This window comes from Acinonyx jubatus, chromosome B2 (genome assembly GCF_027475565.1).
Source record: "Acinonyx jubatus isolate Ajub_Pintada_27869175 chromosome B2, VMU_Ajub_asm_v1.0, whole genome shotgun sequence".
Lineage (NCBI taxonomy): Eukaryota > Metazoa > Chordata > Mammalia > Carnivora > Felidae > Acinonyx > Acinonyx jubatus.
The window spans coordinates 118,736,321-118,865,936 of NC_069385.1; the positions used below are offsets into that span (position 1 = coordinate 118,736,321).

Genomic DNA, 129,616 nt, shown 5'->3' on the forward strand with positions numbered 1-129,616 from the left:
ATAGGTGAACTAGAAGATAAAGTTATGGAAAAAGAGGAAGCTGAGAGAAAGAGAGATAAAAAAATCCAGGAGTATGAGGGGAAAATTAGAGAACTAAGTGATACACTAAAAAGAAATAATATACGCATAATTGGTATCCCAGAGAAGGAAGAGAGAGGGAAAGGTGCTGAAGGGGTACTTGAAGAAATAATAGCTGAGAACTTCCCTGAACTGGGGAAGGAAAAAGGCATTGAAATCCAAGAGGCACAGAGAACTCCCTTCAGACGTAACTTGAATTGATCTTCTGCACGCCATATCATAGTGAAATTGGCAAAATACAAGGATAAAGAGAAAATTCTGAAAGCAGCAAGGGGTAAACGTGCCCTCACATATAAAGGGAGACCTATAAGACTCGTGACTGATCTCTCTAATGAAACTTGGCAGGCCAGAAAGGATTGGCACGAGATTTTCAGTGTGCTAGACAAAAAATATGCAGCCGAGAATCCTTTATCCAGCAAGTCTGTCATTTAGAATAGAAGGAGAGATAAAGGTCTTCCCAAACAAACAAAAACTGAAGGAATTCCTCACCACTAAACCAGCCCTACAAGAGATCCTAAGGGGGACCCTGTGAGACAAAGTACCAGAGACATCACTACAAGCATAAAACATACAGACATCACAAAGACTCTAAACCCGTATCTTTCTATAATAACACTGAATGTAAATGGATTAAATGCGCCAACCAAAAGACATAGGGTATCAGAATGGATAAAAAAACAAGACCCATCTATTTGCTGTCTACAAGAGACTCATTTTAGACCTGAGGACACCTTTAGATTGAGAGTGAGGGGATGGAGAACTATTTGTCATGCTACTGGAAGCCAAAAGAAAGCTGGAGTAGCCATACTTCTATCAGACAAACTAGACTTTAAATTAAAGGCTGTAACAAGAGATGAAGAAGGACATTATATAATAGTTACAGGGTCTATCCATCAGGAAGAGCTAACAATTATAAATGTCTATGCGCCGAATACCGGAGCCCCCAAATATATAAAACAATTACTCATAAACAGAAGCAACCTTATTGATAACAATGTGGTAATTGCAGGGGACTTTAACACCCCACTTACAGAAATGGATAGATCATCTAGACACACGGTCAATAAAGAAACAAGGGCCCTGAATGAGACATTGGATCAGATGGACTTGACAGATATATTTAGAACTCTGCATCCCAAAGCAACAGAATAGACTTTCTTCTTGAGTGCACATGGAACATTCTCCAAGATAGATCATATACTGGGTCACAAAACAGCCCTTCATAAGTTTACAAGAATTGAAATTATACCATGCATACTTTCAGACCACAATGCTATGAAGCTTGAAATCAACCACAGAAAAAAGTCTGGAAAGCCTCCAAAAGCATGGAGGTTAAAGAACACCCTACTAACGAATGAGTGGGTCAACCAGGCAATTAGAGAAGAAATTAAAAAATATATGGAAACAAACGAAAATGAAAATACAACAATCCAAACGCTTTGGGACACAGCGAAGGCAGTCCTGAGAGGAAAATACATTGCAATCCAGGCCTATCTCAAGAAAGAAGAAAAATCCCAAATACAAAATCTAACAGCACACCTAAAGGAAATAGAAGCAGAACAGCAAAGGCAGCCTAAACCCAGCAGAAGAAGAGAAATAATAAAGATCAGAGCAGAAATAAACAATATAGAATCTAAAAAAACTGTAGAGCAGATCAACGAAAGCAAGAGTTGGTTTTTTGAAAAAATAAACAAAATTGACAAACCTCTAGCCAGGCTTCTCAAAAAGAAAAGGGAGATCACCCAAATAGATAAAATCATGAATGAAAATGGAATGATTACAACCAATCCCTCAGAGATACAAACAATTATCAGGGAATACTATGAAAAATTATATGCCAACAAATTGGACAACCTGGAAGAAATGGACAAATTCCTGAACACCTACACTCTTCCAAAACTCAATCAGGAGGAAATAGAAAGCTTGAACAGACCCATAACCAACGAAGAAATTGAATCGGTTATCAAAAATCTCCCAACAAATAAGAGTCCAGGAGCAGATGGCTTCCCAGGGGAGTTCTACCAGACGTTTAAAGCAGAGATAATACCTATCCTTCTCAAGCTATTCCAAGAAATAGAAAGGGAAGGAAAACTTCCAGACTCATTCTATGAAGCCAGTATTACTTTGATTCCTAAACCAGACAGAGACCCAGTAAAAAAAGAGAACTACAGGCCAATATCCCTGATGAATATGGATGCAAGAATTCTCAATAAGATACGAGCAAATCGAAATCAACGGCATATAAAAAGAATTATTCACCATGATCAAGTGGGATTCATTCCTGGGATGCAGGGCTGGTTCAACAATCGCAAATCAATCAACATGATACATCACATTAACAAAAAAAAAGAGAAGAACCATATGATCCTGTCAATCGATGCAGAAAAGGCCTTTGACAAAATCCAGCACCGTTTCTTAATAAAAACCCTTGAGAAAGTCGGGATAGAAGGAACATACTTAAACATCATAAAAGCCATTTATGAAAAGCCCACAGCTAACATCATCCTCAATGGGGAAAAACTGAGAGCTTTTTCCCTGAGATCAGGAACACGACAGGGATGCCCACTCTCACCGCTGTTGTTTAACATAGTTTTGGAAGTTGTAGCATCAGCAATCAGACAACAAAACGAAATCAAAGGCATCAAAATTGGCAAAGATTAAGTCAAGCTTTCGCTTTTTGCAGATGACATGATATTATACATGGAAAACCCGATAGACTCCACCAAAAGTCTGCTAGAACTGATACATGAATTCAGCAAAGTCGCAGGATACAAAATCAATGTACAGAAATCAGCTGCATTCTTATACACTAACAATGAAGCAACAGAAAGACAAATAAAGAAACTGACCCCATTCACAATTGCACTAAGAAGCATAAAATACCTAGGAATAAATCTAACCAAAGATGTAAAGGATCTGTATGCTGAAAACTATAGAAAGCTTCTGAAGGTAATTGAAGAAGATTTAAAGAAATGGAAAGACATTCCCTGCTCATGGATTGGAAGGATAAATATTGTCAAAATGTCAATACTACCCAAAGCTATCTACACATTCAATGCAATCCCAATCAAAATTGCACCAGCATTCTTCTCGAAACTAGAACAAGCCATCCTAAAATTCATATGGAACCACAAAAGGCCCCGAATAGCCAAAGTAATTTTGAAGAAGAAGACTAAAGCAGGAGGCATCACAATCCCAGACTTTAGCCTCTACTACAAAGCTGTCATCATCAAGACAGCATGGTATTGGCACAAAAACAGACACATAGACCAATGGAATAGAATAGAAACCCCAGAACTAGACCCACAAACGTATGGCCAACTCATCTTTGACAAAGCAGGAAAGAACATCCAATGGAAAAAAGACAGTCTCTTTAACAAATGGTGCTGGGAGAACTGGACAGCAACATGCAGAAGGTTGAAACTAGACCACTTTCTCACACCATTCACAAAAATAAACTCAAAATGGATAAAGGACCTGAATGTGAGACAGGAAACCATCAAAACCTTAGAGGAGAAAGCAGGAAAAGACCTCTCTGACCTCAGCCGTAGCAATCTCTTACTCGACACATGCCCAAAGGCATAGGAATTAAAAGCAAAAGTGAATTACTGGGACCTTATGAAGATAAAAAGCTTCTGCACAGCAAAGGAAACAACCAACAAAACTAAAAGGCAACCAACGGAATGGGAAAAGATATTTGCAAATGACATATCGGACAAAGGGCTAGTATCCAAAATCTATAAAGAGCTCACCAAACTCCACACCCGAAAAGCAAATAACCCAGTGAAGAAACGGGCAGAAAACATGAATAGACACTTCTCTAAAGAAGATATCCGGATGGCCAACAGGCACATGAAAAGATGTTCAGCACATAGTGCTGGAAATACAGCTCCTTATCAGGGAAATACAAATCAAAACCACACTCAGGTATCACCTCACGCCAGTCAGAGTGGCCAAAATGAACAAATCAGGAGACTATAGATGCTGGAGAGGATGTGGAGAAACGGGAACCCTCTTGCACTGTTGGTGGGAATGCAAATTGGTGCAGCCGCTCTGGAAAGCAGTGTGGAGGTTCCTCAGAAAATTAAAAATAGACCTACCCTATGACCCAGCAATAGCACTGCTAGGAATTTACCCAAGGGATACAGGAGTACTGATGCATAGGGGCACTTGTACCCCAATGTTCATAGCAGCACTCTCAACAATAGCCAAATTATGGAAAGAGCCTAAATGTCCATCAACTGATGAATGGATAAAGAAGTTGTGGTTTATATACACAATGGAATACTACGTGGCAATGAGAAAGAACGAAATATGGCCCTTTGTAGCAACGTGGATGGAACTGGAGAGTGTGATGCTAAGTGAAATAAGCCATACAGAGAAAGACAGATACCATATGGTTTCACTCTTATGTGGATCCTGAGAAACTTAACAGGAACCCATGGGGGAGGGGAAGGAAAAAGAAAAAAAAAGAGGTTAGAGTGGGAGAGAGCCAAAGCATAAGAGATTGTTAAAAACTGAGAACAAACTGAGGGTTGATGGGGGGTGGGAGGGAGGAGAGGGTGGTTGATGGGTATTGAGGAGGGCACCTTTTGGGATGAGCACTGGGTGTTGTATGGAAACCAATTTGACAATAAATTTCATATATAAATAAAAAAAAAAAAGAAAATGTAAATGATGACCCCACCCAGTCACTCCTTAGATGTTATCTATTGCCCTGGAAGACTCCAAGGAAATCATTAACTCCTTGACCTCTATAAGGAAGACATATATTATCTGAACCATAAGGCCTAAGGTGGAGGTGCAGATAAAAACAGTTTATTTTTCATGGAGCCCCTTCAGTTTCCCTATCCCAGAAGGATAAGCAAAGCCCCCAGTGAGAGGCCATAAGAAAGAAGAGGAAACAGCACGGTTCAAAGAGTAATGTTTTGACTAAAAAAATAAAGTTTATATATATACCATGGCCAATGTGAAAGTAGAGCGAGAGTTTTCTAACATTCCATAGTTGGTATTTTCTACTCTATATCTTAAAATAAATATGTGTTATATTTTCACACCAAGCATCCTCTCCCAATTTTTCTCCTGAGAACGCCAAAATTCTTTTGAGAAATCTTGTTTTCATATTTTTGACACATGAATTTTGAGTGAGGCTCAAAACCCCAGACTTTGGGTTAAATAAGTGATTAAGGCACAGAGCGCCTGGGTGGCTCAGTCAGTTAAGCATCCAACTTCAGCTCAGGTCATGACCTCACCATTTGTGAGCCTGATCAGGCTCTGTGCTGACAGCTCAGAGTTTGGAGCCTGCTTCGGATTCTGTCTCACTCTCTCTCTCTGCCCCTTGCCCCTGTCAAAAATAAATAAACATTAAAAATTTTTTTCAATAAAAAATAAGTGATTAAGGCTGAACCAGTTCATATATCAAATCTCCTCAGCCACAGTAACTGTTTTGGGAAGAAGCATTCTATCCAAGTTGATCTCTTCAGAGGGAATTCTGGACTTATGAGAGCTTTAAGATGTAAAGCTCTGTATCTTTTATTGGACTTAAATCTGTTAAGATGTGAGGCTAGCAATACTGTGGACTACCCTAAAGATGGACCCTAACTTGATCTGAAGTCCACTTGAAGGACAGCAGAACCAAGAGATGGAGGCATGGTCCTGCCATCATGCCACATCTGGAAGGCATTTGTTTTCTGTCACAGAAGACACCAAATTGATTTTTTGCGTAAATTAGATGTTTCATTATTTTAAAAAATATAAATCTCTAGCATATATATCAATATTATTTATTATTGCTGCTGAATAATTAATACGTGGGGAATTATTTTGGTAACTACAAGGATTTTCTTTTCCTTCTGCTTTTTTCAAGCAGTCTATGCCACTGCTTAATGGCAAATGCTGCCAGTGATATCATATAAATCTAGACTCCCTGAAGTCAGTTCTGTGTTCCATATCCCCCACACGAGGGCATTCCACAGTCCCATTTATTTACTTATTTATTTATTTATTTAAAATTTTAATTCCAATATAGTTAACATACAGTGTTATATAGTTTCAGGTGTACAATATTCCACTATCCTCTTGATTTTGTAAACCAAAGCTACAATCTCTGCATCAAGATTTTATTTGTGAAAATCACACTTTTTCCTGAAATATAGTTTGTGTTGTTGGATATCTAAACTCATGTACTATATACTATTTGAACAGGAGTTCTGCCAGTTTAAGAGAAAAAAAATGGTTAACCGTGCAATAAATTTTTTTGGTGAAAATGTCTTGACTGATTTATGAAGTTAACCATTTATTCATTTACTCTAAGAGAGCTATGCAGGTGAACCAAGGATGCACAGTTATAAAATTGAAAACTTTTGTATTAATAATGAAGTCAGGAAGGAATCAAAGACAAGAACAATATAATTCACCCATAAATTAATGCCAGGCCTTTTTTGGTTGGCTATGGTTCTGATTACATATAAAGTAATAAAAATGGCATTTATATACATTCTCAGATCACTGCTTGCAAAAACGTATAGGTAGTTTGTGATAACTAAACATCAATGGAAGAAATATGCTGAAGAGGCTATTAGCAAAAGAAAAAAAATTTTTTCAAACATGGTCGTGTTCCCTGAAAGGTCAGGGCAAGGGGTCTTACTACATGGATTACCTCATTTTCCTTTGGGAGACCAAGGGCCCTTGTGACAAATCACCTCATTGATGCTGACTGGAAAATTCCAGATAGATTGGCTTAAAATCCTACTCTTGGCAAGTTGAAATTGCAATTAAGTCATGGTTTGCTGTCCTGGGGGCAAATGACTCCATTTTGGGCCTGTGGATTTCTTGTTAATACCAGTATCCTTTTGACAATTAATAACCAAAGCCAAAACTAATATTCAGTGTTTTCACAGTGCCCAATTAACATTTTTCTATCTTTTTTTTTTTTTTTGAGAGAGAGAGAGGGCATAAGTGAGTGAGGGCCAGAGAGAGAATCCCATGAGGGACAGAGCGGGGGAGGGGAGAGAGAGACAGAGGGAGAGAGGGAGAGAGAGAGAGAAAGAGAGAGAAAGAGAGAGAGAGAGAGAGAAGCAAGGGTCACCCGAAGCGTGGTGCCTATTGTTTTTTTACCTGAAGTGGGGCTTGTGTTCACCTGAAGTGGGGCTCAAGTTCACCTGAAGAGAGACTCGAGGTCACCCAAAGCGAGGCTGATGCTCACCTGAAGCAGAGCTCGACCTCACCTGAAGTGGGTCTCGTGCTCACGCAATATGGGACTTGAACTCAGGAACCATGAGATCAAGACCTAAGCTGAAGTCAGATGCTTAATGACTGAGCTACCCAGGCGCCCAATACTATGTAATTTCATGTATAGCATTTCATTGGATCTTTACAATACCTTGTGAATTTGGTATTATTTCCATTTTATAGGTGAAGAAAGCAAGACTTAAAATGTATAAACTGGAAAATGGTAAATCAAACTCTAACTAGTTCAGCTCCAGCATTCACTATCCACTACAGAGAGGATGTTTAAAACACAGAGAATGCAGCTGTCCTGAGACCAGTAATTCCAAATGTCAGGATGCAGTGCAGACCAATATTTCTTGACCACCGCCATGCAAACCCCCTTATACTGCAGTCCTTTTTATTAAGGGTACTTACCTTATGATCATCTATTGCACCGCCCCGTCCTATACTCAAGCATCCATTGTGGACTATTAAAAACAAAACAAAAACCACCAGAAGTGACCCATTATTAAGTAATGATTGAAGCTACATTTATAATTTTGGAAAATCCACGAAGGAAAAAAATCAAGCCATTTGTTTTGGAAATTTAAAAATGGTATCTAAGACATTAGTAGCCTGGCTGGAGTTAGAATTTTTTCCTCTTTTAATAGAAATTCCTCTCTAAGCTTACAGACAGACAAAAAAAAGGATGTCTGAAATGTTCAGCAGTCTATATTTCAGACCACAACTTTTTAAATCCTCCAATTTTGATGTAGAGATGGAATTTCAATGGTTATCAGTAGATCTGAGATCACGAGAAGATTTTTCTAAAGGTTACAAGTTGAGATGAAAAACTGTAGACACTCCAATATACTACACTTTACAGAATATTTCCTTCTTTCTTCCTTTTTTTTTCTTTTACAGAATATTTCAAGTTAGAAACAATGAAGGTCCTCATCAGAAGATTAGCCACAGTTTATAAACTTACATGCTAGAATGACAGATAGAGCTCCCAATCTTCTAATTTATCTATAAATAACTCAGAAAAAAATATTATGTTTTATTTATTCATTTGCTTATTTTATTTTTTAATTTTATTTTAATCCAAGTTAGTTAACATATAGTGCAATAAGATTTCAGGAGTAGAATTAAGTGATTCATCATTTACATATAACACCCAGTGTTCATCCCAACAAGTGCCCTTCTTAACGCCCATCACCCATTTAGCCCATCCCCCCACCAAAACCCCTCCAGTAACCCTCAGTTTGTTCTCTATATTAAAGAGTCCCTTATGGTTTGCCTCCCTCTCTCTTTATTTTTGAGGGTGAGAGCATGAGCAGGGGAGGTGCAGAGGGAGAGGAGGAACAGGGGATCCAAAGTGAACTCTGTGCTGACAGCAGCAAGCCCAATGCGGGGTTCGAACTCATGAACCCTGAGATCATGAACTGAGCTGAAGTCGGATGTTCAAATGACTGAGCTACCCAGGTGCCCCTCAGGAAAAAAAAATTAAGTAGACTAATTAATATAATAGATATAAGTCATGTGAAATGTTGGGTTCAGTAGCAAATTGTCAAGAAAGAATTCTTCAGAAGTCTTTAGTGCAAAAAGGGTGGCTTTATTAAAGCATGGGTACAAGACGTGTGGGCAGAAAGCTGCACTGGGGTTGTGAGGAGTGACTGTTTATATACTTTCAAGTTGGGAGACGGTTAGGGATAGTGTAAGTCTCTATGGAATTTGGAAGCAAAGTTTTCAGGACCTTGAGGGGTCATCTACTGTGTATGTACAACCTTAGTCATGAGACACTTCAAATGTATGTCAGTGGGCCATATGTTTAGAGGATGATTGCTATCATATATCTTGGGTGGTAGAGATGAAGGAAGTTTCCACAGGGATTTTTACAGGATCTTGGAGATCAGTCTAATGTCAAGCTGAGGTTGCCTTTTGCCTCTAGCAAAGTATTAACATTGACCCAGTTGTGTTCCTGGAAGAGGGTCACCCTGCCTCATCACAAGTACTTGTCAATGGGCTGTAAGTTATAAGGAAGCTTAATTTTTTTTTCTAGATTTCTTTTGCCTTTGTTCTCATATGGAAGTCTGGACTGGCTTCTCTACATTTATAAGATGGCTATAAATTTTATTTGGTGTAATTACAGAGTAATGACCTTCAGTTTCTTCATAAGCAAGTTCTTATTTGTGCAATCTTATTTCAAAGGTCACTCTTGACTAATGTATTCTTTGAAGTCAAAGTATTTAGAAGATAAAGAAAAGGAAATGACACATTCAAGATGGAACCAAAGGACTCTACCATAACTTTACTCCAAGGCCAGTTATACTTTAATTACCCTGAGGCACCACAGTATCTTTACACTCATGAAGATAGTGATATTGATAAAGAACACTCAGTTAATTGTGGGTGAAGCTCTTAATGAGAAGAACAGAGTTCCAATATTGATAAGAGGGTCCTTGAACTATGCATTCCCTTCCACCTCACTCTGCCTTGAAGGCTCAGCCTGAGCCACTAGATAAAGAATAGGAGGCATGGACATGTCAGCCTAGGTCTGTGGGTGCACAGTAAAATCACTTGAGAATATTTTGTAAATTACCAATTCATAGCCCTAATTTCTGTTTTTCTCCCACAGTCCCAAGAGATTTCTATTTGATTAGTCTGAGGTGGGACCTTGGCAATGGTACTTTTTGTAAAGCTCTTCAGATAAACCTAGCAGGAAGTTGGAGTTGAGTACTGCAGATCAAGAAATAGGATTAATATTTCAAACCAGCTGAGTAGCCAAATGGACTTTGATGCCAGGCTTTATTGTGCTGTACCACTTAGAATATATATTTCTAAGCTAGGACAATGAAAATTGGTACATGGCTTGTTGGCTGACCAAACATTTAAAAAGTTTTGTATTCTTACTATGCAGAATTTGGGATTAATTTATAATTTTTGAAGGTTGTGATATAGAAGAAGTCTGCAGTTCTTTTCCTAACTCCATTTCCTCTGCCTGCTTTCTCATTCCACCCAAGGCAGATAAGAGATGTTATGAATTATCCTAATTCAAGAATAATAGGATACATTAGAGGATACTTCCTCTATTAAGATTATTCCTGGTCTTTCTAAAAGGTTAGGAAAGAAAGAAGAAAATAAAGCTTCTGTACATAAAGCCGGACAGGTGAAAATGTTTGAAGAAGGTAAAGCTCCAATTGTCACTGCCTAAGAAAGATTGAGGCAAGTAGTATAGACGAATTCTGCTTTAGGTTTTGGGTGAACATTCTTGGAAAATAACACTGGTGAGTACATTCCTTCCAGGCAAGCATTTCCTTACCATCAATAGGTTAAATAGAGACTTTAAGGGAAAAGAGGAAATATAACCTTTCTCTTTCAGGTGCTGTCAAGAGACCTAAAACTTTTCCATACTTTTGATTGACAACTTACATTTCAAATTAATGGGATAAACCACTTAATTGTGCTGTCCCAAATTATCCTGTGCCTAGGCCCAAGTCATCTATAACTAGGATAGAATGAGGTATAAGGCAAAAATACACAATAGTCCTATAAGAACTCAGTGTCCTTTCTTTCTCTCATTTTCTTCCCATTATTGACTTAGGCTCTTGGATAGGCATGTAGAACAAGGGAAATTGGCATTTGTGGAGGCAAAATCTCACATAGAAATTACTAGTTATCTATAGTGGAGTGAATGTCTATGATTTACCAACTAAACATCAAGCTAGGATAATGCCACGATAAGCAGTATTTTGGAAATAACAGTGAGATTCTTGTATCAGAGGAGATGGGGATTATTTTTTGCAGGTCAAGGCAGGGTATTCTGTGTCTTCAAATATGTAATGTAACTAAGCTGAAAGAAAGTTATATATCAAGTGCAAAGCTGCTACATTTAAAGAAAAAATACTGGATGAATTCTGGACATAGGCATGCATTTCTGGGACCATGATGATAAGTGAGTAACCGTAATCCACAGAAATTATGATGGGATACCAATTAGTTACCTACTACTGTGTAATAAAATACTCCAAAATCTAGTGGCTTAAAAACAACAAATGCATATTATTTCTACTAGTTTCTGACATGAGTAATCTCAAGGGCAGGTTAGCTGGGAAGTTTGGCTTGTAGTCTTTCATAAGGTTGCCATCAAGCTTTTGGCTAGACCTGCAGTCATCTGAAGGCTTGACTGCAGATGGAGGATCTGTTTGTAGGAAAGTTCATTCACGTGGCTATTGACTGAAGACCTCAGTTCCTCAACATGCCTGCCTTTCCACTGAGTTACCTAGAATCTTCAAGACATGCAGTTGAGCAAGTGATGAAAGAAAAAAAGAGATCAGAGGTGTAATGTCTTTTATAGCTTGTTCTTGGAAGTGATATACCATCACTTCTGTTCTTTCAGTTAATCATACAGATGTCCAGACCAGTTTTGGTAAAATGTGGGAGAAGACTTTGTAAGAGTGTAGTTACTGGGAATTGAGGGACATTGGGACCATGGTGGAGGCTGGTTACCATACCCGAAAAGCAAAACATTTTCATTAGTTGCTGCCTCAGTGGTGACAGTAGCTTTGCATTTTTAAAAATAAACCTTATTCTCCCTGTCTGTATATTCTGTTTCTCACATAAAATAGAGGGATTGCCATATTTTACAAGAAAATCACATCTTACTGCTACAGGACTGTAGTAGTAAAATAAGATTTCTTTCTTTTGAAAAGATGGTATTCCCAGAGGAGAATTTCAGGGCTTTGTTCCATATTTGTGAAGCAGAATTTTTAAAAATATGAGACTGACGAAATTGCAGATATGAGAAGGCCTGGTAACAATGAAAGGGTGAAAAATAATTTTCTTTTTTCTCTCTTCCAAGCCAGATGTTAATCTCATAAAGAGAACTAGGATGTGTCTTTCTTATAATTCAATAGTCTTAAAGGTCCAGTAGGATTGTTGGGGGTTCTGCCCTCAAACTGAAAATTGTTCAAGTACCTCTTTTTTTTTTTTATGACTGAGGTACAATTTATAGACAAATACCTTTATAAGCCCAGAGCCTAAGTATAAACTGACAAATTTTGACAAATGTTCATACCCAGATAAACCATACTTCAATGAAGATATAGGATATCAATTTTCCCCAGGCTACCGTGGTCTACTTTCTATCCTCAAGGTTTACTTTTGCCTTTTCATGAACTTCTTATAACTGTAATAATACACTATTGTATCTAATTTCTCTCACTCAGCATAATTTTGTTGAGACCATGTATATGGTATAAACTATTTATATGTCGATAGTTTATTCCTTTTATATTTTTGAGTTGAAGTCCATGATAAGAATATGCCACAATTTTTCCACCCATTTTCCTGCTAACGGACATTTGGAATGTTTCTGGGTTTGGGCTACTGTGAATAAAGCTGCTATAAATATTCACTTTAAAGTCTATTGTGGACCTATTTAATTTCTCTTATAATTTTATTTTCATTCCTTGTCATTTATTGTCAAAAAATTTTTGTACCACCTAAGATCACATAGTTTTTGTCGTTACTTGTGCATTATATATTTGTTTTTAATTTTCTTTTTCTTTTTGCTTTATTCTGTTAATATAGTGAATCACATTCATTCTTTTTTTAATGCTATACAAAACTTCCATTTCTAGGATTAAACTGTATTTGTTCATTATGTATTATGGTTTTGATTTATTACTGGTTTTGACTTACTACTACTTTCATTAGCTTTTTTTCATCTGTGCAACCCATTCTGTGGGTTGGCTTTTCACTCTCTTGATAGTGTCTTTTGATGTACAGAAGGTAAAGTAATCTAATTTATGTAATTTCTCCTTTGTTGCCTGTACTGTTGATGTCATATGGAGGAAATCATTGCAAAAATTCAAAGTCATGAAGATTTTATCTACTTTTATTTTAATAGTTTTATAGTTTTAACTCTTAAATTTAAGGTTTTTTGAGGCACCTGGGTAGCTCAGTCAGTTAAGTGTTTGACTTCAGCTCAGGTCATGATCTCATGGTTCATGAGCTCAAGCCCCACATAGGGCTCTGTGCTGAGAGCTGAGTCTGGAGCCTGCTTCAGATTCTGTGTCTCCCTCTCTCTCTCTGTCCCTCCCTACTTGCACTCTGTCTCTATCTCAAAAATAAATAAACATTAAAAAAACATTTTAAATTTAAGGTTTTTTTGTCCATTTTAAATTAATTTTTGTATGTATATGGTGTAAGGGTGGGAGTCCAACTTTATTCTTTTGCATATGGATATCGGATTTTCATAGCACCATTTGTTGAAAAGACTATTCTTTTCCCATTGAACGATCTTGGCAACCTCATCGAAAATTATTTTACCATATATGTGAGAGGTTACTTCTGGGCTTTCTGTTCTATTTCATTGCTCTATGTGTCTATCCTTATGCCAGTACCATTCTGCTTTGATTACCATGGTTTTGTGGTAAGATTTTAAATCATAAAGTGTGAGTCCACCGTCTTTGAGGGTATATATATGTATATATATGTACATATATATACATATATATGTATGTATATATATATATGTATGTACATATATGTGTGTATATATATATGTACATATATGTGTGTATATATATATATATATATTTACTTAGAAGCATTCAGAATGTCAACAAAGCAGCTATAACTTCTTTTTTTCAATCACAGAGCTGTTATTCAGCTAACAGAACAATTATTTCATATAAGTAGCTTTGGAAGATAAGAAAACTACCATCCCCAATGTAACTAATTTGTCCTATGCACTAACAAGAATGTGCTTTAAATGTCCGTGTCAATTTAAAACCCCTATACTGTACCAGGCAAGGTTAGTGGCTACTGAAAATACCACCAGGACAGGGCTTTCTAAAGACACATTCAGTAGTGTGTTAATTTATACCAAAAAAGACACTGTGCAGTTTAAAAATATATCTTATACAGTCTTACATTTCATTTTTTTTCTTTAAAAGGACTGAGTGTTGTACAGGGGGTTAAATGCTTTATAGACAAAAAAAATGTCTAGAACCAACTTATTCATCACCATCATATTCTTCATCTTCATCTTCTTCATCTTCCTCATCCTCCTCTTCCTTCTTTTTCTTGCTTTTTTCAGCCGCGATGACTCCCTTCTTTGCTGCATCAGGCTTTCCTTTAGTTCACTAGGCAGTAATATCCTTTTTATATTTTTGCTTCAGCTTAGCAGCCTTATTATCATAAGACTGCTTTTCATCTGCAACAGTTTTTTCACATCTCTCCCAGTTTCTTTGCAATGTCACCAATGGATAAGCCAGCATCTTCTCCTTTGGTTTTTGGTTGATACTCTGAACAAAACAAGAGGAAGGCCAAAGGAGGCCTGTTGGGTGCATTGGGATCCTTGAACTTCTTTTTTGTTTTCCCTTTAGGGGGGATATAAATTTTCATTTCTCTTTCATAATGGGCCTTGTCTGCCTTTGCCATGTCTTCAACTTTTCCTTTCTCTTTAGTAGACATGATCTTCCAGTTCTCTCAGCACTTCTTAGAAAACTCTGAGAAGTTGACTGAAACATCTATGTGCTTCTTTTTTGTGTCTCTCTTGACAAGTTTGCACAGAGAATGCATATGATGACATTTCCTCTCTGCTTCTTAGGATTTCCTCTGCAAATGTTTATTTTCCTCAGTGAGGCACAGAATTGCCCAGTGCCTCGCTGACTCTCAGTTGCCCCCAAACTATCTCTATTGAGCTCATTGTACTGCAATAGCTATGAGAGTGAGAGCCAGACACAGCATCTTTGTTGTTTTTCAATATTGTTTTAGTTACTTGGCATTTCTTGAAATTCACATAAACCTTAGGATGGCAATGATATTTATTTCTTTTCATGCTTTAAAAATATTATTCCTCTCTCATTTGTCTTACACTATATTAAGTGAGAAATATGCTGTTATCCTTATATTTTTTCCACTTTATACAATGTTGCTTTTTTCTCTGGATGCTTTTGAGATTTTTTTTAATCCCTGGTTTTGAGAAATTTGATTATAACATGCTTTGGTTTAGTTTTCTTTGTTTTAAGTATTTGTAGAGATGATCTATGGACTTAGTTTGCATCGAATTTGAGATAAATTTGGGTCACTATTTTTCAAAACAGATATTTTGGCACATTTGAATTGTCTCACAGCTCACTGATACAATGTTTATTTTTCCCCCAAGTTCTTATTTTCTCAGTATCTCATTTTGTATGGACTCTGTCTTCGAACTCACTAATTTTTTCTTCTGCAATGTCTAATCTGCAGCTAATCACAGCTAATGTAGTTTCCATGTCTAACATTTTAGCTTTCCTACCTAGAATTTTGATTTGAGCTTTTTTAAAGTATCTTCTAGATTTTGACTTAACATGGTCAATCTTTTCTAATCTTCTTGAACATATAAAATATAGTTATACTAACTTTTAATGCCTTTACTAATTCTATTATCGATGTCACTTCTGGTTACTTGCCAATTGGTTGATTTTTCTCCTATTTTCTCCTATTTCTCCTATTTCTCCTATTCTCATATTTTCTTGCTTCTTTGAATGGTTGATAACTTTCAACTGGATGTCAAACATTGTTAATTTTCCTTATTAGATGATAGATATTTTTGCATTCCATAGTTTTGAGATTTGTTCTAAAACAATTTCTTGGCATGATGTGATCCTTTGGGGCATTATTTTTAGGATTATTAGGCAGAATCAAAAACTGTGTTTAGTGTAGGGCTAAATTCTCCCAACTACTAAGGTAAAACTGTTCTGAGTGCTCTACCTGACGTCTCATGAGTTGTGAGGTTTTCCACTTCAACTAATAGACAATAAACAAGAACTATTCTGGACCCTGTGTGGACTCCATTGATTGTTTCCTCTAATCTTCTCAGGTGGTTCTTCTCCAACCTTGGGTAGTTTCCTTATATATATTCACTGTTCAATGTTCAGTTGAAGACTGAAGGGAAATCTTCTGCAGATTTCTGGGATATTTTCTCCCTGTGTGTGTGCAGTTATTTCTTCTCTGGCACTTTGCAAACTCTAGCAACTTTTGGTTTCCTAGATTGATTCATCAAATCAGAGAGAGAAAGTTAGGTTCTTCCAGGATTCCTGGAAACTTTCTCTAGGCAGTCAGCTGGAATAATTGTAGGACTTCCTTCATTTGTTTTCTACCTCTCAGATATCATTGTCCTTCAATGTCTGACGATGAATGTCTCAAGACTTACTGTTTCATGTATTTTATTTAGGGTTTTGTTGTTGTTGTTGTTGTTGTTGTCATTGTCGTTGTTATTTCAAGCCTTTGTTACCCCATCTTGATCGAAAGCAGAAGTCTTATGCTTAGATTTTGATTGAGATTTCATTGAATCCATATACCAATTTTGTGAGAATTTAAATCTCTTTTAATAGTAAATATTTTATTTTATTTTTTAAAATTAATTTATTATTTTTAAATTTACATCCAAGTTAGTTAGCATATAGTGCAACAATGATTTCAGGAGTAGATTTGTTAATGCCCCTTATCCATTTATCCCTTCCTCCCTCCCAAAACCACTCCAGAAACATGCTGTTTATTCTCTATACTTAAGAGTCTCTTACATTTTGTCACTCTCTCCATGTTTATATTATTTTTGCTTCCCTTCCCTTATGTTCATCTGTTTTGTATCTTAAATTCCTCATATGAGTGAAGTCATACGATATTTGTTTTCCTCTGACCAACTAATTTCACTTAGCATGATATCTTCCAGTTCCATCCACATAGTTGCAAATGGCAAGATTTCATTCTTTTTGATTGCCAAGTAATACTCCATTGTATGTGTGTATATATACATATATATACATATAAGGTATACATATATACCACATCTTCTTTATCCATTCTTCCATTAGGGACATTTGGGCTCTTCATACTTTGGCTATTGTTGATAGTGCTGCTATAAACATTGGGGTGCATGTGCCCCTTCAAAACAGCACACCTGTATCCCTTGGATAAATACCTAGTAGTGCAATTACTGGGTTGCAGGGTAGTTCTCTTTTTAATTTTTTGAGGAATCTCCATAATGTTTCCCAGAGTGGCTGCACCAGTTTGCATTCCCACCACCAGTGCAAAAGAGTTCCTCTTTATCTACATCCTCACCAACATCTATTGTTAACTGAGTTGTTAATGTTAGACATTCTGACAGGTGTGAGGTGGTATCTCATTGTGGTTTTGATTTGTATTTCCCTAATGATGAGTGATGTTGAGCATTTTTTCACATGTCTGTTAGCTATCTGGATGTCTTATTTGGAAAAGTATCTATTCATGTCTTGTGACCATTTCTTCACTGGATTATTTGTTTTTTGAGTGTTGAGTTTGATAAGTTCTTTATAGATTATGGATACTAACCCTTTGTCTGATATGTCATTTGCAAATATCTTCTCCCAAATATCGGTTGCCTTTTAGTTTTGCTGATTGTTTCCTTCGCTGTGCAGAAGCTTTTTATTTTGATGAGGTCTCAATAGTTCATTTTTGCTTTTGTTTCCCTTGCCTCTGGAGATGTGTTGAGTAAGAGGTTGCTGTGGCCGAGGTCAAAGAGGTTGTTGCCTGTTTTCTCCTCTAGGATTTTGATGGCTTTTTGTATTACATTTAGGTCTTTCATCCATTTTGAGTTTATTTTTCTGTATAGTGTAAGAAACTGGTCCAGTTTCATTCTTCTGCATGTTGGTGACCAGATTTCCCAGCACTGTTTGCAGAAGAGACTGTCTTTATTCTACTGGATATTCTTTCCTGCTTTTGTCAAAGATTAGTTAGCCATACATTTGTGGGTCCATTTCTGGGTTTTCTATTCTGTTCCATTGATCTGAGTGTCTGTTTTTGTGCCAGTACCATACTGTCTTGATGATTGCAGCTTTATAATACATCTTGAAGTCTGGGATTGTGATGCCTCCAGCTTTGGATTTTTTTTCAAGATTGTTTTGGCTATTTGTGGTCTTTTCTGGTTCCATACAAATTTTAGGATTGTTTGTTCTAGCTCTGTGAAGAATGCTGGTGTTGTTTTGATATGAACTGCATTGAACATGTAGATTGCTTTGGATAGTATTGACATTTTAACAATGTTCTTCTAATCCAGGAGGATGGAGTATTTTTCCTTTTGTGTGTGTGTCTTCTTCAATTTCTTTCATAAGCTTTGTAGAGTTTTCAGTGTATTGATTTTTCACCTCTTTGGTTAGGTTTATTTATAGGTATTTTATGGTTTTCGGTTTTATTCCATTGTAAATGGGATCAATTCCTTGAATTCTCTTTCTGTTGCTTCATTACCGGTGTATAAGAATGCAACTGATTTTTGTGCATTGATTTTATATCCTGTGACTTTATTGAATTCATGGATCAGTTCTAATAGTTTTTGGGTGGAATCTTTTGGGTTTTCCATACAGAGTATCATGTCATCTGTGAAGAGTGAAAGTTTTACTTCCTCCTAGCTGATTTTGCTGTTTTTATTCCTTTGTGTTACCTGATTGATGACGTTAAGACTTCCAATACTGTGTTGAGTGACAGTGGCAAGAGTGCATATCCCTGTCATGTGGGTATCCTGACCTTTGGGGGAAAGCTCTCAGTTCTTCCCCATTGAGAATGATTAGTGGTGGGTCTTTCATATATGGCTTTTATGATCTTCAGGTATGATCCTTCTATCCCTACTTTTCTGAGGGTTTTTCTCAAGAAAGGATGCTAGATTTTGTCAAATGCTTTCTCTGAATCTTTTAAGAGGATCATGTAGTTTTGTCCTTTCTTTTATTGATTGATGTATCACATTGTTTTGTGAATAATGAACCAGCTCTGCATCCCAGGTATAAATCCTAGGTGGTCGTGGTGAATAATTCTTTTAATGTATTGTTGGATCTGGTTGGCTGGTATCTTGTTGAGGATTTTTGCATCCATGTTCATCAGGGAAATTGGTCTGTAATTCTCCTTTTTAGTGGGGTCTCTGTCTGGTTTTGGAATGAAGGTAATGCTGGCTTCATAGAAAGAGTTTGTTTCCAGTTTTCCTTCCATTTCTATTTTTTGGAACAGCTTCAAAAGAATAGATATTAGCTCTTCTTTAAATGTTTGGTAGACTGGGGCGCCTGGGTGGCTCAGTTGGTTAAGCGTCCGACTTCAGCTCAGGTCATGATCTCACGGTCCGTGAGTTCGAGCCCCGCGTCAGGTTCTGGGCTGATGGCTCAGAGCCTGGAGCCTGCTTCCGATTCTGTGTCTCCCTCTCTCTGCCCCTCCCCAGTTCATGCTCTGTCTCTCTCTGTCCCCCCCCCAAAAAAAATAAACGTTAAAAAAAAAAATTAAAAAATAAATAAATAAATAAATAAATGTTTGGTAGAATTCCCCTGGAAAGCCATCTGGCCTTGGACTCTTGTTTTTTGGGAGATTTTTAATTAGTAATTCAATTTCTTTGCTGGTTATGTATATATTCAAATTTTCTATTTCTTCCAGTTTCAGTTTTGGTAGTTTATATGTTTCTAGGAATTTGTCCCTTTCTTCCAGGTTGCCATTTTATTGGCGTATAATTGCTCATAATATTCTCTTTTTATTTTTTTGTACTCCTGCAGTGTTGGTTGTAATCTCTCCTCTTTCATTCTTGATTTTATTTATTTGGGTCCTTTTTCTTTTTGATCAAATTGGAGAGTGGTTTATTAATTTTGTTAATTCTTTCAAAGAACCAGCTCCTGGTTTCATTGATCTGTTCTACTGTTTTGTTTTGTTTGTTTGTTTGTTTGTTTTGGTAGCATTGATGCTCTAATCTTTATTATTTCCTGTCTTCTGCCGGTTTTGGGTCTTATTTGCTGCTCTTTTTCCAGCTCATTAAGGTGTAGGGTTAGGTTGTGTATTGGAGAGCTTTCTTCCTTCTTTAGGAAGGCCTGACTGGCTATATACTTCCCTCTTATGACCACCTTTGCTGCATCCCAGAGGTTTTGGGTTGTGGTGCTATCATTTTCATTGGCTTCCATGTACTTTTTAATTTCCTCTTTAACTTCTTGGTTAACCCATTCATTCTTTAGTAGGATGTTCTTTAGTCTCCAAGTGTTTCTTATCTTTCCAAAATTTTTCTTGTGGTTGATTTCGAGTTTCATAGCGTTGTGGTCTGAAAATATGCGCGGTATGATCTCGATCTTTTTGTACTTGTTAAGGGCTGATTTGTGTCCCAGTATGTGACCTATTCTGGAGAATGTTCCACGTGCACTGGAGAAGAATGTGTATTCTGCTGCTTTAAGATAAAATGTTCTGAATATATCTGTTAAATTTATCTGGTCCAGTGCATCATTCAAAGCTATTGTTTCCTTGTTGATTTTTCTGCTTAGATGATCTTTCCATTGTTGTAAGTGGAATGTTGAAGTCCCCTACTATTATGGTATTATTATCTATGAGTTTCTGTATGTTTGTGATTGATTTACATATTCGGGTGCTTCCACACTTGGAGCATAAATATTTACAATTGTTAGGTCTTCTTGGTGGATAGACCCCTTAATTATGAAATAATGCCCTTCTTCATCTCTTGTTACCATCTTTATTTTAAAATTTAGGTTGTCCCATATAAGTATGGCTCCTCTGCTGTCTTTTGGTGACCATTAGCATGACTGATAATTCTCCATCCCCGTACTTTCAACTTGAAGGTGTTTTTAGGTCTAAAATGGGTCTTTTGTAAACAGCATATAGATAGCTTCAACAGTCTCTACCAAATGTCCTTCCAGCAGTGGAACCGCTTTTCCCCGTGTGGCCCGAGAACCTCCCAGACCCCACTCTGCTCCTGGGGATTCACTCTTCCCACCAGAACACCACCAGTTATTGAGCTGCGGAGTTTCAGACTCTGCACTCCCCCTGTTTATAAAGTCTTAATTGAATTTAAACCCTCTCCTTTTGCTTTTTTCCCTTTTTTATTCAGTCTCTTGCAGCTGTTTCTACTCTTCCACTTTCTCCCCAGCTTCTTTTGGGGGAGAGGGTGCTTTTTCCATACTCTACCCCCATCTCCATCCTCTCTGTGCATGAAAAATCAGCTCCCTGCCCTCCGCAGCTTCTCTCTCCCCCAGTTCACCTCTCCACGCTGTGTACCTGCTGAGTTCCATTGTTCAGGTTGTGCAGATCGTTGTGTTAATCCTCAAATCAGTTTTCTAGGTGTGCAAGGTGGTTTAGTGTTGATCTGGATGCATTTCAGGGATGAGAGACAAAAAGAACTTCTATGCTGTTCCACCATCTTTGTCCCTCCTGTGATCAAATATTCTAAACATAAACTTAGAATATTGAAGTTTTGAGCCTTTTTCTTAGTATTTATTCAAGTGCAAGTGAAATAATGTATATTTAGCAACTGCAAAAAATTCCACAGTTAAATTATTAGCATTAATGAGTTTATCAAGGTTATTAGATATAAGAATATAAGAATAAGATACAAGGTTATATAGATATAAGAATAGATATTAGATATAAGAATATAAATACTATTTCCAAGTATTTTGTAATTTTGATAATAATGTGAATTGTATCCCTTTTTCAAATTGTATGTTCTGTATATTTTGGTTCTATAGAAGTGCCTTAGTTCTTAAATATTATTCTCATATCTAATAACTTTGGTAAACCCATGAATTCCAATAATTTAACTGTGGAATTTTTTTGCAGTTAATAAATATATAATTATTTCAATTGCACATAAGTTTTATTCCCTCTGTTCCAACAATGATTAAAACTCCCAAACTCTATAGTATATCCTTTTATCAGAATTTATGATTGAAATACTAAGATATGCTACATTCCTGTTTTCCAAAAGTTGGGAGATAGAATCAGAACTAAGTCTTGCTAATTGGTTAGACCCAGATACCTGTCATGTGACTGACTTTTCTTATTAGATCATGGCTAAGCCATGTGGGTTTGGGACCAATATTCTGGAAGCTGAAGGGAGGGAAAAGTTGTGGGAAATCAAATCAATAGGGAAAGCAAATATTAAAGCAAAGGGGTTAATATTAGGATCTACCACACAAGGCCAAGTTACACTCTCATCTAATAAATTCTTATATAAATAATTGCCTTTTAGAAGCCTTCTGATTAGTCAATAAACAACTATGCAATTAGAGGTTTCTTTTCTGGCAACGTCTTACATTTTCTTTCTATTCACCTTTCTTCCTCTCTCCGGTTTTCAGACATTGTCTCAGGTGCGTTCTTAGTCCTTTTAATTCTGGTCGGCATGATATTTCATCCCCATATTTATGTTCTCCTTAATGTCTAGTCATTAAGGGGAAAATCTAAGGGAAAAATTGCTCCAGATTCAACCACAATTCACCACTTTAGCAACCATAAACTAGACAGAGATACCATATATTATTGCCTAGATCACTTTAACAATAGTCTCCTTGTTCTTTTCCTCCCAGTACTGACTAATCTTAATACAACAGCAATAATAACTGTTCAATGTCTTACTAAAGACATAAGTTGGAACATGTCATTTTTCTATTCAATGACCCAAAACATTCCCTATTTCACTCAAGTTAAAAATCAAAGTTGTTATTAGATTACTAGATGTTATATGATCTGTTACTTTTCTGACCTCTTCTCCAATTACTGTACTCCTGTCTCCTTCACACCAGTCACATGACTCTTTCCATTCCTTAAAAACACCAGGCATGTTCCTGTCTTATGAACTTTGTTGTGGTTGCTTCCTCTGACTGGAAAATTCTTCATCCAGAAATCCACTTAGATAACTCTTTTTCATCCTCCAGTTTTTACTCAAGTGTTATCTTCTCACTCAGCCTGTCCAGGCTGATCGATTCAAATTGAACCCCACCTTCTCTTGCAGCTCCCAGTAGTCCCCATTTATTGCTAATATTTTCTTTTCCCTTAGCAGTTAGCACTTTCTAATGTGCTTCATTCCTGAGTGGTATGCTAACTTCAATAATGGTTCAAATTCTTCATCTTTCTCCATATACACGCTCAGAAAAACTCTCAAAATGATAAAATTATACATATGGAGAACAGTTTAGCTATTGCCAGGGGTTAGGAACAGAAGGAAGAGATTGGCGCTGGCTATTTAGCATGGCTATAAGCGGATAACATGAGTGAAATACTTATGGTGAGGCAACAGCTCTGTGTCATGATTGAGCTGGTGGTTATATGAATTCATACATGTGATAAAATTGCATGGAACTAGACACACACACAAATATAAGTGCATGTAACACTGGTCATATCTGAATAAAATGGGTTGTATTCATTGTAATTCTTTGGTTTTTACATTGTACTACAATGAATTCAAACAATGATGTTGGGAATGTAAAATGGTACAACCAGTTGGAATTCAGTTTGTCAGAGTCTTACAAATTTCAACTTATTTCTCTGCTATGAGGTAACAATTTCACTCATGATATTTACCCAAGCAAAATGTAAACAAACATACACAAAAAAGTTGTACAACAAGGTTAAGCAGAATTATTCATAAATGCCAAATACTAGAAATAACATAAATGTCTATCAATAGGTAAGTGGATAAGTAATTTTCATATATTCACATGATGAAATAATACCAATAAAGGAAACAAATTTCTGGTAGATTCAACAACATCAACAGTTATGATGAATGAAATCAGAACAATATTTGCTTCAGGGTAGAGGAGTGGATGGAAATGGGCATAAGAAAGCTTTCTGGGATGATCAAAATCCCATCACTTTTTTGGGTTGGTAGAAACAGAGGTGTATATATTTGTCAAAACTCAAAAATCTTGAATGTTATTTTAGACGTAAACTAAATCAATACAATTACAATATTAACTTGTTACATGTTTTAATGAAATCTTCCTACATCTTTAACTAAATAATGTCTGTTCAGTTCATAAGTACAGAGTAAATTTTAATAAAACCCATCACAATGATACTGGTTTTATACATTTTACACTCTTTCAACTGTAATTGTATATGCTGAAATTCTATTATTTGATGCATACAAGCTTAAAAGTGTGTTCATTTCTAGTGAATTGAATTATTTTTTTTAAGTTTATTTATTTATTTTGAAGAGAGAGAGAGACAGAGACAGAGAGAGCATGGGTGCATGAGTGAGGGAGGGGGGCAGAAGGAGGGAGAAAGAGAATCCAAATCTCTCTGCACTGACAGCATAGAGCATGCCATGGGGCTTCATCTCACAAACCATGAGATCATGACCTGAGCCAAGTCAAGAGTTGTGTGCTTAACCAACTGAGCTGTCCAGGGCCCCTCTAATAAATGGAATTCTTAATATGTCTTGGTTTTTTTTTTTTATTTTTCAAAATGCCTTTGCCTCAAAGATTAATTTGTTCCATTTACTTAATAAATTTACAACCGCTTTACTTTGGTATATGGTATAACTCTTCATGTAACCCTTTTCTTTAAATGATATAACCATGTGTATTCTTTTATTTTGTAACTTTTGCCTCTTCAGTCTTATGATGGTAATTAATAATATTATGCAGTGTATATTCCAGGAGCTCATTTTTAAAATGTAATATAGATATGTTTGTATTTTATCTGGAGATTTCAATTAAATTACACTTAGTTTTTGTTATCATTTCTTTGTTTAAGCATTTCATACTTGCTTTCTATTTGCCTACTGAATTTTTATTCATTATGTCCTTTGTAATGTTCTAGTACACCCTTTCTCACCTGATCTTCCACAAAAGAATTAGGCCCTACAGAAAATTATTTGAGTGACTATTCTGTCAATTCTCAAAGGAATGTAGATATAAGGAGGAAGTTAATCCATTACATATAATGTTTTAAGTTACTAGAGCTTAATTTTCTCTTAAAATTTTGATGGAGAAAGGATGGTGAAATAAATAAAACTGACAAAAATATGCAGTATCATAGATAACTAGGATGGTTTAGATTTCAGAGATTATATGGATTCTCATATCAAATACTGTAAGTCAAAGTAGTTATGTATAGAAACATGTCCAAAGCCTTCACTGAAATCTTAGTAATAGATTAGTGTGGAAAAATATAAACTTATTATGGATCAGGGTTTCTTATTATCATGACTATTGACATACTGGTCAACTCCCATGGTCCCTACCCACCAGATGCCTATAGCAATGTCCAAGACATAACAAACAAAACTATCAATAGAAATTGACCAATGTCCCCTGGGTGAGCAAAATCATTTCCATTGAGAACAACCACTATAGACAACTACTTCAAGGAGTTTGAATAAAAATGTAAGGATTAGATGGTTCAATTGAGTGTCCAGCTCATATCAGTTCAATTCATGATCTCATGGTTATGGGATTAAGCCCTGCATCAGGTTCTGTGCTGAGTGTGGAGTCTGCTTAAGATTTTCCCTTTCTCTGTCCTTCTGCCCCTTTTGCTCTCTCTCTGTCCCTTTTGCAGGGGAGAGGCAGAGAGAAGGAGGGAGAGAATCCCAAGTAGGTTCCACACTGTCAGTACAGAACCTGACATAGGGCTTGAACTTATGAACAGTGAGATCATGACCTGAGCCAAAACAGAGTTGGATGCTTAACTGACTGAACCACCCAGATGCCCCTAAAATAAAATAAATTTTAAAAAATGTAAGGATTGGATAAAAAAACATGAGATTTAGATTAGATATATTGACATGTACCCCATTTTCTCTAATGTAATTATTCAGTGCTTTTTTTTCTCTAAGTGCCTAGATGATAAAATGTATGGAGACACCACATATAATGGAAAACTTAGTTTTCCTTTTTTCTGTTGATTTTGACTTTTACACAATAAATGTAGTTTATTATTAGTAATGTTGTGAACTGAGGACTTTTATGTGAGGAAAGAATAATAAAAGGGATATGGAAAAAAATGAGAAAGATGTTAAGTGATAAAGCAAATTTTAAAGAGAAAATAATCTAAGGAAATAAAATTTTTAATCAAGAAAGGGAAAGAAAATTTATAGTAAGTAGAACATCATTTTCACTGTGAAAGGAAATAAAATAAAAAAGAGACATGAATTTGTGATAGAAGGGCAGAATGTTTAAGAATTTTCCACTAATGTCTTGTATTTCACTGCTCTGCCAGTACTGCCCTTTTTCAGTCAGGCTTGCTCAGTCCCAGTGTAGCAGGCTCTTTACCCATAATACCAGCAGAAACCCTTGCCCACATCACCTCTACCAACCAGAGAGTTCTGCAGGACTCCAGTTTTACTGGAAGCAGCATTAGGTCTCATTTCACACTTGGCACACTCTGACCAGGGAAAGAACATTGCCCACTGCAGGAAAGGAGGGCCTCTGCAGAAAGCTGGTCTGAAGGAAAAAGCAGCCAAACACAACAGGAGAGCACACACACACACACACACACCAGAGACAACCTGAAGTGCCAGGCCCTGGAAGCTACATGACCTTTACTTCATAAAGCCATTACTTTCAGGAATAGGAAACATAACTTTTTTTCTAACACAGAGACAAAGTCAGTGACCTAGACAAAATCCCAAGACAGAGGAATTCAACCCAAATGAAAGAATAAGATAAGGCCATGGCCGGAGTCCTAAGCTAAACAGATTTAATAACATTCCTGATGGATAATTTAAAGCAATAATCATAAGGATACTCACTTGGCTTGAGAAAAGAACGGAAGACTTCAGGAAGACCCTTACCACAGGGATAAAAGAGCTAACAAAGTTTGAGTCAGAAAGGAAGAATGCAATTACTGAGATTGGAAACAGGCTTGATGCAAGGCACAGGATGTCAGAAGAAACAGAAGAATGAATTAGTGATATACAAGACAAAATAATGGAAAATAATGATGCTGAACAAAAGAGAGAAAGAATTTGGAACATGAGAATAGACTTAGGAACTCAGTGATTCCATCAAATACAATAACTTTGTATTATAAGAGTCCCAGATGGAGAAGGAAGAAGACGAAGAAGAAGAAGAAGAAGAAGAAGAAGAAGAAGAAGAAAGAGGAGGAGGAGGAGGAGAGAAGAAAGGGGGCAGAAAGTTTATTTGAGGAAATAATAGCTGAAAACTTCCCTAATCTGGGGAAGGAAAAAAACATCCAGATTTGGTGGCACAAAGAACTCCCATCAAAATCAACAAAAGCAGGCCAACAAGAAGACATATTATGATTCAATTTGCAAAATATACTGACAAAGAAAAATCTTAAAAGCAACAAGACAAAAGAAGTCCTTAACTTACAAGAGAAGACCCATAAAGCAAGCTGGAGATTTCTCAATAGAAATTTGTATTGAAATTTGTATGGAACTAAAAAAGACCCCAAATAGCCAAAGCAATCTTGAAAAAGAAAAGCAAAGCTGAAGCATCACACTTCCAGACTTCAATTTATATTACAAAGCTGTAGCAATCAAAACAATATGATAGTGTCACAAAATATACACATAGCTCAGTAGAACAGAATAGAAAACCTAATTACATGGTCAATCAATTTTCAACAAAGCAGAAAAGAGTACCCAATGGGAAAAAGTCTTTTCAACAAATGGTGTTGGCAAAACTGGACAGCAACATGCAAAAGAATGAAAGTGGATGACTTTCTTACGCTATACAAAAAAAATAAATTCAAAAGGAATTATAGACCTGGATGTAATACTTTAAAGCATAAAAATCCTAGAAGAGAGCATAGGCAGTAATTTCTCTGACATCAGCCATAGCAACTTTTTTCTAGATAGATCTCCTGAAGCAAGGGAAACAAAAACAAAAATAAACTGTTGCGGCTACTTCAAAATAAAACTTCTGCACAATGAAGGAAACCATTAACAAGACTAAAAGGCCACTTACAGAATGGCAGAAGATATTTGCCAGTGACATAAATGATAAAGAGTTAGTGTCCAAAATCTACAAAGAACTTGTACAAGTCAACTCCCCCCCGCAAAAAAAACCCCAAATTATCCAATTAAGAAAATGGGCAGAAGACACGAACAGACATTTCTCTAAGGAAGACATCCAGATGGCCAACAGACACATGAAAAGATGCTTCCCATCACTTATCATCGGGGAAATGCAAATCAAAACTACAATGAGATATCAGTTCCAATGTGTCAGAATGACTAAAATAAACAACAACAACAACAAACATCAAATGGTGGCTAAGATGTGGAGAAATAAGAACACTCTTATGCTGTTCTTGGGAACACAAACTGGTGTAGCCACTGTAGAAAAATGTATGGAAGTTACTATAAAGGTTAAAAATAAAACTACCTTATGATCCAGTAATCGCAGTACTGGTATTTACTCTCCCTCCCCAAAATTACAAAAACACTAGTTCAAAGGGATACATGAACCCTTATGTTTATAGCAGCATTATTTACAGTAACCAAAGTACTGAAGTAGCCCAAGTATCCATTGACTGATGAATGGATAAAGAAAATGTGGTATCTATATCTATATCTATGTCTATATCTATATCTTACTATCCACAAACACACAGACACACACACACACACACGGAGTACTGTTCAGCCACAGAAAGAATGAAATCTTGTCATTTGCAATGACATGGATGGAGCTAGAGAGTATAATGTTAAGCAAAATAAATCAGAGAAAGACAAATACCATTTTATTTCACCTCTATGTAGAATTCAAGAAACAAAAACAAATGAGCAAAGGGCAAAGAGACAGAGGGAGAAAGAGAGAAGAGAGCAAGAAACAGACTCTTAACTATAAGAGAACAGATGGCTACCAGAGAGGTTGTAGAGGGTAGGTAGGTAAAATAGATGAACAGAATTAAAAAGTGCATTTGTCATGATGAGTATGGAATTGTTGAATCACTATTTTGTACACCTAAAACTAATATAACATTGTGTGTTAACTGTATTGGAATTAAAATAAAAAGAAAAGAAAGATATCACTTGTTCTGGATTGGAAGTATTGATGTTGTTAAAATTTTCATATTATCCAAAGCTGTCTATATTCAATATAATCCCTATCACAATTCTAAAGGCATTTTTCACAGAAATAGAAAAATAGCTCTCAATTTTGTATGGAACCACACAAGATCCCACATTTATCAAAGCAATCTGCAAAGCAACTATGAGAAATAAGAACAATGCTGGAGGCATCATACTTCCTGATTTCAAATTGTACTACAAAGCTATAGTAATCTAAGCAACATGATGCTGGCATAAAAATAGAAATAATGGAACAGAATAAGGAGCTCAGAAATAAACCCCTGAATTTACAGTCAACTAATATTTGACAAAGGAGCCAAGAATACTCAACAGGAAAAGATAATCTTTTCAATAAATGGTGTAGGGGAAACTGGATAACCACATGCAGAAAAATGAAATCAAACCCCTCTCTTATACCATTCATAAAAATTAACTTGACATGGATCAAAAACTTAAACATAAAAGCTGAAACTGTATAACTTCTAGAAGAAAATATAGGTGAAAATATCCTTGGCATTGACCTTGGCAACAATTTTTAGATATGATACACAAAACACTAGCATCAAGAGCAAAAATAAAAATCAACAAATGGGACTACATCTAACTTCTGCACAACAAAAGAAACAACAAAATAGAAAGTTAACCTACAGAATAGGAGAAAATATTTGTAAACTTTGTCTTGGATAAGGAGGTCATGTCCAAAATAAATAAAGAACTCACACAACTCAAAATTTTTTAAATTTAAAAACAAAAAACAAAAAAACAAGCAATCCAATCAAAAAATGCACAGAGGAACTGAATAGACATTTTTCAAATATGGCCTCCAAATGATCAACAGGTGCATTAAAAGATGTTTAATGTTACTAATCATCAGGAAAATGCAAATCAAAACTACAATTAGATATCACCTCACACCTGTTAATATGGCTGTCATCAAAATGATAAGTTATAACAAGTGTCAAGGATGGTGGAGAACAGGGGACCCTTGTGTACTGTTGACAGGAATGTAAACTTGGAACAGCCACTATGGAAAGAGTATGACGTTTTCTCAAAAAATTAAAAATAAAACTAACATATGATCAAGTAATCACACTTCTGAGTATATAAAGGAAATAAAAACAGGATATTGAAGATATATATATATATACTCCATGGTTTATTGAAGCATTATTCACAATAGCCAAGATATGGAAACAATCTAAGTTGTTTATGAATATCATTCAGCCATGAGAAAGAACGAAATCCTGCCTTTTACAACAACATGGATGGACATTGAGGGCCTTTCTAAGTTAAATAAGTCAGGCACAGAAAGATAAATACTGTGTGATATAACTTAAATGTGAGATATAAAAAAAGGTAAACTCAGAAACAGAGCAGAATGATAGTTGCCAGAGGCTAGGGGTGAGAAAATTGGGAAGATACTGGCCAAAGGTTACAAACTTGCAACAACAATATGAATACTTCCTGGAACTCTAATACTATTCTGATTACATTCAGCAACACTGCAGTATGTATATCTAAGTTATCAAAGAACTAGATCTTATTGAAATTATGCTGTATATAAAAAGTCTTTCCAGTAACATCTTTCCTTTAGATAAAGGTGATTATAAACGTTAGTGTGGAAGCCTAAGTGAATATCCCTGTGCTTAAGGCCTTGAAATTACACTGTAATTCAAGAGATAGAGCAAGAGTGGGGGAGAGGCAGAAAGAGAGGGAGAGAGAGAATCCCAAGAAGGCCCCGTGTTGTCAGTGTGGCGCCATGAACCAAGATATCATGACTTGAGTTGAAACCAAGAGTTGGACACATAACCTACTGAGCCACCAAAGTGCTCCATCAGCTCACCACTTATTAAGGACTTGGTATTTACACATCTGAGAAACTCAGAGAATACACAAGATCTGTACACTTCACCATAGGTAAATTTAACATCAAAAGGGGAAAAAACCCTACAAATATTAAATTGTAGTTAATTATATGCATACTGAAGTTTTATTGAGAAGTGTATTGGTGACTACAATTTACCTTTAAACTTAACGGATTGGTAAATGAATGGATACAGAGGTCATAAATAAATACAGTAAAATGTTAATGATAGGAATTAGGTTGTGAGTATATGGATGTTTACTGCAAAATTATTTTATCTTTGCCATATTTACAAACTTTTTAAAATTTAAATATGTTTTGGGTAAGTGTAACAATGCAAAATTACCACAAAATTAATAATAAAGATAAAAACTTTTCTTAAAAAGGAAAAGTATGGCTGTGCATGGCATGTTTGTGCTGCATACATATTTTCTATGGCTGGAGACCCAATCTAGAGATAGTTAAACAAGGTTTTGAATACTATGCTACGCATATTGATTGAATTTTGAATCATAGGAACCTACAAATATGAGGAGGTATTTCTTTATATTTGACTGTCTTTAAGAAGGAAAACAGCATAATCAGGCTAACAATTTAAAATTTTATTGTGTCTATAGTGCTAAAATGTATTATAATACTGTGAGGTAAAAAGCCATTGAAAAGTCAAGATACTAGATGGTTCTGAAAGCTGAGAATTTGAGAATCTAGGAGAATGATAAGATCCAGGGAGCCTGGAAGTACTGAAAAAGAAAGACATCTCCACTGGAACTGCAATGGTAGATAAAAGAGAGAGTGAAAACACTGAAAGTTTGGTGTAAGTAAATGATACAACATTTACATGATGTAGTAGAATTTTTCATTGAGTTAAACAAAAAAAGCATTCCAAGAGTTGGTTTAGATACATCTCTCTTTATTAAATGAATTCCTTAGCATCTCCACTGCTTAGCTCATAAATCTCACAGGAAGAAGAACTTTAAATGCCTATTTAGACCAATTCATAGAATGTAATCATTAGCCACTGTTGAGGATTGAAGTGTGTCCCCCCCACCCCACCCAATACGTCGAAGCCCTAATTTTCAGTACCTGTGAATGTGACCTTATCTAGAAATAAGGTCTTGCTGACGATAGAGTTAAAAGAAGATCATTAGGATGTACCTGAATCAAATAAGACTGTGTCCTTATAAAAGGTGGGAAATTTGGACATAGAGACAAACATATACACAGGGGGAACACAGTGTGGGGATGAAGGCAGCGATAAAAATAATGCATCTACAAGCCAAGGAGTGCCAAAGATTGCCAGCAAACCACTGGAAATGAGAAACCCTGCTCTTAGACTTCAAGCCTCCAGAATTATGAAACAATAAATTTGCGTCATTTTAAGTCACTCATCTTGTGGTACTTTAAAACACTCCTGAGGAAATAATGCAGCCACTAATAAAGATGCTCCAGTTTGAGGGAATATAGTGGTGAATGTAGCATAGTTTTTGAATCTTCACGAATTCCTCAAACCCCGCCTCCACCCCAACACACACAGCAACTAGTATAGCAAAACCAAAACACATTGACAATGCCTACAACAACACTAGGTGATATTCTGGCAATGTCTTTTCACTGAACTGTCCCCCTTCCCTATGGAAAGGTAAATACTTTCCTATGGAAAAGTATATTTCATATAACCATCCTTCTCCTCCACTAATTATAGTCATGAAAGAATCTTTCTCCTACCTTCACTGTGAGAATCTGGTAGCATTCCTGGAGATAAATTCATGAAAATGTGGACCATCCAAAGACTTTACTTTCCAGAACTTTCTTCCTCTCATGCTAGTCCACATTCAGCCTTGAGCAATACATCAAAATTACCATTTAAGTGTCCCTACCAGTTTGTGGCTAGAGTGGCTTCTGCTCCAAATAAGCATATCTCAGCTGTACACCTCTCAAATGGCCTGTCTCTCCAAATATGGGGTGGGGGGGACAAGGAGAGTGTGGACTGCCCTGCAACCGCAATTACTTGATAGTTAAAAGAAAAGTAATTTGTTTTAGTTTGTTCAGCTTTTCTTGTAATGATAGGAGTAATTTACAATGTATTTACATGTGGGATTAAAATGGAAGGTGTACAATTTTGGTCAGTAGTAACTTGCTATTAACACAATCAAACTTTCTTGGAGAAATAGCTAATTCCAGGCCTACAGAAGGAAATGGATAAAGTTGGAGGAATGAAATGTGCATAAAGGCTTTCAAAAGCTCCCATGTAGTCCTGGGAATCTGGACAACTAAGTGCAGGCTCAGTTAAGAACTACACATAGCTGTGTGTATGCACAGAAAAGACCTGAAAAAGAAAATCTAATCTTTCACCTATTGCTGACCCGGAAGGTTCTGTGCAAGCAGAAAGTAGGAACAAGGTAGTGCTGTCAACTGCCTGGCTCAGCACTTAAGGTGTGTATCAACATACATATACAGCCTCTTGTCAAAGACTGGAATTTGCTGTTGGTGCCAAAAATTTTCTCTGTGCAATCACTAGATAATGAATAAGCAAACTGAATAGAGACTTCAAGGCTATAGTAAACAAAACATGCAAATTTAAGGAATTAGGTCACAAAAGGATTTAAATAAATACACAACTACAACAAGCAGCAACAAAAACAGCCCATAGGCACGGAAGGAATCTGACTTCAAAAATTGAAACATCATAATATTCCAAATGTCTAGTTTTCAATGAAGAATCATGAAGCAGGGTAAGAAACAGAAAGTTGTCAATACACAGGAAAAGGCTTCTGGGATGATGGCGGCTTAGGAGGACGCTGAGCTCACTGCGTCCTGCGGATCACTTAAATTCAACCCACACCTGCCTAAATAACCCAGAAAATCACCAGAAGACTAGCAGCACGGATTCTCCAGAGGCAAGTGTAGACGAGAGGTCCACGGAAGAGGGTAGGAAGGGCGGAGAGGCAGTGGGCACTACATGGACTGGCGGGAGGGAGCAGGGGTGGAGGGGCAGCCCGCCGGCAAAGCAGAGCCCCTGGGTCTGGCTTGCAAAAGCGGAGGGGCGGGACAGAGTGTTCTGACAGCAAGTGGGATTTGACATCTGGAAGGTTATAAGTTAACAGCTCTGCTCGGAGAATGGGAGTGCTGGAGAATGACGGGGGGAGAGTTCTTGAGCCCCGGACAACAGAGCACAGCTTGACGGGGAACAAAGGCGGTCACCCGCGCCATCTCCCTCGCCCATCCCCCAGCCAAAATCCCAAAGGGAACCAGTTCCTGCCAGGGAACTTGCTTGCACCACACAAACACCCAACGCTGTGCTTCTGCGGATCCATCCCTCCGGTGGGTCTGACTCCCTCCCGGTGCCCCAGGGCCCCTCCCAAAGTGAAGCGAATCTCTCAAGGAAAAGCGAGCTGAGCCTGCCCCTCCCGCCCCTGTGCACCTTGCCGATCCACCCAGCTAATATGCCAGATCCCCAGCACCACAAGCCTGGCAGTGTCCAAGTAGCCCAGATGGGCCACGCCACCCTAAAGGGAATCCTGCCCCTAGGAGAGGGGAAGAGAAGGCACACACCAGTCTGACTGTGGCACCAGCTGTGGGCTGGGGGCAGACATCAGGTCTGACTGCGGCCCCACCCACCAATGCAAGTTATTCAAGACAGCACAGGGGAAGTGCCCGCAGTTCCCCACAACTCCAGGGACTATGCAAAATGACGAAACAGAGGAATTCCCCTCAAAAAAAGTCCCGGAAATAAGGACAGCTAATGAACTGATCAAAAACGATTTAAACAATATAACAGAAAGTGAATTTAGAATAATAGTCATAAAATTAATCACTAGGCTTGAAAACAGTATAAAGGACAGCAGAGAAACTATTGCTACAGAGATCAAGGGACTAAGGAACAGCCAGGAGGAGCTAAAAAATGCTATCAATGAGCTGCAAAATAAAATGGAGACAACCACAGCTCAGATTGAAGAGGCATAGGAGAGAATAGGTGAACTAGAAGATAAAATTATGGAAACAGAAGACGCTGAGAAAAAGAGAGATAAAAAAATCCAGGAGTATGAGGGGAAAATTAGAGAACTAAGTAATGCACTAAAGAGAAATAATCTACTCATAATTGGTATTCCAGAGGAGGAAGAGAGAGGGAAAAGTGCTGAAGGGGTACTTGAAGAAATCATAGCTGAGAACTTCCCTGATCTGGGGAAGGAAAAAGCATTGAAACCCAAGAGGCACAGAGAACTCCCTTCAAATGTAACTTGAATCCATCTTCTGCATGACATATCATAGTGAAACTGGCAAAATACAAGGATAAAGAGAAAATTCTGAAAGCAGCAAGGGATAAACACGCTCTAACATATAAAGGGAGACCTATAAGACCCGTGACCGATCTCTCTACTGAAACTTGGCAGGCCAGAAAGGAATGGCAGGAGATCTTCAATGTGATGAACAGAAAAAATACGCAGCCGAGAATCCTTTATCCAGCAAGTCTGTCATTTAGAATAGAAGGAGAGATAAAGGTCTTCCCAAACAAACAAAAACTGAAGGAATTCCTCACCACTAAACCAGCCCTACTAGAGATCCCAAGGGGGACCCTGTGAGACAAAGTACCAGAGACATCACTACAAGCATAAAACATACAGACATCACAATGACTCTAAACCCGTATCTTTCTATAATAACACTGAGTGTAAATGGACTAAATGTGCCAACCAAAAGACATAGGGTATCAGAATGGGTAAAAAAAACAAGACCCATCTATTTGCTGTCTACAAGAGACTCATTTTAGACCTGAGGACACCTTCAGATTGAGAGTGAGGGGATGGAGACCTATTTATCATGCTACTGGAAGCCAAAAGAAAGCTGGAGTAGCCATACTTCTATCAGACAAACTAGACTTTAAATTAAAGGCTGTAACAAGAGATGAAGAAGGGCATTATATAATAATTACAGGGTCTATCCATCAGGAAGAACTAACAATTATAAATGTCTATGCGCCAAATACAGGAGCCCCCAAATATATAAAACAATAACTCACAAACATAAGCAACCTTATTGATAAGAATGTGGTAATTGCAGGGGACTTTAACACTCCACTTAAGGAAATGGATAGATCATCTAGACACATGGTCAATAAAGAAACAAGGGCCCTGAATGATACACTGGATCAGATGGACTTGACAGATATATTTAGAACTCTGCATCCCAAAGCAACAGAATAGACTTTCTTCTCAAGTGCACATGGAACATTCTCCAAGATAGATCACATACTGGGTCACAAAACAGCCCTTCATAAGTATACAAGACTTGAAATCATACCATGCATACTTTCAGACCACAATGCTATGAAGCTTGAAATCAACCACAGGAAAAACTCTGGAAAACCTCCAAGCATGGAGGTTAAAGAACACCCTACTAAAGAATGAATGGGTCAACCAGGCAATTAGAGAAGAAATGAAAATACAACAATCCAAACGCTTTGGGATGCAGTGAAGGCAGTCCTGAGAGGAAAATACATTGCAATCCAGGCCCATCTCAAGAAACAAGAAAAATCCCAAATACAAAAATCTAACAGCACACCTAAAGGAAATAGAAGCAGAACAGCAAAGGCAGCCTAAGCCCAGCAGAAGAAGAGAAATAATAAAGATCAGAGCAGAAATAAACAATATAGAATCTAAAACAGCTGTAGAGCAGATCAACGAAAGCAAGAGTTGGTTTTTTGAAAAAATAAACAAAACTGATAAACCTCTAGCCAGGCTTATCAAAAAGAAAAGGGAGATCACCCAAATAGATAAAATCATGAATGAAAATGGAATGATTACAACCAATCCCTCAGAGATACAAGCAATTATCAGGGAATACTATGAAAAATTATATGCCAACAAATTGGACAGCCTGGAAGAAATGGACAAATTCCTAAACACCCAAACTCTTCCAAAACTCAATCAGGAGGAAATAGAAAGCTTGAACAGACCCCTAACCAGCGAAGAAAGGGAATCAGTCATCAAAAATCTCCCAAGAAATAAGAGTCCAGGAGCAGATGGCTTCCCAGGGGAGTTCTACCAGACGTGTAAACCAGAGATAATACCTACCGTTCTCAAGCTATTCCAAAAAATAGAAAGGGAAGGAAAACTTCCAGACTCATTCTATGAAGCCAGTATTACTTTGATTCCTAAACCAGACAGAGACCCATTAAAAAAGAGAACTATAGGCCAATATCCCTGATGAATATGGATACAAGAATTCTCAATAAGATACTAGCAAATCGAATTCAACAGCATATAAAAAGAATTTTTCACCATGATCAAGTGGGATTCATTCCTGGGATGCAGGTCTGGTTCAACATTCGCAAATCAATCAACATGATACATCACATTAATAAAAGAAAAGATAAGAACCATATGATCCTGTCAATCGATGCAGAAAAGGCCTTTGACAAAATCCAGCAACTTTTCTTAATAAAAACCCTCGAGAAAGTCAGGATAGAAGGAACATACTTAAAGATCATAAAAGCCATTTATGAAAAGCCCACAGCTAACATCATCCTCAATGGGGAAAAACTGAGAGCTTTTTCCCTGAGATCAGGAACACGACAGGGATGCCCACTCTCACCGCTGTTGTTTAACATAGTGTTGGAAGTGCTAGCATCAGCAATCAGACAACAAAACGAAATCAAAGGCATCCAAATTGGCAAAGATGAAGTCAAGCTTTCGCTTTTTGCAGATGACATGATATTATACATGGAAAATCCGAAAGACTCCACCAAAAGTCTACTAGAACTGATACATGAATTCAGCAAAGTTGCAGGATACAAAATCAATGTACAGAAATCAGCTGCATTCTTATACATTAATAATGAAGCAACAGAAAGACAAATAAAGAACTGTTCCCATTCACAATTGCACTAAGAAGCATAAAATACCTAGGAATAAATCTAACCAAAAATGTACAAGATCTGTATGCTGAAAACTATAGAAAGCTTATGAAGGAAATTGAAGAAGATATAAAGAAATGGAAAAACATTCCGTGCTCATGGATTGGAAGAATAGATATTGCCAAAATGTCAATACTACCCAAAGCTACCTACACATTCAATGCAATCCCAATCAAAATTGCACCAGCATTCTTCTTGAAACTAGAACAAGCAATCCTAAAATTCATATGGAACCACAAAAGGCCCCGAATAGCCAAAGTAATTTTGAAGAAGAAGACCAAAGCAGGAGGCATCACAATCTCAGACTTTAGCCTCTACTACAAAGCTGTCATCATCAAGACAGCATGGTATTGGCACAAAAACAGACACATAGACCAATGGAATAGAATAGAAACCCCAGAAATAGACCCACAAACCTATGGCCAACTAATCTTTGATAAAGCAGGAAAGAACATCCAATGGGAAAAAAAAGACTCTTTAACAAATGGTGCTGGGAGAACTGGACAGCAACATGCAGAAGGTTGAAACTAGACCACTTTCTCACACCATTCACAAACATAAACTCAAAATGGATAAAGGACCTGAATGTGAGACAGGAAACCATCCAAACCCTAGAGGAGAAAGCAGGAAAAGACCTCTCTGACCTCAGCCGTAGCAATTTCTTACTTGACACATCCCCAAAGGCAAGGGAATTAAAAGCAAAAATGAACTACTGAGACCTCATGAAGATAAAAAGCTTCTGCACAGCAAAGGAAACAACCAACAAAACTAAAAGGCAACCAACGGAATGGGAAAAGATATTTGCAAATGACATATCGGACAAAGGGCTTGTATCCAAAATCTATAAAGAGCTCACCAAACTCCACACCCAAAAAACAAATAACCCAGTGAAGAAACGGGCAGAACACATGAATAGACACTTCTCTAAAGAAGACATCCGGATGGCCAACAGCCACATGAAAAGATGCTCAACGTCGTTCCTCATCAGGGAAATACAAATCAAAACCACACTCAGGTATCACCTCACGCCAGTCAGAGTGGCCAAAATGAACAAATCAGGAGACTATAGATGCTGGAGAGGATGTGGAGAAACGGGAACCCTCTTGCACTGTTGTGGGAATGCAAATTGGTGCAGCCACTCTGAAAAACAGTGTGGAGGTTCCTCAGAAAATTAAAAATAGACCTACCCTATGACCCAGCGGTAGCACTGCTAGGAATTTACCCAAAGGATACAGGAGTACTGATGCATAGGGGCACTTGTACCCCAATGTTTATAGCAGCACTCTCAACAATAGCCAAATTATGGAAAGAGCCTAAATGTCCATCAACTGATGAATGGATAAAGAAATTGTGGTTTATATACACAATGGAGTACTACGTGGCAATGAGAAAGAATGAAATAGGCCCTTTGTAGCAACGTGGATGGAACTGGAGACTGTTATGCTGAGTGAAATAAGCCATACAGAGAAAGACAGATACCATATAGTTTCACTCTTATGTGGATCCTGAGAAACTTAACAGAAACCCATGGGGGAGGGGAAGGAAAAAAAAAGGGGTTAGGGTGGGAGAGAGCCAAAGCATAAGAGACTGTTAAAAACTGAGAACCAATGAGGGTTGATGGGGGGTGGGAGGGAGGGGAGGGTGGGTGATGGATATTGAAGAGGGCACCTTTTGGGATGAGCAGTGGGTGTTGTAAGGAAACCAATTTGACAATAAATTTCATATATTGGAAAAAAAACAAAAAATAATACACAGGAAAAACAAAAACTCAATAGAAAATATTCCTGAGGAAATCCAGACATTCGATTTGGTAGGTAAAAACTTTATTTTCTTTTCATTTAGAACTATTTTATTAAATTATAAATGTACAACAGCCTCTCAACTGTACCCATGCACTTACATTGTTTTTTAAGGAAAAATGTTATGCCTTATTACACCATAATCCTAATAGCTTTTCAAAACCTTGAGAAAAATCTTTAAAAAGATTTTACATGTCATCTGAAACTGACAAATTTAACACTATCAAAAAAGAGTGCTTCTATACTCTTACAAAAACCACTAGAAAGAAATAATAATTATAAAGCTAAGAGACTGTCTCAAAGGAATATTTTTTTTAAAGCAATTCTTCTTCCACAGTAGGGTAATGGTATTAAATAATTCAATCCATTCACAAAATGGCTCTCTGCATCTGCTCTGGTCTCTTCTGCCATATCACTGAATATTTATGCATGACTGAGATAAGAGTTTCCTTAACATTGTTATTTCAATAACCTGAAGCTGTTCTGTTAATTCTGAGAGCTTTCATTCTCTCCTATTTATATAGTGAAGCCCATGGCAAATAGGAAGAAGCTGAATTTTGACTTCTTCCCCCATAACCCCCACTTCCTCCACTGCCTGTAGGACCATAGTTGCCTCTAGGACCATAGTTGCCTCCACCATATGGCCTCACATGTTCCTGGTACCACCAAAGATTCCACTTTCATTGGACCATAGTTACAAGGTTACTAGGTATAATTTCCAAAACCATTGTAATTTCCACTTCCATAATTTCCTCCTCCACAGTTGTCATAACCACCTCTATAGCCCCCATCCTGGTTGCTACATCCAGGTCCCCCACCACCATATCTTCTTCTTCCTCATCCATAACCAGGGCTACCTCTAAAATTGCCACCTGTTGGTTCTCTTCCATACCCATTACAACCATCCGCAAATCCACAACCACTTCATATGCATCAGATCCTCCCCTAAAATTATTTCCTGGTCCTTGTCCAAAATTTCTACCACCCCCAGGAGAATCTCCAAAACCAAAGTTTCCTCCTCTTCCACTTCTAGAACTTTGGCCTTCCTGCATTTCTTGTCTACACAAAACCTTTCTTACTTTTGCATTATGACCACTGATTGTATAATATTTCTATAACACAATCTTTTTTTTTAACGTTTATTTATTTTTGAGACAGAGGGAGACAGAGTGTAAGTGAGAGAGGGGCAGAGAAAGAGACACACACAGAATCTGAAACAGGCTTCAGGCTCTGAGCTGTCAGCACAGAGCCCGATGCAGGGCTCGAACCCACGAGCCATGAGATCATGACCTGAGCTGAAGTCGGATGCTTAACCAACTGAGCCACCCATGCGCCCCTGCAACACAATCTTATTCACAGATCATGATCATCAAAAGTAACAAATCCAAAGCATCTTTTCTTTCAATACTGCCTATCAGTAATTATATCAATGGTATCAATCTTTCCATATTTCTTGAAATAATCTCTAAGATGATATCCCTCACTGTCTTCATTAGTTCCACCAAAAAACAGCTTCTTTACAGTTACATGAGCCCCTCGTTTTCCAGTTTCCTCTTCTTTTGCAACGGCACATTTTGGCTCAACCACTCTCCCATCAATTGAATGAGGTCTTGCAGCCATGGCAGCATCAACCTCAGTCACAGATGAAAAAGTTACAAAACCAAATCCTCTTGATCTTTTGCTCACAGGATCACTCATGACCACACAATCTGTAAGTTTTCCCCATTGTTGGTAGTAGTTCTTCAAATTTTCTTCTGTGGTTTCAAAGCTTAAGCCACCAATAAAGGGTAGATAAAAACTCTAAAGTACAGCATGTCTATAGTGCTAAAGAAAATTATAAGAATGATGTCTCACCAATTTGAGAATATCAGTAAAGAGAAATTATGAAAAAGAAACAGAAATTCTGGAATAGTTGAAATAATTTACTAGAGAGACTCAACATCAGGTTTCGGAAGGTATAACACAATCAGCGAATTTAAAAGTGGGCCAGTTGAGATTAACCAGTCTGAAGAACAAAAAGAAAAAAAATAATAATCAACAGAGCCAAAGAGAAATGTCTGAAACCATCAAGTATATTAATAAATATAATGGGACTTCCAGAAGTAGAGGAGAAAAGAAAGGAGCATAAATAATATTTGAAAGACTAGTGACCAAAACCATTCAAAATTTGATGAAAAATTTTAATCTACACATTCAAAAGGCTGAACAAACTCTAAATAGGATAAACTCATCATAAACAAACTGCTGAAATTAAAAAAACAAACATAAAAATAATATTTTCACAGCAGTAATAATGAAATGGCTCACAATGGGGAAGTGATCATCTATAAAATTACCAGCTTATTTCTCATCAGAAGCTATGGAGGCCATAGGGTGCCTGGGTGGCTCAGTCGGTTAAGCATCTGACTTCTGCTAAGGTCATGATCTCACAGTTTGTGGGTTCAAGTCCCACATCAGGCTCTGTGCTGACAGTTCAAAGCCTGGAGCCTGCTTCAGATTCCGTATCTCCCTCTCTCTGTCCCTCCCCTGCTCCTGCTCTGTCTCTCAAAAATAAATAAATGTTAAAAAAAGTTTTAAAGAAAAAGAAGAAACTATGGAAGTCACAAGCAGTGGAATGACACACTTGAAGAGCTAAAAGCAAAAACTTTTCAAGCAAAAATTTTATATCCAGCAAAACTATTCAAAAAATGAGAGACAAACCAAGACATATTCACATCTACAAAAACTGAGAGTGTTAGATGCTAATAGGTCTATCCCCCCCACACAAAAATGCTAAAATGATAGGATACTAGACAGTGATTCAAATCTATATAAAGAGATAAATAACACTGGTAAAATTAACTACATAGGTAAATTTAAGACAAATATATATGTATTTTTGCTTATAATTCATTTTTCCTATCTGATTTAAAAAGCAGCTGCATAAAACAATAAATATAAATTAAATTGATGGGCATATAATGCATAAAGATATAATTTGCCATGATAACAGCATAAAAGGGGTGGAGGACCTCAATTTTTTTATACTATTGAGATCAAATTGCTGTTAATATAAATCAGACTTTTATAAGTTAACAGGTTAGTTGTAGTTCTCAGTGAAATAACTACCAACATAGGCTAAAATTATACAACATGATAACAACAAAAAAGAACTAAAATGGCACATTAGACAATATCATTTGTACACAAAGAAGGCATAAATAGAGGCATTGATGGGGAAAATAAGACACACAGAAGAAAAGGCAAAATTGCAGGTCTTTTTTATTAGTAATTACATAAAATGTAGATGATTATACTCTTCAATAAAAGGCAGACTGGCAGAAAGGATTTAAAAACATGTCGGGGCGCCTGGGTGGCTCAGTCGGTTAAGTGTCCGACTTCGGCTCAGGTCATGATCTCGCGGTCTGTGAGTTTGAGTCCCGCGTCGGGCTCTGTGCTGACAGCTCAGAGCCTGGAGCCTGTTTCAGATTCTGTGTCTCCCTTTCTCTCTGGCGCTTCCCATTCATGCTCTGTCTCTCTCTGTCTCAAAAATAAAAAAATAAACGTTAAAAAAAATTAAAAAAAAACATGATATAATTACATATTTTCAATAAAAGACTCACTTTATATTCAAGGACATAAATAGATTGAAAATAAAAGACCATGTGAACAATAAATGAAGGAGAGCTAGAGTGGTGATACTAATATCACAGTTTAATATACCTTAAGGCAAACATTGTTACAAGAGATAAAGAAAAACATTATATAATGAAAGAGCATCAGTCCATAAATAAGATATAGCAATTATAAACATATATGTACCTAACAATTGAGCCCCAAAATACACGAAGGAGAAACTGACAGGGTCAAGGGGAGAAATTGTTCAACAATAATAATTGGAGATTTTCATGTTCCACTTTCAATAGATAAAACAACTAGTTTAATTATAATACGGAAATAGAAGACTTTATAAACCAACTGGACATAATAGACATCTATAGAACACCCCACCCGACAACAGCAGAATACACATTTACAAGATAGAAAATATGTTAGAAACAGTCTTAATAAATGTAAAAAATTAAAGTCGTAAAAATATGTTCTTTTTTGCAATGAAATGAAATTAAAAATAAGTATCAAAATAAAATTCAGGAAACTTACAAATATGTGGGAATTAAACAACACACTCATAAAGAACCCATGAATCAAAGTCACAAGAAGTTAGGAAATACTTTGATATGAACAAAAATTAAAATGAAAAACACCAAAACTTAAGGTATGTAGTGAAAACAGAGCCAAGAGAGAAATTTATAGCTATAAACAGCTACATTAAAAAGGAAAAAAAAATAAGATCTCAAACCAATACCCTAAAATTCTACCTTAAGACACTGGGAAATAAAAGAACATACTAAGAGCAAACAGAAAGAAGGAAATAATAAATATTAGAGTGAAGAGACAACAGAAGAATAGAAAAACAATAGAGAAAATAATGAAACCAGAAGCTGGTTTTCTGAAGATCAGCAGAAGTGATAAACATTTGGCAAAAAATAGATGACCCAAAACACTAAAATCAGGAAAGAAGGAGGAGACATTACTATAAGCCTTACAGAACAGGAACTATTATAAAGGAATACTATGAACAAATGCTGATAAACTAGATCAGATAAACTAAATGAAATGAATTCTTAGAAACAAACTACTAAAGTGACTCCAGAAGAAATGGAAAATATGGATATGCCTATAATAATAGATCAAGTTCATATTTAAATTTTTTTTCAACATTTTTTATTTATTTTTGGGACAGAGAGAGACAGAGCATGAACGGGGGAGGGGCAGAGAGAGAGACACAGAATCGGAAACAGGCTCCAGGCTCTGAGCCATCAGCCCAGAGCCTGACGCGGGGCTCGAACTCACGGACCGCGAGATCGTGACCTGGCTGAAGTCGGACGCTTAACCGACTGCGCCACCCAGGCGCCCCTCAAGTTCATATTTAAAAAACTATCAAAGAAAAAAAAAAAAAGCCCAGCCTAGATGATTTCACTAGTGAATTCGACCAAAGTTTTGAAGAAACATCAACACCAATCTTTCTCAAACTCTTCCAAAAAACAGAAAAGGTGGGAACACTTTTTATTCAATCTATGAAGCCAGATTACCCTGATCTCAAAGCCAGAGAAAGGCATTACAAGAAACAAAAACTATAGACCAGTAGCTGTTATGAATATAGATGCAAAAATCCTCAACAAAATATTAGCAAACTGACTCCAGCAGCATATTAAAAGGATTACACATGATAACAAAGTGGGATTTACCCTAGAAATGCAGAGTTGGCTCAGCATACAAAAACCAATCAATATAATACACCATATTTAATAGAATGAGAACAAACACATTACCATCTCAATGGATGTAAAATTTTTTTTTACAAAATCCAATGTCTTTTCCTAATTAAAACAGACAAAATAAAACACTTAATACACTAGAAATAGAAGGGAATGTTTTCAAACTGAAGGCCATTTATAAAATAACATCATATTAAATGATGAAAGTCTTGGGGCACCTGGGTGGCTCAGTTAAGCATCCCACTTCGGCTCAGGTAATGATCTCACCGTTTGTGAGTTCGAGCCCTGCATGGGGTTCTGTGCTGATAGCTCAGAGCCTGGAGCCTGCTTCAGATTCTGTCTCTCTTTCTCTCTGCCCCTCCCCTGCTCGTGCTCTGTCTCTGTCTCTCTCAAAAACAAATAACATTTAAAAAAATGATGAAAGTCTCAAATCTTTCCTCTAAGGAACAAAAAGGATATCCACCCTTAACACGTCTATTCAACAATGCACTGGAGATCTAGACAGAGGCAAGATAAATTGTGCATGTATTCGAGTAAGTGAACAATCACAACGAAAATATGTTTTATGATTATATAAGGTCCAGAGTCCAGGGTGTCCTGGCTTCTGGAATAAGTTCATACTCCACCTAACTACAGAACTCAGGAACAGCATACCTTTATGTGACTGACACTTCTGTCTGACCCAGGATATTGCCCTGGGTGGCATAATCTCTCATCCCTGTGCTTGTATAAGGAACACAAAGACATCTCAGAATCCTGCCAACGCAGCTCAGAACAGAGTTGGGAATTTCTTTTAGGCCACGAGTGACGGACCTGAAAAGAACTCCTTCCTAAGATGGTGACTCAGCAAACAGGTCTAGATACAAATTCACTTATGAATAATGAGACACATAAAAGTAAGTTTTACTGCTGTTCCTGCTATTATTGTGTGTGTGTGTGTGTATGTGCGAGCGCGCGCGTGTGTGCGCGCGTGAATGCGTGCATGTATGTGAGCTCATATGTCTAGTGCTTCTAAGAAAAGTATTTGACCACAAAAATAAAGCAGACACTAGGATGCAATTTGCACTAGGGTGCAACTAAGTGTTGGAGCTATTATTCTCTCAGGGCCGGTCAACCTGACTTCTTATTTCTTCTCATTCCCTAATTACAAACTGTCCCAAAGCTCTCAGTTCAATAATCTCTCATTGCATATTTCTTTTTTTTTCCCATGTCATTCTCCTTTCTCATTTTTGCCCACGCAAGTTACTTTGGAGAGTCTCTCTGTCCCTATATTTCCCCTCTTCTATCAGTAATGCTCCTGAGTCAGATGCTTTCTGCATAGTTTAAATTTTGCTTTTCTCTCTACTCTAACCTCACAATTCCAACTCCTAGAGTGATCTCACTTCAATCCATCCTTTTCTGCATGTCATTGGCATGCCATTTATTTCAAATATATATACAGATATTAACATTTAATAAATGTGGTATTTACATTCTAAAAGGTGAGAAAGATGACTTTATAGGATTGAAAACCAACACTCTCATACTAACCACTCTGTGTAATAATGTAATAAAAGTTTTTTCAAAGGAACGTGTTGCTATGGAATTCTAAAGGACTATTAATATTCATAGTGAATACATTTTAATGTGCATCAACTCAGGGTTTTAGGACTAGAGTAGAGAGCCAATCTATACTGACTGTAGTTCTGATTGTTAGTAAGTTGGGGAAAATATCAATGTGTAATAAGACTGTAAATAAGTGATTAATTTTTCCTGATTGGAAAAATAAATAATCAAGGACTATCCAGATACAGAATGGAAAAAAGTTCTTTCCAGTCACCAGTGGGGTATCATTCAAGTTGTCCTCATATAAGATTTATATTATGCTCCAAAAATGTTTCATGCAAGAATATTATGGCATTGGGCTACTTTGATTTTAACCCCCATGACCTATTCACCTATTCCCCCCACCAATCTTCCCTCTAGTCATCTTCTGTTGGTTCTTTATAGTTAAGAGTCTGTGTTTTGGTTTCTCTCTTTTTTCTTTGTTTTGTTTCTTAAATTCCACATATGAGTGAAATTATATGGTATTTTTCTTTGGCTGACTTATTTTGCTTAGCATTATGCTTTTTAGGTCCATTCACATTGTTGTAAATGGCAAGATTTCATTTTTTTTTTCGCCAAATAGTGTTCCGTTGTGTGTGTGTGTGTGTGTGTGTATCACTTCTTCTTTATCCATTTATCTATTGATAGGCCCTAGGCCTGCTTCCATAATTTGGCAATTTTAAATACTGCTCACTATAAACATAGGGATGCATGTATCCCTTTGAATTAGTGTTTTTATGTTTTTGGAGTAAATACCCAGTAATGTGATTACTGGATCATAGGGTAGTTCTATTTTCATTTTTTTGAGAACCTCCATACTATTTTCCAGAGAGGCTGCATCAGTTTACATTTCCACCAACAGTGCAGGAGGGTTTCTACACATCCTCACCAAAACTTGTTTCTGTGTTTTTTATTTTAGCCATTGTGATAGGTGTGAAATAATATCTCTTTGTAGTTTGAGTTTGTATTTCCCTGATGATGAATGATGTTGAACATATTTTCATGTGTATATCTTCTTTGAAGAAATATCTGTTCATGGCTTCTGTACTTTTTAAAAAATTTTTAATGTTTATTTATTTTTGAGAGGGAGAGAGACAGACAGTACGTGAGTAGGGGAGGGGCGGAGAGAGAGGTGGAGACACAGAATCCAAAGCAGGCTCCAAGCTCTGAGCTGTCAGCACAGAGCTCAACGCAGTGCTCAGAACCACAAACCTGGAGATCATGACCTGAGCCAAAGTCGGACACCTAACTGAGCCACCCAGGCTCCCCACTTCTGCACACTTTAAAACAATTTTTTTTAACATTTATTTATTTTTGAGAGACAGAGCACAAGCAGGGGAGGGGCAGAGAGGGAGAGAGACACAGAATCTGAAGCAGGCTCCAGGCTCTGAGCTGTCAGCACAGAGCCTGATGTGGGGCCTGAACCCACCAACTGTGAGATCATGACCTGAGCCAAAGTCAGATGCTCAACCAACTGAGCCACGCAGGCGCCCGTCTGCACACTTTTTAATTGGATTTTTTGTTTTTGGCTGTTGAGTTGTATAAGTTCTTTATATATTTTGGATACTAAGTGTTTATCGGATATGTCATTTGCAAATACAGTAAAACCTTGGTTTGCGAGCATAATTCATTCTGGAAACATGTTTGTAATCCAAAACACTTGTATATCAAAAAGGATTTCAAGAACAATTGGCTCAGTTGTGATCATGTGACATTTGGTGTCACGTACCACTAGTATTATAAGACATATTTTGTTTATCAAGTTAAAATTTATTAGACATGTTTGCTCATCTTGCAGAACACTTGCAGAACAAGGTACTTGCAATCCAAGGTTTTACATACTTTATTTAATTCCATAGGTTGTCTTTTAGTTTTGTTTATTGTTTCCTTTACTGTACAGAAGCTTTTTATTTTGATGCAGCCCCAATACTTTTTTTTGCTTTTATTCCTTTTGCCTCAGGAGAAACATCTAGAAAAATGTTATTATGGCAAATGTCAGAAAAATTACTTCCTGTCCTGTCTTCTAGGATTTTTATGGTTTCAGGTCCCACATTTAGGTCCTTAATCCATTTTGAGTTTATTTTTGTGTATGGTATAAGAAAGTGGTTCAGTGTCATTCCTTTGCATGTAGCTGTCCAGTTTTCCCAGCACCATGTATTGAAGAGACAATACATGGTCTGTGCTCTGTCTCTGTCTTTTTCCCATTGGATATTCTTTCCTGCTTTCTCAAAGATTAATTGACCAGGTAATTGCAGGTTTATTTCTTGGCTTTCTATTCTGTTCTATTGGTCTATGTGTCTGGGTTTTTTGTTTTTTTGTTTTTGTTTTTGTTTTTGCCAGTACCATATTATTTTGATTACTACAGCTGTATAGCATATCTTGAAATCTGGAATTGTGATACCCCCAGTTTTGTTCTTCTTTCTCAAGATTGCTTTGGCTCTTCAGGGTCTTCAGTGCTTTCATTAAAAATTTAAGGCTATTTGTTCTAGTTCTGTGAAATGTTGTTGGTATTTTAATAGGGATTGCATTAAATTTGTAGATTGCCTTGGGTACTGTGAACATTTTAACAATATTAATTCTTCCAATTCATGGAATATTTGTGTCATCTTTAATTTCTTTCATCAGTGTTCTATAGACTTCAGACTACAGTTCCTTTGCCTCCTTGGTTAAGTTTATTCCTAGGCATTTTATTATTTTGATGCAGTTGTAAATGGGATTGTTTTCTTAATTTCTCTTTCTTCTACTTCATTATTATGGTATAGAAATGCAACAGATTTCTGTACATTGATTTTGTATCCTGTGACTTTACTGGATTCATTTATCAGTTCTGATAGATTTTTGGTGTAGTCTTTTGGGTCTTCTATCTATAATATTATGTCACCTGCAAATTGTGAAAGTTTTACATCTTCCTTGCCAATTGGATGCCTTTTATTCCTTTTTCTTGTCTGATTGCTGTGCTGGCCTCCACTGACATTCATTCAGGTGAGGAAGGGACACATTGTTAGTTGAGTGAAGGTGAATGTCTAGGCTCCTCGATCATTGCTGAATAGTGGGAGAGGAATACCAGTTTTTTCTTTGTGTTTGGTTGGTATAGGAGAGTTCTTGCCTGAAAAGTTTCTGTCTTGCTATGTTGCTCATTTCTTGTCCTTTGGCATCAAGTGGCAGCCTTTCCTCAAGGATTATTTTATCTTTGCCCATTGACATTTCTGGGTGATTGGTTTCTCCAGTATCCAGTCATGGATATTAGGCAAAAGGAAAACCCAGAAAACTCACATGTATCATTTTTTGAGCCTCAAGGTCCCTAGTCTTTCTACCTTTATCTCTCCACCTTTCAGAGTATTCTTGTATTTGTTTTACATATATTACAGGGTTTTAGGCTGTAGTTATTATGAGGAAAAGAGAAATGCGTGTCTATTCAGTCTTTCTCCAGAACTATATAATGTCTTGGCTTCTTAATTGACTAATGATATTGTTCCCAATGTCTTCAAGTCTTTAAACAAATGTTCTCACCAAAAGACTAATATACTTGTTTATTTTCTCTAGACACATTTTTTGGACTGTTTCAATCAAACACAATTTAATTTAATTCACCATTGGTCAACGCCTTCTCTTGCTTGACTGAAAAATGAGTACCTGGAACTTATTTTGGTTATAGCCTCAATTTCATTTTTTCTTATTTTCATGAAGAAATCCTTCTAACATATTTAATTTAAAATTTTAAAAATTTATCTTAGAGTTGCTTTACCATAATTTGAGAATATTGTGATGAGAGCTACTGTGGTAATGCCAATGTATGTTGTTATCTTTTTTTTTTCCAGTTTTTATTTTAAATTTCAGTTAGTTAACATATAATGTAATATTAGTTTCATGTGTATAATATAGTGATTCAACAATTCCATACAATACCCAGTGCTCATCACAAGTGTACTCCTTATTCCTCATCACCTATGTAATACATTCTCCCACCCACTTCCTCTTTGGTAACCATCAACTTTTTCTCTATAGTTAACAGTCTATTTCTTTTGCCTCTCTCTCTCTCTTTCCCTTTGCTCATTTGCTTTGTTTCTTAAATTCCACACATGAATGAAATCATTTGGTATTTGTCTTTCTCTGACTGACTTATTTCACTACTGCCTAGTTCCATCCATGTTTTTGCAAGTGGCAAGATTTCATTCTTTTTGATGGCTGAGTAATATTCCTGTGTGTGTGTGTGTGTGTGTGTGTGTGTGTGTGTGTGCACCATATCTTTATCCACTCATCAATGGACACTTGAGCTATTTCCAAATTTGGCTATTGTAAATAATGCTTCTATAAACATTGGGATGCATGTATCCCTTAGATTTAGTATTTTTGTATTCTTTGGGTGAATACCTAATAGTGCAATTGCTGGATCATAAGTTAGTTCTATTTTTAATTTTTTACAAACCTCCATACTGTTTTCCAGAACGACTGCACCACTTTGCATTCCCACCAACAGTGCAAGAGGATTCCCCTTTATCCACATCCTTGCAAACACTTCATTTTTGTGTTGTTGATTTTAGCCATTTTGATAGGTGTCAGGTTGTACTTCACATTGTTCTAACTTGTATTTCCCTGAAGATGAGTGATGTTGAGCATCTTTTCATGTATCTATTGGTCATTTGGATATTTTCTTTGGAAAAAATGTCTATTCATGTCTTCTGCCCATTTTTAAATTGGATTATTTATTTTTGGGTGTCAAGCTTTACTAGTTTTTTTTTTTAATGTTTATTTATTTTTGAGAGAGAGAGAGAGAAAGTGAGCAGGGGAGGGGCAAAGAGAGAGGGAGACACAGAATCCGAAGCAGGCTCCCAGCTCTGAGCTGTCAGCACAGAGCCTGACACAGCACTCAAACTCAACAACTGTGAGATCATGACCTGAGCCAAAGTTGGTTGGACACTTAACCAACTGAGCCACCCAGGTGTCCTTATACTAGTTCCTAATGTATTTTGCATACTAACCCTTTATTGGATATGTAATTTGCAAATATCTTCTCCCTTCTCCTATTCCATAGGTTGTCTTCTCGTTTTGTTGGTTGCTTCTTTCTCTGTGCAAAAGCTTGTTATTTTGCTGTAGTCACAAGAGTTTATTTTTGCTTTTGTTTCCCTTGCCTCAGGAGACATATCTAGAAAGAAGTTGCTATGCCCAATGTCAGAGAAATTACTATCTGTGCTTTCTTCAGGGAATTTTGTGATTTCAGGTCTCACATTCAGGTCTTTATTACACTTTGAGTTATTTTTGTGTGTGGTGAAAGAGAATGGTCCAGTTTCATTCTTTTGCTTGTTGCCAGTTTTCACAACATTTGTTGAAGAGATAATCTTTAGCCAGTGGAAATTCTCTCTTGCTTTGTCAGATATTAATTAACCATATACTTGTGGGTTAATTTCTTGGTTTTCTATTCTGTTCTATTGATCAATGTGTCTATTTTTGTGCCAGTACCATACTGTTTTGAATACTACAGATTTGTAATGTAATTTGAAGTCCATAATTGTGATGTCTACAAATTTGCTTTGCTTTTTCAAGGTTGCTTTGCCTATTTGGGGCCTTTCGTGGTTTCATAAAAATTTTAGGATTGCTTGTTTTAGCTCTGTGAAAAATGCTGGTGGTATTTTGGTAGGGATTTCATAACTGTTTAGATTGCTTTCGGTGGTATCGATATTTTAATGATGTTTGTTTTTCTAATCCACGATCATGGAATGTCTTTCCATTTCTCTGTGTAATCTTCAGTTTCTTTCATCAGTGTTTTATAGTTTTCAGTGTAAAGTTCTTTCACTTCTTTGGGTAGGCTTATTCCTGGGAATCTTATTGTTTTTGGTGCAACTGTAAATAGGATTGATTTAATTTCTTTCTGCTACTTCATTATTGGTGTATAGAAATGAAACAGATTTCTATACATTGATTTTGTGACTTTACTGCATTTGTGTATCAGTTCTAGCAGTTTTTTGGTGGAGTCTTTAAAGTTTTCTACATAGAGTATCATGTCATCTGCAAATAATGAGTTTTACTTTTCCTTTGCCTATTTGGATGCCTTTTATTTATTTATTTTTTATTGTTGTTGCCTAATTGCTGTACTAGGACTTCCAGTACTACGTGCATAAAAGTGGTAAGAATGGAAATCCCTGTCTTGTTCCTTAATGTAGAGGAAAAGCTCTCAGTTTTTCCCATTGGGGACAATGTTACCTATGGATTTTCCAGTTATGGCCTTTCTTATGTTGAGGGATGTTCCCTCTAAACCTACTATGTTGAGGGTTTTTATCATGAATTGATGTGTACTTTGTCAAACACTTTTTCTGCATCCATTGAAATGTTCCTATGGTTCTTATGCTTTCTTTCATTAAGGTGGTATATCACATTGATTGATTTGAAAATATTAAACCACCCCTGAAGCCAAGGAATAAATACCACTTCGTGGTGGTGAATGAATTTTTAAATGTATTGGATTTGGTTTGCTGGCATTTTGTTGATTTTTTTGCATCTATGTTCATCAGAAATATTGGCCTATAGTGCTCTTTTTTGTGTGGTGTTTTTATCTGGCTTGGTGTCAGGGAAATGATACTCATAGAATGAATTTGGAGGCTTTCCTTCCTTTAGTAATTTTTAGAATAGTTTTAGAGGAATAGCTATTAACCCTTCTTCAAATGTTTGGTAGAATTCGCCTGTGAAGCCATCTAGCCTTGGACTTTTGTTGGTTGGGAATTTTTAACTTACTGATGCAATTTCTTTACTGGTTATTGGTCTATTCAAATTTTCTATTTCTTCATGATTCAATTTTGGTAAGTTATATGTTTCTAGCAATTTATCCATTTCTTCCAGGTTGTGTAATTTGTTGGCATGTAATTTTTCATTGTGTTCTCTTGTTAGTATTTCTGTGGTGTTGGTTGTTATTTCTCCTCTCTCATTTGTGATTTTCTTTATTTGAGTCTTCTCTCTCTCTCTCTTTCTCTCTCTCTTTCTCTCTCATCTCTCTCTCTTATGAGTGTAGTTAGAGGTTTATCAATTTTGCTGATCTTTGCAAAGAACCAGCCCCTGGTTTCATTGATATGTTCTATTGTTTTTTAATTTCTATATCATTTATTTATGCTCTAATATATATTATTTCCTTCCATCTGCTTGTTTGGGGTTTTGTTTCTTGTTCCTTTTCTAGAGTTTTTAGGTGTAAGATCAGGTTTTCTATTTGAGATTTTTTTCTTTCTTCTTGAGGTAAGCCTGTATTGCAATAAACTTCACTCTTAGTACCACCTTTGCCATGTTCCAAAGGTTTTGAATTATTGTGTTTTCATTTTCATTTGTTTCCATGTACTTTGTGATTTCTTCTTTGATTTCTCGGTTGACACATTCATCGTTTAGTAGTATGGCATTTAACCTCCAGATATTTTCTTTTGGTTGATTTCTAATTTCAGAGAATTGTCAGAAAAGATGCATGGCACAATTTTGATCATTTTAAATTTGTTGACACTTGTTTTGTGCCTTAATATGTGATCTATTCTGGATAATGTTCCATGTGCACCTGAAAGGAATGTGTATTCTGCTGTTTTAGAATAGAATGTTCTGAATATACCTGTTCAGTGCATCTGGCCCAGTGTGTCATTCAATGCTATTGTCTCCTTGATTTATTTTCACTTTAGATGATCCTTACATTGATATAAGTGGGTTGTTAAAGCCCCTGTTATTATGGATTATTATCCTTTATGTTGTTATTAATTGGTTTATGTATTTGGGTGCTCTCATATTGGGTGTATAAATATTTACAATTATTATATCTTCTTGTTGTATTGTCCTTTTTATTATTATATTATGTCCTTCCTGGTCTCTTGTTATAGTCTTTGTTTTAAAGACCAGTTTGTTTGATATAAATATTGGTATTCTGGCTTTCTTTTGACATTTATTTGTCTGATAAGGGTTTCTGCATCCCCTCACTTTCAATCTGCTGGTATCTTCAGGTCTAAAATGAGTGTCTTGTGGGTAGCCTATGGATAGGTCTTGGGTTTTTTTAATCTATTCTGACACTCTCTGTCTTTTGATTGGAGCATTTAGTCCATTTACATTCAAAGTAATTACTGATAGATATGTATTTCTTGCCATTTTATTACTGTTTTGTGGTTGTTTCTACAGATTTTCTCTGACCTTTTCTTATCTTTCTCTTTCATACTTTGGTGATTTTCTATAATGGTATATTTGGATTTCTTTCTCGTTATTCTTTGCATGTTTATTAGTGTTTTTTGATATATGGTTACCATTAGTTTTTGCATATAACAGTCTATATTAAGTTGATGGTCATTTAAGATTGAAGACATTCTTTTCTCCTATCCTCCCCATTATAGGTGTATGTTACCATATTTTATATCCTTTTATTATGAGTTCCTTAACTGATTTTTTATAGAAATGCTCATTTTAATGTTTTTGTATTTTCTACATTTCTACTGTCACTTTTGGTGTCTCCTTTCCAATCAAAGAGTTACCTTTAATATTTCTTGCAGGGCTGGTTTAGTGATCATGAACTCCTGTACTTTTTGTTTGTCTGGGAAACTCTGTATCACTTCTTGTATTCTGAAGGATAGCTGTACTGGATAGAGTATTCTTGGCTGCAGATTTCTCCCATTCATCACTTTGAATATATCTCTTCTGGTTTGCCAAGTTTCTGTTGAGAAATATCCAGCTAGACTTATGGGTCTTCCCTTCCCAAAAGAAGTTAATAACTGTTTTTTGTCCTGCTGCTTTTAAGATTTTTTTTTACACTATATTTTTCAAATTTATTTACAATATGTCTTGGTATTGGGGCACCTGAGTGGCTCAGTTGGTTGAACATCCTACTTTGCCTCAGGTCATAATCTTGTTATTCATGAGTTCGAGCCCTGCATCAGGCTTGCTGTTGTTAGTGCAGAGCCTACTTCAGATCCTCTGAACCCCCTCTCTCTTTGCCCCTCCCCCACTTTCACTCTCTCTCAAAAATAAATAAACATTTAAAAAAGAAAAAAAACAATATGTCTTGGTGTTCGTCTGCTTTTGTTGATTTTGATGGGAGTTCTCTGTTCCTACCAGACCTGGATGTCTGTTTCCTTCCCCAGATTTGGGAAGTTTTCAGTTATTATTTCTTCAAATAAGTTTTCTGCTTCATTTTCTCTTTGGCAACTCCTATAATACAAATCATGTTTGTTATGTTTGATGGAGTCACTGAGTTCCCTAAGTCTATTCTCCTCTTACATAATTCTTCCTTTTCTCTTTTGTTCAGCTTCATTATTTTCCATTATATTGTTTTCTAGGTTGCTAATTCATTCCTCTGCTTCTTCTAGCCTGCTATGCATTGCATCAAGCCTGTTTCCAATCTCATTTATTGCATTCTTCGCCTCTGATTCTTTTTTTACTTCTTACATCTGTGGTAATGGTCTCCCTGATGGCTTCTTTTCTCAACCCCAGTGAATATCCTTATGACTGTTGCTTTAAATTCTCCATTAGGCATGTTACTTATATCTATTTCAGTCTAGATCTCTGGCTATGGCTTTATCTTGTTCTTTCATTTGGCATTCCTCCATCTTCACATTTTGTCTCAGTCTCTGCCTTCTTCTCTGTGTTAAAAAAGCCAGTTATGTGTCCTGCCCCTGAAAGTAATGGCCTTATGAAGAAGAGGTCATGCAGTTTCCAGGGCCTGGAACTTCAGGGAATGTCTCTTGTGTGCTGCATGCACTCTGCTGTTGTGTTTTGGCTGCTCTGTCCTTCAGACCAGGAAGTAGTACACAGAGGCTTTCTTTACCTGCTGTTGGCAATGTTTGGTCCTTGGCCTGAATGTGGCCTGTTTTAACTAGGTGCACTCTGGTCTGCTTGTGAAATGAGACCTGTTACCTCCTCCACTGGAGGAGCTCCAGCTCCACTGGAACTGAAATTCTGCAAAATTCTCTGATTGAGAGACATGATGTGGGCAAAAGTTTGTGCTGTCTTCTGGGGAAGGGTCCTGCTGTGCTGGGATCTAAATGAGCTTGACTGAGAAGAGCAGTTCCACCACAGTACAAGGGGATGGGGCTTGGTGTATGCAAGTTAAGTAACCAGTGATGGCATTGTGCCAGTTACCATATGTTGTATGTCCATAGGTTGTTTGCCTTCTCTCCAAGAGCAGCCCCAATGTCTGCAGGGTCTTCTGGAGCCAAGCCCACTGATGACAATTAAAGTCCAGGGTAAGTTCTGATCACAAGAACTCATGAAATTCAGTCCCTCTCACTTTCCAAGCCAATGGCTATGGGAAACATTCTCCTTGTTTATTCCCCTGTGTGCTCCTCTCTCACACACACACTTCTCCATGGTCAGGGCTCCCTTCCCTTTATAGCAGCCAGTATTCATTTCTCCCCTAAGTCACATCTCTGCATTTCCTACCTTCTTCAATGTGGTCTCTCCTCTACCTTTAGTTGTGGAGTTTGTTCTGCTAGTCTTCAGGTCAATTTCTGAGGTATTTAAAATGATTTGATAGTTATCTAAGTGGCATTCATGGTCTGAGGTAAGCCTAGGGTCCTCTTACTATGCCACCATCTTCCCTCTATGTTGTTTTCTTTTAGCACAGCTATAATGCTCTTACATAATAAATACATATAATTCAGTAAGAAAATAACCCACACTCCAATATACTTTAAAATTTTCATGCAAATCCTACTTTTATCTTCTTTTCTTATTTTGACATGACTGGCATTCCCTGCTAATAAAGACATAAAATAAAGTGTTGCTGTGGTGTGATAGCCATTCAAATGATGCTCAATTATAACTGTATCACTGCACTACAAGCAGTCTTGATTGCAGCTACTCATCTTTATTATTGTAGTGCAAAACAGTTATAGACTATACACTAAGATTGAACATAGATGAGTTCTATGGGCACTAAAATTTGAATTTCACATTTTTGCATCACGTTTTTTTCATTTTTTTTTTCAATGATTTTAAAATGTGAAATCTATTCTGAAATCACAAGCCTTCCAAAAATACATGTCAAACTTCATTTGGTTTGTGGACCAAAGTCTGACTATATCATTTTTGGCTTCATAGAGTATAACAAAGTGATGAGGAGACACATGGAATTTGGCAGAGATTCCCTCATTTACTGTGAGGTGTCCGCACTCAGGGTTCTTCAAAACCCATGGGATAACCCTTGGTTTACCCTCAAATATTCAATCCTATGCTGTCTTCTCAGTGACTGTTGTGATCTGCTGCTGTAGTGTTTGGGAGAAATGGGATCCCTGAGCTTTATCTATAAAGATTGAAACTTGCTCAGAGACCTACGGGTTACCTGAATTATATTATAAAACTTCTATTGTAGAAACAGCAATAAAGTTGGTCCAGATGTCAATAAGGAAATTTTCTGTCATTCATTTTTCAGAGTTCCACCCTGAAGCAGATGTAAACACCTATCCTCTCTTACGTCTAGGGATCATCATTTTTATTATTTTCCTGTGCAAAAACGAATATTGTAATAGTGGTAAGTTAGTTAACATGTAAAGTCATGGTATCATAAGGGTTCATTACTCTGACCAATTTTGACATGGTTCCGGAATGATGATTATAACAGAGATGAGGGGAATCTGCCTTCTCATTATAAAAACAGAATTAGAAGTAAGAGATGTGACAGTCTCACTTTATTGTTTACTTTTTACTTTTTCACATTTATTTCTAAGCCACCTAATTAAGAGAGATTTTGACAAACTGCAATTCATCAAGTATTTCATTCTCAAAATTGTAAAGTTTCTCAAAACATGTCTTTAAAATTAACAGTATAAATAATGTTTAACAGGAAAATCTGTAATATTTGAATTACTTATGAAATATTTGATTATTTTGATAACAAGTCATTGAAAGAAGATTCTCTCAATCTCTCTGTCTTGTTATTTCAACTGTTAGGATTAGAAATAACTTGGGGCACCTGGGTGGCTCAGTCAGTTGAGTGTCCAACTCTTGATTTTGGCTCTGGTCATGATCTCACGTTCATGAAATCGAGCCCCATGTCTGGCTCTGCACTGACAGTGTGAAGCTTGCTTGGGAATCTGTCTCTCTCCCTCTCTCTCTGCCCCTACCCTGCTCACATGTGCACCTGTGCTTTCTCTTTTCTCTCGGAAAAATAAGCAAATAAACTTGAAAAAAAAAAGAAATAACTGGTTGAAGTTGTAAAGAGTTTGAACTCTAAAGAGTTCTCTAAAGAGCTCTGTAGAGTTCTTTATATATAAAGAAGAATTTTAATAATAGGATCTTTCTCATTATTGAGTATTTTTATAAAGAAATTTCACTACCACTGATAGCATGTAATCAAAATCTTAATGGTCATATAAATAAATTATTTTCATGATTAGAGAATAGTTCTTCTATTACAGAATGGATTCCTAAGCTATATGGAGGATTAAAATATATCATAAATGATGTGAAAGTGTAAAAAAGAAATCTTAAATTCTCAAGCAAGATTTATGGGGAAATGTTAAAAAATCTTTACCACATATTTTTCAGAATTTTTACAATTTATAATTTTTACTATTTCCAAAAAAAAATTCCTACTTAAAAAAGATATACTCTGCAGTGCCTACAAATTAAAAAATCCTGAATATGCAGAAATTTACAAGTGAATAAATTGGGATTTATTTCAATATAGATTCAAAGAAGGCAATAGGAATCAGTGATTATTAATGAATGAAATCCTATACAATATATTCTGAAAACAAACACACTGGATTTAAATAAATGTTATTAAATAAAAGCAAGACAAAATTAAAAAAATTTCAATTTAAATGAATAAACATATAGTCAACCTAATGATAAAAATGGATATTGATACAAAACAGGAAGCAAAATTTGAATAAATATCTTTTAAAGTTCCTAATAATACAGGGCGCCTGGGGGGCTCAGTCAGTTGAACGTCTGACTTTGGCTCAAGTCATGATCTCGTGGTTTGTGAGTTCGAGCCCTGCGTTGGGCTCTGTACTGACAGCTCAGAGCCTGGAGCCTGCCTTGGATTCTGTATCTCCCTCACTCTCTCTCCCTCCCCGGCTCATGCTCTCTCTCTCTCTCTCTCTCTCTCTCAAAAAATAAATAAACATTAAAAAAAAATTAAAAGCTGCTGTGATATAAGCAATGGACTGGTTTTTCTTTGTGTGGCTCTTATAAATCATCACAACTCTAATGGGTAATATTCAGACCTATAGCATTGCAAAGATTCTGCACGGTCAACCCTAGATATAAAAATCAACCAGTCATATCCATGTGTTCTTATGTTAGTCTTCACCTTGCTACATATGCACTGGACATGGAACCACTAAAATCCTCCAATGACCTTCTCCATGAAATGGATGGGTTTAGGGCTGGCTTCACAGATACACAACTTATGCAGTTGTTCAGGGCCCACTGCTGAGAATGCCCTCCGCTTGGTATAATGCTGTGCTTTCACTATGCTGGACTTTCAGTAAGTTTGTCTTTTCTGAATATCTGTTTTATAAATAAAGTCCAATGAGGTAATAGACCATGCATATGAGCAGAGGAAGCAGCACACAGTTGTGATCCAGCAGCAGTCCACACACAGTGGGGTCAGGCCTCTGGCTAACACAGGCAATGCACAAACACTTTAATTGGCGCAATGCGTATCCAAATGCCTGTGGCAAGCAGAATACCATGGGGCCAAGGAAGTGACTGGCACAGGCTTACAAATAGTAACAAAAGTTAAAGACTGTCACATTCAATTTATAAAAGAAACTTATGTTTATACAAAACTTTGGATGGACCAGTTATTAATGAAGACTATATTTAAAACAAATTTTTTAAATGTTTATTTATTTTTGAGAAAGAGAGAGACAGAGCATGAGTGGGGGAGGGGCAGAGAGAGAGGAGACACAGAATTCGAAGCAGGCTCCAGTCTCTGAGCTGTCAGCACGGAGCCCAACATGGTGCCTGAACCCATGAACCGAACCATGAGATCATGACCTGAGGTGAAGTCAGATCCTTAACTGACTGAGTCATCCAAACGCCCCAATGAAGAAGACTATTTTTAAGTTAATTTACCTGGGAATTAAAGATCCAGCATTACAGTGCATAAAAAGACATTTTGAGTTATAAACAAATCATGAAGCCACTTTCAGTTTCTTGTACAGCATACACATTACCAAACATGTCAGAGAAACATCAAAATGCCATTACATAAATTTATCTTTAAGGTCAGGACCTCCTGAATGGCAGAGTGAGGATCTCCATAAATACACTTCTCCAAAAAAAGCAACGAAACACTGGCCAAATGGTCAAAATCAGAATTCTGGAAGTTAACCATGATGTACAACAATTCAGGGAGTATTTATTCAGGAAAAACTGCTGAAATTCTTAAGAACAGTAGGAGTTTGTGCCTTGTAACTTGGCCTGCTCCTAACTTGGCTTGCTCCTATCCTTCTCTCTCCAACTCTGTGGTAGCCTTTAAAATAGCAGCCTTGCAACCATGGTAGCTGTGAAACAGAAGCCTTAAGACAACCAGAATATGGCCAGATTGACCTGTTTCATAGCTCCCTGGAAAAGCACCTTTCACTGGACATTGTCATTATTTGATCTGGTTTAGAAATTCTTTCATTGGAAAAACCCTATCCTCAGGGAATTTGTCAAAAACAATCAACTGCATATTTTTACATCTACCTAAAAATATGATATCAGTCAGGCAAGTAAGAGGCAGAACAAAACTTTTAAAGGAAGATCTGGGCAATGAGATGTCCAAAGGACACTTTGAAAAACTCTGATTTGGAAATCTAGAAAACTGCATGCATGTGCAGGGCAATGTGCATGTCCAGGAGAGCCTAAGAGGTCCCCAATATCTCAGCTCTGGTTGACTGAGGCTGGAAACGGAAAGCGAAGGCTAAAGCCAAGTTATAAACTTTCTGAGCATCACAGGCATCCCCTAACACACACAGAGCCCCTTAGCAAAAGGTGGGAAATGTTTTGGCTCAAAGCAGTAGTAACAAAATCTCTGACCCATCGTTAACTGACCAGTAAGCTAAGTGCTCAGAGACTTCAGTGGCTACACACTACATGGAATTCAGACTTCACAGAGTTACGAAAACCACTAACCAAATAAAGAGCAGCAACAACAACATGCCTTGGGGGAGGGAGAGGAATCAGATTTCCGGAGTTGACACAGTATATTTTCTAACACTTCTGGTTTTTATCCAAAAATTAGGAGACACAAAGAAGCAGGAAAGTATGGCCCACATGCAGAAAAAAAAAGACAGAAACTGTCCTGGGGTGGAGGGAGTGGGTCAGTGTTGGACTTATTAGACAAAGATTTTTAAATAAGTTATTATAAATATATCAAAGCTTGCAAGGAAACCAATTCTTTGAGTTAAATAATTAAAGGCAAGTATGACAGTGATGTCCATCAAACAGATAATAAAGATAGAGAGTAAAGAGATATTATAGAAACTTTTTTGTTGAAAAGTGCAAAAAGAATATTTTCTTTCAAGTGCAAATGAGTATTAAGAAGAATAGACCTTATGCTAACCCATAAAACAAGTACTAATATATTTTAAAAGATGAAATCATATACAACATGTTCTTTGACTACAGTGAAGTTATTTTACAAATCAGCAACAGAATGAAATTTGAGAACAAACATTAGGCACATAAGTTATTATTTTATTTAATTTTTTAATTTTAATTTTTTAAACTTTATTTGAGAGAGAGAAGGAGTGCACATGTAAGCACAGGGGAGGGGCATAAAGAGAGGGAGAGAGAGAGAGAGGGAGAGAGAGAGAGAGAGAGAGAGAGAGAGAGAGAGAATCCCAAGCAAGCTCTGCACTGTCAGCACGGAGCCCAATGTGGGGCTCGAACTCACAAACTATGAGATCATGACATCAGCTAAAGTTGGATGCTTAATTAAGTGAGCCACCCAGGCACCCCAGGTACATAGGTTTTTTAAATTTTTTTTTTCAACGTTTATTTATTTTTGGGATAGAGAGAGACAGAGCATGAACGGGGGAGGGGCAGAGAGAGAGGGAGACACAGAATCGGAAACAGGCTCCAGGCTCCGAGCCATCAGCCCAGAGCCCGACGCGGGGCTCGAACTCCCGGACCGCGAGATCGTGACCTGGCTGAAGTCGGACGCTTAACCGACTGCGCCACCCAGGCGCCCCTACATAGGTTTTTTAAATATCCAATGGGTCAAATATGAAATTTTAAGGAAAATAAAATATTTTCATTTGAATAAAAATTAAAACACACTTTCATTCAGTTTCATGACTGAGAATGGTATATCCATTGCATGGGTGTACCAGATATGGTTTATCCATTTCTCTGTCGATAGATTCTTCAATTCTTCCTGCATCTTTTGCCTACTGTTAACAGTGCTGCTATGACTATTTCTGAATGAGTGTTTGAATACTTGTTTTTAATATTTCGGGGGCATATACTGAAGAGTAATTTTCTGGGTCATATGGTATTATTATATGTTTAACTTTTTTGGAGAAACATCAAAGTGTTTTTCACAGCAGCAGCACCACTTTACATTCCCACCAGCAATGTACTAGTTTGGATTTCCCAACATCCTCCAGAACACCTGCTGTTCTCCATTTTACAAAAAATTACAGTAGTCCAATTGCATATGAAGCTGTAACTCATTGTGTTTTGATTTGTATCTTCCTAATGACTAATGATATTGAGCATCTCTTCATGTGCTTATTGACCTCCTTGGACAAATGTCTGTTCAAGTCCTTTACACATTTTTTAAAAAAGGGTTGGGGCGCCTGGGTGGCGCAGTCGGTTAAGCGTCCGACTTCAGCCAGGTCACGATCTCGCGGTCCGTGAGTTCAAGCCCCGCGTCGGGCTCTGTGCTGACAGCTCAGAGCCTGGAGCCTGTTTCTGATTCTGTGTCTCCCTCTCTCTCTGCCCCTCCCCCGTTCATGCTCTGTCTCTCTCTGTCCCAAAAATAAATAAACGTTGGAAAAAAAATTTTTTTAAAAAAGGGTTGTGGTTTTTTTTATTGATGAGTTATAAGAGTTCTTTATACATTCTTACTACTAGGTTCTTATCAGATATATAATTTCCAAATATTTTCTCTCAGTCTACAGATTGTTTTTTAACTTTTTTTGACAGAATTCTGTGATGCACGAAATTTTTAATTTATGAAGTCTAATTTATCTACTCTTTCTCTTGTGCTTTTTGGTGTTTTTTTTTCAATATATGAAATTTATTGTCAAGTTGGTTTCCATACAACACCCAGTGCTCATCCCAAAAGATGCCCTCTTCAATACCCATCACCCACCTTCCCCTCCCTCCCACCCCCATCAACCTTCAGTTTGTTCTCAGTTTTTAAGACTCGCTTATGCTTTGGCTCTCTCCCACTCTAACCTCTTTTTTTTTTTCCTTCCCCTCCCCCATGGGTTTCTGTTAAGTTTCTCAGGATCCACATAAGAGTGAAACCATAGGGTTTTTGTCTTTCTCTGTATGGCTTGTTTCATTCAGCATAACACTCTCCAGTTCCATCCACGTTGCTACAAAGGGCCATATTTCATTCTTTCTCATTGCCACGTAGTACTCCATTGTGTATATAAACCACAATTTCTTTATCCATTCATCAGTTGATGGACGTTTAGGCTCTTTCCATAATTTGGCTATTGTTGAGAGTGCTGCTATAAACATCAGGGTACAAGTGCCCCTATGCATCAGTACTCCTGTATCCCTTGGGTAAATTCCTAGCAGTGCTATTTCTGGGTCATAGGGAAGATCTATTTTTAATTTTTTGAGGAACCTCCACACTGTTTTCCAGAGTGGCTGCAACAGTTTGCATTCCCACCAACAATGCAAGAGGGTTCCCATTTCTCCACATCCTTTCCAGCATCTATAGTCTCCTGATTTGTGTTTGTGCTTTTTGTGCCATTTATGAGAATCCATGGCCAAAACCAAAGTCATGAAGAGGTATCTCTATGTTTTCTTTTTCTTTTCTTTTTTTAAATTCTTTAATGTTTATTTATTTTAGAGAGGGAGAGAGAGACAGAGAGAGAGAGAGAGAGAGAGAGTGTGTGTGTGTGTGTGTGTGTGTGTGAGCAGGGGCAGGGGAGGGGCAGAGAGAAACGGAGAAACATAGAACTTGAAGTGGGCTCCAGGCTCCATGCTGTCAGCACAGAGCCAGATGTGGGGCTTGAACTCACTAACTGTGAGATCATGACCTGAGCTGAAATCAGACGCTTAACCGATTGAGCCACCCAGGCGCCCCTCTCTCTGTTTTCTTATAAAAGCTTTATAATTTTAGTTCCTGAATTTAGGTCTTTGATCCATTTTAAGTTAATGTACTTTATTTGGGGCGGCCAGAGTCCAACTTCGTTCTTTTGCATGTGGACATCTAGTTGTTTCAACACAATTTGTTGAAGAGATTATTCTGTTCTTATAGAATTGCCTTTGTATCTTTATTAAAAATCAATTGATACTAGATTTATCAGATCAGTTTTGAATTTTTGATTCTATTCCATTGGTCTATATATCTATCTTTATCTCAGTACCAGACTTCCATTTCTGTAAAAATAATAATAATAATTAATTAATTAATTAATAATTCTTGGGATTTGATAACAATTGCATTGAATCTGTAGATCTCCTTGGGGAGTATTGCCATATTAGTAATATGAAGCCTTCCATTCAGTGAACGTGGGAGATCTTTACATTTATTTAGGCATATGTTAATTTCTTTTAGAAATGCTTTCTACTTTTAAATGTACAAGACCTCTGCCCCCTTGGTTAAATTTATTCCTTTTTTTTTTCTTTCATGAGCTATTGTTAATGGAATTGTTTTCTTAATCTCAATTTTGGATAGTTTATTGCTTATGTATAGAGGTAAAACCATTTGTATGTTGATCTCATATTCTGCAAATTTGCTGAACTTGTTTAAAAAAATGACCAGAAAAAGGTGGTCTACCAGAACAGAAGAGCTTTTTGACAACACCCACCTTATTCTAGGGCAAATAACAACTGTTTCCCCCAACTTCCCAATACTTTCAGCTTACTTTAAGGAAGAATTAAGCTTCCACTCCTAGCTAGCAGCATAAGGCAGAAGGAGGCTGTACAAAGATGTATTGGGCAGCACTCTGTTTTCATTCCATACTGGTGTCTGTGGGATCCAGCTAAGCTTTCATCCCTGTATAGCAGAGAGAGGAGGTGAGGCCATGCTCTGCTTTCCCCAGGAAAGTATCAGTGGGACTAAGGGATAAGCTGAATTGCATTCCCACTAGTAGCAAATGTGGCAGTGATAGTCAGCACTCTGTTTCTACCTGCAACCAATAGGAAACTGAACTTCCAGTCCCATCCTGGAAACACGTTACACATAAATCGCGTGACTGCCTGCCAGTAAAAAAGAATAAATAGAATCCACAGCCTCACAACTTAATGCCCAAAGTGTCTAGAATAAAATAAAAATTTCACCCTTCATGTCAAAATCAAAGGCAATCACACCTGAACAACAGTGGACAACTGACAGAAACCAACACTGAGATGACACAGGTATTGGAGGTATCTGACATGGATGGTAGAGTTACAATAATAAAAATGATTCAAGGAGCAATTAAAACTCTTGAAATAAGGGAAAATGGAAAAATTTAGGAGAGAAATAGATTTTATAAATAACCAAAGGAAAATTTTAGAACTAAAGAATATAATAACTGAAATAGAAAAATTACTTGATCTCAATGCATGCTGAATTTAAGATGACAGAGGAAGGAAACTAAACTTAAAGATAGATCAATAGAAATTACCTTATCAGGGAAAAAGTGAGAAAACAGACAAAGAAACAGGGACTTGGAACATGTGGACAATATAAAAGTAATCTATTGTTTGTGTTATCAGAGTCTTCAGAGAGATTACAGAGTATGGGGATGAAAACAAATATAGACAAGATAATGGTGAAATGTAAAACTCTACAGATTCAAGATACTGAAATGTCCACAAATGGGATAAACTTAAAGAAACCCACAGTGAAATCTCACTACACATCTTTAGAATGGCTAACATTTAAAGCCAAAACAGAAAAATATCCAGTGATGGTGAGAGTGTGAGGAAACTAGATTTATAACATTGCTGGTGAGCATGTAAAATGGTAGAGCCATCCATTAAATAATGTGGCATTTTCTTATAAAAACAAATATGCACTGTTGTGTAAATAAAAAATCACACAGGAATTTATCCTAAAGAATAAAGAAATAAAAACTTATGCTCACACAGAATCTTCTATGCAAATATTCAGAACAATTTTACTTGTATTAGCAAAAAAAAAAAAAAAGAAAACTGGAAACAAAATAAATACCCTTCAATAAGTGGTCAAATTAACTGTGGCAAATGAGTACAGTGAATACTATTCAGCAATAATTGATTCATACAACAAATGTGATGGACTTCAATGGCATTGTGCTTAGTGGGCAAAAAAGTCTATCTCAAAAGATTATGTAATGTATGGTTCCATTAGTATAACATCTGAAAAATGACAAAAATACAGAGATAGAGTATAGATTAGTGGTTGCCAGGGGACAGGGAAGAGCAAGGGTGGGGAGTGGGAATATAAAGAGACTGTACAAGAGATTTCCTTTGTAGTTATGGGCTAGTTTTATATCTTGATTGTGGTTTCTTGAGTGTATAGATGAGAGAAATTGCATTCACACACACACACACACACACACACACACACACACACACACATCAATGCATGGAAAAATGATGAAACTCAAATGTGGCATGCTGTATACTTAACAGTATTATACCCATGTCAATTTTTTGGCTTTGATATTTTGCTACAATTATATAAGATGTTTTCTATCATTTAGCAGGGTCTGGGTAAAGGATACACAGGGCTTTATACAAACATTTTAAAAAGAGGGGAAAACTATGGTTGCTGTACTACATGAGGTAAATAAAAAGATTAGAAATGAATGAATGAAAATTCATAGCAGAGAAATAGAAACTAGAAAAATAGTTAAATCAAAATTTGGGAACTGAAAAATATAATATCTGAAATTTAATTACTGCATTAGCACCATAGCAGAATGTAGATGATAAGCAAAAAGACCAGAAAATGGAATACAAAACCACAGAATTTTCCTATCTGAAGAACAGTAATGAAAATATATTGAAACAATGAACAAAGCTATGGAGGAAGTGTGAGATAATATTAAAAGTTCTATTATGCTAAGCAAAATAAGTCAGTCAGAGAAAGACAAATGCCATATGATTTCACTCATATGTAGAATTTAAGAAACAAAACAGATGAACATTAAGAGAAAGGAAGGAAAAACAAAATAAAAACAGAGAGGGAGGCAAACCATAAGAGTCTCTTAAATACAGAGAACAAACTGAGGGTTGCTGGAGGGGAAGTGGGTGGGGGGGATGAGCTAAATGGGTGATGGGCATTAAGAAGGGCACTTGTTCAGATGAGCACTGGGTGTCATATGTAAGTGATGAATCACTGGTTTCTACTCCTGAAACCAATATTACACTGTAGGTTAAGTAACTGGAATTTAAATAAATAATATTTTTTTTAATCTGTAAAAAAGAAAGTTATAATGCAGGAAACAGTCAACAAAACTAAAAGACAGCTTACTGGATGGGGAAAGATATTTGCAAATGGCATATCTGATAAAGAGTTAGTATCCAAAATACATAAAGAACTTATAAAACTGAACACCCAAAAAATAAATCATGCAATTAAAAAATGAATAGAAGGGGTGCCTGGGTGGCTCAGTCGGTTAAGTGTCCGACTTCAACTCAGATCATGATCTCACGGTCAGTGAGTTCGAGTCCTGCGTCGAGCTCTGGGCTGATGGCTCAGAGCCTGGAGCCTGCTTCCGATTCTGTGTCTCCCTCTCTCTCTGCCCCTCCCCATTCATGCTCTGTCTCTCTCTGTCTCAAAAATAAACGTTAAAAAAAAATTTTAAAAAAATGAATAGAAGACATAAACAGAAATTTCTCCAAAAAAATATACAGATGGCCAAAAGACACATGAAAAAATGCTCAATATCTCTCTTTATCAGGGAAATGCAAATCAAAACTACAATGAGATATTACCTAACACCTGTCAGAATGGCTAAAATGAAAAACCCAAGAAACAACAAGTGTTGGTGAGGATGTAGAGAAAAAGGAACCCTCAGGCACTATTGGTAGGAATGCAAACTGGTGCACCCACTCTGGAAAATAGTATGGAAGTTCCTCAAAAAGTTAAAAATGGAACTACCCTATGACCTTGCAATTGTCCTACTGGATATTTACTAAAGAATACAAAAACACTAATTCAAAGTGATACATGCACGCCTATGTGTAACAGCATTATTTACAATAGCTGAAATTATGGAAGCAGCCCAAGTCTCCATCAGTAAATGAATGGATAAAGAAGAAATGGAATACATACACAGTAGAATATTATTCAGTTATAAAAAAGAATGAAAACTTGCCATTTGCAACAACATGGATGGAGCTAGAGAGTATAATGCTAAGCAAAATAGTCAAAGAAAGACAAATACCATGAGATTTCATTCATATGTGGGATTTAAGAAACAAAATAAATGAACAAAGTAAAAAAAAGAGACAACCCAAAAAACAGACTCTTAACTGCACAGTAAAACCTTGGATTGTAACTTGTTCTGTGAGTGTTCCACAAGATGAGCAAACATTTCTAATAAATTTTAACATGATAAACGAGTGATGTCTTGCAATACAAGCAGTACATGACACTGAATGTCACATGATCACAACTGAGCCAATGGTTCTTGAAATTTGCTTTGATATATGAGTGCTTTGGATTACAAGCATGTTTCTGGAATGAATTATGCTCACAAACCAAGGTTTTGTAGAGAACAAACAGAGGGTTACCAGAGGGGAGGTGGGTGGAGGGATGGGCAAAATAGATGATGGGGATTAAGAGTGTACTTAACATGATGAGCACTGACTAATGTATAGAGTTGTTGAATTAAAATATTGTACACCTGAAACTAATATAACACTGTATGTTCATTATATTAGAATTAAAGTAGAAAACTTAATAAAAAAGAAAAGAAATATTCATGGTGTGTATACGTTTTCTGAATGAAGATATTTGGTAATTAAAAAAAAAAAAACCTTTTAGCGCATAAATAATGAGCTTCCCAGAATGAGAGAGGAAAGATTGGAACATAAAATTTATTTGAAGAAGAATGTCAAAATTTTCTCAAACTTGGTAAGAGATTTAAATTTAAGGATGCTTAAATGCTTGGCAAAAGTATAAGCAGAATAAACTCAAAGAATACCTATGTTCCTAGAAGCATTGCAATCATAATTTTTGAAAACCAAGATGAGAAATGACTCTTAAAGTTATCTAAAGTAAAACAAAGGAGAAATGATTCAAAACCAGGTGATTTCACACCAGAAATCATAGGAGCAAGAATACAGTAAAGCAAAATCATTAAAATGCTAAAAGAAAAGACTGTCAACCCAGTCGTCTATATATTCAGTGAAAACAGACTTCAGCAGAAAGACAAAGACTAACACATGGAAGAAAGAAAAGTCAAGGAATTAGTTACCAGATTTGTCTCCTAAGAAATGCTAAAGAAACTTCTGCAAGCATGCAAGCATAAGGGAATAACAGAAGGAGCCAATGAGAAGGGAACCACATGTGGATAGAAATGATAGATGAAGAGATTTTGAATCTGAAAATCACAAATTTCTCCTATTTTGTTTTGAAAACGTGAAAAAAGGTGTTTTCTCTTCATCCATAGAGAAAGGATATAATTAATAAATGACCTCATCAATTTTAACTTCTTTTAATTCATTTTTATGTTGTATCTATTAGTTGAAATAAGTTATTTTGTTTAATGCATATATTCAGAGAAAAGGGAGGAATTCAAAGGGAAATTTATCTCCACCAAAATAGAAAACATATCATTGAAGGAAAACCTGTCCTGGATTATATGAAAACAATGCTCTTGGTACTTTGGCATTTTGTAAAAATAGTTTGCCCCTAAAAGAACTAATATTTGATCCTCCATACCATTATTTGTGAATTACTTCAATTATTTTATTTAATCAACATTTCTCATTTGTTTTGCAGAGAAAATAAAAGATGTGAGTTTCAAGTCTTAAATCACTTAGAAAGATATTATTGTAGCAAACTCAGCTTCAGACAGTAACAAGAAAAGGGGTTCAGTATCCTCACATTATACCAAATAAAGATTTCTTCATAATATATCAATCTACTCCCTTGATACTAAGCCCCTAAAAATATATAATTTGCAGATATTTTCTCCCATTATGTACATTATCTCTTCCCTTTCTTACCTTTTGATACATAGTTTTCACTTTTTGTGAAGTTAGGTTTGTCTGTTGTTTTATTTTGTTATTTGTGCATTGGTGTTACCTTTAAGAATCCATTCTTAAATCCTAAATCATGAAGATGTACCTCTGAATTTTTTAAAAAGACTTTTATTGTTTTTAGCTCTTATATTTTGGTCTTTCACCCATTTTAAGTAAATACTATAAATGCAGCAGAACATTAAAAAAATGAATAAGACAGTCCTGTCTATATAATTTATTAGTTGGAGGTTTTTGCTGACCATTTTTAGAGCATTTTAAGTGCCCTACTCTAATAGAATAAAAGAAGCATGATGATAAATTGCTAAATGGATTGTCAAATAAAGTGGCTGAAATAAGAAGATAAAACAATAAGTAGCATACTAGCTTTAAGTTTTTGAGAGTCTGCCAAACCCTTTACATAGTATTGCTCTGTATTACATAGTATTACATAGCAGTACATAGTATTTGGAGACTGCTGCTTTACCCCAATGTTTTGTTGTTTTTTTTTTCTTTTACTGAAAATATCTTTCCCTAGTAATATAATATTCACTTTGGAAAAAATTCCAGTTCTGAAATAAAAAACTGGGAAACGCAGCAAGTAATGTAGTCTTGAGCTAATGTTTATTCTTCTGCATAAGTGTCATAACTTCCGAAGAACTTTTGTTGATCAAATGTGATGCTGCTTGCAAAGCATATATCACAGAGCTTAGTGCAAATAAAGTGCTTAGTGAACGTCAATGGGAATGGTGGTGGTGGTAGTGACAATGGTATTGATGATGACGATGACAATGATATGCCTAAAGAAGACTTTAGGAAATTATTTTGGGGGATGTTGAGCTCAGTCACAATAAATTTAAAATTATTTTTCTACTTTTTACCATTTGATACAAAGCAATGTGGACCCCCATAGGTTTTTCCAGTAAAACATCTAGAAAATAATTCTAATTTTTTTTTCTCTGAAGGGTCTAACCAATTATATATTTCACAATAGGTGAAAAGATTTTTGCAAGATTTTTTTTGTTCATTTTGTTTCTGCTTCATAGTGATTCTTTTATTACTCCTTTTATTTTTCAGATCAATTTAGTACAAAATGTGATGTTCCTATCATCTGTTTCATAGTGATTCTCATATTTCTGTTTTATTTTTCAGGTGAACTTACGAAAGAAAATGGTAAAATTTAACAATTATTTACAAAACATGATGTTCCTATCGTCTGTTTCATAGTGATTCTCATATTTCTCTGTTTTATTTTTCAGGTGAACTTAGGAAAGAAAATGGTAAAATTTAATGATTATTTACAAAATATGATGTTCCTATCGTCTGTTTCATAGTGATTCTAATATTTCTCTGTTTTATTTTTCAGGTGAACTTAGGAAAGAAAATGGTAAAATTTAATGATTATTTACAAAATATGATGTTCCTATCGTCTGTTTCATAGTGATTCTAATATTTCTCTGTTTTATTTTTCAGGTGAACTTAGGAAAGAAAATGGTAAAGTTTAATGATTATTTACAAAATATGATGTTCCTATCGTCTGTTTCATAGTGATTCTCATATTTCTCTGTTTTATTTTTCAGGTGAACTTAGGAAAGAAAGTGGTAAAATTTAATGATTATTTACAAAATACGATGTTCCTATTGTCTGTTTCATAGTGATTCTCATATTTCTCTGTTTTATTTTTCAGGTGAACTTAGGAAAGAAAATGGTAAAATTTAATGATTATTTACAAAATATGATGTTCCTATCATCTGTTTCATAGTGATTCTAATATTTCTCTGTTTTATTTTTCAGGTGAACTTAGGAAAGAAAATGGTAAAGTTTAATAACAATTTGTTTATAAAATATGATCTTCCTATATGGATTTGTGCTTGCTTCTTCCTTTTTCCATGTATTATTTTCCTCTGTATAATTTTCTTTCATGATTTTCATTTATGTTTATTATATTACAACTTCCCTTACCTATTTCTTTCTTTGTTCTTCTCCCATTAGTTAACTCACTTCTCTCATTCACCCTTATCTTAATCTAATGTATTATTTTTCAGCTGTCTCCATGATGCTAGCAATAACTTCTTCTAGTGGCTTTGAGATAAGTGAAATCTAATCTGAGAAGATATTTGAAAGAGCTCTCATGGTGCTTGCTGTGCCCACAGTCTGATTCTAAGTAAAACGGAAACTCTTCTATGCAAGGCACTATTTAAAAAAAAAAAATGCAATAGGCTGTTCCTTATATAGGACGTCACTATTCTACCTGTTGACTGAAGCCTCAGCTGGCTTGACCAAACGTGGAGGATTATGGCATAATGACTGAGTGTTTAATTTGCAGTTTAACATACCTGGGTTCAAGTCATTGTCCATTTACCAACAGAAACTTCATCATGTTACTGACCCCTTTGATTCTCAGATCTTTATTCTGTAAACAGAAGAGCACTACTTCATTATTTTGCTAATATTCAATTGAGTGATTACATAAAATCATTAGATAATCCCTATCTCATTGGAAGCACTGAAAAAACTATAGCTGTTACTGCACAGATGATGGCTAGCATAACAACATTGCAGGTGAAGATATTCATTAATATCAGCATTATAAACTAGTTCAAAAACAATAAACCACTGGGGGATTTGGTAATTTTCTCTTAGACTTCAACTGTAAGATTATTTATGTAAGCATGTGATATATATTTGTTTTGTTTTGAACAAGTGTTCTAGAAAAGTGAGGGTTTTTTTTTAACCTTAATGAAGTTACTTATTTCATGTGTAATTCTTCTAAGGAACTTTAATTTTTCTTTTCTCTGTGATATTAAAATGGGGTTTTCACTTTTGTGTTTCAGAAAAATTTCAAATGGAAATTGGTAATTGTATTCTAATAGTTAAAATATTTGCAAGATATTATACTGTGGAAATCATATGCTTTGCTTTATCCTGTCCCGTTAACTCTTTATTTTGTGTATCTTTCACATTTTCCTATGGCCTCTCTATATTGCAATTATCATGCTAGGAATGACTTACCTGTTTACCTTGATTAACTCCTAAAAAATCCTGTGATTCAGCTTTATTTTATCCATAAGAAATTTATAAGGGAGCAACAGCTTGCCTAATATGATAGTGGTGATTATGATAAACCCCTCAAAGAATGCCTGTCTTTGGTTTTGCATTTTTATCTTTTTGAGAGTCCCAGTCTTCTGTGTACATCTCCTTTCAGATCAAAGAAGAACCCAATTTAGGAATGGTAAGTAACTCAGAAGTTCTTTCATGGCAGTTCTTAAATTCCACAAACAGTAAGACTCCTAACTCCTCTAAACCTCATTCCCAGAAAGAATCAGACATACTCTACCATTGCCTGTGTTCATTGTGTAGGAGCATAAATGGAAGAGAGTCTGTAAAAGTTAATTCACTTTTTCCCTAAGTTGTAATATCTTTTTTTAAATCTCCCTTTCTCAACTTTTATTCCTTCACTCTGTTTTTCCTAATTCCTTCTATTTCTTCTTCCTTTTCTTCTTCTTCTCTCTACTTTCCTTCCATTTTCCATCTTTCTTTCTTTCCTTTTTTTTACTCTCAAACTATCCATCTTTCTGTCATCGCTCCTTCATTTTCCATTTCTATATTCCTTTCTTCTCTTTGTTTTTAGTTTGCCTTTTTTCTGACTTTACATGTTTTCACACATATACACAACTCAATCATTTTGTATTCAGGAAAGGAATGGTCACATGTTCGTGAAGAAGGAAAGGGACAGAGAGGTAAATATGTAACTGAATACTGAGAGAATGTCAGTGATGAGAAGAGAGAAAAAGATAGAAGGACCATGAAAGGGTAAAAATATTTAATCATTTTGTTCACTCGCAGGCTGGCAGAAGGCATCATTGTACCCCGGTGAGTACATTGTCCTGACCATGATAATTTTCCCTGATTCTGAGGTATATACTTAACCTCCTAAATTCTATAAGATATCATGCTACTAACTACCACTTAACATAGAAAAATGTATTGTATATAACTCTGTTCCATAGAAAACTTACCAAGAATGGTAACTTATAAATTACTTTTCTTTTTATCTTTTTCTTACCTGTGTTTCATGGGACATTTACAATTTAATTAAAGAAGATCTTAATTAATAAAAACAGTATCTTGTCAGTTTAAAAAATTTACTTTTTCCTTTTTCACAATTCTAAGGAGGTTTTTTATTAATATGAATTACTTCTAGCTACTCTTTCAAATAAACATCAACACATCAAATAGTTTAGCAAGCTAGACTGTATTTCTAATGTATATACAAAGATTCCTGGTTAAGAAGCTCTACTTGGAAGGTGTCCTCTAAGCAATGACTTTGACCTGGACTCTTTCCATTGTGTAACTTCTCAATGTTCTAGATGTCCTTCAATTCCTCAAAATTTTTTGAGAAAAAGAAATGTGAAGATGACCCAAGAATATAGTGTTTTGTAGCAGGGGTTGAAAAGCCATTCACCAGTTCTGCCTACATAGGCCAGTTCTCAGTAATGTGGTTTCACCTAGACACAATGGGAGCTAGGAAAGGTTGTTTAGCTGTTTACCCAGAAAACAGAAAAGCAATAAATATTGCTAGAGTTTTATCATCTCTACAAGCTATCTTTCAAGTAACCAAAGATCAATTTAGTGTTTCTTTCTCTGTATATAACTAACTTGTTCCTTTTTCAAAAAGAGAAGCCAAGGGTCCATGGGGTCACTGCAACTGATTTAAAGGCCAAGATCTCTAAGAGAGATGCTCTTCTTTCAGTTGATGTAACTCTTCTGGATCTTGTAATCTGTGTACTCAAAGACAGGAATCGTCTGCACCCTCCATTCCATGCTTAGACAAATGAGGATAAAACATGGAATAAAAATTTCTGTTTAGAATAAGGAGAAAGCGCAGCAGGCATCATTTACCAGTAGAGTACGGATTCCCACCAGGCCATATTTTAAAGGGCCCTATTCTAAAGGTGGAAGAATTTTCCAGATTATTTAGATCCTTATTTTGCTCTTGAGATGTAACTTGCTTTCTATTGTCCTTAGTGACCCCTTGACTCTCCCTCACATCAAATGTATAGTGGCATAGCACACTTCTGGTTTGCGGAAATTTCAAATTACAAAATATGCTTTATAGCTTTATGCTTACAGGATTGTTTACTCTGAGCTCATTTTTTTTAAAGTGTTATTGGATATAATTTATATACCATACATTTATTTAAGTGTTCACTCATTTTTTAAAAATCAATTCAATAATTTTTAAATTCATTTACAGAGTTGGGCAACCATCACCAAATCCAGTTTTATAAGGTTTCCATCATCTCCAAAGATCTTTTGTTTCCATTTTCTGCCAATCCTTTCCTAGGCTCAGGCAATCCCTACTCTTCTTACTCTCTACAGCTTTGCCTTTTGGACATGCATAATTGGAATCATGTAATATATGGTCTTTTATTCTGTTCTTTTCACTTAGCATAAGGTTATTGAGACTCTTGTTTTAGCATGTTTTAGTATTTTGTTCCTTTATAGTGCCAGGTAGTATTCCATTGTATGCATATGCTACATTATGCTCACTCATTCTCCCAGATAATAGGCATTTAGAATACTTCCACTTTTTTTTGCAGTTATAAGTTTTTATTTAAATTCCAGTTAGTTAGCATATAGTGTAATATTAGTTTCAAGAGTAGAACTTAGAGATTCATCATTTATATAATACCTGGTACCCATCACAAGTAACCTCCTTAATTAATATCCATCACCCATTTAACCCATTCCCCCACCCACCTCCCCTCCAGCAACCCTCAGTTTGTTCTGTATAGTGAAAAGTCTGTTTTGTGGTTTGCCCCTTTTTTTCTCCCTATGTTCATGTTTCTTTCTTACATTCCACATATCAATGAAATCATATGGTATTTGTCTTTCTCTGACTGACTTACTTCACTTTGCATAATACATTCTATCTCCATCCATGTTGTTGCAAAATGGCAAGATTTCATTCTTTCTTTTGGCAGAGTAATATTGCTTTGTGTGTGTGTGTGTGTACACATATATATACGTATATATATATACATATATACATGTATATGCCACATCTTCTTTATCCTTTCATTAGTCAATGGACATTTGGGCTCTTTCCATAGTTTAGCTATTGTAGATAATGCTGCTATAGACATCAGGGTGCATGTTTTAGGTGTACAATTTAGTGATTCAACACTGATGTAAAATACTCAGTGCTCATCAAAACAAGTGCCTGGGGGTACCTGGGTGGCTCAGTTGGTTCGGTATCTGACTTCGGCTCAGGTCATGATCTTCTGGTTTGTGAGTTTGAGCCCCGCATTGGGCTCTGTGCTGACAGTGCAGACTCTGGAGCCTGCTTCAGATTCCGTGTCTCCCCTGTTCATGCTCTCTCTCTCTCAAAAATAATAAATAAACATTAAAAAATGGAAGTGCCTGTGTTTCTTATTGAGCAGTAAACTATGCTGACTTTTCTAAGAAGGAACATTTATTTAACTGAGAAGGTCAATATTAGACTTAGAGTTTTTTTTCATTGATTTCTAATATAATTTTATTATTTTCTTACTTTCAATTGCTTCAAGCTCAGTTTACTCTTCACTTTTTAGTCTCTTCAAGAAGCTTAGTTTATTGGTTTAAGATAATTCTCCTTTTCTATATCAGACATTTAAAACTCTAAATTTCCCTCCAGGCACTGCTGTTAGCCACATCCAATAAGTTTTTGTATGTAGTGTTTTCATTTTCATTCAATTCAAAATATCTTCTAAACTCTCTTTTCATTTCCTTTTTCTTCCATAGATTATTTATAAATATATTGTTTAATATCAAGGTTTTCTTTAGTTCTAAAATTTGCTCCTGTTTTGCTTATTTCCAACACAATTCCATTGTAATCAGAGAATATCCTTTTATGGACATTCTTTTATTAATCATTTTAAATACTTTTCCTTAAATGAGTGTTTCTCAATTTGCTATGTGCCTTTTTCGATTCCCTTTGCGAATTTCCAGAATGCAAAAGTTCCAATTTGAGAACTTTTCCAGGCTTATTACTGCGCTGGGGGAAAGGATTTATGAAGCCATTCATTCAGCCATTCCAGAGGTCCTTTGTTTCATGTTATTTTTGACATTTTCCTCCAAATATAGTAAGTTTCTTATACATTTCTCCCAATTAGTTTCATATATCAATAACCATATCCAAAGTAACTATAGACATATCTGACCATCTAATTTATTTTCTTATATATCTCCTTTTATGTTGGCTCTCTTGAGGCTACTGAAACACCTGTGAAAAGTCCATCATCTTCATTTGTTCTTTTCCTTAATCACTTTGTTCAATAAAGAAATTGCACTATTCCTTTGTGCTAAAACTGTATTTAATTTCATCTCTTCTCTTGGGTGGTCTAGAAAAGTGATTGCCACATCTGTTCTGTGAAGGCTATATTGTAAATATTTTAGGGTTCATGGGCTATATGGTCTTCTCACAATTAGTCAATGGTGCCTTGTAGCACAAAGAAGCCATAGACAATACATAATGAATTAGTATGGCTGTCTTCCAATAAAGCTGTGTTTACAAAAAACAGTTTGGTGGGCTGATTCTTGGCCTAGAAAATGTCACTTTTTAACACTCTGATAATTGCCCATTTTGGGGAGTTTTTATTTATTTTGATTTATGCCAGAAAAAAAAGGTGAACGATTATTTTGAAAATGAATAGTTTTTAATAGAATGTCAATAATAGATTCAATGAATGCTCTCTTCTCAAATCAATTCCTTAAGATCTACAGTCTGTTTAGGACATATGATATGCTTTGCAAATGATCATAAAGGCAACAGTTTTAGCAAATGTTTCTCTGCTTATTATGGATGTCCATATTTGTAGTCAGTTTTATCTGTTTTGTCATGTCTATTACCTAATCTCTAAACCAAACCACACATTTTCTTGTTTACAGTACTTCATTTTCATTTTTAGGCAGTACTTTCTGCATTGAGAAGTGTAATTAACTTAGACTTTGATAAAAAGTGACTCCTACATCTCCATGGTTAGCAGAACTGCTTGGTATTCCTCACCCCTGCAAATGATAATATGAATATATCTGGTTCTGTGGCTCTCCTAGGCAACTCTCTTCAAAATAGTAACTCCGAGAGCCAGGAAGTTCCTTCTCTTCTGTATTCTCCATTTTTAGGACTTCTACTCTTAGTTTTATAACCTGGGGAAGAAGTGTTGTAGTGAAATTGAGAATGAAAAATAATATCATATGAGCTATTTTGTTGTCAAGCCCAGAAATGGTGTGGTTCCTTCTGTGCACATTTTTATTGGCCATAACTCAGTCACATGAACTCACTTAAATGCAATGGAGTGGGGAGTAGAGACATGTAATTTCACTGCCTGTTCAAGAAGAGGATAACTATCTTGGGAACATCTCTAGTCTATACCACATAAAGTACAAGTTAGAGGAATTCATTCTTATGGGAATATTTAACAAGAAGAGCAGTAGAAATTTTGGATCAAGCAAAAGTTACCAAATAAATTTGAAACATTAACAAAATAAGGATTCGAGGGAAGAAATTACCTCTTGTGCCAATAAATTCAAATATTAGTTCTAATAATGAATATTTATGTTTTTTTCAGACTGGAGGAAAGAATTTTTCCAGGCTGGTGAGTCATTCCCTGATGGTCTGGTCTAGGAGGGACTCTACTCATTATGCTCCAGCTCAGTCCCAGAAGTTGGAGGGCAAATGAAAAACTCCAATGAGAAAATATACACCTTCCACAGCTACAAGATATCTCAGGCTAACACAGCTATCTCTGCTTCCAGGATCAGTCTACCCTTTCCAAGAATATTCTGTCTTTCAGAGAATATTATTGTCTTTGCAGTGAATGTTATTCTGGATCCAGCCACAGCCCATGCTGCCCTCGTCTTGTCTGAAGGCAACAAATGTGTAACCTGTGGAGAGGAATCTCAAGATCTACCTAAAGATCCACAGAGATTGAATTCCCTTCCCTGTGTTCTGGGTCACTCAGTATTCACCTCAGGGAGGTGGTACTGGGAAGTAGATGTCAGAGACAGTGGAGCCTGGGACCTGGGAATATGCAGGTCTAATGTAATGAGGCAGGGGAAGATTTGTGTGAAACCTGAGAATGGTTTCTGGGCCATCAGGTCTTACAAGGATGAGTACTGGGTACTCACTTCTCCAGAAATGCAGCTTACTCTAAAAGAGCACCCTACCAGAGTGTGTATTTTCTTAGACTATGAAGGTGGATGTATCTCATTCTACAATATGATGGATAAATCCCACATTTACACCTTCTCTCAAGGTCCTTTTAATGTGTCTCTAAGGCCTTTTTTCAGGCTTTGGCTTGGTTATTCAAAAAGTTTGACCATCTGTCCAGTGCCCAATGCATAATCCTTACTGTGGTCCCTCTCCTGTATTAGGAGCATCCTACGACCTGCAGGTCAGTGTAGATTGAAGCATGAGGTCATGACATGAATTCTCCTATACCAAAAGCAAATTATTTTTTTGAATCTTCTTTCTGGTTCTCCCTAACATTTTATCTCCTTCATAAATGACTCCCCAAAGGCATGGGATGGCGTGTTAAAGTATGTTACTTATGCTATGTTTAAAGAAAATATATATATATATATATATATACACATATACATACATTCATATAATATAATCATATTCATATAGATATATATGTATATACAATATATATACACACTCATATAATCACATTATTAAACACATTATATACTCACATTATTACCATTATTACTATAAATGTACACAAGGAACTAGTCTGTGTGATTGCCCATACAATGTTGAAATTTCTTTCATATCTGACAAAGGCAGGGATAGGAGAATAGCCTTTTATTTTACACTCTTTTGTACCTTTTGGTTTTGTACTATGTTTATAAAATGATATGCAAAAAAATAAAGTTAGTTTCAAATACATGAATAATTGAAGTGTTCTCATTTGTCTAATCAGTAAGACATTCACAGGGAAGCAAATATTTTCTAGTTTTTCCTTCAACTTATCCTTCTTTTTGCATGAACTTCATCCTTATACTTTTTATCCTCTTCATTCCCTTATGAGAGATTGATTCATTCTTGCCTTTACTTACCACCATTTATATTTTTAGAGGACATTTTCTTAACTTATATGCAGTAAAACTGACTTTTTATAGACTCATGTGGCCACACTACATTCAGGAGATAAGACAATGACATAAGTTCCATTATCTCCGTAAGTGCTTTTATGTTGTCTTTTTGTAGTCAAACCTTTCATAAATACCCAACCTGGAAAAAATTAATCAGGTTTCTGTCCCTATACTTTTGTATTTTCCAGGATGTCACAAAAATAAAATCATATAGTATGTTATCTTTTGAGATTGGCTTTTCATTCAGAATGAGGCTTTTGGTTATTCATCCATATTAATAGGCATTAGTACTTTATTCCTAATATTTGCTGAGGTAGTATTCTATTGAATAAATGCATCACAATCTTTGTTCACCCACTGAATGCCACTTATGCTGTTTCCAGGTTAGGGTTGTTATAAACAAAGCTGCTATAAACACTCATGTATACTTTTTTGTGCAAACATTTTTCACTTTTTTATGGCAAATAGCTAAAAATGGAATTACTAGGTCATCTGGTAAGAGTAGTTTCAACCTTGTATAAAACTGCCAAACTCTTCCCAGAGGAGCTTTACCATTGTGAAGTCCCACTAGAAATGTATGAGAGCTCCAGCTGCTCCACATCATTACCAGCATCTGGTACTTTCATTTTATTTTATTACTTATTCTTATTTATGATAATAATTATATAGTGGTATTTCACTAAGTTTTAACTTCAATTTTTCTAACGGGTAATGATGTGCAACATCTTTTCATGCATTTATTAACCATTTAGGTATCTTCTAGATGAAGTGTCTTCAAATCTATAGTTTATTTTCTAAACATTTCAATAGATATTATTCGGAGAGCAGTTTTAGACTTACCAAAATACTGTGCAGAAAATACAAAAAGTTTACATGTACACAGTTTCACCTAGTAATATCTTGAAGTGGTGAATTTGTTACAATTGATGTTACAATTGATATTACAAATGAATGTGACCTTATTTGAAAGTAGTGCCTTCATGGACACTTGGAAAGAACATTAGATACATTATCATTATACAAAACTAATGAAATTTTTATGTTCTACCAACAGGTAATTTAAAAATGAAATTAAATGCAAATTGATGAACCAATTAGGCCCGCTCTTTGAGTTGTACCTTCTATGGGGGTTTTGACAAATGGGTAATGTCATGTATCCATCATTACAGTATCATACAAAATAGTTTTGCACTCCTAAATATGCCCGGTGCTCCACCCATCCACTCTTCCTCTCCTTCTTCTGACTTCTGACAACTCCTGATCTTTTTACCATTCTTATAGTTTTGCCTTTTCCTGAATGTCACATAGTTGAAGTCGTACAGATCTGTCGCTTTTTTAGACTGGCTTCTTTCGCTCAGAAAAAAATGCATGTAAGGTTTCTCCATGTCTTTTTGTGGCCTGATAGCACATTTCTTCTTAGTGCTCAATAACATTTCATCATAAAAATATACCACACTTAGTGTGTGTATCTATCCTCTTGGTGAAGGACATTCTGGATCCTGCCAACTTAAGGCAATTATGAACAAGGCTGATATAACTACTCAAGTGCAGGTCATTTTGTGGACATAAGTTTTCAACTCATTTGGGTAAATATGAGTAGGAGTATGATTGGGAGATCCCAGTGCGAGACTCTCAGCAAAGAATTAGAGCTCCCGTTGCTTCATATCCTTGACAGTATTCAGTTTTGGCTTCCAGCCATTCTGATAGGTGTACCATGGTATCTCACCTGTGTTTTAATTTGGAATTCCATAATGACGTATGATGTTGGACCTTTTTTCATTCGTTTTATTAAAAATGTAACGTCTATATGTAGATTCATTTTTTTGGTATATAGGTGTCCAGTTGTTCCAGCACCGTTTGTTGAGCAGACTCTCCTTTCTTCATTGAAATGCCTTTACACCTTTGTCAAAGTTCAGTTGACTATGTATGTGTGGATCTGTTTCTGGAAGTAGCCCATTTGAGAAGCATGTTCATTTCTCATTGTTGAGTTTTAAGACTTCTTTATACATTCTAGATACAAGTCCTTTGTTGCATACATAATTTGCAATTATTTTTTCATCAGCCTGAAGCTTGTCTTTTCATTCTCTTAACATTATATTTTGCAGAGAAAAGTTTTTAAGTTCAGTTTTATGGATCATGCTTTTTGTGGTGGTTCAAAAACTTTTTTTTTAATCAAAGATTTTATCCTATAATTTTTTTAAAAGTTTAACCATTTAGGGGCGCCTGGGTGGCTCAGTCGGTTAAGCGTCCCACTTCAGCTCAGGTCACGATCTTGCGGGGTCCGTGAGTTCGAGCCCCGCGTCGGGCTCTGGGCTGATGGCTCAGAGCCTGGAGCCAGTTTCAGATTCTGTGTCTCCCTCTCTCTGCCCCTCCCCCATTCATGCTCTGTCTCTCTCTGTCTCAAAAATAAATAAACGTTAAAAAAAATTAAAAAAAAAGTTTAACCATTTAATATTTTATATTCAGATCTATAACCTATTTTGAATTAGATTTTTGTAAGGTGTAGAGTTTGAGTCAAGTTTAACTTTTTTGCACATGAATATCTGTTATGGATTGAGTTATGTCCCCAAAAAAGATATGTTAAAGTCCTAATCCTTGGTAATGATTGTGACCTTATTTGAAAGTAGTGTCTTCATGGACAGTTGGAAAGAACATTAGACACATTATCATTATACAAAACTAATGAAATTTTTATGTAATTTAAAAATGAAATTAAATGCAATATAAGTTAACATGACATGAAAAACATGCACTGCCAAAGAATACATGTAACAAAAAACATGTTATGCACACAAATGGTCAATAAACACATTTAAAAAGTGAGGGGTTTCTTTAGTTTTTATTTTAATCCCAGGTAGCTAACATACATGTTATATTAGTTTCAAGTGTACAATATAATGATTCAACACTTCCATACATCACCTGGTGCTCATCATGCCAAGTGCACCACTCCCTAATCCCCATCACCTGTTTCACACATCCCTCCACACCCTGCCCCTCCGGTAACCATCGGTTTGTTCTCTATAATTACGAGTTTGTTTCTTGGTTTGTCTCTTTCTTTGATCATTTGTTTTGTTTCTTAAATTCCACATATGAGTGAAGTCACATGGTATTTGACTTTCTCTGTCATTTCACCTAACATTATACTCTCTAGCTCCATTCATGTCATTGTCAATGGCAAGATTTTATTCTTTTTTATGGCTGAGTAATAGTCTACTGTGGAATCTTCTTTATCCATTCATCAATTGATAGATGCTTGGGCTGCTTCCATTTCTTGGTAAATAATGTAAATAATGCTGTTATAAGTAACACTGCTATAAACATAGGAGTGTATGTATCCATTAAAAAAAAAAAGTGTTTAGTACGATGCAAATTAAAACTACACACTACCATAATGAGATGCCACTATCCACCCACCAGTACATGGAATTAAAAAGAGCGACAGCACCAAATGTTGAGAGACTATGAGGCAATGAGAATTTCCATACATTGATGATAGGAATGTATATAAATGATACAAGCACTTTGCACAATATCTGGTAGTTTCTTTAAAAATTGAATATATGCCTGGGAATGCAAGCTGGTGCAGCCACTCTGGAAAACAGTATGCAGGGTCGTCAAAAAACTAAAAATAGAATTACCCTACAACCCAGCAATTGCACTACTAGGCATTTATCCAAGGGATACAGGTGTGCTGTTTCGAAGGGACACATGCACCCCCATGTTTATAGCAGCACGATCAACAATAGCCAAAGTATGGAAAGAGCCCAAATGTCCATCGATGGATGAATGGATAAAGAAGATGTGGTATATATATACAATGGAGTCTTACTTGGCAATCAAAAAGAATGAAATCTTGCCATTTGCAATTATGTGGATGGAACTGGAGGGTATTATGCTAAGTGAAATTAGTCAGAGAAAGACAAAAATCATATGACTTCACTCATATGAGGACTTTAAGAGACAAAAACAGATGAACATAAGGGAAGGGAAACAAAAACAATATAAATACAGGGAGGGGGACAAAACAGAAGAGACATAAATGTGGAGAACAAACCCATAAATATGGGTTACTGGAGGGGTTGTGGGAGGGGGGATGGGATAAACGGGTAAGGGGCACTAAAGAATCTACTCCTGAAATCATTGTTGTACTATATGCTAACTAATTTGGATGTAAATTTTAAAAAATTAAAAATAAAATTAAAATAAAATAAAATAAAATAAAAATAAATAAATTTAAAAATTGGATATATGCCTATCATCTGATCCATCAATATCACCATTAGGTATTTACTCCAAATATGAAAACATGTTCATGAAATGACTTGGCTAAATTATCCAGAATATGTTTACTTATCATTCAATGTTATAATAGAAAGACAAAACACAAAAACTAGGTTCAGAATTGCTCACCCATACCACTAATAAACAAAAACATTAGCTGTAGTTTAATAAATCTTTATACCTCTCCTCATCATTAGCCTGAGAGTGTAAACTCAAAATAACTGTATTTAAAAGTTAATCAGATTAATTGTATTTCTTTTCAGCATGCTCATATCATTAATTAGAAATACAGTTAATTGTATTTGTTGCTGTCTGTATTTTAGGGTTATTTTCTCATCTTTGTTGATTTACTTTTAAGTCTATGAGGGAGTAATATGTTTCCAATCAGTTAGAACTGTACAAAATGGGGGCACCTGGGTGGCTCAGTCGGTTGAGCATTCAACTTTGGCTCAGGTCATGATCTCACAGTTTGTGAGTTCGAGCCCCACGTCAGGCTCTATGCTGACAGCTCGGAGCCTGGAGCCTGCTTCACATTGTGTCTCCCCATCTCTCGGCCCCTCCCCTGCTCATGCTCTGTCTCTGTCTCTCAATAATAAATAAACGTTAAAAAAATTTTTTTAAAAAGAACTGTACAAATGTATATTATGAGGAGGTTCACACTCTTCCAATAATTCTATCTATATACAGCACTCTTCTTTCCACTCTGATCCCCATCCATCTCCACTAGGGATCCCTTTTGTTAGTTTCTAGTTTATCCTACTTTAAAAATAAAGCCACAAGCTCAAAATGGTGTCATTTAGGTTAAGGGTCCAAATCAGTAAATTAAGACTTAATACCTAACTTAACTGTGGTTTCAACACCCCAGAAATGCAACTTTCAACCAGTCAACATGCAATTTTCTGGTCAGCACTATCAAATTTACTGTTAGGCCCCTTCTGTTCCCCTTAGGGGAATGATCTTACCTAAAACAATAGATTTTTTGCTAGTAATTTCCTTTTTTCCACTCCCTGTCTTTAAAAACTTTTCTTTTTTTCATAGTCTTTTGAAGCTCTCCTCTACTTGCTAGATGTGATACTGCATGATTTAAAATTTACTTGATTGAATTTTTGTTATTTGACAGACTTGGGGTAGTGGTGAGACTTGAAGGGAACTTCCAGCAGCATTTGGAAGCAACAAACAACACAGGCTTGCTACTTGCAAATCTGCTGAGTTCACTGTCTTTCTTGTGTTTCCGAGGGCTGTGGATAAATGCCCCTCAGGTCTGAGTTTTGCTCTTTTTTGCATTCACCACCCCAATCTAATTGGCTTTCCATCACAGGGCAGGTCCCCTTGAGCTGGCAGATGATTACACCTGGAGCCCAACTGTGCTGGCACACGGGTCTGCACAGAACCAAGTCCCTTCCTATTCCGGCCACAATTTCCCAGGTGGAAAACCTCAGGAAGTTTCCACAGGAATTGTCAATGCTATGCACAGGGCCTTCTTGTGGCCAGGACGCAGTCACATCTCTCATGTACTACAGAATTGAGAGGCAGGAGGCAATAATTAAGGTACACATGTTTGTCTTGTGTTGTATGGATAAAGACTATTGCCAGTAGGGACCTTGGAAACCAACAAGCCACAAAAATTTGTGGGCACAGGTTGAACATTTAAAGGCTGTTAGAATGCTTGCTGCCTTAAGAAGACTCTGTGATAGGATAAGTTGGTCACTGAATGGGTTAGATTGACACTAGATCACCTGCCAACCACAAAAAACCTTTTGTGTAATGAGGTACAGTGTAAAACATGCATAATCCCAACCTTACAACATGTCCCTTTTTAGGTATTAGTGTGGCTCCTGTAAATCCAAAGGCTTTAGCTAACAGGATCCTTAAATTCTAAAGAGTCAAGTGTGTTACTTTCTAGCACATCTGCTTATTTTATGTCTAAGAACTGTAGTCCTAGAAGTTGCAAATATCTAACAAAATGACAAAATTTTACTAAGCTTATTTTGTGTCTTGAGGAATTTGGCTTGGTGTCTGTCAGGTTAAGGGTCCCAAAATACAGCTAGATAGAAATGTTAGTTGCATCCCATTTGCAGCTAGATATAGCTGATGAAGGAGCCAAAGGCAAGCTGAAAGCAAAGCCCACGCTAACATCCTTTGACCCACTCTCCCCTCAGGTGGGCTATGTGTGACATTCCTCTGCCCAAGAACAAAAGAAAGGGAAAAACAAATGGTTAACCAATAGAGATCACAGTCATGAAGGACATGAATCTCCATTACTTTGCAAAAGCCTTAGTGAATTATAAGGAAAAGGCAGTCTTATCAATAGCTTAATCTCTAGAAAACAATAGACTTAATTTCCTTCAGCCCTTAACATCACCCTCCCCTCCACAGTGATGTGGGGAACAAAGGCAAGAAGAAAATGTAGACGAAAATAAATTTCTTTAAAACCTGCAGCCCACTGACAAATACTTGAGATAGGCAGAGTAAAACATTCCTCCAAGAAACTCCCGACTGTCTTCTCTTAATGCCTTACTGGAGGGAAAAATAACTTCAGCTCAACAATGGCTAGACCTCTAGTATCTTATGAGTCTTCATCATAGGAAAATCCTACTGGAAACCTCCCTTTTCCTAACCCACCTCCCAATCCCGTAGTATATGATCTGTCACTCCTCACAACCCCAGTGTAGCTTTTTCTGTCCATGAGTCCTGTCCCCATGCTTTAATAAAATCTACTTTTTGCACCAAAGGTGTCTCAAGAATTCTTTCTTGGCTATTGACTCCAGACCCCACCATCACTACAAAACTACATCATAGCTACACAAAAATGTGGGTTAGTTCAGCTAGGTTCCTACAGGTGGGGTTTTGGAGTGGTGGTGGGGGCTGGAACTGACGGCCAAAAAAGAATTCTTAAGATGTCTTTGGTGCAAAAAAAAAAAAAAAAGAAAGGTGATTTTATTAAAGCACAGGGACAGGATTCACAGGCAGGAAGAGCTGACCTGGGACCATGAGGAGAGACTGATTATATTCTTGGGAGGTGGGGGAGGTAAAGTCAAGGGGAAGTTTCCAAAGCGATTTTCATAGCTAAAGAAGACTCACAGGATACTGGAGGTCTAGCTATTGTCAACCTAAGGTTGTTTTTCCCTCTAGAAAGCATTAACATTAAGACAGTAGAGTGTTCCTGGAGAAATGTTTTACTCTGCCTGCTTCAAGTATTTGTCAAGGGGCTGCAGGTTATAAGGAAACTTAATTTTATCTTCTATTTTTTTTTTTTCTGCCTTTGTTTCCCACATCGTAGCAGGATTCTCACACAGAGTCTTGACACCGAGACTTTTCTTTCCAGGAAGGAACTTTATTTCTGCTGGCACCGCTAAGTTGGGTTCGTACCCAAAGAACTGAGCCCTGAATGCCACGTGGCATAGTATTTTATATATTGTTTTCTTCTTTGTCTCCCATATATGGTAACACACAAACCCGCAGTCTGATGAAGTGTTCTCATGTTACAAGGTCATGAGGGATGTTGTCAAGTAAGTGAATAGCAAGGTTGCCTTGAGGTGTTTTTTTTTTCTCTTTCCTTAGAGAGGGTGAAAGAGCAGACATACGTGTCCTCCACCTTGAGTGACATTATATCCCTGACATAGCCCCTTTCCGGGAAAATCGCAGAAACCTCAGACCACGCCTCCTCCCCTTGAGTAACCTCCCGCTCACCCATTCAAACTTCCCGATCAAAACACACCCAGCGACCTGCCTAACAGGACTCCGACCCTTCCCCAGCCAATCAGCCGAGGCCACAACCCTTCCCAGCCAATTGGCTGAGGCCACAGCCATTACCTCACCAACTGCCCCTAGACCCCTATAAAACCTTTGTGCTTTTGAAACTCACTCTCTCTCACCGACATCTCACTGCTGCGTCAGTGCAGGTAGGGGACTGAGCTCGAGCTAGCTCGAATAAAGGCTCTTTTGCTTTTGCATCGGACTCGGCTCCCTGGTGGTCTTTGGGGATCACGAATTCTGGGCATAACAAGGAGACCCTACCACAACATCACTACCAAACTGCTGCCAGCTCTCAGGGGAACTGCAACCCAGAAATACAATGGCCATTGCAGGGAATGGTCCAATTAGATAAGATGATTTAAGAAGTTCACTTGAAAGCAAGAGTTCCCAAATTAAACAAAATGTGATACATGTTTTAGTTGGCAAGCAGAAGCCTAAAAAGGACTCAAAATTCCAAAGCAGTTTCACTGAAAGATTCACTGCAAAAGGCGAATAAAAAATTAAAGATCTTAAGAGGTACCTAAAACAAAAGACTGCGAGACGGATGGAACTCCTACTGTTCTCTTTTCTCCTCTGAGTGTTCATTCTGCCAATTCTTCTGAATTGTTTTCCACTCTGAAAAGACTACACAACTGTAACTAAAAGCCCCCACCACATTAATGGTCTCTCAGACAACCTCATATCTACCTTCAAAGTATTGAAGGGCCCCGATCTGGGCCCCTCCCAGAGTTGAAGAAACAGAGATTTTCTGGTAAACTGCAATTTTATTCACTTAAACAGTCTGGTTTAACTCCCTTAAACAGACTGGTAAATGCCAGAGAAGGCAGAATATAGCCTGGAAAAACTGGCAGCCAGCAAAGTGTGATAATTCTTAACAGTTTCTTCTGAATCTCTATCTGTAGTGCCCAGTAAAGATGAGGAGGGAGCATAAAGCAAGCTGAAGGCAAAGTACAAGCTAGCATACTCCCCTGACCCCCCAGTGGGTTATCCCTCAGGCATGCCTGGCTGCCTAAGAACAAAGGAAAGGAAAGAAAACAAATGGTTAACTGACAGAGATCACAGTCCTGCAGGACCTGAGTCTCCATCAGTTTACAAGTATCTTATTAAATTACAAGAAAAAGGCAATCTTATCAATAGCCTCATCTCCAGAAACTTGTAGACTCAGTTTCCTGGAACATCTAATACCACCCTCCTCTCCATAGTGGTGTGGGGAACAAAGGCAAGAAGGAAATGGCAGGTGAAATTAAATATCCTTATAACCTGCAGCCCATTGACAAATACTTGAGGCAAATACAGAGTTTAACTTCTCCGGGAAATTCCTCCTGTCCTAATGTTAATGCCTTACTTGAAAAACAACCTTACCTTGACAATAGCAACGCCTCAGGTATCTTAGGAGTCCTCTTTAGTATATCAAAGTTCTTCTGGAGGCCTCCCTTTTGCCTTTACCTCCCCAAATCCACAGTATATAATCAGTCACTCCTCACAACCCCAGTGCAGCCTTTTCTGTCCACAGGTCCTGTCCCTGTGCTTTAATAAAATCACCTTTCTGCACCAAAGATATCAAGAACCCCATGATCACTCCCAAAACACCATCAAAGAGAGGAAAATAAAATTGACAATTGACACTTGACAATTCCTACTGTCTCTTCTTCTCCACATCAAGACCCATTGGTTATTTACCTTTTCTCTCCCCGAGATAGATATTGCCTTCTCACTTGTTTTCTCACTTGTCTTCTCACTTGTTTTGTGGAACTGAGCTTGGCTTTCTTCCTGCTCGGAACGTCCAGGTTGTTGGTTCTTTCTTTTGGCTGCCATTGGAAATGACTCTGGATTTGGGGATGGCAATGTCCTTCACGCCCTCCGGAGACTCTTCTCATACCCAACGGGGGTTACTCGATACTGCCAGAAATATTTAAAATTAAAACTATGACCCAGAGGGAAAGAGGCAGGTTGAGGATACTATAGTTGAATAGGTGGATCAGCCCATGATGCCATTTAAGTTACAACCATTGTTTGAAAAAATTGAAAGCAACTTTCCTTATCTTATGAATATTTACTAGAAAACTAGAAATACAACTCTGAAAGCAATTCTACTTATTTCTTTACCAATCCTAATAAGATTATATAATTATAAAATTTTATAAAAGTTTCTTTATCCTTTAAATATTAAATTTCATAATAATCTGTGATCCTATTTAGACAAGTGCTGTAAAACCCACTTTGAGGGGCACCTGGGTGGCTCAGTCAGTTAAGCATCCTATTTTGGCTCAGATCATGATCTCGCGGTTCATGAGTTCAAACCCCAAGTCTGGCTTTGTGGTGCCAGCTCAGAGCCTGGAGCCTGCATCTGATTCTGTGTCTCCCTCTCTCTCTGCCCCTCTCCACTGATGCTCTGTCTCCATCTCTCAAAGATGATTAAACGTCAAAAAAAAAATATATTAAAACCTGTTTTGATATTTTTGACAAACTTCCAAAAATCAAATTCTATATGAAGTTTTTTTGACCTGGGATATTCCAAAGGATTTGTTAAAGTAATTTTTTTTAAATGTATTTACAAGACTATGGCACATGTGGATAAAGTCCATTCCTCTTCTGCAAAACATGACTCCTCATTAACAGAGTTTAACCCTGATGTCCTTGTAGCATGACAATAGTTGGCTCCTGAATCAGACACATTAAAGTGGATAAACAATGACTGGAAATTAAACTAATAGTCATGGCTATTAGAAAACCAAACACCTGTTTTATTCTTTCTGGCTCCCTGGCAAACCCAATTTTTTTGGTTTTTACATTCCTTCAACCACAACAGGGCATTTAAGATAACTCAAATTATAAGTAGGCAGTGGTGGGGAGACTTCTATAATATTGCAAAAGCAGTCTACCAGCAATATCTGAATTGTCAGGTCCATAATCCTTGAAAAACTGGTTTTGTTCCCAGAGGCTTTCCCCTGGAGCCTCTGAATACCCGCAGCTGAATTTCATTCAATTGACACCTATTATGGACGATCAGTATGTTCTTCTTATTGTTTTTAAGTCTTCTGGGTGCGTTGAAGCATTTCCCTGCTGCAAGCTTGATGCCCTCAAAGTAGCAAAGGAACTCTTAGAAAACAGATTTCCCACCTAGGGCATACCTTCTATAATCTCCAAGGATTGAGGCACCTTCTTCACTGGGCAAATCGTACAAGCTTTAATGAAAGCTTTGCAAATTTCTTTTATCAGAAAAGATTGAAAGAACTAATGGGCTCCTCAAATTTATCTCTAAATGTGATGAAACTACTAGGTTCCCTTTGTCTAAGGTGTTGCCTCTGGCCTCAGTGACTATTCACAGTACTCCCTTTGTGAAACATTAACTCCACAAGAGACAGTCACTAGCAAATCAATGTGTACTGGTATACAACTTTCTGCTGATCCCTTATCTCATACTAATATATGACCAGTAAGTCCCTAAAGTCTTATGTTAAAGCCTATCGTCAACAGGATAAAGAAGCCATCCTGATTCCAGTTCAAAGATCCTGTTGGTCAAGTCTAGAGTCTGGTGATTTGTCACAGACTCTGGGTCTGAATTTGTCTCTTGTCCAGCAAAAGAGCGGATGCAGGATTAAAATGCGAGAGGGGCTAGTGTCCGGGAGGAGACAAGAGCCCTGACTAAGGGTCCTTGCTCCGTTTTTATTAAGATCAGAAGTCTTACAAGCGTGATGGGCGTGCACAAAGAGACAATGAAACATGAACATTAACTCATGGGCGGGGGGAAAGGGGGTTTTGGAGACATGCGGTGTTAGGGGTTTGGGTTGATACAAAACAAAATTCTGGTGCTGGGTGGAAGGTTATTTACCGCAAACATGAGGCATCACCCCTGTTTACCTAAACTAGTCTAGGGGACAAGAAAGAGCATTCTACCTCAGAGGCTAATTGCCTTTCTTTTGCTAATTAGCTCTGCTCTGGGCAACTTCACCCTGCTGTGGTCTAAAGTCCTGTTTTCCTGTTTTTGTCCTTCCATACTGTGAAAGCAGCTTTCTGTTATTGTACTAAGTTGCGGGGGGGGGGGGGGGGGGGGGGGGGGGGGAGCGTTTCTGCCCTGAATACCTAATCTTGTTTACCTCATTTTTGATGCTTTCATTCTGAGGTTTTTTTATTCCTATACCATTGTCCTATGCTGAGGGCCTTTGCCCTGTTTATCTAATCTTGTTTACCCAAACTTGGGTGTGTTCATCCTGTGGCTTTCTAATTCTTTATGCCTTGTTAATCCATTAGTGCAAGCTCAGGGAATTCCTAAGCTTATTCCCCACAGTGATTGGGTATTCTGGAAATGTCATCAGAGAAAAATCTTTGAACCTTATTGAAAGGGACCATATCAAGTGTTCCTGATGACAGACACTGCTGCAAAAACAGAAGGTACTGAGCCTTGGGCACACATCACATACCCAAGAAGTCCCATACAGATGCTAGAGACTTCTCAATCAGATTGATGAGGAAGCTAAAGTAGCTAACTTCATGGCAGACTGCTTCCATGCAAGACAGTGAGTCAAGACTTCATACCTTAACTAAACATAAAACACTTTCTCCTTCTTTTCCTTTCCTTTACTCTGGCACTGGTCCAGAAAGATAACACCCTTATCTGTATCTCCCAGGTCACTGCTAAGGGAGAGTGGGTAACCTATGGAATCTGAAGCAACCTTTTGTTTCAGGCTATGAAAGAAATCTAACCATGCCTCTAAGTTTTTGCAAACAAAATTAAGATATCTCATTGATCAGCTCTACTAAATTTGCATCATGAGTTAGAAAGGACTTATCAGGAGGTTTTCATGATTCAGGATTCACCCCTTTTGGCAGGTTTCTGCTCCCCTGGTTAGGAATATGTAAATGAGTCTGTGATCAGGTACTTCTCCTTAATTCTTCAAGAATTTCAGAGTTTTTTGTGTGTCTCACGTCCATGAAATACAGCCAGACCAACACTAAACCATCCTACACACCTAGAAAACTGACTGCAGGATCAACACAACAATCTGCACAACCTGAACCACAGAATTCAGCAGGTATGCGGCGCGGAGAAGTGAACTTGGGGAGCGAGGAGGTGCAGGAAGGGAGGTGCTTTTGTGAGAGGAGACAGGACAGAGATGGGGGGGTAGAATATGGGAAAAGCACCCCTCCCCAAAAGCAACTGGAGAGAAAGTGGAAAATTGGAAACAGCTGCAGCGACTAAACTAAAAAGGGAGAAAGGAGAAAGGAGAGGGTTTAAATTCCATTAAGACTGTAAACAAGGGGAGCGCAAAGTCTGCAACTCCGCAGCTCAATACTGGCGGTGCTCTGGTGGGAAGGGCGAATCCCCAGGAGCAGAGTGGGGTCTGGAAAAGTGGTTGCACTGCTGGAAGGACATTTAATAGAGACTGTTGAAGCCACCTGGTCCCAGCAGACCCCAGAGATGGCCACATTCGCTGGTGCTGGAACAAGGTCATTAAGGGTGAAGTCTGGTGCCAGATGTGTGTTGTGATTTTCCATAATCCCTGACGCTGCTGCTACACTATCTCGCCAACTTTTTCTGGGGTGGGCTGACATCTGGCCATAGTCTCAGGGCACTGGCAGTAGCAGGGTCCAGCAAACATTCCTGGGTGCAGCCAATATTCGGCCATTGCTCATCCAGCCAATGCTCGGTGAGATCCTCCCACAGAAGGGTGGAACAGGGCAAAGCCGCAGTCCTTCAGAAGTAAGGGGCCAGGGAAAACAGCTGCAACTGAGAAAAAACTTGGGAGAGAGATACTGCCTGGGGCCTGGTCACGGAGAACGAAAAAGCAGGGAGTGGATCAAAGCTGAAGACAGAAAACAGATGCGCGATTGCTGATTCAAGAGAACAGACTGTGCAGCTGGGGGGAGCCATTTTCATTGCTCCCGCACATGCACATACGCACCTACAAGCGCAGCAACAATCCACCCCAGTAGGCTAGCAGCGCCATCTAGTGGAGAACACAAACGTTACACTGAGCCCTGCCCAACTGGGCCAACTTCACTCTCAAGAACACAAGTCTCCCCATGGGGGAGGGGAAGGAAAAAAAAAAAGAGGTTAGAGTGGGAGAGAGCCAAAGCATAAGAGACTGTTAAAAACTGAGAACAAACTGAGGGTTGATGGGGGGTGGGAGGGAGGGGAGGGTGGGTGATGGGTATTGAGGAGGGCACCTTTTGGGATGAGCACTGGGTGTTGTATGGAAACCAATTTGACAATAAATTTCATATATTAAAAAAAATAAAATTTCTAAAAAAAAAAACACACACAAAGTCTCAAGGCCGACTTGGTTTATGGAGTATAAAGCGCTACATAGACTGACTTCTAGGGGAAAACGAAATAATTTCAGTGCTACTTCAATCTGTTAGCAGGTCCATCTATCCAATTTTCTTTTGCTCTTTTTTATTCTCTTTGACACTTCTTTTCTTTTTCTTGAATACAGAAAGAGAAAAAACTCATTTTTATTAAAAATATTTTTCTTTCATTTTTATTACTATATTTTTTACTTTCGTGTAAACTTTTTCAAATTCTATTTTACTTCCATCATTTCATTTTAGTCTACTTCACTGTATTCACCTTTTCAAATTTTTAAATGATCTTTTTTCTTTCTTTTCTTTTTTTCTCTTTTTTGTTTCTTTTCTTTTTCTTGAATGCAGAAAGAGAAAAACTTTATTTTTACTTTCAATTTCTATTAAAATATTTTTCTTGAATTTTTTTACTATATTTTTTGATTTTATGTAAATTTTTTCAAATTCTATTTCCTTCCATCATTTTCTTTTAGTCTACTACAGTGTATTCACTCTTTCAAATTTTCAAACTATTTCCTTTTTTCTCTCATTTTAATCTTTTTTCTCTTTTTCATTTCTTTTCTCTTTCTTGAATACAGAAAAAGTAAAGATTCATATTAACTTTTAATTTTTATTAATTTTCCTTAATTTTTCTACGTTATTCTTTACTTTTGTGTAAGTTTTTCAAATTCTATTTTACTACTCCTATCTTCTCATTTTAGTCTACTTCAGGGTGTTCATTTTTCAAATTCTCAATTTCCTTTTTTTAATTTTTTAAATTTTTTTCTCCCCCCCTTTTTTTTCTCTAATCTGTCAAACCACTTTCAACACCCAATCAAAACACACCTAGAACCTAGCATCATTTATTCAATTTGTGTGTGTGTGTTTAATTTTTTAATTTTAATATTTTTTTAATTTTAATTTTTTTACTTTAATTTTTCTACCTCATTAATTCCTTTTCTCCCTTCAAAATGACAAAATGAAGGAATTCACACCAAAAGAAAGAGCATGAAGAAACGACAGCCAGGGATTTAACCAACACAGATACAAGCAAGATGTCTAAACCAGAATTTAGAATCACGGTAATAAAAATACTAGTAGGAGTTGAAAATAGATTAGAATCCCTTTCTGCAGAGTTACAAGAAGTAAAAAATAGAATGAAATTTAAAATGCTATAAGTGAGCTGTAATCATGGATGGATCCTGCGGCGGCAAGGTTGGATGAGGCAGAACAGAGAATCAGCGATATAGAGGACAAATGTATAGAGAATAACGAAGCAGAAAAAAAGAGGGAGATGAAGGCAAAAGAGAACGATTTAAGAATTAGAGAAATCAGTGACTCATTAAAAAGGAACAACATCAGAATCATAGGGGTCCCAGAAGAGGAAGAGAGAGAAATAGGGGTAGAAGGGTTACATGAGCAAATCATAGTGGAAAACTTTCCTAACCTGGGGAAAGATGCAGACATCAAAATCCAGGGAGCACAGATGACCCCCATTAGATTCAACAAAAACCATCAACAAGGCATATTATAGTCAAATTCACAAAATACTCAGGCAAGGAGAGAATCATGAAAGCAGCAAGGGAAAAAAGTCCCTAACCTACAAGGGCAGACAGATCTGGTTTGCAGCAGACCTATCCACAGAAACCTGGCAGGCCAGAAGGGAGTGGCAGGATATATTCAGTGTGCTGAATCAGAAAAATGTGCAGCCAAGAATTCTTTATCCAGCAAGGCTGTCATTCAAAAGAGAAGGAGAGATAAAAAGTTTCCCAGACAAACAAAAACTAAAGGAGTTTGTGACCACTAATCCAGCCCTGCAAGAAATTTTAAGGGGGGCTCTCTGAGGGGAGAAAAGATGAAAATATATATGTATACATATAAATACCAAAAGCAACAAAGATTAGAAAGGACTAGAGAACACCACCAGAAATCCAACTCTACAAGCATCATAATAGCAATAAATTCATATCTTTCAGTACTCACTCTAAACGTCAATGGACTCAATGCTCCAATCAAAAGACATAGGGGAACAGAATGGATAAGAAAACAAGATCTGTAGATATGCTGTTTACAAGAGACCCACTTTAGACCTAAAGACACCTTCAGATTGAAAATAAGAGGATGGAAACCATCTATCATGCTAATGGTCAACAAAAGAAAGCCGGAGTAGCCATACTTGTATCAGACGATGTAGACTTTAAAATAAAGACTGTATCAACAGATGCGGAAGGGCATTATATCATAATCAAGGGGTCTATCCACCATGAAAACCTAACAATTGTAAACATTTATGTGCCAAATGTGAAAGCACGCAAATATATAAATCAATTAATCACAAACATAAAGAAACTCATTGATAATAATACCATAATAGTAGGAGACTTCAACACCCCACTCACAGCAATGGACAGATCATCTAATCAAAAAAATCAACAAAGAAACAATGGCGTTGAATGACACACTGGACCAGATGGACTTAACAGATATATTCAGAACATTTCATCCTAAAGCAGCAGAATACACATTCTTCTCCAGTGCACATGTAATGTTCTCCAGAATAGACCATATACTTGGACACAAATCAGCCCTAAGTAAGTACAAAAATATCGAGATCATACCGTGCATATTTTCAGACCACAACGTTATGAAACTCAAAATCAATCACAAGAAAAAATTTGGAAAGGTAACAAATACTTGGAGACTGAAAAACATCCTACTAAAGAATGAATGGGCTAACCAAGAAGTTAAAGAGGAATTAAAAAGTATATGGAAGTCAATGAAAATGATAGACCACAACCCAAAACCTCTGGGACGCAGCAAAGGCAGTCATAAGAGGAAAGTATATAGCAATCCAGGCTTTGCTAAGGAAGGAAGAAAAATCTCACATACACAACCTAAACTTACGCCTTAAGGAGCTGGAAAAAGAACAGCAAATAAACCCAAAACCAGCAGAAGATGGGAAATAACAAAGAGTACAGCAGAAATTAATGCTATCGAAACAAAACAAAACAAAACAAAAAATAGTCCAGATCAATGAAACCAGAAGCTGCTTCTTTGAAAGAATTAACAAAATTGATAAACCACTAGTCAGTCTAATCAAAAAGAAAAAGGAAAGAACCCAAATAAATAAAATCAAGAATGAAAGAGGAGAGATCACAACCAACACAGCAGAAATAAAAACAATAATAAGAGAATATTATGAGCAATTATATGCCAAAAAATGGACAATCTGTAAGAAATGGACAAATTCCTAGAAACATATACACTACCAAAACTGAAACAGGAAGAAATAGAAAATTTGAACAAACCCATAACCAGTAAGGAAATCGAATTAGTAATCAAAAGTCTGTCAAAAAACAAGAGTCCAGGGCCAGATAGCTTTCCAGGGGAATTCTACCAAACATTTAAGGAAGAGTTAACACCTATTCTCTTAAAACTGTTCCAAAAAATAGAAATGGAAGAAAACTTCCAAACTCTTTCTATGAAGCCAGTATTACCTTGATTCCAAAACCAGACAGAGACCCCACTAAAAAGGAGAGCTATAGACCAGTTTCCCTGATGAACATGGATACAAAAATCTTCAACAAGATATTAGCCCACTGGATCCAACAATACATTAAAAAAATTATTCACCATGACCAAGTGGGATTTATACCTGGGATGCAGGGCTGGTTCAATACCTTCAAAACAATTAATGTGATTCATCACATCAATAAAAGAAAGGACAAGAACTATATTAGCCTCTCAATAGATGCAGAGAAAGCATTTGACAAAATACAGCATCCTTTCTTGATAAAAACCCTCAAGAAAGTAGGGATAGAAGGAGCATACCTCAAGATCATAAAACCCATATATGAATGACCCAACGCTAATATTATAATGGGGAAAAACTGAGAGCTTTCCCCCTAAGGTCAGGAACAAGACACGGATGTCCACTCTCACCACTGTTATTCAACATAGTATTGGAAGTCTTAGCCTCTGCAATCAGACAACACAAAGAAATAAAAGGCATCCAAATCGGCCAGGAGGAGGTCAAACTTTCACTGTTTGCAGATGACCTGATACTCTATATGGAAAACCCTAAAGATTCCACCAAAAAACTGTTAGCACTGATTCATGAATTCAGCAAAGTTGCAGGATATAAAATCAATGCACAGAAAATAGTTGTATTTCTATACACCAACAATGAAGCAACAGAAAGAGAAATCAAGGAATTGATCCCATTTACAATTGCACTGCAAACCATAAAATACCTACAAATAAATCTAACAAAAGAGGTGAAAAATCTATACACTAAAAACTATAGAAAACCTATGAAAGAATTGAAGAAGACACAAAGAAATGGAAAAAGATTCCATGCTCCTGGATAGGAAGAACAAATATTGTTAAAATGTCGATACTACCCAAAGTAATCTACATATTCAATGCAATCCCTATCAAAATAACACCAGCATTCTTCACAGAGCTAGAACAAATAATCCTAAGATTTGTATGGAACCAGAAAAGACCCCGAATAGCCAAAGCAATCTTGAAAAAGAAAGCCAAAGCAGGAGGCATCACAATCCCAGACTTCAAGCTATACTACAAAGCTGTAATCATCAAGACAGTATGTTACTGGCACGAGAACAGACACTCAGATCAATGGAACAGAATAGAGAACCCAGAAATGGACCCACAAATGTATGGCCAACTCATCTTTGACAAAGCAGGAAAGAACATCGAATGGAATAAAGACAGTCTTTTCAGTAAGTGGTGCTGGGAAACTGGATAGCACCATGCAGAAGAATGAACCTGGACCACTTTCTTACACCATACACAAAAATAAACTCAAAATGGATGAAAGACCTAAAGGTAAGACAGGAAACCATCAAAATCCTTGAGGAGAAAGCAGGCAAAAACCTCTTTGATCTTGGCCACAGCAACTTCTTATGCAACACGGCTCTGGAGGCAAGGGAAACAAAAGCAAAAATGAACTACTGGGACCTCATCAAAATAAAAAGCTTCTGCACAACAAAGGAAACCATCAGCAAAACTAAAAGGCAATCGACAGAATGGGAGAAGATATTTGCAAATGACATATCAGGTAAAGGGTTAGTATCCAAAATCGATAAAGAACTTATCAAACTCAATACCCCCCAAAACAAATAATCCAGTGAAGAAATGGGCAAAAGATATGAATAGACACTTCTCCAAAGAAGACATCCAGATGGTCAACCAGCACATGAAAAAATGCTCAACATCACTCATCATGAGGGAAATACAAATCAAAACCACAATGAGATACCACCTCATACCTGTCAGACTGGCTCACATTAACAATTCAGGCAACAACAGATGTTGGCGAGGATGAGGAGAAAGAAGATCTCTTCTGCATTGTTGGCAGGAATGCAAGCTGGTGCAGCCACTCTGGAAAACAGTATGGAGGTTCATCAAAAAACTAAAAATAGAACTACGACCCAGCAATTGCACTGCTAGGCATTTATTCAAGGGATACAAGTGTGCTGTTTCAAAGGGACACATGCACCCCCATGTTTATAGCAGCACGATCAACAATAGCCAAAGTATGGAAAGAGCCCAAATGTCCATCGATGGATGAATGGATAAGGAAGATGTGGTATATATATACAATGGAGTCTTACTTGGCAATCAAAAAGAATGAAATCTTGCCATTTGCAACGACGTGGATGGAATTGGAGGGTATCATGCTAAGTGAAATCAGTCAGTCAGAGAAAGGCAAAAATCATATGACTTCACTCATGTGAGGACTTTAAGAGACAAAACAGATGAACATAAGGGAAGTGTAACAAAAATAATATAAAAACAGGGAGGGGGACAAAACAGAAGAGACTCATAAATATGGAGAACAAACTGAGGGTTACAGGAGGGGTTGTGGGAGGGGGGATGGGATAAATGGGTAAGGGACACTAAGGAATCTACTCCTGAAATCATTGTAGCACTATATGCTAATTTGGATGTCAATTTAAAAAAGGAAAAAGAAAAAATAATTTCAGAGTGTTAGCCATTAGATGTGCTTAATGCCTTATATTTTGATCATTTCTCAGTTAAGATGAGAGTCTGATCAAGGGGGGGTAGACAGCTGGGGAACGATGGCAGTGGAATAGGAGGACCCTAGGCTTGCCTGATCCCATGAACACATTTAGATAACTATCAAATCATTCTAAATACCCCAGAAATCAACCTGAAGGCTGTCAGAATAAACTCCACAACTAAAGAGAGAAAAGGCCACATTAACGATGGTAGGAAAAGCAGAAATGTGGTTTAGGAGAGAAATGGATCATAGGTGCTTCAGAGAGGAGGGAGTCATGGTTGTGGAGAAGGGTGAGAGAGAGAGAAAGATGAGAGAAACAGAGAGAGAGAGGCAGAAAGAGAGAGAGAGGAGCACACAGGAGAAGGCAGAAGAAGAACATTTCCCCAAAGACATTGGCTTGGAAAACAAGCCGAATTTCTTGAGTTCTTGTAGCCAGTGGGGCTTAAAGACTGAAGTTTTGGCTTCAACAGGTTTGGCTGGGATAGAGCCCTGAGGGTACAGGCCTGCTTCTGGACAGAAAACAGGCAAACAACCCATGGGTTCTCAGTGAGTAAGTAATGGGTCTGAAGTCAGGTAACTAGTGAGGTAGTTAAGCCATGATTTGTGACTTCTAATTTCATTCTTCTTCTTCTTCTTGCATAATAAAGTCCATCTTGTGGTAGATGCTGTGTGTGAAATGTGAAATCTGAACAGCAAAGAACAAACTGTAAACTCATGAATAATGGTTCTGCTTCTATTTCCATTTTCAAGACCAATTGTTTTCAGAGATTATGCCTTGATTATAACAATAATAAATGCTTTATGTTTACATGTGAGTATTTTTTAATTCTATATCATCTATGTCACAAGGTAGAAATGGGCCTGTCTGCACAATCGTGGGTTGACACCTATTTTGAAGGCATAATGTGGAAAGTTCCTGAGCACACAAATGTAAATAGAGGAGTACTCAGTGAATTTGCTAACTAGCTATTCCTGCTGGAAGGATTTGCCTTAATGGCACCCTGTCCTGGACCTAATGGTTCCCAGGTCCATGCTCCCTTCTCCCCACCAAGAGGAACAGCAGCAGCAGCAATTGTTCTGCTTCTGTTGGGGTCCTGGAGAGGAGCTTATTGTTAGGGCTGGGTCATACTCAGTCTCCACAGCATCATAAGGAAGAATGGAACAAGTGGACACGAACCCATTGACTCAGATATATAGGAAGTCCTTGAGATGATTGAAGTGATTGCAGGAGGACTTTCACATGTGGACTCCCTCCTTGTAGTCCCTACAAGCAGTCTTAAATTCTTTCTGAAATCAAGCAATGTTGTGTTGCTCCAGGAAGATTGCCTGCTGGTATACGTGACATTGAGGAGCTACTGCTCAGAGAACTTAATGTCATCCCTCCTGGAAAGCATCTGTGCTGATCTCTATGCGGTCTTGAGACAATTTACCTTTAGGGCCTGGACCCTTGAATCTTCAGCCATGGGAGCTCTTGGGACCTACTCACATCTCTTTCTTGTTTATTAAAAGCCCTTATGAGAGTACTACCTCTGGGAGAGTGTCAGAATGGTATTTTCCTCACCTGAATCAGAGGGAACCACACATCATAAATGATCCACCTATTAAAGCAACACACTCTGGGAAACTGACAACCATCCCCCCAAAATCTCATCTTTTGTGGAAGAGACAAAGCCAAACAGGTGAAGGGTTGGTGTGAATTCAGGACCAGATGGTAGTAAAGCCAGGAGTTTTAAAGGTCAGCATGATGTGGAGACCAAAGGCCAAAGTGGGGGTGATGGTGCAGGGAGAAAAAAAAGTTCCTTACAACTTGCAGCCCAACTACAGCCAAGTACTTACAAGTACTTGAGACAGGCAGAGTGATATTCCTCAAGATGCTTATTTGCCTTCACATTAACACTTTCCTAGAGGCAAAAGGCAACCTTAGCTTGATATTAGCCCCATCTCCAAGATCCTATAAAAATCCCTTTGGAAACTTCTTTTATCTCTACCCACCCCCACCCTCCAAGATATATGTTAGCAATCATCCTCCAATCCTATGGCCGAATTGATATGCATGTGAAGCGTCTCATGACTAACCTTTTACTAGACAGTAGTAAATGACCTTTTCCTAACAACAGCTAGCCCCTCAAGGTCCTGGAAACCTTGCTTCCTTAGAGACTTACACTATTCCTAATCCCCTTGCAACTTGAAAGTATATAATTAGTCACTCCTCACAACTCCAGTGCAGCTTTTTCTACCCATGGGTTTTGTACACTTGCTTTAATAAAACCACACTTTTTGCAGCAAAGACATCTCAAGAATTCTTTCTTGACTGTTTGCTCCTGAACCCCAACATTTCACATCAAGCAGGCTTGGCTGAGATAGAGCCTGGAGGGCACTGTGCTGCTCTTAGAGAAGAGAAGGCAGGAAAACAATGTGGGGGGATAGACAGCATGGGAATAGCAAACTGAAAATCACCCGAGGTACACAGGGCAGAGATTATTTGGTTTTCTGGAAGCACTGCACTGAGAGCAAGTGTTCAGAGTCACCTCTCTGGGCATAAAGGATCTGACCGGCACCATTTCCTTCCCCCTCCCCCAGCACAAACACAAAGCCACTTGCAGGAAGCAGTGCAGCACTAACACTGGCTGCCTAACTTGATTACACAGAGTCCCCATGCCCCTGTGCTCTGGCAGGACCACACTACTCATTCAAGCTATCCTCAGTCCCAGCACAGCAAGCCATTCCTTCAAAGGACCAGCACAAACCCCTGCCCCAATCACATCTGATCAGAGAGTTCTGCAGGGCCTCATTTCCTATGGAATTTGTATCAGGTGTCATTTGTCAAGCAGACCAGAGCACACTTAATTAAAACTTAACACATTCAGGCCAGGAACCAAGCACTGCCCACAGCAGTTAAGGGGAGTCTCTGCAGACAACCGGCCTGAAGGATAGAGCAGACAAAACACAAGAGCAGAGCATGCACGGCATACAACAGAAACATTCCCTGAAGATCCAGGCCCTGGACCTCTTCTTCATAAAGCCGTTATTTTCAAGAGCAGGAAACATAACAGGCTTTTCTAACACAAAGAAGGCAGAGACATAGATAAAATGTCAAGGCAGAGGAATTTATCCCAAATGAAAGAACTAGGTAAGATCACTAGGTGAGAGGTATAAGCGAAGCAGATATAAGTAACATGCCTGATGGGGAATTTAAAGCAATAATCATAAGGATACTCACTGGGCTTGAGAAAAGAATAGAAGACGTCATGGAGACTCTTACCACTGAGCTAAAACAGAAGAAAAGAATCAATCTGAGATAAAGAATATAATAAATGACGTTGAAAACAGGTTTGAATCAATAAACAACAGGTTGGAAGAAGCAGAGGAGCAAATTAGTGACATAGAAGACAAAATAATGGAGAGCTATGAAGCTGAACAAAAGAGAGAGAACAATAACCAAACATGAGAATGGACATAGGGAACTCAGTAACTCCATCAAACATAACATATTGTAGGAGTCCCAGAAGAAGAGAGATAAGGGAGCAGACAATTTATTTGAGGAAATAATAAGAGATTATTTCCCTAATCTGGTGAAGGAACAGAAATCCAGATCTCGGAGGCACAAAGAACTGAAAATCAACAAAAGCAGGCCAACACCAAGATATATTGTAACTAAATTTGCAAAATAGAGTGATAAAGAAAAAAAATCTTAATAGCAATAAGACAAAAGAAGTCCTTAACTTACAAAGAAGACCTTAAGGCTAGCTACAGGTTTCTGAACAGAAACATGGCAAGCCAAAAGGAATGACATGCTATATTCAAAGTGCTGAATGGGAAAAATGTGCTGCTAAAAATGCTCTATCCAGCAAAGCTATCCTTCAGAATAGAAGAGGTAAAGACTTTCCCATATAAACAGAAACATAAGGAGTTCATTACCACCAAACGAGTCCTACAAGAATTAAAGGGGAATCTTTGAGTGGAAAGGAAAGACCAAAAGTGACAAATACAAGAAAGGATCAGAGAAAATTTCCAGAAACAATGACAAAACAAGTAATAAAATGGCACTAACTACATATTTATCAATAATTACTTTGAATAGAAGTGGACTAAATGCTCCAAAGACATGGGGTGTCAAAATGGATTAAAAAAAAAAGACCCATCTATAGACTCCCTATAAAAGACCCATTTTAGACCTAAAGGCACCTGAAGATTGAAAGTGAAGGGATGGAGGGGCTCCTGGGTGGCTCAGTCAGCCGAGTGTCTGACTCTTGATTTTGGTTCAGGGCATGATCTCACAGTTCGTGGATTTGAGCCCCATGGAGGGCTCTGCACTGATGGTGCAGAGCATGCCGGGGATTCTCTCTTCTCCTTCTCTCTCTACCCTGTTCTTTCTCTCTCTCTAAAAAATAAATAAACATGGGGCTCCTGGGTGGCTCAGTTGGTTAAGCATCTGACTTTGGCTCAGGTCATAATCCTGTACTTCATGGGTTTGAGCCCCAGATCAGGCTCTGTGCTGACAGCTTGGAGTCTGGAGCATTTTTCAGATTCTGTGTCTCCCCCTGTCTCTGCTCCTTCCCTACTCACTCTGTCTCTCTCTCAAAAATAAACATTACATTTTTTTAAATCAGTAAGCATTGAAAAAAAGAAAGTGAGGGGATGGAGAAACATTTATTATGCAAGGATGTCAAAAGAAAGTGGGAGTAGTGATATGTATATCAGAGAAACTAGACATAATTTTTTTAGACTTTGAAACAAAGATTGTAACAAGAGATAAAGAAGGGTACTATATCATAATCACCCAGCATGGAAGCCCCCAAATATATAAAATAATTAAAAACAAACATAAAGAGGAGTGCCCGGGTGGCTCAGTCAGTTAAGCATCTGACTCCTTAAAGAAATTTTTTTTAAGTTTATCTGTTTTTGAGAGACAGAGAGAGAGAGAAAACACGAGAGGGGGAGGAGCAGGAAGAGAGAGAGACACAGATTCTAAAGCAGGATCCAGGTGAAGTAGGCTCCAGGCTGAGCTGAAAGCACAAAGCCTGATGCGGGGCTTAAACCCGCCAACCACGAGATCATGACCTGAGCACAAGTCAGAAGCTTAACTGACTGAGCCACCCAGGCATCCCTTCTTCCAACTCTTGATTTCAGCTTAGGTCATGATCTCATGGTTTGTGGGTCTGAGCCCCACATTGAGCTCTGTGTTGATAGCATGGAGCCTGCTTGGGATTCCCTCTCTTCCCTCTCTCTCTGCTCCTACCCTGCTTGTGTGCTCTCTCTCTCAAAATAAATAAATAAACATATTAAAAAAAATAAAGAAACTTACTGATAATACAATAAAGGTACGGGACTTTAACACCCCACTTACATCAATGCACAGACAATATAAACCAAAAATAAACAAGGAAATAATGGCTTTGAATAACACACTAGACCAGATGTAATTAACAGATAAATTCAGAGCATTCCATCTCAAAACAGCAGAATACACATTATTTTCAATGGGCCATTCTTCAGAATAGATCACATAATTAGGTCACCAATCAGGCCTCAATAAATACAAGAAGACTGCAACCATACAATGCATTTTTTTCTGACCACAGCATTATGAAACTAGAAGTCAACCACAAGAAAAAATTCGGAAAGACCACAAATACATGGAGGTGAAACAACACACTACTAAATAATTAATTGGTCAACCAGGAAATCAAAGAAGAAATATAAAATTACAAGGAAACAAATGAAAATGAAAACACAACTGTCCAAAACCTTTGGGATTCAGCAAAAGCTTTTCTAAGAGGGAAGTATATAGCAATACAGGCTTATTTTAAGAAGCAAGGAAAGCCTCAAATGAAAAACCTAATTTTACACCTAAAAGAGCTAGTAGAAAAACAATTGAAGCCTAAAGCCAGTGGAAGGAAGGAAATAATAAATATTAGAGCAGAAAGAAATTATATAGAAACTTTTAAAAAATGATGAAAATAAAATACATCAATGAAACCAGGAGCTGTTCTTTGAAAAAATTAGTAAAATTGATAAACATCTAACCAGACTCATCAAAAAGAAAAAAGAAAGGATCCAGATAATTGAAATCACAAATGAGAGAGGAGAAATAAATACCAACACCACAGAAATACAAAAAAATTATAATACAATGTTACGGAAAACTATATGCCAACACAATGGACAACCTGGAAGAAATGGGCAAATTCCTAGAAACAAAACGTACCAAAACTGAAAAAGGAAAAAAAAAAAAAAAAAAACTTGAACAGACTGATAACCAGCAAAGAAATTGAATCAGTAAGCAAAAATCTCCCAACAAATTAAGTCCAGGGCCAGATGGCTTCCCAGGCATATTCTATCAAATATTTAAAGAAGAATTAATACCTATTCTTCTCAAACTAGTCCAAAATTATAGAAATGGAAGTAAAACTTTCAAATTCATTCAATGAGGCCAGCATTACCCTGATACCAAAACCAGATAAAGACTCCAGTAAAAAAGAGAACTATAGGCCAACATCACCAATGAACACGGATGCAAAAATTCTCAATAAAATGTAAGTATCGAATCCAACAATACATTAAAAAAATCATTTATTATGATCAAGTGGGATTTATTCCTTGGTTGTAAGGGAGGTTCAATGTTTGCAAATCAATCAACATGATGCATCACATTAATAAAAGAAAGGATAAGAACCATGTGATCATTTCAAGACATGCAGAAAAACCACTTGACAAAGTACAACATCCATTCATGAAAAAAAAATCTCAACAAAGTAGTTTTAGAGTGAACATACCTCAACATAATAAAGGCCATATATGAAAAACCCACAAGTAACATCATCTTCAATGGGGAAAAAGTAAGAGCTTTTCCTCTACCTTCAGGAGCAAGACAGGGATGTTCACTCTTGCTGCTTTTATTCAATATAGTACTGGAAGTCCTACCCACAACAGTCAGATGACAAAAAGAAATAAAAAGCATCCAATAGATAAGGGAGAAATAAAACTTTCCCTATTTGCAGATGACATGGTACTCTATATAGAAAACCTGAAAAGCTCCACCAAAAATTTGTTCAACTGATACATGAATTCAGGAAAGTTGTAGGATACAAAATAAATGTAGAGGAATATGTTGCATTTCTATACATCAATAATGAAGCAGCAGAAAGAAATTAAGGAATTAATCTCATTTACAATTTCACCAAAAACAATAAGATACCTGAGAATAAACCAAACCTAAGAGGTGAAATGCCTGTATTCCAAAAACTATATTCCAAAAACCTGTATTCCAAAAACCTTCTTTCTAGATATGTCTCTTGAGGCAAGGGAAACAAAAGCAAAAATGAACTTTTGGGACTTTGTCAAAATAAAAAGCTTCTGCACTGAAGGAACCATCAACAAAAGTAAAAGGCGACCTATGGAATGGGAGAAGGTATTTGCAATGACATATCTGATAAAGGGTTAGTATCCAAAATATATAGAGAACATATACAACTCAACACTCCAAAACAAATAATCCCATGAAGAAATGGGCAGAAGACATGAATAGATAGATATTTTTCCAAGGAAGACAACCAAAGGGCCATCAGACAAATGAAAAGATGTTCGACATCAGTGACCATTAGGGAAATGTAAATCAAAACTACAATGAGATATCACCTCATACCTGCCAGAAAGGCTGAAACCAAAAGCACAAGACAAAACAGATATTGGTGAGGAGGTGGAGAAGAGGAACCCTCTTATACTATTGGGGGGAATGGAAACTGGTGTAGTACTCTGGAAAACAGTATGGAGCTTCCTCAAAAAATTAAAAAGAGAACTACCCTGTGATCCAGCAATCACAGTACTGGGTATTTATCCAAAGAGTAACAAGAACACTAATTCAAAGGCATAGATGCACCCCTATGTTTACATAGCCAAATTATGCAAGCAATCCAAGTGTCCATGGATGGATGAATGGGTAAAGAAGGTATGGTATATATGCACAATGGAATATTATTCAGCCATAAAAAAGAATGAGATCTTGCCATTTGTAATGACATGAAATATAATGCTACGTGAAATAGATCAGTCAGTGAAAGATAAGTATCATATGATTTCACTCATATGTGAAATCTAAGAAACAAACAAAATAAAACAAGCAATGGAAAAAAAATAAGGGAGAGAGGGAGACAAACCAAGAAACAAACTCTTAACTATAGAGAACAAACTGATGGTTACCAGTGGGGAAGTGGGTGGTGGGTGGGTTAACTGCTGATGGGGATTAAGGAGTGCATTTTGTGTCAGAAGCAGTGGGTGATATATGAATTGTTGAATCACTATATTGTATACCTGAAACTAATATAACACTGTATACTGGAATTAAAATCAAATTTAAAAATTAAAAAAAAGTTAAGAGGAAAAGAAAAACCTAAAAGAACATAAGCATGAATATTTACACCCTGCCTGGGAAATAGTGTACCTTCAAAACATTGAAGAAATTATGCTTAAAGACAGAGATAGAGTTGTCCTTTTAAAAACTCAAGGTGACCTGGGCATTGTAAATCAAAACAAAAATCTTTTAAATGACAAACTGAGTGTTTATAAAAAGGGAGACGGGCTTTAGAAGGAAAACTGTAGGCCCAAAGTGGTGTCACTTAGTTTAAGGCTTTAAGTCAGTAAGCCATGACTTAATAGCTAACTTAACTGAGGGTTCAGTCCCCCAGAAATGTAATCTTTAACCTGTTAGCATGAAATTTCCTGTTCAGCACTAAGAAGTTTACTGATAGACCCTTTCATTCTTGCCAGGAGGGTAACCTAGCCTAAAACTGGATTATTTGCTAATAATTTTCCTTTTTTCCACTCCTCTACCTTTAAAAACGTTTCTGGTAGCCCTTTGGACCTCCCCTCTTGTTGTTAGATGTGATGCTGCTTGATTCATGAATCAATTAATAAAACCAATTGTATCTTTTAAATTTACTTGTTTGAATTATTGTTATTTAACACTATTTTTCTTTTTTCAAAAACATATATATTTGCCTTCATTTTTTACACAAAAAAATAGCATACTTTAGATAGACTAACTTCATGTAACCATATATCCTGGAAATCTCTCCATTATCAGTTCTGATACTTTCCTCATTTTTTTTTTAAATTGCAGAGGGCTCTATTGTGTGGATGTTCCACAGTTCAGTGAACTATTCCAGTGTGTAGGCATTTAGGTTGGTTGAATATTTTACCATTACAAAAGGCATTGCAGTAAATAACTGTACAAAATCATCTTTCTATTGCTGGAGATACAGTAAATTCATGGAAGGGGGATTGCTTGTTTGAAAGATAAATTTACATGCAATTTTGTTAGATATTGTAAAATTTCCTTCATTAGGGTTGTACCAGTTAAATCCCCACTAGCATTGATGTTGTCACATATATTGTCACATATTTTAATTTTTTAAATGTGGAATGATAAGAAAATATATCTCACTATAGTTTGTTTACATACATGTTATGAGTCAGCTTGTATATGTTGTCAAATGTAGAGAAAATTTTATACATTATCGTGAATAGATCATTGATGTTCTGCTTATTTTTTTCTAGTGAGTCTTCTGTCATTTTAGTCTTTTTAAATTTTACTTTTCAAATCAATTTTATAGAGGTTTAATTACAGCTCAAAAGAATGCTCTTTTAAGTGTATAATTCTAAGAATTTTGACAAATATGGTCTGTATGTAGACACTGCCCAATCAACATACATACACCCATCATCTTAAAAGTTTTCCATGACCTTTGTTTGTGTCAATCCTCCATCCATGAACCCAGTCATCTACAAATCTGCTTTCTGTCAGTAGAGATTCATTCTGTCAATTCCATAGTTTCATTGTGAATAGAATCACTCTCCTTTAGCCTGGCTTCCACCACCCCCCTTTTTAATGCTTTTTTACGCTGCTACCTATTATCAGTAAGTTATTCATTTTAATGGTGAGTAGTTTTTATAATGTCCAAAACCCATGCAATTTTACTGGAAGAAATTAATATAAATAATTATTAACTGGTAACAGGGAGTGAGCTACTAAGGGTTAAAGAAAGTTCCAAAGAAGATTCAAATAGTGTATCTGATGGTAGCCACTACCTCCAAGACTGAGCAGAATATCTAAAGAAAAAACAAATTTAGAAGAGTAGAGCTCCACCAAGTTCCCCAAACTTCACTGGAGATGGCATGACTGTGGCCTACTGGATAGAGAGAGGTTCACTGAGTTGCTGAAGGATCTGTCTGACAAGCAAGAAACTGTCGATAGGAGGGCTGAAATTCCCTGGAAAACCACTGCTGGATTGCCTTCAAGACTCCCTGTGAAGTCAGGGTGCCTGGGTGGCTCAGTTGGTTATGCGTCCAACTTCAGCTCAGGTCACAATCTCATGGTTTGTTAATTTGAGCCCCGCATGAGGCTCTGCATTGACAGCTCGGAGCCTGCTTGGGATTCTCTCTCCCTCTCTGCCCCTCCCCCACTTGTGCGCGTGCGTGCGCGCGCTCTCTCTCTCTCTCTCTCTCTCAAAAATAAATAAACATTAAAAAAAAAAAAGACTCTCTGTGAAGTCAACTGGAGTGATGGTGGAATTCACCAGGGTTCCACCTGTGGGGACGCCACTGAAACTCCCTGGCAAGTAAGCTCAACTAGCACTTCTGCATGCCACAGGAAAGCAAGGGGAAAAGCCTGGTGAGAAATAGGAAAAGACCTTCTTCTGTTATATGCATTGCAGTGTCCCTCCACCACCTTCTATTAATAAAGCTTAACATTGTGTCTGCTGGAAAACAAGAAAGTTTATAAAATTACAAAGCAAGGCAAAGAAGGATGGATTTGGAAGTCAAAGGGAATAAACTGGTAGTGGATAGATGATAGATAGATAGATAGATAGATAGATAGATAGATAGATAGATAGATTTACTTTGTATGAGACTGGGACTGCCAAACTATTTTCAAAAGTGTTCTATTTCCACTCCATCCAGCAATGTATGAGAGTATGAGAGTTCTATTCTTTCCAATATTTGATGTTAACAGTGTCTAGTTTTAGCCAATCTAGTGAATATATGGTATTTCAATGTGTTTTGTTATTATGAACTTTATTTTATAGAAAAGTTTTAGATTTACAGAAAAATTGAGAAGAGAATATAGACTTCCCATACATTCTGCACTGTTTCCCCTTTTATTAACATCTTTCAATAGTATTGTCGCAGACTTTGAGTCTGTAGTTCTCTCTTGTCAGCAAGAGAGCGGATGCAGAATTGATGCAAGAGACGCTAATGTCCAGGAAAGGATAAGAGCCCCAAACACGGGTTTTGTCTCCCTATTTATTGAGCTCTCAAGGTTTTACATATGTGGTGAATGTACAGAAGAAAACAATAAGTTCTTGCCTAGAACACCTATTTGGAGTTCTAATTTAGTTTTGTGTGCTGACAGCATTTAACACATGGGTATATCTTGGAGAAAACAAACTTGAGGATTGTAAATATCTGAGGTAGCTTTTTGCATGGACAGGTTATACACATTTATGGTGCTTGAGATGTAGAAGAAAAATCAACTACTCTCAACATCCAGGGTAGATTTTCCATAAACTGTAGGATTAATTATGTCAGACTGCAAAAAATTGTAGAGGTAGCAGATATACACAATCCTTATTCTAAAGAAGGTAAATATGTAACCCTGTGAAGCTGGTATGAGAATGTTTCATTTAAATCTCTACTATATGCTGTTATTTTGAAAACAACAATAAAAACAATAAAAGGAAGAAGAAAGGTAGTCTTTCTTCAGAGGGCTTTTAGGTGTGTGTGTGTGTGTGTGTGTGTGTGTGTGTGTGTGTGTCCTCATGCTCATATAAACATATAAATATCTGGATTAAATACTATCTTTACAGTCATGTGAGGTCTTTATTACTATCATATAAAAAGAGAAAAGCAACGTGCAGTCTAGAGTACACTCACTGCTGTCCCATGTCCTTATGTCACTCTCATATCCCTGTTGGTTGTAGTACAGGGAGGAAGACAACTGAATGGCCTGAATGAAGCTTCTAGGTAATAGGTTTAGGTATTTCAGAGGGGGCTCAAGAGGAGAAGAGAGATGTACAGAGTATCCTGAGAAACATATTTTTGGGTTGGTGATTAAGCCAGGTAAGTGAAAAGAAATTTTCATGGTAGGGAAGAAGGGCAGAGTTGGGGAAGGTCAATAGAGACAGCGAACAAATCCAGGGGAAATGGCCTCAATTTAATGTCTTTCACCCTCATGATTTGTTCATCTATGTTCTAATTAGTTCCTTCCTGTAGTTAGAATAATATTGAAGATTCTTCTACAAAGCTATAATCCTCTCCGATCTTAGATACTAGGTGTTCATCTTACTCTCTCTCGTCCTCAGAAATTATGTAGTTTTATTCTATTGGTTCTAAACCATTCCATGGTCCTTATATTATCCCTACATCCCTTAGTTCTCCTATCACTGCCTTTCCAACAGGAACATTTATTTTCTGTCAAATGAGAACACTCTGAGTCTCTTTTCTTTCCTGTACTCCCTCCCCAATCTCAATCACTCACCCAAAACCTACTCAAGAATTCGTTCAGGAAAATTAGAATCTTCCCTATGTCTTCTAGCTTTTCATACTTCCTTCAGGAAGATGAGGGTGACAGAAGGCTTATAACTAGGCAGGGCTTCCTATACTCCCCTAAATTAGTGCTGCCAAATGATACTACCTTTCTCAAAGTGCACATCTGACCCAGAACAGAAGCTCCTTCCCACTCTAACTCTGTCCTCAATTTACCTAAATAATACAAAAGCACTAATACTAAAGGATATATGCATTCTTATGTTTAAAGCAGCATTATCTACAACAGCCAAATTATGGAAACAGCTCAAGTGTCCACTGACTGAAGAATGGACAAAGATGTGGTGTGTGTGTGTGTGTGTGTGTGTGTATGGCCCATTTTTAGTTGGATTATTCATTTTTTGGTTGTTGAGTTTTGTAAGTTCTTTATAGATTTTGGATATGACCTTAGCTGTGTGTGTGTGTGTGTGTGTGTGTGTGTGTGTGTGTGTGTGTGTGTTATTATATTGGAGTTATATATATATGTATATATATATATATGAATTATAATAGAATATTATATATTATTATATATGATATATGCATATATAATGGAATATTACTCAGTCATAAAAAAGAATGAAATTTTGCCATTTGCAATGACATGGATGAAGCTAGAGTATTATGCTAAGTGAAATAAGTGAGTCCAAAAAAGACAAATACTCATATGTGGAATTTAAGAAACAAATGAGCAAAGGTGGGGGGGGAAGAGAGAGAGAGGCCAAGAAACAGACTATTAACTATCAAGAACAATTGATGATTGTCAGAGGGGAGGTGAGTGGGGGGATGGATTTAATAGGTCATATCGATTAAGGATTGCACTTGTGATGAGCATCAAGTGTTGTATGGAAATGTGGAATCATTATGTTGTACACTGGAAACTAATATTACACTGTATTGAACTAACTGAAATTTAAATAAAAATTAAAATTAATATTTTATCCCAAACCCTATATTAGCTTTTTATTACCTTAACAATGTAATTTTTAAAAATTTTTTAATACTTATTTATTTGTGAGAGATAGAGAGAGAGAAGGAGTGCAAGTGGGGGAAGAGGCAGAGAGAGAGAGGAAGATACAGAATCCAAATCAGTCTCTGAGCTGTCAGTAGAGTCTGACGCGGGGCTCACATTTGTGAACCATGAGCTCATGACCTGAGCTGAAGTCCGACGCTTAACTGACTGAGCCACCCAGGCACCCCAACAATGTACTGTTGAGAGCAGGATTTCATTTAAAAAATTAATCCTGGAAAAATCTATTAAAAAACAGTTCTTCCATGTATTATCATTTTAGTTTCTTTTGCTTTGCTTTTATGTTAAGTTTATGTTTTCCTATAAATAAATGTACATGGTATGAGATGAGGACAAGGTTGATACTTAAAATATATATTCAGGGGAGCCCGAGTAGCTTACCAACTCTTGATATCGGCTCAGGTAATGATCTCACTGTTCGTGGGATCAAGCCCCTCATTAGGCTCTGCGCTGACAGTGTGGAGCCTGCTTGGGATTCTCTCTCTCCCTTTCTCTCTGCCCCTTCCCCTTCATGCTCTCTCTCTCAAAATAAATAAACATTTAAATATATATATAAATATTTTTAATAAATGACACCTAGATAACTGAATATTCAGTTATTCATTTATTAAAAATGCCATCTATTAAAAATGTCAGTGTCATTTATTAAAAATCTTAATTACCTTGACATCTTTGTAAAAATATCAATTGACTTGGCAAAACCTAATGCTGGTGGTAATGTGGAGTAGCAGGAATGAGCATGCATGTCTGGTAAGAATGCAAAATGATACAGTCACTTTGGAAGACAGTTTGGCAGTTTCTTACAAAGCTAAACATCGTCTTACATACACTCCAACAATTGTGCTCTTAGTTATTTACCCAAATGAGTTGATAAGTTATGTCTATACAAAACCTACATGTGAATGCTTGTAGCAGTTTTAAACATAATTTCCAAACACTGGAAGCAACCAAGTGCTTCAATGGGTGAATGAATAAACAACAGTATATTCATAAAATGAAACATTATAAAGCAATACAAAGAAATTAGCCTTTTGCATCAATGTTCATCAGAGATATAGACCTGCAGTTTTCTCCTCTCATGATGTCATTGTCTGGCTTTGGTATCAGGATAATGCTGACCTCATAAAATTAATTTGGAAGTGTTCCCGCTCCTATTGTTTGGAAGAATTTAAGAGTAATTGGTATTCATTCTTTTTTGAATGTTTGGTAGAATTCACCTTTGAAACCATCTGGTCCTAGACCTTTCTTGGGAGGTTTTTGACTACTGCTTCAATCTCCTTATTTATTGGTTTGTTTAAACATTCCATTTCTTCTTGGGAAATTGATGTTTTAGGAATTTATTAATTTATGCTGCTGTATTATCCAATTTGTTGGCATGCAATTGTTTATAATAATATCTTAGGAAACTTTTTTCTTTCTGAGGCATTTGTTTTAATGTTTTCACTTTCACTTCAGATTTTATTTATTTGAGTCTTCTCTGTTTTCTTCTTAACTAATCTAGTCTAGCTTTGTGTTTATAAATTTTGTTTATCTTTTCAAAAAGCCACTCATTCTTTTGTTCATGTTTTCTATTGTTTATGTATTATTAATTTATCTCTGCTCTGATCTTTACTATTTCCTTCCTTCTGCTAAGTTAGGCATAGTTTGTTCTTCTACTTCCTTGAGATGTAACATTAAACTGTTTGAGACCTTTCTTCTTTTTTAGTGTAGGTGTTTATTTCCATAAAATATCCCGCTTAATATTTCCTGAACAGCAATGTAAAAATCCTCAATAAAATATGGCAAAATGAATTCAATAGCACATCAAAAACATTATTCATCAGTATCAAGTGGGATTTATCCCTGGGATACAAGTTTTAAAATACACAAATCAGTCCATGCAACACAACATATTAACCAAGTGGGGTAGGCAGAGCACATGAAGAACATTAAGAGGTATAAACTTTCAACTATAAAATAAATAAGTCTTGGGAATAAAATCTAAAGCACAGGGAATATAGTAAATAATATTGTAATAACTTTGGTGATAGATGGTTAACTACAGTTATGGTAGTTATTGTTGTATACATGGAACTAATATTATATGCCAAGTGTACTTCCATTAAAAATTTTTTAAAAGCCTCTGCCAAAAAAACTTATAGAACTAACAAACAAATTCATCAAATTTGCAAGATACAAAACCAACACAAAAATCAGTAGCATTTATTTACACCAACAATGAAATATCCCAAAAGGAAATCAAGGGAACAATCTCATTTATAAAATCATCAAAAAGAAGAAAATACTTAGCAATAAATTTAACCAGGGAGGTGAAAGATCTGTACACTGAAAACTATAAAATATTGATGAATGAAATTTAGGAAGACATAAATAGAAAGATATCCCATGTTCATGGATTGGAAGAATTATCAATGCTAAAATGGCCACATCACCCACAGTGATCTGCAATTATAATACAATCCCTATCAAAGTTTCAATGGCATTTTCATGGAAATAGAAAAAAAATGCTAAAATCTAATTAAACCAAAAATGACAACAAATAGCCAAAGCAATCTTAGAATAATAAAGTTGGAAGTATCACATTCTTTTATTTCAAATTATACTAATCTAAACAGTATGACACTGGACTACAAGTAGACACATAGATCAATAGGATGAAGTAGAAAGCCCGGAAATAAACCCAAGCATATAGGGTCAACTAATTTTAAGGAAGGATGCCAAGAATACACAATGAGGAAAGAAAAATCTCTTTGACAGTGTTGGGAAAACTATATATTCACATGAAAAACAATGAAATTGGACCTTTATCTTACACAATGCACAAAGATACACTCAAATGTGCTAAAGAATTAAATGGAAGTCCTGAAACTATAAAACTCACAGAAAAAAAAAGCGTAAGGAAAAAACTCCTTAATAATGCTCTTGTCAGCAACTTTTTTGGATATGACACCAAAAGCACAGACAACAAAAGCAAACATAAACCAAGTAGAGATATATCCAACTAAAAAGCTTTTATACAGTAAAGAAAATAATCAACAGAGTGAAGAGATAACTGACAGAATGAGGAAAAATATTTGCAAACCATGTTAAGGGGTTAATATCCAAAATATATAAAAGACTCAAATAACTCACACATGTTAGAACAGCTACTATCAAAAAGACAAGGGGCACGTTGGTGGCTCAGATGGTTGAGTGTCCAACCCTTGATTTCAGCTCAGCTCACGAACCCAGGGTCATGAGATTGAGCTCCACATTGGGTTCCATGCCAGGTATGGAGCCTGCTTTAAATTCTCTCTTTCTCTTCCCTGCCCTCCCCTGCTCTCTCTCTCCCTTTCTAAAATAATTTTTTTAAATTTTATATATTTTTTAATTTTTTTAATGTTTATCTTTGAGAGCAAGAGAGAGCTCACACATGCACACGTGAGTGGGGGGGATGGGCAGAGAGAGAGAGAGGGAGAGAGAACCCAAAGCAGACTCGAGGCTCTGAGCTGTCTGCACAGAGCCTGATGCAGGGCTTGAATGCATGAACTGTGAGATCATGACCTGAGCTGAAGTAGGACGCTTAACTGACTGAGCCACCCAGGTGCCCCTAAAATAGAAAAAAAAATTTTTAAACAAAAAAGATAAGTGTTGGAGAGGGTATGCAGGAAAGGGAACTCTTGTAAACTGTTGGTAGGAATGTAATTAGTAGAGTCGTTATAGAAAACAAATAGAGGTTTTTCTTAAAAATGAAAAATAGACCCACTCATTCGTTAGTAGGGTGTTCTTTAACCTCCATGCTTTTGGAGGTTTTCCAGACTTTTTCCTGTGGTTGATTTCAAGCTTCATAGCATTGTGGTCTGAAAGTATGCATGGTATAATTTCAATTCTTGTATAATTATGAAGGGCTGTTTTGTGACCCAGTATATGATCTATCACGGAGAATGTTCCATGTGCACTCGAGAAGAAAGTCTATTCTGTTGCTTTGGGATGCAGAGTTCTAAATATTATCTGTCAAGTCCATCTGATCCAATGTATCATTCAGGGCCCTTGTTTCTTTATTGACCGTGTGTCTAGATGATCTATCCATTTCTGTAAGTGGGGTGTTAAAGTCCCCTGCAATTACCACATTCTTATCAATAAGGTTGCTTATGTTTATGAGTAATTGTTTTATATATTTGGGGGCTCCGGTATTCGGCACATAGACATTATAATTGTTAGCTCTTCCTGATGGATAGACCCTGTAATTATTATATAATGCCCTTCTTCATCTCTTGTTACAGCCTTTAATTTAAAGTCTAGTTTGTCTGATAGAAGTATGGCTACTCCAGCTTTCTTTTGGCTTCCAGTAGCATGATAAATAGGTCTCCATCCCCTCACTCTCAATCTAAAGGTGTCGTCAGGTCTAAAATGAGTCTCTTGTAGACAGCAAATAGATGGGTCTTGTTTTTTTATCCATTCTGATACCCTATGTCTTTTGGTTGGCGCATTTAATCCATTTACATTCAGTGTTATTATAGAAAGATACGGGTTTAGAGTCTTTGTGATGTCTGTATGTTTTATGCTTGTAGTGATGTCTCTGGTACTTTGTCTCACAGGATCCCCCTTAGGATCTTTTGTAGGGCTGGTTTAGTGGTGACAAATTCCTTCAGTTTTTGTTTGTTTGGGAAGACCTTTATCTCTCCTTCTATTCTAAATGACAGACTGGCTGGATAAAGGATTCTCGGCTGCATATTTTTTCTGTTTAGCACACTGAAGATATCGTGCCAATCCTTTCTGGCCTGCCAAGTTTCATTAGAGAGATCAGTCACGAGTCTTATAGGTCTCCCTTTATATGTGAGGGCACGTTTATCCCTTGCTGCTTTCAGAATTTTCTCTTTATCCTTGTATTTTGCCAGTTTCACTATGATATGGCGTGCAGAAGATCAATTCAAGTTATGTCTGAAGGGAGTTCTCTGTGCCTCTTGAATTTCAATGCCTTTTTCCTTCCCCAGTTCAGGGAAGTTCTCAGCTATAATTTCTTCAAGTACCCCTTCAGCACCTTTCCCTCTCTCTTCCTTCTCTGGGATACCAATTATGCGTATATTATTTCTTTTTAGTGTATCACTTAGGTCTCTAATTTTCCCCTCATACTCCTGGATTTCTTTATCTCTCTTTCTTTCAGCTTCCTCTTTTTCCATAACTTTATCTTCTAGTTCACCTATTCTCTCCTCTGCCTCTTCAATCCAAGCTGTCGTCGTTTCCATTTTGTTTTGTATTTCATTTAAAGCGCTTTTCACCTCCTTGTGACTGTTCCTTAGTCCCTTGATCTCTGTAGCAAGAGAGCCTCTGCTGTCCTCTATACTGTTTTCAAGCCCAGCGATTAATTTTATGACTATTATTCTAAATTCACTTTCTGTTATATTATTTAAATCCTTTTTGATCAGTTCATTAGCTGTTGTTATTTCCTGGAGATTCGTCTGAGGGGAATTCTTCCGCTTGGTCATTTTGGATAGTCCCTGGAGTGGTGAGGACCTGCAGGGCACTTCCCCAGTGCTGTGGTGTATAACTGGAGTTGGTGGGCGGGGCCGCAGTCCGACCTGATGTCTGCCCCCAGCCCACCGCTGGGGCCACAGTCAGACTGGTGTGTGCCTTCTCTTCCCCTCTCCTAGGGGCGGGATTCACTGTGGGGTGGTGTGGCCCGTCTGGGCTACTTGCACACTGTCAGGCTTGTGATGCTGGGGATCTGGCTTATTAGCTGGGGTGGGTAGGCAAGGTGCACGGGGACAGGAGGGGCAGGCTTAGCTCACTTCTCCTTAGGTGATCCCCTTCAGGAGGGGCCCTGTGGCAGCGGGAGGGAGTCAGATCCGCTGCCGGAGGTTTGGCTCCGCAGAAGCACAGAGTTGGGTGTTTGCGTGGAGCAAGCAAGTTCCCTGGCAGGAACTGGTTCCCTTTGGGATTTTGGCTGGGGGATGGGCAAGGGAGATGGCGCTGGCGAGCGCCTTTGTTCCCGGCCAAACTGAGCTCTGTCATCCGGGGGCTCAGCAACTCTCCCTCCCTTCGTCCTCCAGCCTTCCCGCTTTCCGAGCAGAGCTGTTAACTTATGACTTCCCAGACGCTAAGTCGCGCTTGCTGTTGGAACACAGTCCATCAGTCCCCTCTGCTTTTGCAAGGCAGACTTAGGGCTCTGCTTGGCCGGCGGGCCGCTCCCTCCCGCCAGTCCGTGGAGCGCGCACTGCCTCTCCGCCCTTCCTACCCTCTTCCATGGGCCTCTCGTCTGTGCTTGGCTCCGGAGACTCCGTTCTGCTAATCCTCTGGCGGTTTTCTGGGTTATTTAGGCAGGTGTAGGTGGAATCTAAGTGATCAGCAGGACGCGCGGTGAGCCCAGCGTCCTCCTACGCCGCCATCTTCCCTCTCCCTCTGTTTCTTAAATTTCCCATGTGAGTGAAATCATATATTTCTCTTTCTCTGACTATTTTACTTAGCATAATATACTCTAGGCCATCCATGTTGTTGCAAATGGCAAGATTTCATTCTTTTCGATCACTGAGTAATATTCCGTTGTGTGTATATATATACCACATCTTATTCATTCACCATTTGATGGACATTTGGGCTATTCCCATAATGTGGCTATTGTTGATAGTGCTGCTATAAACATTGGGATACATGTACCACCTTTGAATCAGCATTTTGTATGCTTTGGATAAATACCTAGTAGTGCAATACCGGGTCATAGGGCAGCTGTATTTTTATTTTTCTGAGGAAACTCCATACTGTTTTCTAGAGTGGCTGCTTTAGTTTTCATTCCCACCAATACTGCAAAAGTGTTCCCCTTTCTCCACATCTTTGCCAACATCTGTTGTTCCTAAGTTGTTAATTTCAGCCATTCTGATGACAGGTGTGAGGTGGTATCTCATTGTGGTTTTATTTTTCACTTGTATTTCCCTGATGATGAGTGATGCTGAGCATCTTTTCATGTGTCTGTTAACCACCTGCATGTCTTCTTTGGAAAAGTGTCTATTCATGTCTTCTGCCTATTTCTTCACTGGATTATGTATTTGGGGTGTTGAGTTTGGTAAGTTCCTTATAGATTTTGGATACTAACCCTTTATCCAATATGTCATTTGCAAATACCTTCTCCCATCCCATCAGTTGCCTTTTAGTTTCATTGATTGTTTCCATTGCTGTGCAGAAGCTTTTTATCTCAATGAAGTCACAATAGTTCATTTTTGCTTTTGTTTCCCTTGCCTCGGGAGATATGTCTAGGAAAAAGTTGCTGTGGCCACCAAGGTCAAAGAGGTTGTTGCCTGTTTTCTCCTCTAGGATTTTGATAGTTTCATGTCTCACACTTAAGTCTTTCATCCATTTTGAATTTCTTTTTGTGATGGTGTAAAAAAAATGTCCTGTTTCATTCCTCTGCATGTTGCTCTCCAGTTTTCCCCATGCCATTTGCTGAAGAGACTGTCTTTTTTCCATTGGACACTCTTTCCTTCTTTGTCAAAGACTAGTTAGCCATACATTTGTGGGTCCATTTCTGGGTTCTATTATGTTCCATTGATCGGTGTGTCTGTTTTTGTGCCAGTACCATTCTGTCTTGATGATTGCAACTTTGTAGTACAGCTTGAATCCCAGAATTGTGATGCCTCCAGCCTTGGTTTTCTCTTTCAACACTACTTTGGCTATTCAGGGTTTTTTTTCTGGTTCCATACAAATTTTAGGATTGTCTGTTCTAGCTCTGTGAAGAATGCTGGTGTTATTTTAATAGGGATTGCACTGAATGTGTAGATTGTTTTGGGTAGTATTAACATTTTAGCAATGTTTGTTCTTTCAATCCAGGAGCATGGAATGTTTTTCCATTTCTTTGTGTCTTCTTCAATTTCTTTCATAAGCTTTCTATAGTTTTCAGTGTACAGATCTTTTACCTCTTGGTTAGGTTTATTCCCAGGTATCGTAGTTTTTGCCACAGCTGCACACACACCAAAGGGCAGGGATTACTCCCTGCATGGCCAGCTAAGAGGCTTGGCTACAGGAAATGTGGGTGTGCTCATGTGCAAGGTTATCTCTTCCCTTCCCCAAGGCAACAGGAATTTTGGAGTGATGCTGGTCCTGGCAAGGGCTGCCTGCTTGATGTGGTAGGGTAGTAGCTGCTTTGGAGAGATGCCTGCCAAAGTGTGTGGTTGGATGGTTGGGTCAGGATGGGAATGCTAGGAGGAGACTTACAGTGCTAGCAAAATACATACAGAGTATTAGCAAGAGCTCCCACAAGTGTCTGACTATCTAGGTTGAGGAAGGGTAGAAAAATAGTACCCACTAGATCTTTGTTCCTTGAGTAATCCTCTGCAGACCCTGCCCCACTAGAACACATTATAAGGATAGTCAATAAATCTCTTTCAGATTTATCCCAGTTATCCCTCAAACTGCTGTGTCTGTGCTATATCCCTTTCTGAGTTATTTAGTATGCTTGCACTCTGAGGGCAGGAACTTGGTTTCTTACTGGCCTCCAGCTCTCCTGAGTTAAGCCTGCTGATTTCTAAAGCTCAAGGAGTTACACTTTGCTGGTTTTCAAAGCCAGATATTGTAGGGACTGGTTTTCCCAGTGTGGGTCCCCATGGCCATGGGGGCCCAGTGTGGGGTCCGATCTCAGTTTTCTGTGCTTGTAATGTTTCTTTCATTTGTGATTAGTCAGGCTGGGGTTGTGGTTCCCAACCAGACCTCCACATTTTTTTTTTTTACCCTTCTGGATGTGGCCTTCTCTCTACAATTGGCTGTGAAAGATCTGTTCTGCCAGGTCATTCTCAGAGTCTTATAGATGTAGATGTCACCTTGGTGTGTCATGGGATGAGGTGAGCTCAGGATCCTCCTACTATGATATCTTTCTTGGTTCCTATTTTAATCTTTTTAAGGAGCTTCTATACTATTTTTTATATGGCTATACCAATTTATAATATCACCAAAATAAGATAACTGCTACTGGGAATGTGGGGAAGAGAAGTTATCTTTTTAGTCTGTTGATTGTTTTCTTTACTGTGGAAAATCTTTTTAGTTGATGCAGTGCCACTTGCCTATTTTTGCTGTTTTGCTTGTGCTTTCTTTGAAGGTCATACCAAAAAAATCATTGCTAACACCAACACAAGAAGCTTTTCCTCTATGTTCTATTCCAGCAGTTTTATATTTTCAGGTCTTCTATTTAAGTCTTTATTCCACTTCAAGTTGGTTTCTGCATGTGATGTGAGGTACAGGTCAATTTTCATTCTTCTTCACAAGGATATACAGTTTTTGGAACAAAATTTATTGAAGACACTATCCTTCCCCCATTGTATGTTTTGACACCTTAAAGATTAATTTATTATGTGTGGATTTCTTTTTGGGCTTTCTATTCTCTTCCATTGATCTATATGTCTGTTTTATGCCAATATTATGCTGTTTTCATTATTATAGCTTTCGAATGTATTTTGAAGTCTTGTGGTGTGATTTCCCCCCGTGTTCTTTTTGCTCAACATATCCTTGGCTTCAGTGTTTTTGTGGTTCCAAATGAATTTTAGGATTTTTTTTTCTATTTGTTAAGAAATTCATTGGAATTTTGATAGGGATTGCATTGTATCTGTAGATTACTTTGGGTAATATGTACCTTTTAATAATATGAATTTTTCCAATCCATGACATGTGATATTTACTCATTTGTGTCTACTAAAATCTTTTCATTGATGTCTTTTAAAAAGTTTTCAGTATAATATCTTTCACCTCCTTGGTTAAATGATCTCCTAGGTATTTTTTTAATACTACTGTAAAGGGATAGTTTTCTTAATTTCTTTTTTAGATAGTTCATTGTTAGTGTATAGAAACACAACAGATTTTTGTATGCTATTTTATATCTTGCAACTTTATTGAATTTATTAGTTCTACAACTTTTAGTTGATCTTTGGATTATTCTACATGTACTATCAAGCCATCTGCAAACGGAGTATTTTATTTTTTCATTCAGATTCAGATGACTTTTTTTCTTGCCTAATTGCTCTAGTTGAGACTTGTAGTCCTATATTCAATAAAATGGTGACTATGGGCATCTTGTCTTGTTCTTGATCTCACAGGAAAAGCTTTTAGCTTTTCACTTGTGAGTATGATGTTAGCTGTGGGTTTCTCATATAAGGCCTTTATAATGTTGGGGCACCTTTTTACATACATAACTTGTTGAGAGTTTTATCCTGAAGAGGTGTTGGATCTTGTCATATGCTTTTTTGTGTCTATTGAAGTGTTCATGTGATTTTTAACCTGATGTCTGTTAATGTGGTGTATTATACTTCTTGATTTGCATATGCTAAATCATCCTTTCATCTCAGGGGTAAAACCCACTAGGTTATGATTTCTGATACTTTTAATATTCTGTTGAATTCAGATTAATTGCATTTTGTTGCAGAGTTTTGTATCTATGTTCATCAGTGTATTGACCTATAATTTTCTTGTAGTGCACTGTTCTGCCTTTGTATGAAGATAATGCTGGCTTTAAAAAATAAGTTTGCAAATGTTCTTAAACTTTTCAGAATAGTTGACAAGGATTGGCATTAATTTTTATCTTAATATTTAATAAAATTCACCTATGAAATTATGTCCTGGGCCTTTCTTTATGAGAGGGCTTTGAATACTGATGCAATCTCTTTAGTCCTTACTGGGCAGTTCAGATTTTCTATTTCTTCATGATTCAGTCTTTATAGGTTGTAAGTTTGTAGGAATTTATCCATTTCTTCTAAATTATCTAACTTTTTGGTGTTATTTGTTCATAGTGGCCTTGACATAGTGATCTTTTGTATTTCTGTTGTATCAGTTCTAAGATCTTCTTTTTCATATATAATTTTTTTACACCTTCTCCCATGTTTCTAAGGTAGTGTAACTAAAGATTTGTCAATTTTGTTAATCTTTCCAAAAAACAAGTCTTAGTTTCACTGAACTTTTCTATTGTTTCTCTAGCTTCTTTCATTTATTTCTGCTATGATCTTTAGTATTTCCTTCCTTTACTAATATTGGGTTTAGTTCCTTCTTCTTGTATTTCCGTAGAGTGTCCATTTAGGTTGTTTATTTGAGATTTCTCTTCTTTCTTTCTTTTATTATTTTTAATATTTAATTTTTTTGAGGGAGAGAGAGGACATGAGTGGGGAGGGGCAGAGAGAGACCCAGAATCCGAAGCAGTCTCCAGGCTCCAAGCTGTCAGCACACAGCCCAAACCGGGGCTTGAACTCACGAGCTGTGAGATCATGACTGAGCCGAAGTCAGACACTTAACCAACTGAGCCACCCAGGTGCCCCTTTCTTCTTTCTTAATGTAGGAATTTATTACTAAGAAATTTCTCTCTTAGAACTGTTTTTGCTATTTCCCTTTGGTTTCTGTATGTTGTTTCCATTTTCATATATCATAAGATATTTTTGATTTACCTTTTGTTTTCTTTTTTGACCAACTGGCTTCTCAGAATCATGTTGTTTAATCTCATTTGTCAATTTTTCACCTTGCCTCCAGTTATCAACCTCTAGTTTCATATCATTGGCATTGATGAACATTCTTGAGGATAACAATTTTCTAAATTTGTCAACTTGTCTTGTGATCTAACATATGATTTATCCTGGAAAGTGTTCCTTCTTGAGCTCTGAGAAGAATATGCATTTTAGTGTGTTGAATGGGATGATCTATGTATATCTGTTAGGTCCATTTGATATAAAATGTACTTCAAGTCCAATGTTTCCTTATTGACTCCAGGTCTGGGTGATCTATCCATTGAAGAAAGTTGGGCATTGATGTCCCCTACCATGATTGTATTATTTATTTCTCCCTGGATTTTTGTTTGTAAATCTCCATAATGTGGACAGTTTCTTGGGGATTGAAAACAGCAGAGCTTTTACAAATATTTCCATTCCTTCAATTAACTTATTCCTGTCTTTTTTCTCTCTTCAGTCTCATTCCTGTCCTCTCAATTTACTTTCTTATTTTCTCTTTCTCAGTAGTTTACTTCAGTATGATAATGATTATCATCATGATAGGTGAAAGCAAAACTTGGAGACACAGGAATAATTGAGGATAAGTAATTTGACGAACAGCAGAAAGAGAAAAAAGGAAGGATGCACTGAGGAAAGAAGGAACAAAATTATGACAATATTATTTACTTTTGAAAACTTTTCCAGTTAAGTATTAAAACTTATATAGTGATTGTTTCAACTAAATAAGTTGTGAAGAATTAACTGACAACTCAATTGGATAGTGCTGCAGTATCTACCAATGTAAAAAAGTGAAAGTGACCAAGGCTGAAAAACGATTTGTATGCATTCATTGCAATTATTCACTTCCTAAGTTCTTATGATGAATTCCAGAACCCTTGGGGTGCTTGGGTGGCTCAGTTGGTTGGGAGTCTGATCATGACTTCGTCTCAGGTCATGATCTCACTGCTTGTGGGTTCGAGCCTCCCGTAGACCTCTGTGCTGACAGCTCACAGCCTGCGACTGCTTCGGATTCAGTGTCTCCGTCTCTCTCTGCCCCCAGCCCACTTGTGCCCTGTCTCTCTTTCTCTCAAAAATAAACATTAAAAACATTTAATAAAATCCTATGCCAATAGTTGACAAATGAATAATACTTGTGTGTATATATATTATACATACAGATATAACATGTATGTATAACATATGCTTATATGAATAAACATGTAATTGGTGACTATATATATCATAAATATATATATACACACACATATATATATTCCATATATCTCCATATATCCCACACGCACACACACGCAGATCTGTATGTGTGTGTGTGGGTAGGGGGTATATGGAGATAGAAGGATAGACATAGAAAAAGTTAAAGAACTTATTAGGGGAAGAAAGAATGAAAATGTTATAAAAAGATGTTAATAAAATGTAACCACAAGAACTAATAACCCACATTTATTCTCTAAATTCAGTAAAATCATCACTCTTCTCCCTTCCCTTTTCATTTCCTGGAGAGCATTACGTAAATCAAAGTGAGCTCACCTGCTTCCGAGTGTGTGTGTGTGTGTGTGTGTGTGTGTGCATGTGCGTGCAGCATCCTGGTTACTTTTGACTTTACATTCTTATTTTTCAACAAAGTCTAATTTTCTTCTTGTATGTTTACCTTGATATTTACATTAATATCACATTAATCCTTTTGTTTTTTCAGAAGAACTTCAGAAAAGAAATGTGAGACCTGAAACCATAAAAATCCTTGAAAAGGGCACAAGCAGCAATGTCTCTAACATCAGCCCTAACTATATCTTTCTAGATATCTCTTCTGAGGCAAGGGAAACAAAAGCAAAAATAAACTATTGGGACTACATCAAAGTAAAAACTTTCCATTCCATCCTATGGGATGGAAGAAGGGTAGTATCCGAAATATATAAAGAACTGATACAATTAATATCCAAAACATAATCCAATTACAAAGTCGTAGAAGACATGAACAGACATTTCTCCAAAGAAGACATACAAATGGCTAACAGACATGTGAAAAGATGCTCAACCTTACTCATCATCAGGGAAATGCAAATCAGAACTACAATGAATTATCACCTCACACCTGTCAGAGTAGCTAAAATCAACAAGACAAGAACAACATGCATTGACGAGGATGTGGAGAAAAATGAACTCTCATGAGCTGTTGGTGGGAATGCAAACTGTGGAAAACAGTATGGAGGCCCCTCAAAAAATTAAAAATAGAACTACCCTATGATCCAGCAGTTGTACTATTTGTTATTACCCCCAAGATATACAAAAACACTAATTCAAAGGAATACATGCACCCTTATGTTTATTGCAGCATTATTTACAATAGCCAAACTATGGAAGCAGCCCAAATGTCCATCCATGGATGAGTGGATAAAGATGTGGTATATATATACAATGCAATATTATTCAGCCATAAAAAAAAATGAAATCTTGCTATTTGCAACAACATGGACCCAGAGATTCTGATGCTAAGTGAAATCAGACAGAGAGACAAGTACCATATGATTTCACTCATATGTGGAATTTAAGAAACAAAACAAAGGAGCAAAGGAGAAAAAAAGAGAGCAAGAGACAAACCAAGAAACAGCCTCTTAACTGCAGAGAACAAAATGATTGTTGCCAGAGGGGAGGTGGGGGAGGTGTAAAAGATAAATCAAAGTAGTCCAGAGCTACCCCAAACCTGGAGGGTGCAGCATCCTCAAAATGGAGTCCATCACTGTGCTCTTCCAGTGGCTGACTGCTTGGCCTATGACATACTACCACAAACAGCAGGCCCCCAAGATTGAAATGAAATGTGGCTTTGTGAATACAATGTGGGCTCTGGAGTCAGAAACTCTGCCATTTGTTGGCTGGGTGACTTCAGATGTTTCATTGTAAATGTTATTAAGGATTAAATAAATTGTACGTGTAAAGTATGTGTCTAATATAAAGCCTTAGAGTTCATATAATTTTATTACTCCCCTTGTTGTCTACAGTGGCTTGAAATCCCATTCACTGGCTCTTTTTTCCTAGCACCACAGACCTCTTGACTTTCCCTTACTATCTAATTCCAATGGCTTCCCTTCACCGGTTCACCCTCCATTTGTTTCAAGGCCCTCCTTTTTATAGATATAGGAATTTTTCTCACTTCTAATTATTAAACATTTATTAAG

At 37.0% G+C, this 129,616-nt stretch overlaps 1 protein-coding gene, 1 long non-coding RNA gene and 2 pseudogenes across 8 annotated transcripts; 1 reads left to right on the plus strand and 3 right to left on the minus strand.

The window, feature by feature from the left end:
- Positions 1–13,926: 13,926 nt before the first annotated feature.
- On the minus strand, positions 13,927–15,651 carry LOC106983470 (high mobility group protein B1-like; annotated as a pseudogene).
- A 24,352-nt stretch (positions 15,652–40,003) lies between these two features.
- On the minus strand, positions 40,004–43,399 carry LOC128315785 (heterogeneous nuclear ribonucleoproteins A2/B1-like; annotated as a pseudogene).
- A 2,222-nt stretch (positions 43,400–45,621) lies between these two features.
- LOC128315662 (butyrophilin subfamily 1 member A1-like) lies at positions 45,622–80,823 on the plus strand. Of its 7 annotated transcripts, none has more exons than XM_053222975.1 (14): positions 45,622–45,897; positions 56,707–56,769; positions 57,957–58,055; positions 72,136–72,156; positions 72,243–72,263; positions 72,350–72,370; positions 72,457–72,477; positions 72,564–72,584; positions 72,671–72,691; positions 73,711–73,731; positions 74,082–74,108; positions 74,723–74,749; positions 79,489–79,515; positions 79,735–80,823. In XM_053222975.1, exons 1-14 carry the CDS (start codon positions 45,837–45,839, stop codon positions 80,262–80,264), a joined length of 981 nt encoding a protein of 326 aa, XP_053078950.1. In that variant the 5' UTR covers positions 45,622–45,836; the 3' UTR covers positions 80,265–80,823. The 7 variants fall into 7 exon arrangements, with proteins under 7 accessions (XP_053078950.1, XP_053078948.1, XP_053078949.1 ...); XM_053222973.1 differs by having other exon boundaries at positions 45,625–45,897; positions 56,686–56,769; XM_053222974.1 differs by lacking the exon at positions 72,457–72,477 and having other exon boundaries at positions 45,625–45,897; positions 56,686–56,769.
- LOC113598916 (uncharacterized) lies at positions 77,762–119,646 on the minus strand. The gene is made up of 5 exons (XR_008298659.1): positions 118,751–119,646; positions 104,614–104,662; positions 100,639–100,750; positions 90,743–90,961; positions 77,762–79,066 (listed from the first exon to the last, which is right to left on the minus strand). It is a non-coding gene; the product is annotated as an uncharacterized LOC113598916 (long non-coding RNA).
- Between the last annotated feature and the right edge of the window lie 9,970 nt (positions 119,647–129,616).

Bases quoted from the DNA above. Each gene is read 5' to 3' on its own strand.
- LOC128315662 (XM_053222973.1), top strand. From the start codon at position 45,837: ATGGTGACTCAGCAAACAGGTCTAGATACAAATTCACTTATGAATAAT. The intron at 72,157-72,242 runs GTAAAATTTAAT...TTTATTTTTCAG, and splicing joins TGAACTTAGGAAAGAAAATG to GTGAACTTAGGAAAGAAAAT. The intron at 74,750-79,488 runs GTGAGTACATTG...TGTTTTTTTCAG, and splicing joins GAAGGCATCATTGTACCCCG to ACTGGAGGAAAGAATTTTTC.